Source organism: Grampus griseus (assembly GCF_964374135.1).
Source record: "Grampus griseus genome assembly, chromosome: 12".
In the NCBI taxonomy this organism is placed as follows: Eukaryota; Metazoa; Chordata; class Mammalia; order Artiodactyla; family Delphinidae; genus Grampus; species Grampus griseus.
In genome coordinates this window covers 22,126,675-22,257,677 of record NC_139006.1, presented here as the reverse complement: position 1 = coordinate 22,257,677, position 131,003 = coordinate 22,126,675, and the positions used below count along the sequence as shown (strand labels likewise).

The 131,003-nt window shown below is 51.2% G+C and overlaps 4 protein-coding genes across 7 annotated transcripts; 2 read left to right on the top strand and 2 right to left on the bottom strand.

The window, feature by feature from the left end:
• Positions 1 to 9,965: 9,965 nt before the first annotated feature.
• NEFH (neurofilament heavy chain) lies at positions 9,966 to 17,273 on the bottom strand (the record flags this gene model as incomplete). Its single annotated transcript, XM_082668041.1, has 4 exons — positions 9,966 to 11,763; positions 13,213 to 13,337; positions 14,315 to 14,514; positions 16,406 to 17,273. 4 exons carry the CDS (start codon positions 17,271 to 17,273, stop codon positions 9,966 to 9,968), a joined length of 2,991 nt encoding a protein of 996 aa, XP_082524167.1.
• A 43,331-nt stretch (positions 17,274 to 60,604) lies between these two features.
• AP1B1 (adaptor related protein complex 1 subunit beta 1) lies at positions 60,605 to 113,015 on the top strand. Of its 4 annotated transcripts, none has more exons than XM_082667802.1 (22): positions 60,680 to 60,736; positions 77,720 to 77,797; positions 80,531 to 80,593; positions 84,397 to 84,502; positions 87,016 to 87,151; positions 87,922 to 88,167; positions 89,378 to 89,568; positions 90,604 to 90,825; positions 93,302 to 93,422; positions 93,786 to 93,881; positions 94,895 to 95,010; positions 95,360 to 95,525; positions 100,756 to 100,854; positions 101,327 to 101,586; positions 102,202 to 102,403; positions 103,821 to 103,964; positions 108,505 to 108,650; positions 109,909 to 110,038; positions 110,341 to 110,425; positions 111,058 to 111,144; positions 111,237 to 111,391; positions 112,877 to 113,015. In XM_082667802.1, the coding sequence occupies exons 3-22, from the start codon at positions 80,557 to 80,559 to the stop codon at positions 112,949 to 112,951; spliced, it is 2,820 nt and encodes a 939-aa protein (XP_082523928.1). In that variant the 5' UTR covers positions 60,680 to 60,736; positions 77,720 to 77,797; positions 80,531 to 80,556; the 3' UTR covers positions 112,952 to 113,015. The 4 variants fall into 4 exon arrangements, with proteins under 4 accessions (XP_082523930.1, XP_082523927.1, XP_082523928.1 ...); XM_082667803.1 differs by lacking the exon at positions 60,680 to 60,736 and adding an exon at positions 77,199 to 77,253; XM_082667804.1 differs by lacking the exon at positions 77,720 to 77,797 and having other exon boundaries at positions 60,605 to 60,736; positions 102,202 to 102,325.
• Positions 113,016 to 122,646: 9,631 nt separating this feature from the next.
• RASL10A (RAS like family 10 member A) lies at positions 122,647 to 125,008 on the top strand. The gene is made up of 3 exons (XM_082667203.1): positions 122,647 to 122,954; positions 123,954 to 124,078; positions 124,363 to 125,008. The coding sequence occupies exons 1-3, from the start codon at positions 122,736 to 122,738 to the stop codon at positions 124,628 to 124,630; spliced, it is 612 nt and encodes a 203-aa protein (XP_082523329.1). The 5' UTR covers positions 122,647 to 122,735; the 3' UTR covers positions 124,631 to 125,008.
• Positions 125,009 to 125,142: 134 nt separating this feature from the next.
• On the bottom strand, positions 125,143 to 130,605 carry GAS2L1 (growth arrest specific 2 like 1). The gene is made up of 6 exons (XM_082667202.1): positions 130,493 to 130,605; positions 128,895 to 129,564; positions 127,424 to 127,531; positions 127,243 to 127,339; positions 126,989 to 127,160; positions 125,143 to 126,464 (listed from the first exon to the last, which is right to left on the bottom strand). The coding sequence occupies exons 2-6, from the start codon at positions 129,543 to 129,545 to the stop codon at positions 125,450 to 125,452; spliced, it is 2,043 nt and encodes a 680-aa protein (XP_082523328.1). The 5' UTR covers positions 129,546 to 129,564; positions 130,493 to 130,605; the 3' UTR covers positions 125,143 to 125,449.
• Between the last annotated feature and the right edge of the window lie 398 nt (positions 130,606 to 131,003).

The window sequence follows — 131,003 nt, the reverse complement described above, 5'->3', positions numbered from 1 at the left end:
AGCTTCAGGCTCAACGTAGCTTCAGGCTGGTGTTCCTTCTGGGCCATTTATTCATTTCAGCAACACAAGTACACCAAGAGTACTGTGGTGGTCAAGAGTTACAGCCTGGTGTCAGACCTACCAGCTGGATCCTGTCCCACCCCTGAGCAGCTGTGTACCCTGGGCAGATTGCATGAATCACTCGAAGCCTCAGGGGGTCCTCATCTGCAACTAGAGGTGACAGTCAACCTTCCTCCCAGGGTGGTTGTGGGAATTAAGAATCAACTCAGGACCGTGTCCAACACCAAGCACCACTCAGTAAAGGGGAGCGATTCTTGTCTCTGCCTCCAGGTTTCCACCTGGAGAAGAGGCCTCCTGAGTGAGGAAGGCCTTACCTTCCTGATGCCCTTTCCCCTGCTGGAGTGTTCCCAGGCTCTGGAAGCCTCACTCTCTCTGGCCCTGTCCCTCCTTTTCGGCCTCATGTCCACCAGTCAGTGGCCAAGCTGGGCTCTGTCCTCATCTGGAGTCAGGCTCTCATTACCCGTCACACTAGGCCAACCACAGCCTGTTAGCCACACCTATTCCCTGCTGTCTGTGGGCCTGTGTCCTGGTCCCCACCAGAGGATCACCTCAACTTCCTGGGCTCTCACCACATCTTGTTCTAACTTGGCTTTCCCCCACCTCTGCAGATGACCTAAGGTGGGAAAGGAAACCCCAGCACTCCCCAGTGGGGCTGGTGGAGAAGGACCCTCAGAGTATTTGTGAAATGAGTGAATGGATGGGGGTCCCAAAATATTTCGAAGATGAACCCAGTCTAACAAGTTGAAATGTAAAGTCCTACAAAAAGACCTAAAATCCAATCACTCACCCATGTGCTGGGATGTAAAAACAGCTCGAGTTAAAATATGTGACAGTTTGGGTGAGCAACTGGTTTAAAATGCCTGATGGGGCACCTGTTCTGGCAATGCAGAGAGTTGGTAGACCCTGAAATTATGCTATTCCTTCCCTGATTCCACAGAACCAGTACAATATTTACTTCCCACTGTATCCAGAATAACCACTTATAGGCTAGATGTTTTCTATTTTCTGATTTCATGCACATTTATTTTCTTACTAAACTTGGATCACAGTGTACAAATTGGTTTTTTAAATCTAATTTTTAGAATAAGTGTAATACATTCACAAACTTCAAAAACCAGAAAACATAAGAAGTGAAATACAGTGAAAGGTTTCACTACCAATCTTATCCCCCACCTGCCTAGTTCCCATCTCCCTCACAAATAGGCAACCAAGTTGCTTAGTTTCTTTTGTATCCTTTCAAATTCTTTAAGCAAACACACTTATTTTTGCACACAAATATCATACTATATGCATCTTGATTTTTTTTCATATCTTGGATATCTTTCCTTATCAGTACAGAGATACAAAGTTTCCTTGTTCTTTTTTAGAGCTGCATAATATTCTATTGAATAGATGTATTATAATTTATTTAGTCTTATTAATGGATATTTGGTTACTAACCTTTGCTTTAGTAAATAACCTGTGCACAGAGCCATTTCACCCATATGCTAATACATCTGTAGGTTAAACTTTCAAAAGTAGAAATACCAGAGTAGAGGGTCTCTGTTTTCATAATTTGGAAGGATATTTCCCAATTCTCCTCCATGAGAGATATACCAGCTTATGTTCCCACCAGCAACCTATGAGAGGACTAGTTTCTCCACAGCCTCACCAAAATATTATTAAACTTTTGGATTTTTGTTGATACAATAACTAAAAAATTGCATTCATTATAGTTGTTTGTTTGTTTGTTTATTTTTAAGCAAAAGAGAGAATTCATTGACCCAGGTAACTAAGAAGTCCCGCAGAGAAAGACTTCAGGCATGGCTCGATTCAGCTGTTCAAACCGTGTCATTGTCACCTGAACACTGTCAGTAATTCCAAGGTGCTGTCTTCTCTGCTGCTATTTGTTCTCGGGGTAGCCTTTGGTAAGGCTTCTCTGCACCAACAGCTCCCACAATATCATTGGAATTGGCTCTCATTGGATAAACTTGCATCACATGTGAATCTGTGAACTAATCACAGAGGCCAGGGGATAGTGCATGATCCGCAATGCCTGGAACATGTTCATCTCTGAGTTCTGGGTACATGGGGTCACCCAAACCACGTGGCCTATATTAGGTTTCTGTGGCTGCTGTAACAAATTACCACTAACTTACTGGCCTAAAAACAACGCCAATTTATTCTCTTACTATTTTGGAAGCCAGAAGTGCAAAATCAATTTCACTGGGCTAAAGTCAAGATTTTGGCAGGGCTGGGGGCTCCAGGAGGGAATCTATTTCCTTGCTTTTTCCAGCTTCTAGAGCTAGCTTCCTGTTTTACTTGGCTTGTGGTCCCTTCCTCCATCTTCAAAGTGCATCACTCCAGTCTCTGCTTCCATCATCACATCACTTTCTCCTCTGACTCCTGCTCCCTCTAATAAGGAGCCTTATGATGACATTGGGCCCATCCAAGTAATTCAGGATAATCTCCCATCTCAAAATCCTTGACTTAATCACATATGAAAAGTCCAGGGATTAGGACTTAGACATCTTTGGGGCATCATTATTCACCCTAATACATGGCATGAGAGTGGGGACATGTGGTTTCTCTTTTTATCAGTAAAAGAAAAAATGGAAGCTAGAGTGGCAAAAGCCAACAGAGACCCACAAGAATGTAACATACAACCAATTTTATTACACAACCCTTTGTGTTTACTCTTCTTTATTTGCTCTCCTACTAGACTGCAGGCTCCAGAAAAGGCAGAACACACCTCTATCTTGCTCACCTCTATATCTCCAGGATCTTGCACAAGGTGGGTACAGTAGGAGATCAATAAATATCTCTTGAGGGGCTTCCCTGGTGGCACAGTGGTTAAGAATCTGCCTGCCAATGCAGGGGACACAGGTTCGAGCCCTGGTCCAGGAAGATCCCACATGCCATGGAGCAACTAAGCCCATGCGCCACAACTACTGAGCCTGCTCTCTAGAGCCCACGAGCCACAACTACTGAAGCCCGTGTGCCTAGAGCCTGTGCTCTGCAATAAGAGAAGCCACTGCAATGAGAAGCCCGCACACCGCAACGAAGAGTAGTTTCTACTGTTTCTACCTTTTGGCTGTTGTGAATAGTTCTGCTATGAACATGTGTGTATATTTTTGTTTGAGTATCTGTTTTCAATTCTTTTGAGTATATAGCTAGGAGTGAAATTGCTCAATTACATGCTAATTCTATGTTTATCTTTTTGAGGACCCGCCAAACTGCTTTCCACAGCAGCTACACCATTTAACATTCCTACCAGCAATGTATGATACAAGGTTTCCATTTTCTCCACATTCTCACCAACACTTGTTATCTCCCATTTTTATTGTATTATTATTTTTTTTAATATTTATTTATTTATTTTGCTGTGTCAGGCCTTAGTGGCCGCATGCAGGATCTTCATTGCGGCATGTGGGCTCTTCAGCTGCGGCATGTGGGATCTAGGTCCCTGACCAGGGATCGAACCTGGGTCCCCTGCATTGGGAGCTCAGAGTCTTAACCACTGGACCACCAGGGAAGTCCCTCCATTTTCAATCCTTTTAAATTTATTGAGGCTTGTTTATGGCCTAAGATATATGATCTGTCCTGGAGAATGTTCCATGTGCACTGGAGAAGAAATGTGTATTCTACGTTGTTGCATGCAGTGTTCTATAGATATCTGTTAGGTCTCATTGATATAAATTACTTTTAAAATTAAAAACTTGTTTCTTTTTTGCAGCAACATGTTTACTAATATAGAGGTAATTTAGGGACTTCCCTTGTGGTCCAGTGGGTAAGACTCCATGCTCCCAATGCAGGGGGCCAGGGTTTGATCCCTGGTTGGGGAACTAGATCCCACATGCATGCTACAACTAAGAAGTCCACATGCCGCAACTAAAAGAACCTGCATGCTGCAACTAAGACCCGGCACAGCCAAAATAAATAAAAATAAACAATAAATAAATATTTTAAAAAATAGAGGTAATTTAATTTATTTAGCCAATCTCCTATTGTATATTCAGAGTATTTTCCATTTTTCAAAACATAAAACGAAGTGAATATATTTTGTATTTGAATATTTCTGTACAGATCTGATTATTTAGGATACATTCCTAAAAGTGGCATACTTTGGTTAGAGTGTCTAAGCTTTTAAGGCTTTTAATATGTCTCATTATGTTGCCTTCCAGGAAGGTTTTGTCAATTTTCATTCCAATCATTAGTGTCAGAAAGTTCAAGTTTCTCTGCACACCCACAAACACTGGGTATTACTGCCTATTTGGATCTTCTGCTACAAGCACTCAAGCCACTGTGGACAGTTATCATTGTTGCTGCCCAGCATCCACTCCTTTTTCTTCTGCTAACCATCCTCTAATTTTCTTTTGGAACCACACCTCACAAACTCTCAGTTTCAGTTTGAGGGCCCCAATGAGAATCAACCCCTGGACTTTTCCTGGAATATTGAAAAAGAGTTCTTTTTCCCCCCCAAGTTTCCTAAACAGGTGGGATGTAAGCCTGAAGCTTCTGGAGACCACATGGAGAGGTCCTGCCTGAGAATGAAGCCTACACAAAAGGAAACAGCTGAGAGATGAAGAAACGAGTGACAGGATCTTGGGGAACATTACTTGAGAATTCTCCTGGCTCTAGCTGTATCTGAAGCAAGTCAACCTTCTTAAACTCCTTGGTTATGTAAGCTAATATGTTATATCAATCATTATTATCAGTAGCAAGTATTTTGCTTAAACTAGTTTGATTCTGTTTGATTCCCCCTAAAAGAGTCCCTACTCTCCTCCCTCCAGGCACTTGGTAGGACTGCTCTGCCCATCCCCTCTGATGTTAGATATAACTGTGTGGATTGCTTTGGCTGATGAAATGTTGTCAGAAGAGACCTGTATCACTTCTAGGTAGAAGTTTTAAGAGCCTGTGCCTGGTGTGCCACATCCTCTCGCCCCTGCCTTAGTGAACTTGGAAGCCTGGGTCTAGATGGATCCCCTATTAGCTTGGCCTTTGAATGACCATTATGAACAGAGACCCCTGCTGACTTACCCAGAGTGTATAGCATAAGTGAGAAAGATGCTTTTTTTGTGTTAAGCCACCGAGATGTAGTTGTTCATTATTATAGACAGAACCTAACCTCTTCTTTCTGAAACAATCCCCCTGGGAAAAAAATGAAGGATGGTTTTCATCAGCTCAGCTGTATCTGCAGGGCCAACAGCTAACCAGCAGGAAGGGCACATCCTAAAGCAGTCAGCTCCTTCCACATTTCGTCTCTGTCCCCCAGGCCTCTAACATCTGACAAGCAATTCCACAGCAAATTGACTCTATTGGTTTTTCCTAAGGTTTGTTATCCTCCCAGAGGGAGGATGATTTTGTTTGCAGATGGTTAAAGTCAGTCTGGCTGGTACCTGGCCAGCGAATCCTGCCTACAGCATTGGGTACACGTCCAGTTAGGGCAAAAAAGGAGGGGCATCCTGGTCAGATCCTTCTGCCCTGCCTGTGCCACTTAGGGCCACCATGAGAATGATATCATCAAGGAGGGCTGGGGCTTTTGGCATTCTAAATACCTTCAGCATCTGGTTTAGGGGTGGCCATGTAATATGTCCCTGGAGAGGATGGAGGCAGGATGGCAGAGTAAGGACGAGCCTGGGTTCTGTGGTCAGGCAGGCCTGAATTTAAATCCACGCTCCACCTCTTCCTGGCTCTGGACTTTGGGCAAGGTCTGCTTCTCTGAGCCTCAGTTTCCTCAACTGAGAAATGCAGGTTCAATAGTGCTCACTTCATTGGGCTGGCTGCTTTAGACTGTGGACATAGAGTGTATAGTCCAGGGCCCAGTCCTTGGGGATGCTCAGTAAGTGGTGACCATGGATTCTAGTCTGGACAAGTCCCATCTTTTCTTCTGTGGACATCAGCTGAGACAATGATTCATGAGAGAGAGCCCTTGTAGCTCTAATACCTTTCATGTCTTCCCTGTGGTTTCAAAACTAAGAAAATGTAGATTTTCTAAGTAAGGGTCACTGAGGATAATTTATTAAAAAATCAGATTCTTAAAAAAATTAGTATCCATGTAATTCATGTTTTCTCTATAGAACAAATAGGAAAATGTAGCTCTGCTACCAACTGGCTGTTGGGCCTTAGGCAGGCTCCTGTCTCTCTGGCCTCAATTTCCTCATCTGTATAATGGGATTGGACTAGATGCTATTTGGGTCCCTATTTGCTTTGACTGGTTATGATTTACTTATAGTAATATACAGGGGCCTTTGCCTTCTCTTCCCAACCCCCATCTATTCTTATTTTCTTTCTTTTTTTTTAAGTCTTTATTGAATTTGTTGCAATATTGCTTCTGTTTTATGTTTCGGTTTATTGGTGGGGAGACATGTGGGATCTTAGCTCCCTGACCAGGGATCGAACCCACACCCCCTGCATTGGAAGTCGAAGTCTTAACCACTGGGCTGCCAAGGAAGTCCCTATTCTTATTTTCAACCATAGCTCTTAGGTTTTGGTATTTACCTCCATGTTTTTAATCATATACAATTTATTGATATATCTTAAACTTTTTTCTTAAACTTTTTATTTTGAAGTAATTTTAAATTTACTGAAAAGTTGCAAAGACAGCATAGAGAGCTCCTGAATGTTCTCACCCAGCTCCATCTCATGTTGACATCTTACATGATCATGGTACATTTGTCAAAACTAAAATTAAAATTAATGTTGGTACATTACTATTAACTGAACTACAAACTTTATTTGGAGGTCACCGTGTTTTCCACGAATGTTGCAGGATCCAGTCCAGGGTTCCACATTGCCCTGTGTCATTATGTCATCTTAGTCTCCTCTAGTCTGTGATAGTTTCTCAGTCTTTCTTTTCATTTATCAATATTAAGCATTTTCTCCAGAGGAGTATAAGAGATGAGTATTTTTGTCAATTACACACTCCATTTTCCCTTTCCCATTTTTTATCTTGCTTTTTGGTATAATCCATATTCATTGCTTTTGTTATTTTTATGTAAATATTGTTACCTGTTGATTTGACTAATGTGTTATAATTACACTTCCTCTTATACCTAATTTTTTTGTTTCTCTTGGAGTTACTTTGTTTTCTTTGAAATTGACTAAATTTTCCCACACTCTCCAATAGTTCAGTAAAGGGCTTTCAATTCAATTTTATACATGGTGGATCATGTCAAATAATTTATCAGTTTAATTTTTTTCTTGGAACCCCCCCTTCTCTCCCCAGACCCACTCTAGTCTAGACAGGGCTGCACAGCTCTTGTCCATCAACTCTCCTCTGTCGTCATCCTGGGGATTCCCTTCTTGTCTCTTCTTTGTTATAGTCCCTGTTTTCTGTATTCTTAGATTTTCTATTTCTTGGTTTATAGTCTCCTGTTGTCGGAGCATGTCCCCCTAGTGATTTCAGAGACAGGGTTTATGGGAAGTAACCTTTTGGGACCTTGTATGCTTTAAATTGCCCTTTATCTATCCTCACACTTGATTTATCAGTATAGACTTCTAGGCATTTCCCATCATTGAGAAGTTTGGGACCATTCTTGTTCTTGATCCATTTTTTTTTTTTCCTCCTCTCTCTCTCTCTCTCTAGAAGACTTTAGAATCCTCTCTATCCCTGAGTTCTGAAATGTCAGGTCCAGTTTATATAATTCAGATGGCTGCCTCCACCCTGGATCTAGAGTTTGACATGTGACCCAGCAGGTCCAATTAGTATGTTCCATTAATTTCAGGATGGGCACATAACCTGACCATGTAATGAGACTCAGTTCTCAGACTTTGGTTGAACTGGTGAGGACACAATCTCTCTCTCCCTGATTTGTACCTGGAAGGGTGCAAGCCCATAGCTACTTAGGATCTCCATGAAAAGAAGGCCTTCCTGAGAGAGAAGCTGTATTAGTTAACTATTTTCTTTTATTTATATTTTTTGGCTGCGCTGGGTCTTCAGTGCTGCAAGCGGGCTTTTCTAGTTGTGGCGAGTGGGGGCTACTCTTTCTCGCAGTGCATGGGCTTCTCATCGTGGTGGCCTCTCTTGTTGCGGAGCACAGGCTCTAGGCACGTGGGCTTCAGTAGTTGCAGCACACGGGCTCAGTAGTTGCGGTTCACAGGCTCTAGAGCACAGGCTCAGTAGTTGTGGCACACGGGCTTAGTTGCTCCGTGGCATGTGGGATCTTCCTGGATCAGGACTCGAACCCGTGTCCCCTGCATTGGCAGGCGGATTCTTAACCACTGTGCCACCAGGGAAGTCCAGTCATCTATTTCTATGTAACATATTACCCCAAAACTTAGTGGCTTAAAACAACAAACATCTATCATCCAGGTGCCGTTTAGCTGGGTGCTTCTTCCTTAAGGTCTCTCAGAAGGCTGCAGCCAGTGTGTTGTCTGGGGCTGAAGGCTCAGCAGGGGAGAATCTGCATCTATGCTCAACAGTGTGGTTGTTGGCAGGATTTGGTTTCTTGTTGTACTGAGGACCGCAGTTCCTCACTGGCTGTTGGCCAGGGGCCTCTTTCAGTTCCTGGCCATGTAGGCTTCTCCTTCTTCCATTGGAATGAGCAAGTAGAATGAGCAAGAGAGAATAAGCAAAACAGAAGCCAGAATCTTTTTGTAATCTACTCTCAGAAATGACATCCCATCATTTTGCCATATTCTAGTCATTACAAGTAAGTCGTGAGGTCAAAATTTTACAGTAAAGACCCCACGTAAATCCACAAGAGCACCACAGCTTTCAAACTTGTATCTGGAGAAGCATGTTGGAGTCCAGTTAAGTGACTATTGACAAATTGTTCCCAATAGTGGTGACTATAGTCTTCACTACAGGTGAATTAGCTACATATGGCCCCTATTCAGAAATCTCGTCCCTCCTTACAAAAAAGGACACATGCAGAACTCTTAAATAGATGGCTTAGTGTCCTCAGGACCTCACCTGTTCCCAGGCTTCAGCGTGCATTAGAATCAAGTGGGACCTGGTGAAGCATTCACTGTCCCAGGCCTACCCCTCGGATTCTGATTCGGTGTGTAGGGTGGAATCAAGGAGTGTGCCTATTCATAAGGCTCCCAGATGATGCTCATGTAGGTGGTCCACGGACCTCACTGAGAAACCACACACCAGGCCACCTGTCTGCAAGATTTTAAAGATAAAGCACCGAGCACATTGCCTGGCACATGGTCTGTGCCCGGGAAATAGCCCAAGAGAGGTCTTGTAACTGGTCCCAGACCCGCACAAGACCTCTGATTCCCATTCAGTCCTGTGCATTCTTAAGAGTGAGATCAAGACCTCCCTCGCCCATCCCCCAGCCTGCCCACGGGAAAAGAATAAATAACAACAGCAGCATTTTCATTTTATAAGCACTTGGTTTTATTGCACAGAAGCAATTGAAAGTGGACTCCAGTGGAAAAGTGCGCCCTGGCATGGTTCAGTGGCCAGCGCCCAGCCCCACCTGATCCAGCTCTTCCAGGACAGAGAGCTTTGGGCAAGGGCTCGACCACTCCTTTGGAAAACAGAAGGCATTCAGGAATAGGTTAAGACATCTCAAGCATAATGTGTTTCTAACTGCTCATTCATTATTGCGGTCATCTGTCAGTTGCACATACAGGAAATAAATGCACTTATTTGGAGAGGAGGGGGCAGTTTTTATAGTCAAGTGTTTACATGTGGCATTCTGCATATATCACATTCGGCTACATAAGCTATCATAACATAATTGTCCATCGCCTAGGGAGGGTTTGGGGCGTGGGGCCGGGGTTTGGAAGGACCCTCTCTTGCTAACACATTGCTAAAAGAAATTCCTGTTTGGTGAAGGAGGGCCCATAGTCTAAGCAAAGTTTCTTCTTAAAGAAAAGGGAGAAAAAATGAAAATTGGTTACACCGACCCTTGAGCTCCCAGACCCTCCTGAGTTTCTTTGGCTGCTCTGGATGTTCCTCTCTCCCTGCCTTACTTCTCTCCCTTGGTGGCCTTGTCTTCTGTGGCCTTCTCTGGAGGCCTGCTGTCTTTCTGGTCTGTGCTAGAGGATTTCTCAGCCTTTTCTGCCTTGGCTTTGCCTGGTGTGGAGGCCTCCTTGCTGGGCTCCTTGGCTTGGGCCTCTGCTTTGGGTTTCTCCTCAGGCTTCTTGGCCTCTGTGGCCTTCCCCTCCTTGGCGTCTTTTTTCTCAGGTGCCGCTGGCGTCTCTTCCTTCTTTGGCTTTTCCGGCTCTTTCTCTGCTGCTTTGCTGGGTTCTTTGGCCTTGGCATCATCTGGTTCCTTCTTGGCCACCTCAGTCTTCTCTTTGGGTTTGGCTTCTTCCTTCACCTTGGCAGCAGCCTCCTTCTCTGGGGTGGTTGCTTTTTTCTTATCTTCAGCCTCTTCCTTCTTGGCTTCAGCTTTGGGTTCTTTGGGCTTTTCCACAGCAGGGTCCTTCTTCTCCTGGACCTCGGGCTTTGGAGCCTCCTTCTTGGGCACCTCATCTTTCTTGCTGTCCTTCTTCTCCTCGGTTTTCAGTGTGGCTGGAGCTTTCTCTTCCTCTGTCTTCTTTGGGGGCTCTTTGGCTTTCACCTCCTGGGCTTTCTCTTCCTCCTTCATGGGGGACTTTGCCTCCTCCTTCTTTGGGACCTCCTTCACAGGAGACTTGACCTTCTCTGGGGATTTGGCCTCCTCCTTGACAGGGCTTTTGGCCTTCTCCGGGGACTTTGCTTCTTCCTTCACGGGAGACTTGGCCTTCTCTGGGGATTTGGTCTCTTCCTTCACTGGGGACTTGGCCTTCTCTGGGGACTTGGCCTTCTCTGGGGATTTGGCCTCTTCCTTCACTGGGGATTTGGCCTTCTCTGGGGATTTGGCCTCTTCCTTCTCTGGGGACTTGGCCTTCTCTGGGGACTTCACCTCCACTGGGGACTTGGCCTTCTCTGGGGATTTGGCCTCTTCCTTCTCTGGGGACTTGGCCTTCTCTGGGGATTTGGCCTCTTCCTTCTCTGGGGACTTGGCCTTCTCCGGGGATTTGGCCTCTTCCTTCACAGGGGACTTGGCCTTCTCTGGGGATTTGGCCTCTTCCTTCACAGGGGACTTGGCCTTCTCTGGGGATTTGGCCTCTTCCTTCTCTGGGGACTTGGCCTTCTCTGGGGATTTGGCCTCTTCCTTCTCTGGGGACTTGGCCTTCTCTGGGGATTTGGCCTCTTCCTTCTCTGGGGACTTGGCCTTCTCTGGGGATTTGGTCTCTTCCTTCACTGGGGACTTGGCCTTCTCTGGGGATTTGGCCTCTTCCTTCACAGGGGATTTGGCCTTCTCTGGGGATTTGGCCTCTTCCTTCTCTGGGGACTTGGCCTTCTCTGGAGACTTCACTCCTTCTGGGGACTTGGCCTTCTCAGGAGACTTGGCCTCAGCTGGCGATTTTGCTTCTTCTTTCACAGGGGACTCAGCCTTTTCTGGGGACTTGCCTTCTTCCTTCACTGGGGACTTGGCCTCCTCTTTCTCTGGAGATGCGGCCTCTTCTGCTGGGGGAGATTTTGCTGCTTCTTCTCCCCCTTCCTCCTCTTTGGCCTCTTTCTCTTCTTCTTCAGTCACTTCCTCAGTCAGCTGGACCTCCTCTGTCTGTTCCTGCACAATCACAGTTTCCTTCTCTGACTTTTCTACCACCTTGATCTTCTCTTCGCTTTTGACTTTTATATGAGTGGATATGGCAGGGATTTTGGGGAGTCCTTCTAGAAGGGAGAAAGGACTCGGGCCAAAGCCAATCCGACACTCTTCACCCTCCAGGAGTTTTCTGCAGGATGGATAATGGAACACGTTACTATTAACTCAGAGCCGATCAATAAGTTAGGGGGCTTCCTGAGCTACTCTGAAGGTCCACCGCATCCAGTGATATGCACTTTGGTGGAGGAAGGGGTGTGAATGGTGGGCACTTTGAGACTGGAGAAGGTCACTTAGCAGATCATCCCAGGGACCACCCAGAATCCACACCCTAATGGCACGGCTCTTGTTTAATGCAGCTAAGGTTGCAACTTATAAAACTTTTTCTCCTGAAAAATGGACCTCAAGAGAAAACACCTATATTAACAACATTTATACTTATTGTCCCTCAACTAAAATGTTATTCAAGATAAAGGTGGGAATATGAGCAAGGAATTCCACATGTATAAACCTGGGTTTAAGAGGTCTTAGAATGTTCCCATTTGAATTTCAAGGGTCTCCTGTTACCTTATAGTCTCATCCTTTGGGTTTTAGGAACATGGTGGGGGCAGTTTCCACTCTTTCCTACTCACTAGATGTGTGACTTTAGCTAAGCCACTCAAACTCTTTCATCCTCAGTCTCCTCATTGGTAAAAACAGGGTCATTAAGAGTCCTAACCTCAGAGGGTTGTTTCAGTGAAATAATAAATTAAAAAAACCTGGCAATACCTACCTCAGAGTAAGTGTAGGGGTTACGCATACAGACCAGTGCTTTGCAAATTTAAAGGCATGCAAATCACCCAGGGATCACGGGGTCAGCCCTGTTCCTTAGCAGGAAACTGCTAAGCTGGGAGGTCTCTTGGCTTTCTCATGGCTACTTTTTACTGAGGGCTTTCTCTGTGGCCGCCCAGTGGTACCTGTGTTACCTGGATTAGCTCAGGAACAGGATTAGCACCTCCTCCCAACAATCCCAGGACGTGGGTACTGTTATTATCACCCCTATTTTATTTCTCCAGGAAACAACTGCTCAGAGAGCTAGGAATCTCTAAGAGGTAGAGTTGTGAAGGCCCTTGACAACTGAAGTACCTCCTTTCCCTCCAAGCCAACCTCTAGCTGGCTGGATTTGGGAAGAGGGTGAGGAGCTTTAACCCTCTGAATCACTGTCAGAATGAAACTAAGTCACTCTCAATATATTTGTCTCTCAAAAGGTAGAATGGTGGTTGCCAGGGCTGGGGGGAGGGAAGGGAAGGGAGTGGAGAGTTACTGTTTAATGAGCACTGAATTTCAGTTTGGGAAGATGAAAAACGGTCTGGACATAGATGATGGTGATGATTGCACAATAATGTAAATATTTTTAATGCCCCTGAGCTGTATACTTAAAAATGGTTAAATGGTAAATTTTCTGTTATATACATTTCACCGCAATACGAAAAGAAAAAATTTTTTTTTGTCTCTAAGACTGGCAGGCTACCTCACTGTGGGGCTTAAAATCCAAGGCTTCTCCTTCTAAGAAGCACCACCCAAAGGCCCCCTGGCCCCTCACCTGTAAGCAGCAATCTCAATATCCAGAGCCATCTTGACATTGAGCAGGTCCTGGTACTCTCGGAGCTGGGCTGCCATCTCCCACTTGGTGTTCCTGAGCTCAGCATCCAGCTGCTGGATGGCTTCCTGGGGAGGAGAAGTCACATACATGTCACGCGCCAGTCAGCATTCTGGCCCTCAGCACCGGAGGAGCTGGGGCGGGCTACGCAAACCCAACGTAGTCCTGTTCAGCCAGGCGTGCTGGGGCCAACCCCCACCCGGTGAAAGCTACGGATCTCATTCATGGATGTGAAAGCCACCTGGCACAAAACTCCTGCTGTGTGTATAACCTCAGCCTGGGGAGTGGTCTGGAACGAAACACACCAGACACCAACAATGGTCATCACAGGTCAGTGGGATGATGGGTGAATTTTTACAGATCTTAAGCTTAGAAAGGGCTCAGTGGGAACACGGCCTTGTCTGCTTTGGCTCCCTATCGTTTCCCCAGTGCTCCAAAGTGCCTGCCACACAGTACAGGCTTGGGAGGCATCTGTTAACCGAGACAATACACAGAAGCACACTCAATACGAGCTGAAGCTTCTCCCCTGACCCCAAGGCCACTTAGCCACTGCTTGGAGTGAATCAGTATGGCTGATTTTTATTGCCTCCTTTTTCTACAGTCACCATATATTACTTGCATAATAAGCTCTTTAAAAGCGATATTTTCTTTTGGTGGTTGTCTTTAACGGGAGGTATCTGCCAAGGCCTTCCCCAGGCTACCCTCACTCATAGACACTGGTTATTGTTTACTGAATGCCCACTATGACCAAGACCCTGCTGAGCACACTCACTCCTCACGTGAAAAGTTCGTCTCTCTCTTTAAGCTTCATAGCTCTGCAAAGGAGGCTTTTTTTTTCCCCATTGCATTGAGGGAATTCAGAGTCAGAGAGGCAGACACTTTCCTGGGGTCACACGGCTAGAAAGACATACTGGTACCCCTGGTATGTCTGACTCCAAGGCCCATGGTCTTAACTACGATGACCCCACTCAGAGAGGGGCAATGACTTGTCCAGGGTCACCCAACCAGGTGAGACAATCTGGCTCTCTGCCCCACCCCTGCCCACCTGGTAGGATGCGATGTCAGCCTGATGACGGTCCTCCAGCTCAGAGCGCTGCCTCTCCAGTGAGTCCTTGGTGCTTTTGAGCGCCTCCAGCTCTGTGGTCCTGGCCTGCAGCTGCCGCCGGTACTCAGTTATCTCCTCCTGTGCCAAGCGCATGGCGTCTGTGTTCACCTTGGCTGCCTCTGACAGTCGGTCCAGTCTCACTGGGAGAGAAGGGAGTAGGGCACAGGGTTAGACACAACTGGATTTGGATTCTACTGCCCAGATCTGGAAGGTGACACACATGGGTTGAGGACCTTCTGAGTGCCGGTGCCATCTTGGATGTTTAACTCACCGTATCCTTTGTGATAGGCAAATGACCACTGCCCAAGGCCGGTAGGCCAGTTTGAGCAGCAGAGCTGGGATTCAGATCTAGTGTCTATCTGGCTCTAAAGATCACACTGTCTCCCCAAACTCAGGATCTGGAAACTCTGCAGGGCAAAAGAAGCCCACATTTCTGGTCCTCCTGGTTCAGCTCCCCAGCAAAGGCTGGCAGTGCTGAGGGTCATATGTGAAACCTGACCCATGGGACTTAACTCTGAGCTTGTGGTTGAACAAGTTAATGAGTCTGTGACCTTTAGAGGCATGAGGGCGCCGTGAGCCACCATGTAGCCATAGCCCCTTCCTTGCAGGTTTCTGCTTTGCAGAGACCAAGGTCACTGCAGAGCCTGGGGCCTGCGTGCCAGCTCCTCTGTCCCTTCCTCCCCCTTGTTGTGCATTCTCTAGCACAGGAGCCCCTGTGCCAATGGCAGCCACACCCTGGCCCCTGTGAGCAATGGGCTGCAGGTTCCCAGAAGACTTTTCAGGGACCAGTGGGGGTCTGGAGGCTAGTCTGAACCTCCTGAATGTGGACATCCTGAATCCTGAGATAATGACATTCAGGACCTGAGTCTTGGGAGTGGGGGAGGAAGAAGGGATGCCAGCTGGGTGGTCCAGAAGTCCTGAGATGGATGAAGGGCAACGCCCAAGAGAGCAGAGAGGTTTGCTTTGGGAGGAGCCTTGCTGCAGAGATGGGGGAGGGGATGGTTCTGCCACTGCAGAGGAGAGGAAGGAACTGGAAAAGCAATGCATCAAAATCCCAGCTTTTCTGGTTTTTCTCTGCTAGTACTGGCAAAGACTTAGAAACCATCCAAGTGGGTGAGGATTCTTACGCACTGTGGATCACAGACCTGTCTGAAAATCACTGAAGCCTCGTACCCTCTCCCAAGAACAATGCAGAAGTTTTACAGACAGTTTCAGGAAGGCTCATGGAGCTCCCCAGGGTAAGAAGCCCAGTTGGTCGACCCCCCTTTCAACCCCAAAAGAAATGAAAACCAGAGAGGGCAAGTGTTGGTCAAAGTCACCCTGCAGGTGCTGCGCACAGCTTCACAGCTGCTGCAGCTGCAACCTAGCTGACTCGGGGTGGCACGGAGTTGGGGGAGGGAGATGGGTTTGGGAGGCTCCCGGCTTTTCTAAAGGGGAGCAAGGACATTAAAGGGCCCACAAGCCACTTCAGCTTCAGGCACCAATTGGTTGTAATGGTGGTCCCCCTGGGGAGAAAGAATGTGAGAATGACCCACCCTCCCCAACTGTAGTGGGGAGGAGCCCGATAGGTGTCTGAATAGGGTTCCCTGCAGTGTGCAAGAAAGGGGGTGGGCAGCATTGGACAGGGAAGCCATGTTACTTTGAAGGGCAAAGAGCGCCCCAGCGACTAGAAGCCGGCACCGCTCTGGAGCAGTAGAGGGAACCTGATGAAAAGGGGCCTCATAGTGGGGTTACCAAAACTCGGGAGAAGGAGCAGAGAGGACCCAGAGTTGAAGGACAGATATAAGGACCCTGGAGAAGGCCAAAGGAGAACCTAGAGTTGCGGGGAAGGGGGGTGTTCCACAAGAGACCCAGAGTAAAACTGTTTTTTAACTAAGGGGCATTCACTCTGCAGGAGGAAGCTGAGCAGCGCACCATCCAGTCCAGCCACCTCTATGCAGAGTCCACCAGCACCCTGTCACGCCACCCTTCCCCTCACTGACCGACCAACAGAGGGCGCCCCATCCTCCCTGTCCCCGCTCGCCTGCGAACCTCGGAACCACTCCTCGGACTGTAGCGTGCTCTGCACTGCGTGGCCTTCCAGCTGCGCGCGGATCTCGCGCAGTGCCGACGTCACGTCGCATTTGAGGGCGTCGCGCGCCTCGGCCTGCGCCTGAGTCTGCGCGGCGCTGCTGCCCTGGATCTGGCCGAGCAACTCGCCCACCTCCTGCTGGTGGTGACGCCGCAGGTAGCCGCACTCTTCCTGCAGGGCCTGAGCTTTCTTCTGCAGCTCGACGCGCGCCGCTTCGGCCTCCTGCGCAAAGCGCGCAAGTGCGCGCGCCGCCGCCTCAGCCTCCTCGCGCTGCCGGGCCTCGTCGTCTAGGCGCTGGCGCACGTGCGCGATGTCCTCCAGCAGGTGCTCTTGCTCCAGGCGCAGCTGGCCGCGGGCCGCGCCCAAGCGCAGCACAGCGCCGCGCATCTCGCGCACCTCGCGCTCGTATAGCTCGCCCATGGCGGCGCGGCCCGCCTGCTGCTGCCGCAGCGCCGCCGCCTCTCCCTCCAGGCTGCGGTTATGTGCCTCGAGCTGCCGCACCTTGTCGATGTAGCCCGCGAAGCGGTCATTCAGCGCCTGCAGCTGTTCCTTCTCGCTGCGCGCCGCCGCCGCCGCCACCACGCAGCCCTCCGGTCCGTTGCTCAGCGTGTCTAGCGAGTCGGTGCTGGAGGCGGCTCCCGCGCCGCGGAAGCGGCTCGGCGAGGCCGACACGGAGCTCACGGACGTCCGCGCCCATGAGTGGAAGCCGCTGGAGGAGCCGGCTGCAGAGCGCGCGCCGCCCTTGCGAGTCAGCCCGTAGTGCAGACTGCCGCCTCCGTGGAGCGGCGCGAAGGCGCCCAGCAGCGCCTCAGCGCCGCTGAAGCTCATCTTGGCCGGAGCAGGTGCGGCTGCCGGCGGAGTGGGAACCCGAGGCCGGGACGGGGCGGGCGGCACTGCGGTAGCACCCGGCCGGCCGGCCCTTTTATAGCAGCCCGGCGGGGTCCAGCCCCTCAGCAGTTGCTGGGGGGGTGAGCAGGGGAGGAGGGCCCCGCCCTCTCCGCCTCCTCCCCCAGCGGCCCGGGGCCGGCTGGCTCCGCCGCAGTGAGAGGGGCGGGGCAGGGAAACCAAGGAGTGGAGGGGAATCGACGACGCAGCGTCAGAGAAGCACCCCCGAAGCAGTCAGGCGGTAGAGGACTCCCGGAGTGGACCGAAGGGGAGCCCCCTGGTGCGTGTCGGGAGACCCTGCTACTATGTTCGGAATTAAAGAAGGAGCCTGAAATGGGGGGAGGGCAAGGAGACCTGATGGGAATAGGGGCAGGATGCCTTCGGGATGGAGCGATAGAAAACTCGGTAGGATGAGAGGACCCCCGAATGAGAGGGAGCACAGGTTTTTCCTCATAGTTAGACCTTCAGGATAGGGGATGCAGAGTGTCTGCAGCCGGCCCGGAATAGGGGAGGGAGAAAAGTAATCCTGAATGGAAGCATAGTGGGCACTACAGAGGGTAGAGGTAGAAAACCCCTGAGTGGAGGTACACTGTTCCCCTAGTAGCTAGAGGGGCCACCAGGAGAGGGCTCAAGGAACTTTGCAGCCGGCTCCGGAATAGAGGGGGAGGACCTGGAGTTGGGGAGGGCGACAAGGCTGCCCTGAATTGGGCGTGTGGGAGACACTGCAGAGGATGGAGAAGGGAAGCCTGGATTGGGGAACACAGTGGTCTCCGCAGGATAGGAGGCAGGAGACCCTACAACCGGCCCCAGCAAGGAGGGCCCTCAGTGAAGTGGCAGAGGGTCCCCTGTAAAGGCAGGGTGTGTGAGGGTCAGAGAACCAAGAGTGGGCGTGCTGCGGGGAATTTGGCATGAAGCTGGGAGAGTTGATGCCTGTGGGGAGTTGGGGAAGTGACAGGAGGGCTAGGAGTCACTCAGGCCAGGGTCTGCACACTGAGGTCAGCTCCACAGTTGCTGGCAAATGACCTTGGACAAGTTGTCCCCCATCCCCCCCACTTGGTTTTCCCATCTTTACAGAGAAAGGACCTTGCCCTGGGTCAGGCTGCAACTTGAGACCCCCTGCTCCCCCAGCAGCTTCTGACTTGGGGGATCTCTGGCAGAATTGGGGGAGGAGAACCTCCTACTGCCCGTGGATATAGCAGCCACTTTCCCACAACTAGGAAGTCCATCTTTGTTCCTCTCCCCTCCCCATCTCCTCAGCTTCAACTTGTAGTCTCTCCCCAACACCCACAACAGACAAGTGGGTGCCATGATAGATTTCCCTTCTCCCCCCCAGAGAAGTGATGGGATGCTTTCAGGGTACCAGAGTCCCTCACCCCCATAAACCCTAATTCACGTAGAAAAGAGGACCCTGGTATTTGGAGGGCCCTGCAACAGCTGGTGGTTATTTGGCTTTTTCTTGGGTTTGGCTCCTGTCAAGTGCCTTGGGAGTGGGGGCGGCGCTGCGGCTGGTGCTTCAGCACCAGGGACAGGGCCTACTGCTCATTGTTGGGGAGGAAGGGGTTAATTAGCCTCTGCCTTTCCCTGGAGGGATGGGACGGAGGAATGCTATCTCCCCCTTGCCTGATCCCTGTGTTATGCAGATAGGGAGCTGAGGAGGGATGGGTGAATGATCCAGTGGAGAAACACCGGCAGCCAGAAACCCAGCCCCTTGACCTTCTGCTAGGGATCCGGTCCCCTGTTTTCTGTGACGTTCTCCCACATACACACCTGGGCTGTCTTGCCTCTCCATTGGGAGCTGAAGGGACACCCCTAGATGCCAGATGCCAGGAGGGAACCTTGAGACCTCCTGGGGAGTCAGTGTAGACTCCCCTCCCAGACCTGAGCCTCCCTCAGGCAGTTAACCCAAACCCCACTACATTTCCAGTTTAACATGGTTTTCATTCTGTAGGATCCCCAGGATGGGGACAGAAAAATACCCTAGGAAAGACCTATGCCAGTTCTTTTCTCTTTGCCCTCCACCTCACTCCCAGACCCCTGGTTCTAAGCAGACCCTCAGAGATGGGGAAGTGATGGCGCTGTCCCTTTAACCACGTTTTACAGGGAGGAGAGTGCGCTGGGGAGGAGGAGGGAGGGGGAAGGGAGTTTCTGGTTTTGCATGGAGAAGCAGAACATGATGAAGCATTTTTCCCCTGTTTAAAGATCCAGCCATGCTCCAGTTTGCAGGGGGCAGAAGGGCACCTTTGCAGTTGGTGGAGGATGGAGGTGAGTGTCTGGTCTGAGGCTTCTGAGAATGGCATTTGGGGGGCTCAAGAGGACTCCCATGCTCTCACATGGCTCCCCATTACTTGTCATTCTGCTTGGAATCTTGCCATTAGAGCCCAGTTCCTTTGGGTCTTTTCAGTCATCTGCATAATGCAGATGCATCCTCTGGGTGTGGGGAGGCTGACAAGCAGCTGACAGCAAGGGAGAGTGGTAGCAGAGGCTGGGTAAAAGAGGGGAGGGGCCAAGATGGATTCTGCCAAGCCTGGGGGGCCACAAACATGAGATTCTAAGCAAGAAGTCCCAAGCATGATTCATGTGGCTGGGGAAAATGACATGAGGGTGGGAGTCCTGGGGTCAGTGCCCCCCAAAGGGCCCTTCAGGCTCACCTCCAGGAAGCCATCCATTTTACCCCTACATGTAGTCAGTTATCCCCTCCATGGTCCCCAGTGCTAATCCACCACATCACACTTACCACTCCGAGTTGTCATTGGGTGAATGAATGGATGGATGAATAAATTCCATCAGTTCTCCAGCCAAACTTATGGTCTAGAGGGGACTAAAAATGATCCTGCCCTGAGTCCTTGAGTCTCAAATCACTTTCATCTTCCTGCCCTCAATTCTTACCATTTGAAAGTGAGTAGAACAACATATTCATTCATTCATTCATTCATCCATTCTTCACATGTTTACTGAGTGCCTGCTATGTGATAGGCACACACAAAACACGGAGGTTCAGAACCCCATAAACCTCTAAAATTGCCTCCCTGGGACAAGGGTTCTCAAGTCCTTCCCAAATCCCAGTGCAGCATTTCCCAGGGCAACTTCTTGAGGATGGTGATAAGTGTTCCCCAAAAAGGAGAGGAAAAGAAGAATTTCACAGTTAAAGGAGTTAAACAGGGCTCTTGGGGCAACCCTTGGAGCCTGGACGTGGTGATGAGCATTGGGAATCTCCCAGAGGTGCCGACTTCCCCAAACTTATTAGACCACAGGCCCTTCTTGTCCCCAAGTGTCGCCCACATCGGCCCTCACTGCAGAACCCACTCAGACATGGGCTTCAGCCCCTGTTCCCCCTGGGCTGCCATCTGGGCTCCTGCGTACCCCCAAGGTTAGTGTTCTTCAGGAACAGGGCTGCAGTGTGAAGGGTAAAGCAGTACAGCCCTCGGTGAATATCAGCCAAGCATTGCTGCCACTTACTTCATTCATTCAGTGTCTACAGGATTAGACCCTGTGGTGAGCAGTGGGGACTCTGAAGAATGAGACCCTAGTGAGGGGGAATCCCCCCATGTGTACAGCAGAGAGAACTCGGCCACCACTTTCTCCTTGGTACCTCCTCAAACTTGGCAAGGATCACTAGGCAAGGATCGCTGTCCCTATTATAGATGAGTAAATGAAGGCCAGAGTAAGGTAGTGAGTTGCCCGAGTTGACCCAGTGACAGGGTCTCAAATCATCCAAGTTTAAGCTGGTGCTGTACACTGTGGGTGGAAATCCATTTCTCAGGCACAGTCGGGGCCCAGATGGCCTGAGGTTGGAGGAATGAGAGGCCCCCAGAGAGAGAACAGGCAGCTGGCTGGAATTGGGGTCTGGCCCCTGACAGATCGCCCAGCTGAGAGCCTCTGTGACCTGTGACCAAATGTCAGCACATCCTTTACGTGGGGGCTCACTCCCCCCTGGGCATCCTGCACCACTGTGTCACCTCTCTGTGACCACTGTTTGGGGGTGCATTTGCTAAACTCATTCTCTTCCTCCTTTCCATAGAACTTGACCTTTTCTAACATGGAAAATTCTACTATCTTGTCTCCTCCCATACAATTTAAGCTTCATAAGGACAGAGACTTTTGCCTGTCTTATTCAGTACAGCTTTCCTCAGCCCTTGGAACAATGGCTGGCAAACAGTAGGTGTTTAACAAGTAGTCGAATACCTGAGCAGTCCTGCCTGAGAAGCTGGTGAGCACCTGGTCATTTCAGCACCAGGCATCTGGACAGCTCCAGGCCGGCTCAGCCCTTGGAGCGTGGCTGCCGCAGGCTTGGAGCCCCCCAGCCAGCCTGAGCTGCGCGCGGTCACCTTTGCTGGGGCTCAAGCCCTGCCCACTGCATTGCTTGCAAACTCACCTCAGTAATACCTTTTCCTTTTTGAGTTCCTCAATTACTTTTATGTATTTGTGAAGTGCCAAGCATTTCTCTTTCTCCTTATCTCTCTTTGGTGCTCATCATGCCTCACATACTCTCTCTGCTTCCCTTCTCTCTGTTCCTTCTTCTATCACGTTCTTCCATCTCTCCCCCACCCCCAGTTTCTCTGTCCTCCTTATCCCTTTCCTCCTCCCCTCTTCCTCCTCCCGCTCCTTAGAGTTGTCCTATTTTTGCAGGCCTTGATTTATAGTAAAGGGGAGGCAGCCTCCCTCCCCCTACTCCCTTTATGAAACAGACAGCAAAAACTGAACTACGTGCAGTTTTGCATAAGCCTCCCCCTCCTAGTATCCGCCCATAGTTGTAACCACAAGGGGACTGGCCCAAAGCTGATGAAAGCCTGCAGCAGGTCTGCCTGCCCACCCATCTGTCTGCCGCCCTGGGATGACACCGTGTGGGAAGCTGAATTCTGCCACAAAGGTCAGGAGCTGGTGGGTGGATTTACAGATCCGCCCCATGTCTCCCGCCCTGGCTCCCTTTGCGAGCAATTATGGATGAATGATTCTCCGGCTGTGGTTCCCGAGTCTGAGGGTGAGACGGTTCATTCGTTTTCCCTAAGGAAAAAGTTCTAGCAACTGGATGAGGCATTCGGAGTTACACGCGCTCTAGGGCTGTTTTATTCTTGTTATCTAGTGCAAGAGGCTAAGCAGTAATAGGACTCAAGGCTCTCAGCTAAGGAGGGGAAGAGGTACCTCTGCTTTTTTTTTTGGATGCATTTTATTTGCTTCAGTAATGGAAATCAAATAGTTGTGCTTTAACTAACATGATTTCATAAAAAAAGCATTATTGCATGGTTTGACATTTTTGCAGGGATCATCAAATATTTTCTTTAAAGCTTTGAACCAGTCATGTTCATTCATCATTATTTCAAAACATGTTCATCATTATTTCAGTTGAGTATGACACATCAACTGAAATTTTACATACGTGCAAAAATGTCCATTTCATCATAATTTCATTATGCAAGTTTTTCTTTTTTTTTTGGTTTTGTTTATTTCTTTTTTATTTTTCTTTTTCTTTTTTTTTTTTTTTTTTTTGCGGTACGCGGGCCTCTCACTATTGTGGCCTCTCCCGTTGCAGAGCACAGGCTCCGGACGCGCAGGCTCAGCGGCCATGGCTCACAGGCCCAGCCGCTCCGTGGCATGTGGGATCTTCCCGGACCGGGGCACAAACTGGTGTCCCCTGCATCGGCAGGCGGACTCTCAACCACCGTGCCACCAGGGAAGCCCTCTTTTTTTTTTTTTAACTTAATTTTTATTGGAGTATAGTTGTGAGGTACCTCTGCTTTTACACCTGGCCTCTTTTACACCTGGCCTCTCTCATTCCAGCAACCCTATGAAATAGAGACGGTTACTATCCCCACTTCATGGTTTGGGAAATGGAGGTTCGGAGAGGTTGGGAAACTTGCCCCAGGTCACAGCTAGTAAGTGGTGAAGGTGGGATTCAAACCCAGGTCTGATGGGCTCGACAGCAAGTATGCTCAACTACAAGACTGTGCTATCACCTCTCACATTCATAGGAAGGCCCAGCTAGGTTCCCACAGGACCACTGCTTTAGAACTGGACCCAGCACTTTCCTGGTCCCATCACACTGGCTGGAGCTTTGCTCTGGGAGTTCCTTCCAGCCTCTTGATGGAAGCAAGGGGGGTTGAGAACTGGCATTGTCTTGGGGAAGGAGGCCCCCAAGGCAGTATGGTCAGGAAGTTGAAATGACAGCTGGCAGCTTTCTGGATGGCCTACCCTGAGGAGACAGATAACTAGACAGCAGTCATGGAACCATGATTAATGTTCACAGTGTAGATCTTGAGTCATCAAGAAAACAATTTTGGCAACCTCTGTGTGCTGAGCACTTGCCTGCTGTGTGCTGGCCCCCTATGTATGTGGTGTCTGCAACAACTGCCCTAGGTCCGCAGGGTCATCCCCCAATACAGAGTAGGACGTCTAAGTCAGAGAAAGTGACCTGCCAAGGTCACTGAGCAAGGTGGTGGTGGGGCTGTGGCTCACAGCAGGGCCACCTGCACTTCCTGGGATCCACAACGGCTCTCAGAAAAAAACATTTCCGTGTTGCTTCATCTCTTTATTCTGGAGGAGAAGGCTGTCCATAGGACATTTGAGAAAGATTCTATGCCAATGAGTTTAAATTGGGGTGTTGAGGCTTAGGGGGAGAACTATCAGTTGGATAAAAGTTCATTTCTGATGGTTGGTGTTGGCAGGTAGATGAGGCATTACTGGGCCTTAAAAGAGGCCCCTACAAATGGGCACAGCCAGGGCTCTGGGGACATGAAGCTTGCTTTGCTGAGGGGCAGCCACATCCTGGCCCATCCCTTTGAAGTCAGTCTGCATGAGGACACACAGGGCCTGGCAGCAGCCTGGCACCACCCAAAAGTAGCAAACGGCAGCAGCGAGGAGACATGCCAGGTAGGTTTCTAAAACCTCTTCCTCGGCCCTGAGCCAGGCGCCTGCCACGGATGGGTGGACGGAAGACTGTGGGAGCCCATAGCAGACCTGGACCGGGCACTCGGTCACACACGCCGGTAAAAACTCTGCTGGGCATCTGAACCGCCTTCTGGCTTCTGGGGAGGTTAGTGGTGAAGGAAGGAGGAGACAGAGCTAACCTTGAGGTCTTTGCTCTCTCAGGGACAGTTAGTGGAGAAAATGTGCTTTTTATTTAAAAATTTAAAACATTCTGCCACAATGCTGGTCACCAAAGCAAATCCCCTGGCCCGCCCATAACCTCTGAGTCAGAATCTCTGGTGGAGGGGCCTGGGGATGTACCTCCTGAACCAGTGTCCCTACAGCAGTACTGCCTGTGTTGATCTGGCCTTGACCAACCTTCCAAGTTCACTGATTGAGCCCTGCTGTTAAGTCTTTTACATACCTTATCTCATTTAGGTGTCACATCCACTCTTAAGAAGTTTTGGTGAGAAAAATTGAGGCCTGGAGAGGTTAAATCACTTGCCAAGCACAAAACTTGGCTCTAGAACATGGCCACCCGGTCCCACCTCCCTGTCTTTGCTCACAACTGGACCTCTCCTGGGAATGCTGGCCCGCCTCATCTCTTCAGTCCGAGACTTCCTCCTCCTCCATGTCCTTCCTGCTGCCTTGAACCCCATTCATCACCTAGGTGCCTGTCCTGGGACCTAGGTGATGGCATGTGCTGGAGTCCCTGGTGCCTGTGTCTTCACATCCTTCCTAGACCATGAGTCCATGAGTGCAGGGAGTGGTCCTTGTACTGGGGCACTCAGGATGTGTGCAGTGGGTGAACATATGGTGGGGATATAAACACTTGAGGCACAGAGAGAAGGACACAAGAATGTTTCCTGGCGGTGGCTTTGGAGGGGGCAGGGCTGGATGGAAAGGACAGAGAGAGCTGGTATGCCCTCCCCTGCCCACATCCCTCTCTGCCCAAATCTCTCCTGCCTTCCAGGCCCACCTCCATGAAACTTTTTTTATTTAATTAATTAATTTATTTATTTATTTGGCTGCGTTGGGTCTTCATTGCTGTGTGCGGGCTTTCTCTAGTTGTGGCAAGCGGGGACTACTCTTGGTTGCAGTGTGCGGACTTCTCATTGTCATGGCTTCTCTTGCTGCGGAGCACGGGCTCTAGGCGCGGGGGCGTCAGTAGTTGTGTCACGCGTGCTCAGTAGTTGTGGCTCGTGGGCTCTAGAGCACAGGCTCAGTAGTAGTGGCACACGGGCTTAGTTGCTCCGTGGCATGTGGGATTTTCCTGGAGCAGGGCTGGAACCCGTGTCCCCTGCCTTGGCAGGCGGATTCTTAACCACTGTGCCACCAGGGAAGTCCCTCCATGAAATTCTTGATTCTGCCATAATCTCCAGTACCCAGAGCTTCTTCTCTGACATCCTTTCCCCCACCCCAAATTCACTTCCCCCATTTACATAACTTCTTTTTATGCTTTAGCTATTCCATGTTAACTCTGCCTTCAGGGAGCCTTCCCTACCCGCAACGTGTGGGCTCCCATAGCCCCCTGCCTTTCCCTCATTCTAGCCTAACACTGTATTCTAAAGGGCTATTTGTCTCCTAACTGTACTTTGGGCAAGGGTGACAGGCATCTCTTATTCAATGTTGCTTCCCTAGGACCTGGTACCAGAGTATTACCTCAGTGAAGTTTGTTGAATGAATAAATGCCAGTCCACGGTGACTTCCTATAGACTGTCCTCCACCTTATCCATCTATAATTAGAGCCATCTTGGACTGCGTTTCACAACCCAGAGTTCAAGGAAGCCAGGCTAGAGGGCCTTAAAGGCCATCAGTTGTACAGATGAGGAAACTGAGGCCAAGTGGTCCGTGGCAGGTCTGACTCCCAGCCAGTGCTTTCACTGCGGCTCACATCTACCTTGCTTCTGGTTCTGAGGCTGAAGGTCCTTGGAAGCAGGAATAGACACGTGGACTTTCTTTCCTGTCTTGGCAAGGAGGGTGCTTTGCCCATTATCACAATCATTGCCTTTTACTGGGTGCTTACAAGGTGCCAGATCTCTTACATGTATCTTTCCCACAGTTTGCAATTCTCACAATTTACACAGGAAAGGAAGGTACAATTACCCTTAATTACAATGAACAAACTGAGGCAAGTTAAATAGCGTGGATATTTACCAATGTGTCTTCTAGTTTCTCTCAAAAACTTATCGGGGTTCCATTGGAGCCTCACAAGACTTGTCATCAGCCCATTTTCCAGAGGAAGTAATGGAGGCTCCAGGGTTACAGAGCCTGTTTCTGTGCCTGCTAATACGTAGGCCGGCTCTCTGGCCTGACAGACTCTACAGGCGGGGGCGGGTACGCCTGCGTTCACCATCAGCCTCGCCCCTCGGCGCCGGAAATGCCCGAGCGCTCCCTCCGGCTTCCGAAGACTGTCGAGCACTTCTCCGAAGCACGGGCTCGGAGAAGCCGGGAGTGCTCCCTACAACTCGGACCTAACTCCCAAGCAGCCTTGGTCAGAAGTCATGGGTCAAAAGCATCCGTGGAGGGCTTGGCTTCCCTGGTGCCGCAATGGTTAAGAATCTGCCTGCCAATGCAAGGGACACAGGTGCGAGCCCTGGCCTGGAAAGATCCCACGCGCCGCGTAGCAACTAAGCCCGTGCGCCACAACTACTGAGCCCACGTGCCACAACTACTGAAGCCTACGCGCCTAGAGCCCGTGCTCCGCAGCAAGAGAAGCCACGACAATGAGAAGCCCGCGCACTGCAACAAAGAGTAGCCCCCGCGCACCGCAACAAAGAGTAGCCCCCGCTCACCACAACTAGAGAAAGCCCGCACACAGCAACGAAGACCCAACGCAGCCAGTAAATAAATAAATAAAATTTATTTAAAAAAAAAATTATCCCTGGAGACCGCAGAAAGGTGGCGACGGCCTTGGTTGCCATCGCTCCCTTTGTCTTAAATAAAGCCGGGACAGAGGCGAAGAGGCCACCGGAAGGGCGGGACGAGCAGCCTCGAACGCAGGGGGCAGGGCTCTGGGAGGGGCCCGACCAGCGCTCTTCGGGGGCGGGGGCTCCTGGGGAAGGGCATCGTCCCTGGGGTGCCACAAGCGAGGACACCGGTGCGTCATGCCACGGGCCTGTGTCCGGGCGTCTGTGCATCTGTGGGCAGCAACCTTCCCCTCCCCAGACCTCAGTTTCTGCACCTGTACAATGGGGGTCTCTTCCAGGACACTTCCACAACTGCAAAAATCGGAATTTCGTCCAGCATTTCCAGAATTCCCGTCTCCAGGCAGGCACTGAGAAATTAGAGCTGCGTCCCCGTGAAGGCGCAGAGCTCTGAGATCTCCTTCCCTTGCTGCGTTAGCACTCCTGACACTGGAGAGTTCTGGAGATTGGGGACCAGATCCTTCCAGGTGGAGCAGGCGCCCTGCAGCCAGAGATGTGACAGACATGCGACATGGCCATGAAAGTAATAAGTAATTGTGGTAGCTCAAATATGTTGAGCACTTACTATATACCTCGCTTTGCATTAAACCTGTCACGTGTATTATTTCCATCACCCAACAGCCCTGCCTGGTAGGTCCTGTATTTGCCATCCCCAGTTTACTGATGAGACATTTGAAGCCCAGAGTCACAAAGTAGTAACCAGTCCAAAGTCACCGAGCTAACAAGTGGCTGAAGCAGTAGTCCACAGTCTTACCCACTGTACTGTACCGAGAAACGTTTGACCTGGAAGGCAGATGGCAGAGGAGGAAAATGACAAGAGCCTACCAGTGTTAATAAAATATACCGTGAATTGAGCACTTAGTATGTGTTGGGTGCTGGCCTAAGGTCCAGCATCATTTATACTCCTGACAGTGAGCCTATACTATAGGTTTTATTATTGCCACTTCACAGATGAGGCTCTGATAGGTCATCTCATATGTCTGGTCGCTGCTAGTACAAAACTGGGACTTTTGGGTCCATTGATGGTACACCCTGCCTGCCTGTATATCACTCTTAGAAGACCCCACTCTTCTCTGAGTCTCGGTTTCCCCTTCTGTAAAATGAGAGGCTTGGGCTGGAAGGCCCTGGACGTTGTTTCCTGAGCTCACATTCTTTGATTTTAGGGAGCATTGACATGACATCTGGAGTCCTGGGTTTGTTCCTAATTACCTGTGACTTGGGAACACCTTGTCCAAGTCGTGTGGATCTCTGGGCCTCAGCTTCCCGCTTCATAAAATGTGGAGACTAGACAATCCCAGTCACCAGGGCATCTTCTGGCTTTAATATTTTATGACTGCAAGTGAAGAGACAAGCTGAGGTTCAGCAGACTCTGCATCCTCTGAGAAATGGTAATGAATGTGAATCTACCACCCCACACAGAACATTCCTGGTGCCGGGCTTCCAAGGACAGATGCCTACACAGGTGAAGGGGAGCAATCAACAGTAACTAATGGTTCAGAATCCACCCTCGAGGTTGGACCAACCCAAGACTGAATGCCTGCACTCCCTCTGGGATACCTCAGACAAGTGACTCTCCTTTCTGTGGCTTGGTTTCTGCATCTGTAAAACGGGGTGTAACAGGACCAGCTTCATTTGAGATTTGGTGAAAAAACATATGCAAAAAGCCTAACACCATTTCTGGCTTAGAAAACCCTCAACAAACACAACTGTTACCAATTGTGTCTGCCGCACCATTCTGGACACTGGGAGAGTTCCTGAGCCTTGGACCCTGCCGATCCTCTGCCCCTTACAACCAAGATGGTGTTAGGGTCGAGGGAAGAGAGGCAGGGTCCTGCTGAGTTATCGGGGGACCCAGATGTGGGATGCAGCCTTCCCTGCCCCGGAAGCTGAGGGCGTAGGCTACCAGGCCTGATGGAGGCTTAAATAGCATTAACAAGCATTCCATCACGTCCCTGGCTGGTGGCAGCCCCTGGGGAGGGACAGTGGGCCATGTGAGTGAGGAGGGAGGAGGTGGAGGAATGGTGTCAGAACTGCTGCATTGTGTGCCAGGGGCTGCAGCTCCACACAGGCTTAAGGTGGAGACAGTGTGCTGTGCTTCAGGCTCTGGTGAAGTGTGTTCATGTCAGTTGTGTCCCCAGGACAGGGCTGTGTAGCCTGTACAAGGTTCTCAACCTGCAGTACAGCGACTCGACTCCTGGAGGCCTGTGGGTGAGCTCTAGTGGGCCAGGAGCCCTCAAAACTGGGCGCAGGATTGTGTGGGTGACTCCCCAAGAGGCATAGACCCACAGATGTAAGGAGTTCTAGATTCAGGAGTCAGAAGAATTGGTGTAAGACCCTGCGATTCTAGTAAAAGGCATCCTGCGATTCTGAGCAGGCGGTTTAACGGCCCACACCACCCTCTCCCGCCCCACCCTCACTCCTCCCTTCCTTCCCTTTTTCCATCATCCATTCAACAAACAATTCCTGAACCTGTTCCAGGCTCAGGACTGCGCTGGGAATACAGCCACGAAGAAGACGGGAATCCCAGCTCCCCTCATCACCAAGTAAGGAGCCGATTTTATGAGGGTTGGTAGAGGGGCAAGTCCAGGAGCCATGGGAGCCACACGCTGCGGCTCCTGACTCAGCTCGTCTGGTGGGGGAGGTTGGGGAGTCAGCAGGTGAGTCCTGGCTCAGTGCCTGTGGCCTTGAGCAGATCACTAACTCTGCTGAGCCTCAGTTTCCCCCTCTTGCCCGTGGGCCTGATGACACCACTTTCAGGATGGGATAAGGGTGGAGGAGATGAGGGCTTCCTGTTTGGAATAGCCAGGAGGAAGAGCATTGGTGTGGGAGTCGGGAGTCTGGCCCTGCTCCCCGCTCTGCCTTGTCTCACTGGGTGACCCTAGACACCTCCCCAGGGCCTCAATTTCCCAACCACAGAGAGGGAGCCAGGCTGCCCGGTCTTCTGTGGGCAAAGGCACATGGGCAGTGGAGTGCCAAGAAAGTGAGCAGTCAGGGAAAGCTTCTCAGAGGGGGTGGCATAGCTGAGGCCTGAAGGATTGAGAGCAAGGGTCATGAGAGAACTGTGTGTGATTTCTGGGCTTGGGGTTTCCCTGGCAGAAGCCCTGAGTGTGATGGAGGAATTTGGGGGTGGGGCCCTGGATTCAGGTAGAAGGGAGGGGATGAGTGGGGTACTCAGTGAGCTCCCAGGCTCCCTAACTGGGGGAGTTGAGGACAAAGAGCAGGGTCTCTGGAGTCAGGTGGGCCTGGGTTCCAATCCTTCCCATTACTGCTTCATTGAGGCCCTTGGTAAGGTTTTCACCTGTCCAAGCCTAAGTCACTTTCATCTGGGAAACAGGAGCAATAATAACACCCCATTCAAAAGGTTGCTGGATATTATATGACTCCATTTATATGAAATATCCAGAACAGGCATATCTACAGGGAAGAAAGTAGATTAGTGGCTGCCTGGAGCTGTAGGTATGAGGGGCTTGAGGGCTGATAGTTAGAGTACAGGGTTTATTTTGGGGGTGATGAAAATGGTCTAAAATTGATTATCGTGTGGTGATGGTTGCACACACTGAATATACTAGAAACCATCGACTCATACACTTTAAGTGGGTGAATTGTATGCTATGTGAATTATACCTTAATCAACTGTCACCAAAACCCCAAAATGTTATTGGGAGAATTAGATGAGATGCTACATACCAGGCCCATTGTAAGCGCTCCCTAAACGTTAGCTACCACTGGCATCGTTTATTCCTGGCAGCAAGCCGGCCCTCCCTCACAGAGAGGGCTGATAGGCTCTGGGAGGAGGAGGAGAAGGGGCCTGGCCCACCACTGCTGGCTGGGGCCCTAAGCAAGGCACATAACCCCCCTGAGCCTCAGTTTTCTCATCAGTGAATTGGGGGTGATTTTCCAGACCTTGGCCACCTCTTGAGACACTATGAGGCTCAGATCAGACCGTGGGTTTTGCCAGACACAAATGCAGGGTTGGACGTGTCTCCACTTACATGGAGAAGTGGGGAAGGGTGGTGGGTGTGCCCTCTCTCTGCCCCCCACGGGGCTGGCTTCCTGCATCCACTTATCTTGTGCACTTGAGTGCAGGTTGGGTTGAAGGCTCCGGGTGGAGGAAAGAGCAGGGGCCAAAATAGTCAGAGCCCCACCTGCCCGGAGCTCAGAGTCCAGGAGGAGAGGCCTACAAGGGTCTCTGGGGCGAGGATGGAGCAAGCCAGCTATGCAGGCCTCAGTTACCTCACCTGTAGAAGGGGGAAAAATAATGCCTCCCTCATAGGGCTGTGCTGAGCCTCACAGTGACTGGCCCAGCACCTGCGCTGAATCATTATTGTCACGATTGCTATGATTAATGTCATCATCCTCATCCATCAAGTGCCTTTTTTCATCCCACCTCAGCTATCTTGTCACACAGTGAATTGTGTCAGGGCTACATCTCCCCTGTCCCTGCCCCAGGCCATCAGTCAACTCCCTCAGGGCAGGGCCTGGATGCCCCCTTTCAGACCCAGACCCCAGGCCTGAAGAAGCTTCTCCTCTGTGCAGCCTCAGGCCCCCTTTCTGCCCCCTTTCTTCAGGCCCAGCCACTAAAGCCATGTCGCCCTGGGGCCTGCAGGCCTGACCAGGCAGGGAATGAAAGCCCAACTCCTGCCCTCTCCTTCCGCCCAGCTGCAGGGTAAGGTCACCAGGCCACCCCCCAGCGGGCCTTTCTGAGCATTCTGCTCTCACTGCGGCTGGAGCTGGAGTGGCAGAGCCCGACTCAGCATCTCCTCCCACGTCCCTCCCTCTGCAGAGCTGCAGGCCAGGCTGGGGACTCGGCCAGGGCCGCAGCAGCCTCTGCAGCATCCCCACTGCTGTGGTAGCAGCAGGCACAGGTCGGGGGAGGGGGGTGGCAGGGAGTGGCGGCTGCTTCCTCTGTTGGGCACTACTCCCTGCTCCGGACCCTTAACCGCAGTGCCAGTTATAGGGCTCCCCCAAGGCTCTCTCCAGCAAACTGCCTGCAAACCACTCCCTCCTTCCCCTTTTTCCTGGTTCCCATTTGCAGACAGCCAGGTTGTTTCAGGCCCCAGCCTGCGGAGCTTCCCTGAGCACTGGGAGGAAGGAGCAGGTCCCATCCCAGCCCTGCCGTAGGTGGGCTGGGCAGCCTGATGACGTGACTTACGGATTCTCTCTGGGCCTCAGGTTCCCCTTTTGTACAGTGTGAATGATCTTGAAGGTGTCCTCACTGCATCCTGCTTCTGATTTACCCTCACCTCCCCCAACCCTGGATTTCTCACCTTGGAACTGAATCTCTGTGTCTGAACAGGGACCTCGGCAGCCAGGCCAGGCAGACAAGGGAGAGGAAGGACAGGATGGGTGATGGGGATGGTGGAGAAGCCCAGCCTCGGAGCCCCATGGTCTAGGGCAGGGCTCCCCTCCCTCCAGGCCGGTCCTCACCTCCCTGAGAGTCAGACCTGAGTTATTGGAGGTGTATCCCTGTGCCAGACATGGTACTAGCAGGTGACAATAAACAAGGGCCTCCTTCCCCTCTGAGGCCCAGAGCAGCCCCCTCAGCCTGGGGTGGTCAAGTCCAGGCCCCTGTGAACTGTGTCAGAGATGGGGGATGGGCTGGCAGTGGGCATGTTGTGACCAAGGTGGTTTCCAGATGTGGGGGGGTGGGGGGGCATCACTGAGCCTCCAGGCGATCTGTGATCCCTGCTCAGTGGTCAGGAAGTGGAGAAGCCAGGGCAGGCCCCAACCCTGGGCGTGGGCAAGGGGCCATGGGACTGTGCAAGGGTTTGGCAGCCTGTTTGCTCATTTGTTCATCCACTCGGCAAATATTTAAGCAGCATCATCTCCTTGAAGGCCACTGTGTACCTGGGCCAGCAGAAGACAGCTGAACAGAGCTGTGTGCCAGGTCCTGTCCTAAGCACCTTATATGAATTAACTCACTTTTATCCTCACAGAAACAGTATGGAGTAAGCACTGTTCCCCTCATTTGGCACAGAGAAGTTAAGTAACTTGCCCAAGGTCACACAGCTGATAAGAGGTAGAGCTGGGCTCTGAAACCAGGCAATTCTTTAAGGTCGATGACAAAAGACTTTCCTCTGCTTCCCACTGCCCTTAGCACCAAGCCTCCTTCCTGTTTGTTCTGGAACAACCCATTGGGTCTTCTACCTCCAGCCCTTGCTCTTACTGCTTCTTCTGCCTGCATTTCCTTTTCTGACCCCCTTTCTCCTTTTTAAAAATGTTTAAAATTTTCTTTATTTATTGGCTGCGCCGCACGGCATGCGGGATCTTAGTTCCCTGACCAGGGATCAAACCTGTTTCCCCTGCAGTGCAAGTGCAGAGTCTTAACCAGTGGAACACCAGGGAAGTCCCCCCTTTCTCCTTTAACTGACTGACCAACCCCTGATCATCCTTCAGTGCTCAGGTGTGGCAACACCTCCTCCAGGAAGGCTTCCTTGTTGTCCTTCCCTCCCCGGGCTGGGTTAGGCTCCTTTGCTGGCCTCTCTTAGTTCTCTTTCCCTCATCCACCACGTCTCTCTTTTGTAAGCATCGGTTAATGTATCTGCCTCCCTCCCCCACCAGACTGTGCGCCCTTCACCCTTACCCTGGCACCCTGTGCCGGGCACCATATGCGGTACCGAGATCGCTAGGAAATGTTGAATGACCAATCTTGACTGTTAATAGTCTTGTGGATAGTGGGCAAGTTCTAGTGTCTCTGTTTCACAGAGGAGAAAACAGAGGCACAGAGCAGTGACATAATCTACACAAGTCACAGAGCTAGTGGCAACGGAGCTGGCGTTTGCTGGAATGGCCTCCATATTGAGGATGAGATCCTGGAAGGTGACAGAGGACTGTGGCAGTAGCCCTTGCCTGGGGTCTGTCAGGCAAATGGCCAATAATAATAATAACAATCCCATTCTAGGAGCTCTTATTGTGTGTCAGGTGTCATGCTTAACTCTTTGCATGCATGCTTTTATTTATGCTTTACCCTTACCCTATGGAGTAAGTGCTATAATTAACACTCTTTTACAGTTGGGGAAATAGAGGCTCAGAGAGGCTAAGTGACTTACTCAGGGTCACACAGTGATTTACCAATCCAGGATTTAAATTTTTTAAATTATTTATTAATGGTTCAAGAGTCCAAGGGCCCAAAGGGTAGACAGTGAAAAGTCTGCCTACTCTGCCTTGATCCACAGCCACTCAGCTCCTCCCCTGGAGGCAACCAGGATGATTCTCAAGTGTCCTTCAGAGCAGGACTGTGTGTTCACAGGCAAACCTGAATGTGTGTTATTCAGAGCCAGGTTTAAACCCAGGTCTGTGAGTGGCTCAGGGCTTGACATAGAATGTCTGTCATGCCCTGGTGGAGACGTGGGGTCACTGAAGGCCTCCATCCCCCCACCGGGGCCGCTCTCCCCGCTGCCGTTGTGCCCACCCCCACACCCCAGCAACTGCCTCTTCTCTTCAGGCTGCAGCAGAGCCTGGGCTCTGGTCCAGGGCCCTGCCCGGCGACTGGGAAGGGCTGCGGCAGGCCTGGGGAGATCTCTTCTGCCCAATCTGAGACCCACTTCATTATCCCTCATGGACGCTGCTCAGTGTGTGGAAACAACCTGTGCAAAGGCTGGGAGGCCAGAGTGAACAGAGGGGGAGTGTCAGGGCAGGCGGGGCAGCCTTGGTCTTTGGCAACCAAACTGACTTAGGTGTGGGTCCCAGCTCCAGCCCTTTCTGCTGTGGAACCAGGTGAGTCCACCTCCCTGAGGAGCCTCTGTTTTCTCATGCATGAGGATTAAGAGACAAAGTACCTCAAACTGGGGAATGTAGTTGGCCCTTGATAAGTGATTAGTTGGGTTGTTTCAATTATGGAAGCCTCTGCTCTGAGCTTTTCCACCACCCCCTTCTTATATCTGACCGCTGAAAAGCACAGACACGAGACCCTCAGAACTCTTCCTTCCTTCCCACATGCAGAAGGAATTGAGTGTGAATAAACATTAGGTGGTATTATTATTGTTGTTGTTGTCATTGTTCTTATTTGGTGCCCAGCTCTGTGGTGTCCTTGGGTGTGCAGACCCCAAGAACCCCCACCCCCACCCAACTCTCTGGGATGACACTTTGTGGGGAAGCTCAGTGGCAGGAGTTTACCCCTGATGGGGGGCAGGGCAGCAGGGGGTATGTGCAGGGGTTTGGAGAGTGGGGAGGGGGGGAGCTAACAAAAAGCTGGGGGAGCTAAGAGGACAGAGCACAGGGCTTGGAATCGGGTGTCTTGGTCAGTAGCCTTGATCTGCCTGAGCCCCAGTTTCCTCCTCTGTGAAATGGAGGTCATTTTCCCTCTCCCATTAACATCAGGGGCTTTGGGATGCTCAGGTGGGAGAATTCATAAGAGGGTATTTGCCACCTGCAAAGTGAAGGACACGCAGGCTGATGTAGGCTGCAGACCAGCTTGGTTCAGCCCCAAGGATATTAAAAGGCTCTAATTTACAAATGGATAGTCGTCATGGTTGCCCAACATTGTGAATGTAATTAAAACCACTGAACTGTACACTTAAAAATGATTAAAATGGGCTTCCCTGGTGGTGCAGTGGTTGAGAGTCTGCCTGCCGATGCAGGGGACACGGGTTCGTGTCTCGGTCCGAGAAGATCCCACATGCCTCGGAGTGGCTAGGCCCGTGAGCCATGGTCGCTGAGCCTGCGCATCCGGAGCCTGTGCTCCGCAACGGGAGAGGCCACGACAGTGAGAGGCCCGCGTACCGCAAAAAAAAAAAAAAAAAAAAAAATTAAAATGGTAAATTTCATGTCATATTTTTTACCACTTTTTTTTTTTTAATGTGGGGGGAAAAAGAGGATTTGAATTAGTTACTGTATCAGTCAGAAAACCAGAGCCCACTTTAAGGGGTTGCATAAGGGCAATTTTGAAAAGCCAAACAGGAAATGGGGGAGTGGTTACTGGAACTCCTGGCCTGGGATCATGGAGAATGGGCTGCAGGCGGGGCAGTGGAGCTTCAGAGGATACCCAGCCACTGCGCAGAGAGGGGGAAATACCCTGGCTTCTTCCCACCCTCCAGTCTCCCTTCAGTGCCTCCCATTGGCTGAACCAAACCAGGGCCAGTTGGCAAAGGAACTTGGGAAATGTAGTTCACAAGGGTCAGCCCCCGGGATGCCAAGCAGAGCCGCGGAAGGGCAGTTTTGAGATCACATACCAAATGATCAGAACTGTTGTCTACATTTAACAACCAGCTGGGGACTTCCCTGGCGGTCCAGTGGTTAGGGCTCCGCACTTCCACTGCAGGGGGCACAGGTTCAGTCCCTGGTCAGGGAATGAAAATCCCACATGCTGCGTGGCACTGCCAAAAAACAAAAACAAAAGAAAACAACCAGGTGATGTAGCATAAAAATCTGAATTTATAGCTTCTCCTAAGACACCCTTGTGCCCGTTTTTCCAGTAATCACCCCAAAGAAGGTGGGTGAAGAAAGGAAGATGGGGGTTGGGGAGTGGTGAGGCCCACCTCTGCCTAGTCGTGCTGGTGCACTGGCCTTGGGGGGCCCTGCTGAGGAGTCCTGAGACGCCCAGGGTCCCTAGTATTCTGACTTGCACTCAGTGAGGCATGAGGGGACCCAGGTCCTCTAGAGTGGGGTAGAGGGGGGGAAGCGTGAGGACCCTGAGCCAGGTAGACTGAACAGGCAGCCAGAGGGGCCTGTGGGGCAGGACTGGCCCCTAGAAAGAGTGCATTGGGTATCTGGGACTGTGGGAACCTTCCTATCGTAGCTCTTGGAGACTGTCTGGGCCCGTGGGGGTTCTGTTTGTCTGTTTGGTTGCTGTTTTAGTTCACTTTCTGAGGCTGTCAGGCCCTGTGTTCAGATCAACTCTTCCAGGAAAGCCCAACATGTAAACGCATGGCAGAGCTAACCTGGAGGAAGAGGTTAGATGGCCCAGAGTTTTCCTCTGAAAATCCAGAGGCTTTGGGGGATATGGAAGCATTCAGGAAGGGTCTCAGACCTACCCAAGGTTGCACATGTTGTTTGAAGAGAGGTGTGCTTAGGCCACGGGCCTCTGGACTCCTAGGAAGCAGAGAGCACCAGCTCCGGAGTCAGTCAGACTTGGGGCAAATCCTGGGTGTAGCCCAGTGACCTCAGACAAGCCCCTTCACATCTCCTTAGAAGGGGATGCCAGGACCTCCTTCACGGGGTGTGGGGTGGGGTAGAGGGGCTTATGCTTGTCAGGTGCCCACACAATACCCAGCGTCAGGGTTGTCCTGGTTACCAAGGGGCTAGTCCCAGGGCTGCCCTCTGACATCCACCCCTCAGTGGGGAGAACTCCCCAGATTCCCTCCTCTGCTCTTCCTGCCCCCTCCTAGGCCATGCAGCTAGCAGGGACTTGTCCTCTGCAGGAATGTGCAGGGAGAAAGTCTCCTTTTTTGATGAAACAGCGATGAGGTGATGTCTGGGTTTTTTATATCCCCATTGCTGAACGGATGCCAGACACAAAAGAGTCCAGGCCAGATTCCATTAGCCACATTCGTCCTCTGGGCTCCTGGTCTTGTGGGAACCTTCTGGGGGTCCAGCTTGAGACCCAACAGCTGGGAAGAATTTGGGGGGGCAATGAAAATGGTACCAAGACCTAGTGACTCCTCTGGGGACCCAGGCAGGGTCTTTAAGAGCCTGCCTCATTCAAGAGTCTTTTCTTTAAAAAAAAATTATTAAAAATAAGTAAATAAATTAATTATTTTTCCTTCTTAGCAAAGTAAGAAACCCTTTGAGGCATGAACTGAGGATAAACTCCATTTTGGAGGGTAAACTGAGGCCTAGACAGGTTAATTACCTTGCCCATAGGAACCCAGTATTAAGTGTCAAGTCATGGTCTTAATCCTGTTGATCCCTTGCTTATCACGCTTCAGAAGCCTGAGTCCTCAATACCATCTGGGTCCCTGGTTGACTCAATGTGCTCAACAAAAGAAACAATGGCCTGGTGAACTCGGGGTTGTTGGTGATACTATAATAGGATCATATTTTAAATGAGAATAAGAGAAATCCCTAAAAGCATACAATTGTTACAAAAATATTCAGTTCCAAAAATGTCTGAGGTACACAGTAAAAGCTCCTGAAACCCCACACCCTAGAGACAAACTCTGGAATAATTTCTTATATAGATTCCTTTAGATTTTCCTATGCATTTACAAGTAAATGCTAATATTTATGTTTTTAAAAAGATGATACGATACATTCTGTTTTGCAGCTTGCTTTTTGAAAATAACAGTAGCTCTGGAGACACAGAGGTTCCTAACCAGGCAGAGTCCAGAGTTGTGGCAGATCTGGTGGAGGAGGCAGCTGGTAATGTTTGATGCAAAACTGTGTGTTGTGTGTGAGCACTTTTTAGGGATAGTGATTATGACGTTCATTAGGATCTTTTTTTAAAAAAAATTTTTATTGGAGCATAGTTGATTTACAATGTTGTGTTAGTTTCAGGTGAGGATCTTTAGAAAAGATTCAGACCCAAGCCTCTTGTTTTTCAGATGGAGAAAGCGAGGCTGGCTGAGAGGGAAGGGCGTGGTGAGTGGGGAACCCAGCCCTGCGGGATGGCCTGGAAGGATGAGGGCAAGAAAACTGCAGTCGCCTGCCCTGGGCATCCTGTCTGGGCCACAGACAGGAGCTGTGCCCTACAGAGCCAGGAGGAGGGCAAGGGAGTCAGCCCTGCCTGAGCTGCCGGGCAGCGCCTCTGCAGTCCCTGTGGGGAGAAGATTTACAGCCACTAGGAGCTGGGGAGGGTACAGGAAAAACCTGGTGCAGCACTTTGGAAGTATGCTGCCTGCAGTGCCTGCAGTGGGCCAGCTTTTGGGCAGGCCTGGCTCCTCCAGGCTCAGAAAAGCCCTCCAAGGGGAAGGCATGGGGTTGGGCAAGGGGGAGGGGTTAAAGGATGCTGTCGGGATCAGAAACACCCCCTCTCCCCTAAACATACACAGAGCTTGTGCTGGGACCCAGACCCTGAGGAAGGTGCTGAGCACGGGGCCTGGCCAGCTCTTGTTACTGATTCGTACAGCCAGCAGGCTCCACAGAGTTTGGGCTGCTCAGGACTTTTCCAGCTGCCGCGGTGGGAAGGGGTGGGGTATGATATCACCAGTAACGATGGGCACCGTCCATCGGTCTCATCTCCTATGTGGGCCTGTGTACCCCAGCCTTCAACGCCCACAGCAACCCCCTGGGGCGAGTTCCTGTTATTCTCCCCACTTCACAGTGGCTCAGCATGGCTAAGAGCCCACCCAAGGCCAAGGGGTCAGCAGTGGCACCGTGCAGATGTGAGCCTCATATGCCCGGTGCCTGAGCCCCTGTCCTCAACCAGAGCTGCTCTCCTCTGCCCTCCCTGGGTGGAGCGGGGGCAGGGAGCCGCACCCTGGTGCAGGAATAAACTATACAAGGTGAGGGTGGAGGAGTTATTGTTGTTTTTGAACTTTAAAAATATATATATATATATATTTATTTATTTATTTATTTATTTGGCTGCACCGGGTGTTAGTTGCGGCTTGACGGATCTTCATTGCCGCGTGCGGGATCTTCGTTGCAGCATGAGGGCTCTTAGTTGCAGCATGTGGGATCTAGTTCCCTGACCAGGGATGGAATCCCATGTCCCCTGTATTGGGAGCATGGAGTCTTAACCACTGGACCACCAGGGAAGTCCCTGAACTTTTTTTTTTTTACCACAAGTACACATCACTTTTGTATTTAAGGGGAAAAAAAATTTTTTTTTAATCTGTATTTTTTTTTTTAATTTTTATTTTATATTGAAGTATAGTTGATTAACAATGTTACATTAGTTTCAGGTATACAGCAAAGTGATTCAGTCATATATATACATGTATTTATTCTTTTTCATATTCTTTTCCCATTTAGGTTATTACAGAATATTGAGCAGAGTTCCCTGTGCTATACAGTAGGTCCGTGTTGGTTTAATCTGTATTTCTGAAATGACTAGCAAATAGCTCAGCTTAGTGCTTTACATGCGGGGCCCAATAAAGGCCCACTGAGGCTGGACACCACAGGCCTCCTGCCCATGGGCGCCCTTCTCAGGTGCCACCTTCCTCAGACCCAGCCTTGGGCCAGGAGAAGCTTCTTCCCCTGAGTTCCTGGCCTCAAAGCAGGGTGGGCTTCCTGGCTGAGGAGGCTTATGGGCTGCTGGGGTTGTGGTGGGGTAGGGGTGGGGTGGGGGGCTTGGGAAGGGTGTACAGCCTAGATAAAGGCTCAGAAATGTGGGCGAGTGTGAGCTGATCTTAGAATAAGATCAACTCAGGAGAGCTTCTGGAACACTGCCAAGAGCAGAAAATTCTAGGCAACAAGGCCTGCTCACTGTTGGTGAAACCGCTGTGGACAGAGGGCCAGGGTGACATGGGAGGCAGGAGCCATGGTGGGGGCCCAGGCATTTCAGCGAATCCAGACCACCCTAAGCTGCTGCTTAATCACGTCATTTCTTCCTTCAGCCCAACAGACTCTATTTAGCCCCGCTTGGTGCCAGACCGCGTGCTCCTAGCCACTAAGACAGGAGTATGCAGTGACATGGGAGGGGCAGGCGCGCACCCCTCAGGGTGGTGGTTAAAAGTCAGGCTTTGAAAGGAGCCTGACAGGGAATTTCTTGGAGGTCCAGTGCTTAGGACTCAATGCTTTCACTGCTGGGGCCCCTATTCCATCCCTGGTCGGGGAACTAAGATCCTGCAAACGGCGCAGCACAGCCAAAAGTAAGTAAGTAAGTAATAAGTAAGTAAGTAAATAAATAAATATAAAAGGAGCCTGCACATCCCCGCAGAGGACAATTCCCTGCTGGCTGCGTGGCCTGGGAGGGGGCAGGAAGAGCAGAGGAGGGAATCTGGGGAGTTCTCCCCACTGGGGGGTGGATGTCAGAGGGCAGCCCTGGGACTAGCCCCTTGGTAACCAGGACAACCCTGATGCTGGGTATTGTGTGGGCACCTGACAAGCATAAGCCCCTCTACCCCACCCCACACCCCGTGAAGGAGGTCCTGGCATCCCCTTCTAAGGAGATGTGAAGGGGCTTGTCTGAGGTCACTGAGCTCAGCTCAGTGCCTGGCATACACTGAGACTCAGTAGACGGTGGTTCTGATTTAGAACCACAAATCTAGTCATTGAGGAAGGTGGAAAGGGCCGTGCTAAGTGGACAAAGGCACAGGGTGGTAGGGGAGCCCAGTGGAGGGGCAGCAAAACTTTCCTGGAAGAGATGCAGCTGAGCTGAGTCTAAGGGAACCTTGGAAGTGTTCTCGAGGACAGAGGGACCAGCACAGGTAGAAGGACATGAGGAATTCAACAGGTGGTCCCTATGGCCAGAGCTCAGAGTGGGAGGGCGGGGGAGGAGGGGGAGAGGCTGCAGAGGTCACAGGGCCAGGTGCCAGGTGGAGAGCTGGACCAGGGAAGGTTCTGAGAAGGGCTCAGGCAGTGGCAGTATTTGAAGGCTCCTTCTGACAGAGGCTGGATCTGGGGGAGCTGGGGATGCGACGGTGGCGGGGAGGCACTGCTGGGTGGCTGTGTGCCACCCTGGGCTGGGTGCAGACAGAGAGGGGCCACAGAACAGGCTGGGGGGGGTCACTCTTTGGCTCCCTGCCACGGGTCCCGAAGCCTCCTCACCAAGGCTTCATGCCAGTACCCTTGAGAGCAGCTCAGCATCCCCACTTCACCTCCAAACCCACCTCTAGCTCCCAGGTGGTGGTGCCTAGGTGTCTCAGGAAGGTGGGCCTTGGCTGGGGTGGGTAATCGTGATAGCCCCAGGCTGTGTTCGCTTCTCTCCGGTGGCTCCGGGAGGTTGGGGCTGTTACTCTCCCTGGTTTACAGAAAAGGAACCTGAGGCTTGGGGAGGTCGAGAACCTTGGCCAAGGTCCCACGGCCTCTGAGTGGGGGCAGACAGAGCCAGGACCCAAATCCAGGGTCCCAGTTCCACTGAGAGCCCCTAAGTCCCCCAGATCCACAGGCCAAATGCAGCCTTGTATTACTATTCATTAGTTCATTCATTCATTCATTCACTCATCATCACTCTCATGAGCCGCAGCTGCTCTGCTAAGCACTGGCGAGGCCTCAGGGAGGAATGCAGGCAGCAGACCCTGTACTACCAGGGGGCTGCCCTGACTCTGTGTGCAAAGGATAGCAGCTCCAGCAGCAGCCAGGTGGTGGGGACTGGGGAGACCAGGGACACCACCAGCCCCACCCCTTGATGGCATCCGCCAGACGCTACTGCTAAGGGACACAGCGTGGATGCGAGCAACGTCCTCTTTGAGAACAGTATCTCCTCAGTACCCAGGCAGGTAAGCCATGTTGGGGCAAGGGGATCCGCCAGTTTGGGGGTTACTGGGTGAGGAATCGGGCAGGAGTTTGGGGCTGGGGGGACACTAAAGCAGTATCTTCTAAAGGGCAGCTCATGAGAAGTTATGAGGGGTTCCATTATTTGTGGGTTTGGGAAACTGGAAACTGAGGCTCCAGCAGACAAATGCCTTCTCACCTTGGACACTCAACAAAGAAGTGGGGCTGTGTGCATTCCTGCCCTGGCCCGAATTCAAGTCACTCTGCCACCCTGGTGAGGCCTGGGAGGTGCTCTCCTGCCCTGTTGTCCAAGCCTCTGGAGCATCCACAGTGTGTCCCCCATGCTGCAGCCCCACGTGCTGTCCCCCCACTGGATCCTATCAGGCCAGAGCTCTGCCACCAGAACTAGTGCCTGTGGGTAGACCACAGGGAGGCTGAGATTAGGCAGCTGAAGGAATAGGTGAGCATATGGGGGAGGGGGTGGGCTTGACAAAGAGGACCAGCCAGCACGGCCGGGAGCACACTTTTCCCATCTCAGAGCTATTTTCAGTGTAGGGGTCTACGCAGCACGTGGCATTTCACACTTGGGTTTTTGTCCACATCTTCTCATGCAGCAGGTGGGGAGGGTGCTATGATCATCTCCACTCTGCAGATGAGGAAACAGAGACTCAGGGAAGGCAAGTGACTTGCCCCAAATCACACAGCCAGGCCAGGTCATCTGGCTTCTGACATCCTGCTGCACAGTGAGTGGCCCAAGAAAGGGTCCTCTTTTTGGCCGTCCTGCCGTGGCTTGGCAGGAGCTGAGGTGGACGTCATCCTGGTCCTTCACCAGCACCACAGTGGCCACGTTCATCACTGGGGACCCACCGCAGGTGAGGCACTGTGCTGAGGCTCCACATTCATTATAAGGTAAATCCTCCCAGCAACTTCCAAAGGGAAACATTTTGTCCCCATTTTATAGGGGATGGAAAGGAGGCACCAGCAGGGTAAGAAACTCACCCAAGGCCACATGGCTAGGGTCAGCACTGTAGCCCAGGTCCTCTTTCTCCTTTTATAAAATTGAGATATAATTCACATATTATAACATTTACCATTTTTTAAAGTATAAAAGAAGCAATTTTATTAGATGAACTCATTTACTTGGCACATTAAATCAGACAAAGAAAAATATATGCACTGTGTAAAAAGAATCACATACTCATACTCCTTGAACACTCAGTAATGGTCAAAAATAATGAATGTGGAATGAATCCCAGGATTGAATGCCAAAGACACGCTGTACAGAAAAACATCAGGCTTCTAACTTCACTGAATCCAGTACTAAGCGTCCTCCTTATATTCCTCAGCATCTTCCAAGTCTTTTTCACTCTCTAACAACTGCAGAAGATCAGTAGAGGCAGCTCCCATCCTGCACTGGCGGTCTGGGGTCAGCAGCTCTGGAGACCCCCAAGGCTGGGGCAGCTGCTGGGCGTCTGGTCATAGGGCTCTCCCAGGACGTGGTGGAGAAGTGGGATGCGAGCTGGGCCTGGCAGGGGGGCTGAGAGTCTGGTGAGATCCTGGGGACAGAGGCCGGCTCTGAGACTGCCAGGATGGGATGGCAGAGGCTGCTGCCCAGGTGAGGCAAGAATACCTGTGCAGCCTGGGGGCAGCCACATCTGGCTGGGGAGCTGGGCAGGCAGCTTCCTAGGCGCCCAGCAGGCCTGATGTGCAGCTGTGGCGACCTGGCTCCTCTAGGGGACAACCTGAGCCTGTCATGAAATGGGAGTTCTCAACCCAGGCAGCATCTCACCTCCTGCTTCTGCAAGGATTTACCCAGAGAGTGGAGAGCCAGGGCTGTGGGATCCAGTGAACTGTGGTTCAACCTCAACCACAGACAGTGATGCATTTAGCCTAGAACAATGGTCGATGTCCACGGTGTGCTCCCTGGGCACCAGGCATTGGGCATGACCTCCTTTGGTCCTCATGGCTGCCCTGTGGAGTGGTCATCAGAGGACACAGAGGCACAGAGAGGGCTAGTGATTTGCTCAGAGTCACACAGACAGAAATGGCAGAACCTGGGTCCAAGCCCAGGTCCATGTGATCCTGGGCTAGACTCTTCCCAGCTGTGCTGTCTCCCAGCTCAGCTCCTTTCCAGCTGTGTGAGCCTCTATGCCCTCACCTATGAAATGGGGATGACAACTGTGCCCACCCTATGGGGTCATCATGCAGAGTAAGGGACACAGCCCAATTCAATTACTTTTTCCTTTTTTTTTTTTAAATTTATTTTATTTATTTATTTTTGGCTACGTTGGATTTTCGTCGCTGCATGCGGGCTTTCTCTAGTTGCGGCAAGCAGGGGCTGCTATTTGCGACACACAGGCTTCTCATTGCGGTGGCTTCTCGTTGCGGTGGCTTCTCGTTGGTGAGCATGGGCTCTAGGCGTGCAGGCTCAGTTGCTCCGCGGCATGTGGGATCTTCCCGGACCAGGGCTCAAACCCGTGTCCCCTGCATTGGCAGGCAGATTCTTAACCACTGCGCCACCAGGGAAGTCCCACTTTTTCCTTTTTTATGGCTGCGCCGCGTGGCATGAGGGATCTTAGTTTCCCGACCAGGATCAAACCCACGCCCCCTGCAGTGGAAGCGTGGAGTCCTAACCACTAGACCACCAGGGAAGTCCCGATTAAATGACTTTTGTGCAGAGTCCGGCACATGATGAATTCTTGGCAAGTGGCACCACCATCACCATCGCCACCATCATCTCTATTATTACTGGTAAGCTGGGAGTCACCTGAATGATCTTCCAATCCACCCCCTTATTGTACAGATGGGGAAACTGAGGCCTAAACAGGGGTCGGTGGGTCACATGATCGGTAAGCAGTGAAGGAGTAACAGAAATCCTCACGCAGTTGAGGCCTGCCACATCCGGCCTCCCACCCTGCATGGTTATGGCCTCAGGCCTTCCAACAAGTGTAGCCCTCCTGGGGGGTCCCAGGTGGCACCAACCCAGCTCTGTACTCCAGCTGCCCACGGTGGAGCAGGTGGAGCCAAAGCACCCAGGGTTCCTACAGATACGGTGGGCATTTGCCCTGCTCAACCTTGGAGACCCCCATTCCTCTACCCTGGATTCTTCCTAACTCCCAGGCACCCTGACACCCCTAGGGACATCACTGCCATCTGAGCATGGCCTCAGCGCCCCCTGGTGGCCACCCCAAGCCTGAACTGCAGAGTCTGGCCATCACAGATGTCCAGTTCACCTGTGTCTCTTTACCCAGCTGAGTTCCGGAGCAGGGTCCCACCCTGGACGCTGAGGCCCAGCCCTGCTCCTGAGGAGCGGATGACCCCATCCTGGTGGTGGTACCCACCCACGGAGTCACAGCACCAACTTTGTCCCCAGGGTGCCCCAGTTCCAGGATGCCCATTTACCAAAATACCTCCTATGACACAGAGCATCTGATTTTTATGTAAGATTCAGTACGTAACTGCAGCTTTTTGTTGTCAGCATCAGCTTGGGAAACTCTGTCCTCCTCCTCCACTGATAGCTGCAGGACAGATAGGAAAGCTGGACTCTGAGCAGGCCTGGCGGGAGGACCCCGATGATGGTGACCCTTGGAGGCCCTGAGCTCTAAGGGCCCACCTGCTCTGAACCACTGTCTCTCCTCTGATGCAGTTAGGGCTCAAGTGGAAACACCTGGCCACAGAGAGTAAAGGATTTGTCACAAGTGTTTGAACTTAGGGTGACTGTAGGGGCATCTTAAGCTGCCTCTGGAAGGCTGTATCCTTGAGTCTGTTGCTGGAGCTTGAAGCCACAGGGTAGGCTGTCGGAAGGGCAGGTGGCGGGGGAGCAAGAACGTGCTGGAATCCACAGGCACAAGCCCGTGCAGACAGGCTGAAACCCAGGTCAGTTCTACTGCCAGACTGCTCCTCAAAGAGCCAAACACACATCATCGGCCTAGGAGTTGAAGTTGAAGGCCCAACCCTGGGGAAGGTGGGCCAGTGGCAGGCATGCAAGGACCTCTCCTGTGACCCACCCAGGGAAGGGAGCTGTGGGAAATGTCACTCAGTCTAGCCAGAGTGACACGTTACACGTCCACCACAGCCTCTGAGGCAGCCATCACCATCCTTCTAGATGTTGATGTGGACCTGTCAGTTCCCTCGTGCCCTCCCTAAATTCCAGTCTCCATCAGGGAAAAGAGCCTGGGCTTGGAGGCCCACAGACCTGTGCTCAAACTCTCCACCTGGATGGACGAACTGAGCTTTGAGCCTCAGTTTCCCCATGTGTGAAACAGCAGTAATAATAGTACACTGCCTGCAGCAGTAATATGAGGATTGAAGATAATGCACATAACACACCCAGGATGCTGTGTTCAGGTAACCTGGTTCATATTAACCTAAAGAAAGCATAATGAACAAATTTAATCTGTGGTTAATAAAATCATGAGCCCAGGGTAATTTGTTTGGAAAAATGGTTGATTCCAGTGCTGGGGCAGAGAAAATACAAGATGGGTCTGGAAACTTCTTTTTTTTTTTTTTTAACAGAAGAAATGTTTAATATTATCAAAATGTGTAACATTACATTTTGAACAGTTTTTCTTTCATAAGGTGGCTGGATATTTGAGGGGTTTGCCAGGGAAAGGTTGTGACTCTATAATCTCAAAGCTTAATTTGTGGTTGATGGGACGGGACATCATTTCAGATATTTTTTTTTTTTGGCCGCGCCACACGGCTTGCAAGGTCTTAGTTCCCCGACCAGGGATTGAACCCCGGGCCCTTGGCAGTAAAGCTCGGAGTCCTAACCACTGGACTGCCAGGGAATTCCGCATTTCAGATTTTTAATCCAAAGTTGTATTGATTTTATTGGAGCACTGGATCTTCCATGAACAAAGACTCCTTTTTTTTTAACCCTATTTTTTAAGTTGAAGTGTAGTTGCTGTACAATATTATATGTTACAGGTGTACAATATAGTGATTCACAATTTTTAAAGGTTATACTCCATTTATAGTTATTGGAAAATACTGGGTATATTCCTTGTGTTGTATAATATATTCTTGTAGCTTATTTTATTTATTTATATTTATTTATTTATTTATTTGCGCTACGTGGACCTCTCACCATTGTGGCCTCTCCCGTTGCGGAGCACAGGCTCCGGACGCGCGGGCTCAGCGGCCAAGGCTCACGGGCCTGGCCGCTCCACGGCATGTGGGATCTTCCCGGACCGGGGCACGAACCCGTGTCCCCTGCATCGGCAGGCAGACTCTCAACCACTGCGCCACCAGGGAAGCCCTCTTGTAGCTTATTTTATACGTAATGGTTTGTACTTCTTAATCTCCTACCCCTGTATTGCCCCTCCCCCTTCTCTCTCCCCGCTGGTAACCACTAGTTTGTTCTCTATATCTGTGAGTCTATTTCTTTTTTGTTATAGTCACTGGTTCGTTGTATTTTTTAGATGCCACATATAAGTGATATCATACAGTATTTGCCTTTCTCTGTCTGCTTATTTCACTTAGCATAATACCCTCCAAGTCCACCCATGTTGTTGCAAATGGCAAAATTTCATTCTTTTTTATGGATGGGTAGTATTCCATTGTGTGTATGTGTGTGTGTGTGTGTGTGTGTGTGCGTGTGTGTGTATACCACTTCTTCATTCATCTCTTGATGAAGAACCTGGAAATCTCTTGCAGTACCAGAAAGTAAGGAAGTGCTGAAAAAAAAAGATGAGGGCTATTGACATGAGCCAACCTTAAGGAATTCCCAAAGGCTGAAGCGGGACAAAATGATCCACAAAATAAATAAGTACAGAATTGGATTATAACTCAGAAAAAATGTTCATGAGTTCCTAAAGCTAATAATTGGATTTAAATTTAAAAATCTAATATGAATAGAAATAAATAATTGAATAAATAAATTAATGGGGAAGAAAGGGCAGCTCTTCCTTACAGTAGAATTCCAATTAATACATACAGAAGAAATGAGGGAAATAGAAAATCATCATTAGGCAAACACCATAGTGATAACTGTTGCAGTCAAGAACCAGTGAGGGATGCTAAAATTAGTGGGAAAAAGTGCGATATGAAATAGGATTTTGTATAATCTCACAGTATTTCCCCACAACATATTTATTAATTACAAAGGAAAAATAGTAACTTTACAGTGGAGAAACATGACAGATAAAACCTCAACCAGGTGACAATAGTTGACATCACCAGTAATAAGACCTATGGCCATCATGTACCATGTAGCCCTTGTTACCACGTACCAAGAAGGGCACATCACTTTTGTGGTATTACCAAAAATGCATGATGCTTAACGTTGATAAATTAAGGGAAAGACTGAGAAACTGTCACGGACCAGAGGAGTTGAAAGAGACATGATGGTGAAGTATAATGTGGCATCCTGGATCCTGATGCAGAAAGGACATTAGTGGGAAAACTGGTGACATTTGAATAAAGCCTAGCATTTAGGTACTAGCACCGTATGAACAGTTTTGATGTTTTGGTTTTGATCCTTGTACTACAGTTAGGTAAGATATAAACATTAGAGGAAGCCAGGTGAAGGGTAAATGGGAACACTCTGCTATTTTTGTAACTTCTCTGTAAGTCTAAAAGTATTTCAAAATGAAAAGTTTAAAATAATTTTATAGGTTGAAAAGGAAGTTCAGTGGGAAATCTCCTTTCTTCTGGTGTCCTTCAACTATGCAAGTCCCTTCCCCACAGGGATCAATGTTATCAGTTTCTGATGTTTCCTTCCAGAATAATCTATGTGTCTGCAGCAACTAGTCTAGATCATATCTGTGGGGTTTTTTTTAAATTTTTAAATTTTATTTTATTTTTTATACAGCAGGCTCTTATTAGAATTAACTTTTTTTTTTTTTTTTTTTGCGGTACACAGGCCTCTCACTGCTGTGGCCTCTCCCGTTGTGGAGCACAGGCTCCAGACGCGCAGGCTCAGCGGCCATGGCTCACGGGCCCAGCCGCTCCGTGGCATGTGGGATCCTCCCGGACCGGGGCACGAACTGGTGTCCCCTGCATCGGCAGACGGACTCTCAACCACTGCGCCACCAGGGAAGCCCTAGTCATCAATTTTATACACATCAGTGTATACATGTCAATCCCAATCTCCAAATTCATACCACCACCACCACCACCACCGCCACTTTCCCCCCTTGGTGTCCATACGTTTGTTTGTTCTCTACCTCTGTGTCTCTATTTTTGCCCTGCAAACCGGTTCATCTGTACCATTTTTCTAGGTTCCACATATATGCGTTAATGTACGATATTTGTTTTTCTCTTTCTGACTTACTTCGCTCTGTATGACAGTCTCTAGATCCATCAACATCTCTACAAATGACCCAATTTCGTTCCTTTTTATGGCTGAGTAATATTCCATTGTATATATGTACCACATCTTCTTTATCTATTCATCTGTCGGGCATTTAGGTTGCCTCCATGACCTGGCTATTGTAAATAAGGCTGCAATGAACATTGGGGTGCATGTGTCTTTTTGAATTACGGTTTTCTCTGGGTATATGCCCAGTAGTGGGATTGCTGGGTCATATAGTAATTCTATTTTTAGTTTTTTAAGGAACCTCCATACTGTTCTCCATAGTGGCTGTATAAATTTACATTCCCACCAACAGTGCAAGAGGGTTCCCTTTTCTCCACACCCTCTCCAGCATTTATTGTTTGTAGATTTTCTGATGATGCCCATTCTAACTGGTGTGAGGTGATACCTCATTGTAGTTTTGATTTGCATTTCTCTAATAATTAGTGATGTTGAGCAGCTTTTCATGCGCTTCTTGGCCATCTGTATGTCTTCTTTGGAGAAATTTAGGTCTATTTAGGTCTTCTGCCCATTTTTTGATTGGGTTGTTGGTTTTTCTAATATTGAGCTGCATGAGCTGTTTATATATTTTGGAGATTAATCCTTTGTTGATTCATTGGCAAATATTTTCTCCTATTCTGAGGGTTGTCTTTTCATCTTGTTTGTAGTTTCCTTTGCTTTGCAAAAGCTTTTACGTTTCATTAGGTCTCATGTGTTTATTTTTGTTTTTATTTCCATTACTCTAGGAGGTGGATCAAAAAAATCTTGCTGTGATTTACGTCAAAGAGTGTTCTTCCTATGTTTTCCTCTAAGAGTTTTATAGTGTGTGGTCTTACATTTAGGCCTCTAATCCATTTTGAGTTTATTTTTATGTATGGTGTTAGGGAGTGTTCTAATTTCATTCTTGTACATGTAGCTGTCCAGTTTTCCCAGCACCACTTTTTTAAAATAAGTTTATTTATTTATTTTTGGCTGCACTGGGTCGTAGTTGCTGTACACGGGCTTTGCTCTAGTTGCGGTGAGTGGGGGCTACTCTTCATTGTCATGCACGGGCTTCTCACTGTGGTGGCTTCTCTTGTTATGGAGCATGGGCTCTAGGCACACAGGCTTCAGCAGTTGTGGCTCGCGAGCTCTAGAGTGCAGGCTCAGTAGTTGTGGCACACGGGCTTAGTTGTTCTGCAGCATGTGGGATCTTCCCAGACCAGGGCTCGAACCTGTGTCCCTTGCACTGGCAGACGGATTCTCAACCACTGTGCCACCAGGGAAGCCCATCCCAGCAGCACTTACTGAAGAGACTGTCTTTTCTCCATTATATATCCTTGCCTCCTTTGTCATAGATTAGTTGACCATAAGTGCGTGTGTTTATCTCTGGGCTTTCTATCCTGTTCCATTGATATATATTTCTGTTTTTGTGCCAGTACCATATTGTCTTGATTACTGTACCTTTGTAGTACAGTCTGAAGTCAGGGAGTCTGATTCCTCCACCTCTGTTTTTTTCACTCAAGACTGCTTTGGCTATTCGGGGTCTTTTGTGTCTCCATACAAATGTTAAGATTTCTTTGTTCTAGTTCTGTAAAAAATGCCATGGTAATTTGATAGGGATTGCATTGAATCTGTAGATTGCTTTGGGTAGTATAGTCATTTTCACAATATTGATTCTTCCAATCCAAGAACGTGGTATATCTCTCCATCTGTTTGTGTCATCTTTGATTTCTTTCATCAGTGTCTTATAGTTTTCTGAGTACAGGTCTTTTACCTCCTTAGGTAGGTTTATTCCTAGGTATTTTATTCTTTTTGTTGCAGTGGTGAATGGGATTGTTTCCTTAATTTCTCTTTATGATCTTTTGTTGTTAGTGTATAGGAATGCAAGAGATTTCTGTGCATTAATTTTGTATCCTGCAACTTTACCAAATTCACTGACTAGTTCTAGTAGTTGTCTGGTGGCATCTTTAGGATTCTCTATGTATAGTATCATGTCATCTGCAAACAGTGATAGTTTTATTTCTTCTTTTCTAATTTGTATTCCTTTTATTTCTTTTTCTTCTCTGATTGCCGTGGCTAAAACTTCCAAAACTATGTTGAATAATAGTGGCGAGAGTGGACGTCCTTGTCTTTTTCCTGATCTTAGAGGAAATGCTTTCAGTTTTTCACTATTGAGGATGTTTGCTGTGGGTTTGTCATATATGGCCTTTATTATATTGAGGTAGGTTCCCTCTATGCCCACTTTCTGGAGAGTTTTTATCATAAATGGGTGTTGAATTTTGTCAAAAGCTTTTTCTGCATCTATTGAGATGATTGTATGGTTTTTCTCCTTCAATTTGTTCATATGGTGTGTCACATTGATAGATTTGCATATATTGAAAAATCCTTGCATCCCTGGGATAAATCCCACTTGATCATGGTGTATGATCCTTTTAATGTGTTGTTGGATTCTGTTTGCTAGTATTTTGTTGAGGATTTTTGCATCTATATTCATCAGTGATATTGGTCTGTAATTTTCTTTTTTTGTAGTATCTTTGTCTGGTTTTGGTATCAGGGTGATGGTGGCCTCATAGAATGAGTTTGGGAGTGTTCCTCCCTCTGCAATTTTTTGGAAGAGTTTGAGAAGGATGGGTGTTAGCTCTTCTCTAAATGTTTATAGAATTCACCTGGGAAGCCATCTGGTCCTGGACTTTTGTTTGTTGGAAGATTTTTAATCACAGTTCCAATTTCATTACTTGTGATTGGTCTGTTCATATTTTCTATTTCTTCCCGGTTCAGTCTTGGAAGCTTATACCTTTTTAAGAATTTGTCCATTTCTTCCAGGTTGTCCATTTTATTGGCATAGAGTTGCTTGTAGTAGTCTCTTTGGATGCTTTGTATTTCTGCAGTGTCTGTTGTAACTTCTCCTTTTTCATTTCTAATTTTATTGATTTGAGTCCTCTCCCTCTTTTTCTTGATGAGTCTGGCTAAAGGTTTATCAATTTTATTTATCTTCTCAAAGAAACAGCTTTTAGTTTTATTGATCTTTGCTATTGTTTTCTTTGTTTCTATGTCATTTATTTCTGCTCTGATCTTTATGATTTCTTTCCTTCTACTAACTTTGGGTTTTGTTTGTTCTTCTTTCTCTAATTGCTTTAGGTGTAAGGTTAGATTGTTTATTTGAGATGTTTCTTGTTTCTTGAGGTAGGCTTGTATTGCTATAAACTTCCCCCTTAGAACTGCTTTTGCTGTGTCGCATAGGTTTTGGATCATCGTGTTCTCATTGTAATTTGTCTCTAGGTATTTTTTGATTTCCTCTTTGATTTCTTCAGTGATCTCTTGGTTATTTAGTAACGTATTGTTTAGCTTCCATGTGTTTGTGTTCTTTATGTTTTTTTCCCTGTAATTGATTTTTAATCTCATAGTGTTGTGGTCGGAAAAGATGCTCGATATGATTTCAATTTTCTTAAATTTACCGAGGCTTGATTTGTGACCCAAGATGTGATCTATCCTGGAGAATGTTCCAAGCGCACTTGAGAGGAAAGTGTAATCTGCTGTTTTTGGATGGAATGTCCTATAAATATCAATGAAACCTATCTGGTCTGTTGTGTCATTTAAAGCTTGTGTTTCCTTATTACTTTTCTGTCTGGATGATCTGTCCATTGGTGTAAGTGAGATGTTAAGTCCCCCACTATTATTGTATTATTGTCGATTTCCTCTTTCATAGCTGTTAGTAGTTGCCTTATGTATTGAGGTGCACCTATGTTGGGTACATATATATTTGTAATTGTTATATCTTCTTCTTGGATTGATCCCTTGATCATTATGTAGTGTCCTTACTTGTCTCTTGTAACATTATTTTAAAGTCTATTTTATCTGATATGAGAATTGCTACTCCAGCTTTCTTTTGATTTCCATTTGCATGGAATATCTTTTTCCATACCCTTTCTTTCAGTCTGTATGTGTCCCTAGGTCTGAAGTGGGTCTCTTGTAGACAGTATATATATGGGTCTTGTTTTTGTATCCATTTAGCGAGCCTGTGTCTTTTGGTTGGAGCATTTAATCCAGTCACGTTTAAGGTAATTATCAATATGTATGTTCCTATTACCATTTTCTTAATTGTTATGGGTTTGTTTTTGTAGGTCCTTTTCTTCTCTTGTGTTTCCCACTTAGAGAAGTTCCTTTAGCATTTGTTGTAGAGCTGGTTTGGTGGTACTGAATTCTCTTAGCTTTTGCTTGTCTGTAAAGCTTTTGATTTCTCCGTCAAATCTGAATGAGATCCTTGCCAGGTAGAGTAATCTTGGTTGTAGGTTCTTCCCTTTCATCATTTTAAATATATCGTGTCACTCCCTTCTGGCTTGTAGAGTTTCTGCTGAGAAATCAGCTGTTAACCTTATGGGAGTTCCCTTGTATGTTATTTGTCATTTTTCCCTTGTTGCTTTCAATAATTTTTCTTTGTCTTTAATTTTTGCCAATTTGATTACTATGTGTCTTGGCCTGTTTCTCCTTGGGTTTATCCTGTGTGGGACTCGCTGCGCTTCCTGGACTTGGGGGGCTATTTCCTCTCCCATGTTAGGGAAGTTTTCGACTATAATCTCTTCAGATATTTCCTCTGGTCCTTTCTCTCTCTCTTCTCCTTCTGCGACCCCTAAAATGCGAATGTTGTTGCATTTAATGTTGTCCCAGAGGTCTCTTAGGCTGTCTTCATTTCTTTTCATTCTTTTTTCTTTATTCTGTTCCACAGCAGTGAATTCCACCATTCTGTCTTCCAGGTCATGTATCCGTTCTTCTGCCTCAGTTATTCTGCTATTGATTCCTTCTAGTGTATTTTTCATTTCAATTATTGTATTGTTCATCTCTGTTTGTTTGTTCTTTAATTCTTCTAGGTCTTTGTTAAACATTTCTTGCATCTTCTCGATCTTTGCTCCATTCTTTTTCCGAGGTCCTGGATCATCTTCACTATCATTATTCTGAATTCTTTCTTTGGAAGTTTGCCTATTTCCACTTCATTTAGTTGTTTTTCTGGGGTTTTATCTTGTTCCTTCATCTGGTACAAAGTCCTCTGCCTTTTCATTTTGTCTACCTTTCTGTGAATGTGGTTTTCCTTCCACAGGCTGCAGAATTGTAGTTCTTCTTGCTTCTGGGGTCTGCCCTCTGGTGGATGAGGCTATCTAAGAGGCTTGTGCAAGCTTCCTGATGGGAGGGACTGGTGGTGGGTAGAGCTGGGTGTTGCTCTGGTGGGCAGAGCTCAGTAAAACTTTAATCCTCTTGTCTGCTGATGGGTGGGGCTGGGTTCCCTCCCTACTGGTTGTTTGACCTGAGGTGACCCAGCACTGGAGCCTACGTGGCTCTTTGTTGGGGCTAATGGCGGACTCTGGGAGGGCTCACACCAAGGAGTACTTCCCAGAACTTCTGCTGCCAGTGTCCTTGACACCACGGTGAGCCACAGCCACCCACTGCCTCTGCAGGAGATCCTCCAACACTAGCAGATAGGTCTGGTTCAGTCTCCTATGGGGTCACTGCTCTTTGCCCTGGGTCCCAATGCGCACCCTACTTTGTGTGTGCCCTCCAAGAGTGGAGTCTGTTTCCCCCATTGTACACCAATATTTCTATAGCATTATTCACAATAGCCAAAAGGTGGAAGCAACACAACTGTCAACTGATGGATGAATGGATAAATATAATAAAATATGGTCTATCCATACAATGGAATGTTATTCAACCATAAAAAGGAATGAAATTCTGACACATGCCACAACGTGGATGAACCTTTAGGACATTATGCTAAGTGAATTGAGCCAGACACAAAAAGACAAACACTATGATTCCACTTACAGGAGGTACCTAGAACAGTCAAATTTGTAGATACAGAAAGTAGAATCGTGGTTGCCAGGGGCTAAGGGAAGGGGGAAATGGGGAGTTTAGCGTTTAATGGGTTTAGAGTGTCAGTTTGGAAAGATGAAAAAGCTCTGGAGATGGATGGCGGTGATAACAATGTAAATCTACTTAATCCCATTAAAGTGTACACTTAAAAATGGTTTAAAAGGCAAATTTTATTTTATCTATAGTTTGTCAAAATTTTAAAGTTCCCTTACTGTTATTTTAGTAGAATTTCAGAAAGGAGCAGAATCACATGCCCATGTTGAATCCACTACCTGACCCAGAAGTCTCGGGAGTTGTTTAAAAGAAAGGGTTTTATTTGCCAGGTGTAGGGGTAGTTTTCTGGTTTTATTTTTAATTTCTAGTTTTGTAGATTGTTATCAAAGAAGGATGTATGAACTCCAGTTCTTCTATATTATAATTTATTGACATTTTCTCTGTGCCCTAATCTATGGCCTTTAATAAACGTAATCACTATGCTTATTTAGTGCCTGCTAGCTGTTGCTCTAGGAATATTACCTACAACATCTACTGTAATTTTCTTGACATCTGTATAGAGTATTAGTACCACTTTCTAGATAGGGAAGCTGAGGCTCAAAGAAGCTACGTCATGTGCTCACAGACACAGTCAGGAAGTGGCTGAGCTGAACTAATATTAACACAAATAACAGCTGCCTTGAAGGAGGGTTTCTAGGTTGCCAAGCACTCCACAGAAGTTGTACAATTTAATCTCTGTAACAGCTTTGCATGAAGGCTCAATCAGCCCCATTTTCCAAATTGGAAAGTGAGGTCCAGCTGGAGATTTGAACCCAGGTGTGTTTCAGAGTCTGGGCCTTTTCGATTGCACCAGTGGAGGGTCATCCAGCCCTCTCAGGGGCACCTGAGAGAGGAGAGCAGAGCCCTTTGAGAAGCAGCCTGCGGTGGCGGAGAAACCAGGAGGGTTGAGCAGCATTTTGTTACTGGGAAGCCCAGGGATGGTGTAATGAGAACATTTGCAGCAGAGGGAGATGGGGGCAGCGGAGGAGGGGTCCTGGGCAGACTCTAAGCCCCTCTGCCCTGGGAGCTGTGCCAGTCCTGGCCTGGGCGGGGCGGGGGGAGTTGGAGCTGCCCACCTTCAGCAGGTGGGACACTGGCCTAGTCAGTGAGGCTCGTGGACAGTCACCTCCTGCTTCCTTCCAGAAAGGCTCTGCAGCAACTTTTAGAAATGTGTAAGATAAAAACAACAGAAAAAACAAGCACACACAAACTGAAGTAGAGGAATAGTAATTACAGGAAGAAGAATCTAGAAAGAAGGTCCAGACGTAGAAAGGCTGACGTGAGGCTGCCCATGCAACAATTCCATTGGAAGGGAAGGGTGGCAATTAATGTCACCCGTGCGCCCTCTAGTGGGCACAGACGGAAAGAATATTTAATTTGTTCAACCTTTATTTATTATGCACCAGTGTGGAGAGAGGGTGGGAAGAGCGTGCTCTCAGTTTCTGTGTGTCACAAAGAGGAAGGAACTTGCTGAAGGTCACACAGCACCAGGTCAATTCTCGACACCACCTTCCTCTGATTGGATGAGACCTCATTGGCAGGTGAAGATGGGACAAGGGGGAAAGCCTGGGCCCTGCAGTCACCAGCCCTGGCCTGGACTCCCAGCTCGGCACATTGTTGCCTTGTGAAGTTGGGAAAGTTCCTCAGCCTCTCAGGGCTTCAGTGTGCTCACCTGTAAAGTGAGGGTTATCGTAGCACCCACCTCTTGAGAACAGTGAGGGTTAAATAAAGTGATGGAGGTCAAGGGTATACAAAGTACTTGGCCCATGATGGGTTCAGAGTTCTTAGAGTGGAGAAATTGAGGCCCAAAGAGGTGCACAGGCCTGTCCAACATCAGCCAGCTCAGTAGGGCAGGGTAGAAAATGAAAAACGTCCTCCTCCAATCAGGAGGTGATGTTGTTAGTAATGATGTATTTGTTGGGAGAATCTGGTTCTCTCTCCAGGTGGGCTTCGCCATCATCGGCTCTGCTCCACCCATCCTGGAGTCTCAGAGGGCCAGGGTCCCAGGAGCAACTGTTCTAGACACAGCGGTCAGCGTTTGATGGTGAGTGTGACTCGGCCGTGTGGCCAGCTGGGTTTGGTGGTGGCGGTGGAGAGGGAAGCCCCCAAACGCACCCTTTCCCTGCTTCCGTCTCCCACCTCTGCAAGCTGTAACTATACGGCCTTTGGCCTCCTCTTATTAGTAGCATCCTTTTAGCTTTCCTGTCAGGCTGAGCTGTGGGAGAGAAGGCCCAGGCCCACAGGGGAGTCGGGGAGAAATCGGCTCTGCCCACTGGCCTAAGTCTTCTCATCTTTCCTTGGAGACAGTCATGGGATTGAATTGTTGGGAGAGTTCAGTGGGTTAATATGTGAAAAAGCCAAGCACAGTGATTCGTTCACAGTAACTGTTAGTAGGAGGAATATCATCCTTCACAATTCAGGCTGGATGTCACCTCCTCCAGGAAGCCACCCTGAGTGGTGTTATAATTATCCCTTTGTCTGTCTTTCTCCCACACTCCACCGTAGCCCCAAGGAGGGATCGTGCTGCCTTTTGCTCATTGTTGTATTCCCAATATGGCTGGTTTAGTGACAAATATATTTTAGGTGAATGAGTGGGACTTGTGAGAGCACATATCCAAGGGCTCTGGGGCCAGTCCCTCAGCGCTGTCACTCACACACTGTTTGGCTTAAGCTCTTGGAGTTGCATCAACCGTCCACCTGGATAAAGTGGAGCTGAAGTGAGAAGGAAATGAGACCCTCTGCACACTGCCTGGCCCACCAGAGGTGCTCCATAAACATTCATTGTTGCTCTGCACTTCCTGCTTTGGACTCCCATAGCCCCCAGCCCATCCCCTACCACAGCACCAATCACACTCGTGTCTGCTGCTCTGTCATCCTCCCCAGACAAACAGTAGGGTCAGCAAGAGCAGGGCCTTTGCCTCAGCCATGCAACTATCCAACACCCAGTCCAGGGCATGATTCAGATCAGGGACTTGGGAACTGCTTTCTGAAGGACCCAGATGTCTGGTTCCCTTGCCTTCCTGCCTCTACACTGTTGTCCCTGGATCACCTTTTCCTTCTGTCTCAGCCCATGCAACTGTGTTCTTATTGGGCAAAGCCTAGCACAAATGTCACTTTCCTCAGGATATCCTTCCTGAGCAAACTGACGCTGTGACTTCTGTCTCCTTGGAAATCTTCCATCTCTGACTGCTTCTACCACTAACTTGTCACTTTCACATAAGCTGTCCAGCTTGGTACCTTTAAGTTCCTTGGTTTGTTTTGTTGGGTAATTCTTCTCTTTCCATGTCACATTCCCAGTGAAATTTTGTTTTCCAATGAGGCTGATGGCATTTGCCAACATTTATCATTAGGGGAATGGTGGTTCCTCCAGACAGCTGTATATAGCACATGGAACATGGCATGTACATATAGAATTCTATTTGTTTCCTGTCTACTTCAGAAGAGGATTTAAAAAGTGGAGTAAGGTCTGTAATGTAGTTAATGGTATTGTTCCAATGACAATATCCTGGTTTCAATATTATACTACCAATATATAAAATGTCACCATGGAGGGAAGCTGGGTGAGGGGTACATGATACCCTTTGTGTACTATTTTTGCAACTTCCTGTAAGTCTATAATTATTTTAAAAATAACATTTTATAAAAAGTAGTTGAGGGACTTCCCTGGTGGCACAGTGGTTAAGAATTCACCTGCCGATGCAGGGGACACGTGTTCGAGCCCTGGTCTGGGAAGATCCCACATGCCGTGGAGCAACTAAGCCCGTGTGCCACAACTACTGAGCCTGAGCTCTAGAGCCTGTGAGCCACACCTACTGAGCCCGTGTGCCACAACTACTGAAGCCCACACGCCTAGAGCCCGTGCTCCGCGACAAGAGAAGCCACTGCAATGAGAAGCCCGCACACTGCGACAAAGAGTAGTCCCCACTTGCCGCAACTAGAGAACGCCAGCGCGCAGCAGTGAAGACCCAATGCAGCCAAAAATAAATAAAATAAATTTTTTAAAAAAGTAGTTCAGGCTGATTAAACATAGAAAACTATATTAAATATTAAAACAGTAATATCTGGATTAGATGGGACATACAGACTTGGCTGTGCATGCTTATTTATCAATATATTTTATAATATTAAAAGTTTGGTGACAACCTAAGTGTTCAGCTGTAGGGGATTGTTTTTTAGAACAGTGATGCCACCCATACTGTAGAATTCCATGCAGGCATTGGAAAGCACTAAATAGAAATGTATTTATTGTTTTGGGAAAGCTTTACCAATATCTTGGTGAGTTAAAAATACCGCATGATATGTCGAGTCTGGAAGGGTATTCACCAAAATGTTAAAAATGATTGTCTCAGGTCGGTGGGATTGCAGATGATTTTTTATCTCCTTTTGCTTACTAGTATATTTCCATTTCTCTACAATGCAAATATTATTTTAAATATTTTAAAGAGAATAATCAGAAATTATCTAGGAGGAGGAGAAAGTTAATAGTACCAGAGTTGGGAGCGAGATAGCTATAGAAATTGAGGTCCTGGCCGACCCAGCAAAAGGGGAAATGGGACATTATGAAGTTCTCCTTGGAGGGTCTGAGGTTTTCCCGTAAAACGCGGAATTCCCCTATAGGGCTGCACTGAAGGGCTGCAAGCGCTAGACTAGACTTACAGCTCTAGTTTAACTCTTCTCTTCACAAGGTAAGTGCTCTTGAGCAACACCTGCCCCTTTCAGAACCTCAGTTTTCCCATCTGTAACACAGAAGGGAAACGGACCTCAAAGTCTCTACGAACTTTTTCATTTCCATCACGTTCAATTGCTTAACGGTTAGCTGGCCTAATTTTTCTCCGCGCTCTACCGAAGACAGGGGCGGAGAAGGACGTGTCGGGGGTGGAGTTAATTCCGGTAGGCCCCGCCCCTTCTGGCCCCACCCCGCGGGCACCAACCCCCGCCCCAGCCAGTGCACCCTTGACCCCGCCCCCAGCCCGTGCGTCCACCGGAAGTGCCCGCGCGCGGGCAGCTCACTTCCGCCCGGCAGGTGACAGTCGTGGGGCTCGGAGCTGCCGGCGGCACGGACGCACGGGGAGAGCAGGGGGACAAGGCCGCAGACATTTTACTGCCGCGTCGAGCAGCGCCGTGGCTCCGGGAGCCGTTCGGACCTGTGGGTGAGGAAACGGGAAGCCTGACGAGGCCGGAGAAGTGGTGGGGCGGGGAGTCAGGGGTCTGAGGTGAGGGGTTTCTGGGGTCAAAGGTCACGGAGAGGACAGGGAGCTGGAGGGACTAGAGTGGCTTCCCAAGCCAGGACGAGGCAGAAGGGCTGCGGGTTCATTCATTCGCGCCTCCTTGGCCGCCGGCCTGCACCCCAGCCACCCCAAGTCCGCATTCCCTCCCAGGGCGCCCTCCCGGAGAGACTCCTAGACTTAAGCCTGAGGGAGCCTGCGCCTGGCCAGACAGGAAACTTCTCTTTGGGTACTGGTTCCCCCTGCACAGTCACCCCCGTGGCTATCCTGAGGCCTCCTCGTCGTTCAGGGCCTTATCTCTTTGCCAAGGTTCAAAAAGGAAAAAAAGAAAAACTAAGAAATGGCCTGGTGCAGCCTCCTCTGGGGTGGGGTTGGGCTTGGTCTGTCCGTAGGCGCCTCACGGACAAGTTAACTGGGGACACCTGTAATAATGCCAAAAGTACTGATGGAAATGCTAGCTACTGGTTACTGAGCTCCTCCTACTGTGTACCAAGCCCTGTGCTAGGCACTTATAATGCCTCATTTAAGCTTCTCAGCAACCTTTGTGAGGTAGCTACTGTTGTTATCCCCATTTTATCCACGAGGAAACTGAGGCACAGAGAGGTTAAATCACACCTGTAAGGTCAATTGGGTAGTATAGACAAGAGCCAGGGTTCCCACCCAGGCTCTCACGGACCTGTAAGTGCAGAGACAAAGGAGAGGCTGGAGCAAGGTTGGGGTGTAGGGGCTATTTAATATTTTTAGCTACCATTAAATTTGCACCTATATAAAGATGTAGCCTTCTTGCTTCTCGTCTGATCTTCATAAGGAGTATTTGATTCACTTTCTTCAGGATGAAACAGTTCTGTAGGCTATTGCTATAACTGATTACCTTTCAGGGCAAGAGAGGAAGTTTTTCCTGACTATTGAGAACTGTGAGACATAAAACAGGCTGGCCATGAAATGAATTTAAGAATATCCAGGACTTCCCTGGTGGCGCAGTGGTTGGGAATCCACCTGCCAATGCAGGGGACACGGGTTTGAGCCCTGGTCCGGGAAGATCCCACATGCCGCAGAGTAACTAAGCCCATGTGCCACAACTACTGAGCCTGCGCTCTAGAGCCTGTGAGCCACAGCTACTGAGCCCACACACCACAACTACTGAAGCCTACGCACCTAGAGCTCATGTTCCACAACAAGAGAAGCCATGACAATGAGAAGCCCACGCACCTCAACAAAGAGTAGCCCCCACTTGCTGCAACTAGAGAAAGCCTGCACGCAGCCATGAAGACCCAACACAGCCAAAAAACTAACTAAAGAAATTAATTTTTTTAAAAAAAGAAAAAAACAATATCCAGAACCTCTCTTGAGAGTGGTTGAGCTGCATTCTTTTTGGAGTGAAGAGAGGAACCACGTGACCGCTAGGGGATCTTTTGGCCCTGGGTTCTTGAAGAACATTCCCAAGGGAAGGGTCTGTGTCTCTGAGAAAAGTACAGGTCCCATGGCTTCTTGACTGGGGAGCCACATCTTGTCCAGGAGCTGGTAAGGTGATTTCATGGCCAGAGGATGAGGCTTTGTGAGTCTGAGCCTTATTCCTTTGCAGAGACATTCACTTGCTCCAGTTCTGCCTCAGTTTCCCTGATAGCAGCACAGAGCTGCTGATTTCCTACCCACTCCTAGGTATTATAAGCCTTAACGAACCCTTGAGGGTTTCCACATGCTTCTGAAGAAAGCTGTGATATAAATATTACTGTAGTGCCTGTTTTTAAACTCTATGATCTGTTCTCCTAGTTCCATTGAATTCACGGAAACTTAATATTGTCACCTTATCCCCGTCTTTCCAAGGGAGGATTTGAGATGAAGTGACTTGTCACAGATGGTAGGAACATGAGCAGAGCTCAGAGCATCTGGCTCCCTGTCCTGAGTTGAGCCTACCAGGCCTCTTCGACCTCTTAGAGCAGCTTCATGAAGAGTGACTTCACTAGTTTACAAAGACTCAGATCCCTTAGAGGTTGTGTAGAGATTATCTGTTGAGTGTGGTTTGAGCAGAGGCTTTACCTGAGCGACGTGAATATCTTAGAGGTGTGATGGAAAAAGCACTCCTCGACTCCCCATCAGTTAACCCTGGGTTCCAGTCCCAGCTCAGCAGCTTCTTGGTAGTGTGACCTGGAGCCTTCTTTACCTCAGCTCTCAAATAATACCTTCCCCTCCCCACCCCCCCACCACCGAACACTGGCATATGTCGGGGCTGGACAAGGACATTTGTCAGAGCCTGTTGTGGTGGTGGGTGCCTTGACCCTAGGCAGTTGATGCCCACTGGGGGCCTGGTTTTGGGGGTGTTACTTCTATCTGCAGACAGAGACCTTTATGTACACAGGACTTCTCCCATCCTTCTTGTTTCACTTCCTAAAAGTGTTTCAGAAGAAATTCAGTCTGTTGGTCCTCCTGGCTCTGGGCTTGGACTTTCATCTTTTTCTAGTCATCCTTTGAAGCTGTTGTATGTCTTGACTGCTCACTTCCTGAAAACCCCCACGCCTGGCACCAAAGCCTGATGTGCTGATGGTGAGCAAACATTGCTTGGTTATGAGTTTCGCGCTTTGGTGTATTTCTGAAAGCTAAAGGGGCATCTGTTGCTTGTAGGTATTTCTTTTTCTGAACAGGTCTTTTTTTTTTTTTTTTTTGTGGTACGTGGACCTCTCACTGCTGTGGCCTCTCCCATTGCAGAGCACAGGCTCCGGATGCGCAGGCTCAGTGGCCATGGCTCACAGGCTCAGCCGCTCCGCAGCATATGGGATCTTCCCGGACCGGGGCACGAACCCGCGTCCCCTGCATCGGCAGGCGGACTCTCAACCACTGTGCCACCAGGGAAGCCCTGAACAGGTCTTTTTGCCTAAGATAGGTCACTGATAAGTTATCAGAGCACAGGAATGGTTTTTGTGTTCTTCTTCGCTTCACACAGAGAGGAACAAATAACTCCAGAGAGAGAATATTACTTGGGCAAGTGGCGAATCCTTTAAAAAAAAAATTCTGCTTGAATATCCATCAGTGGATCCTCATTGCTCTCAGGCTGAAATTCACATTCCTTAGCGTGGCGGTCAAAGCCTTTTGAGCTCTGACCTCTGCCGGGTTCTCCTGCCTCATCTCTCCTACTACTCACTTCCAGCATCTCCCCAAGTTCCAGTCAAACTCAACTGCTTGCCACTTCTGCCATCCCCAGTTGTTTACCTCTGTGTCTTTGCTTTGTGCTGTTCCCACCTCCTGAGCACCAGTTCCTGTCACACACACCCACTTCTTTGCTAGACCACTACTTGGTGCTTCCCATCTGATCATCTCCTGCACCTTGCAAGCCTGAACTGGTTGTCCTGTGGCATTGATCACAGTGGGTTGTCATTGTCTGTGTACTTGGCTGTCTTCTAAGTAAACAGCTCTTAATCCCTGGAGAGGACTTGTTTTAACTGTCTGTGTCTCCAGCACCTAGTGAAATATCTGGCACATAGTAGGTGCTCAGTAAATGTCTGGTGAATGAATGAATGAATATCACATTGAATTTTTAGGATTCCTTGACTCCTAAGGAATTCAGAGCACTTCCCAGATGATCTCCTGTCCATCATCATGTCACCCCAGGGAGGTAGGGAGAAATCTGCCCAATGGTGGGAATAACTACTCTCGAACTACTGCTACCACCCAGCCAGCCATCAGAGTGCTTCAGGGCCTCCAGAGACCTGGGGGTTGGAGAGCAGCAGGAGGTGCTGGTGGTAACGGCTCTCCCTGTGTAGTAGTAAAAGTGGCTAACATTTATCAAGCACTTGGTGGGCTGGGTACTGCTGAGGGCTTTGCATGTATTCACTTGTTTTAGCCTCACAAACCCCTCAAGTATGTGACATTGTAATTCTCGTTTTGCAGTTGTGGTATGGTTGTGCCTGTTAGGTTGTGTAGACCCCTTGAGAGCCCATGTTGTACCCTCTGTGGCCACCTTTCCTTTCCCAATCCCTTGTTCTTGAATTGTCTCCTGTTATTTAATGGAGCTGAGGAAGGGCTTGGCTATGGTTCTAGCCTCCCAAGCCTCATGCTTTTTGAGTTTTTGGCCTTGGGCTTGACCTCTGACCTCCATTAAGAGGGTCTCCCTGAAGTTGGGAGGCCTTCTCTAGTTAAGGTAACAGTATGGTTGGTTGACTACAGAATGCCCAGAGGTCATCATCAGCCAGGATGCCTTAGTCATTGATCCATTGTCTCCTCTGTGGACTTGAGCTGCAAGATTTGTAGGTTTGGAAGTCAGGTCTCAAAAGCTTTAAAACTGGGACTTCAATGGCAGTCCAGTGGTTAAGACTCCACGCTTCCACTGCAGGGGGTGCGGGTTCAATCCCTGGTATGGGAAATAAGATCCCACAAGCTGTGTGGCGTGGCCAGAAAGTTTAAAAAAAAAAAAAGTTTTAAAACCAGCCCTTCAGTGTTGGTTTTCAGCAGTGAAGACATTTGTTACAGCTGAGCTCTATAGAGGACTAGCCTTAGGTGACATACTCTTTTTTTTTTTTTTTTTTTTTTTTTGCGGTGTGCGGGCCTCTCACTGTTGCGGCCTCTCCCATTGCGGAGCACAGGCTCCGGACGCGCAGGCTCAGTGGCCATGGCTCACAGGCCCAGCCGCTCCGCAGCATGTGGGATCTTCCCGGACCGGGGCACGAACCTGCGTCCCCTGCATCGGCAGGCAGACTCTCAACCACTGCGCCACCAGGGAAGCCTGGATGACATACTTTTTATCACACCCTAATTGCTTTTAGGGTCCTAAGCATATTTAGAGTAGAATGACAAAATTTCATTATAGCAAGCTATTGAGTCTTTTCTGTGGTTTTCACTCTTTGATCTCTAAGGGCTGGGTGGCTGGATGTTGAGACACTGAGGACAGAGCCTTCATATGCCCAACATTCATTTATTCGTTTGTTCGTTCCTTCATTCATTCAGTATTTATTGAGCCCTGCTGTGCCCCTGGCACTGGGCTAAATGTGGTGACAGGTAAACAAGCCAGACAGTTTCTGCCCTTGGATTGCTTACCACATTCTAGTGGGGGAGAGAGACAAAGAAGAAATAGAAAACAAATGTTATAATTAGAAAAACAGATAAATCATGAGGGAAATGAGGCAGAGCAGCTCACCCCTGTTAAAATGTAAGCCAGATCTCAGGACTCTTGCTTAAAACCCTCCAGTGGCACTCAGCTTATTCAGAGTAAAAGCCAGAGTCCTTACCTTGACCTGTAAGGCCCCCTCCATTCTCTGACCTCATAACCCACTGCCCCCCTCACAGCTCACTCTGTTCAAGCCACATCACTTCCCTGCTGTTCCTCAAACAGGCCAGGCATACTCCCACCTTTGCACTATTTTTTATGCCTGGAAGGCTCTTCCCCAGGCAGTGTCACCTCTCAAGGAGGCCTTTTGTGGCCACCCTGGTTAAATTTCAACCTCCCACTCGTCCTCCCCCACACTCCCTATCCTCCTTCCCTGCTTTCTTTTTCTCCATAGCATTTATCACTGTCTGAGATACTATATATGTTACTTATTTATCTTGCTTGTAGTTCCTGTCTGCCATTAGGATGTAAGTTCTATGAAGGGAAAGGTTTTTGTCTGTTTAATTCACTGCTTCATCCCCAGCATATAAACCTATTTATGGCTCAGTAAATATGTGAATAGGAGTACTGGGCTATGAGGACAGAAAAATACCTACTTAGTGCGTGCAAGGATGGTATCTTTGAAGTGATGTCACCTAAGCTGAGATTTGAAGGATAAATCTAGAAGCTGGAGAGATAATCCAGGCAGAAGGATCAGCAAGTATGAAGGCAGTGAAGAGCTTGTCAACTAGAGGAACACAGAAGGCTGTGGGCCTGGAGGGTTATAGGCGGAAGGAAGGGCCTAGCTGAGCTCACATCATAGCCTGTGTCAGAACCCCCTCTGCACACCTCCCCCAGTAATTTGTTTCCCCACTTCCTGCAGCTCTGGTCACCCTGAGCTGATGCCCAGGGCTGGGGATAGTGATCTGATGGTGATCTGAAGGAAGTGGCCTGAACATTTCTCCCATTGGAGATGTTGCCACCTGACCGTCTACCCTTTGCCCTTTCTTCTCTCTCTTATCATTTATCTACTTACCTTCCATTTACTGTCTGTAAAATGGGCTAGGGTGTTTGGCATTCTCAATTTCAAAATAGCTTGACAACCAGAACAGATGTAGCTCTGACCCTGGCAAACACCATGAAATCAACATTGGGAAGCTGCTCTCTAGCTGAGGTTGGTTTACAAAACATGAAATTTCCCTAAGAGGAGGATTGAGCACCAGTCATTTGAATATTTACTGAGCCCCTACTACTTGCCAGGTACCAGTCTAGGAGCTAGGAATACAGTAGGGAACAAAATGAACAAAATCCTTGTCCTTATGGAATTTCATTATGGAGGGGAAAAAAATAGATAAGTGTTTTATCCTATGTTGGTGATAAGTACTTAGAGGAAAAAACAGAAAGAGGAAAGAAGGATAGGAAGTGTGGGGGATTTGTTGGGGGTGTGTACAGTTTTAAATAAAGTGGTTGGAGAAGACCTCAGTGAGAAGGTGACATTTGAGCCAAGACATGAAAGAGGTGAGGGATACATACACTACCAAATGTAAAATAGATACCTAGTGGGAAGCAACTGCATAGCACAGGGAGATCAGCTCGGTGCTTTGTGACCACGTAGAGGGGTGGGATAGGGAGGGTAGGATAAGGAGGGTGGGAGGGAGACGCAAGAGGGAGGAGATATGGGGATATATGCATATGTGTAGCTGATTCACTTTGTTATAAAGCAGAAACTAACACACTATTGTAAAGCAATTATACTCCAATAAAGATATTAAAAAAAAAGAGGTGAGGGACTGGGGTGGGGGGGAGGAAAGAAATAGGTGCGGGAGATTAAGAGGTACAAACTTCCAGTTACAACATAAATGAGTCACAGGTATGAAATGTACAGCGTGGAGAATATAGTCCATAACTATGTAATATCTGTATGGTGACATATCATAACTAGACTTACAGTGGTGATAACTTGGAAATATGTATAAATATCGAATCACTATGTTGTGTAAAAGGAACTAACATAGTGTTGTAGGTCAATTATACTTTAAAAAACAAACAAACTTACAGAGAAAGAGATAAGATTTGTGGTTACCAGAGGTGGGAGTTGGGGGAAGGGGAATTGAATGAAGGCAGTCAAAAGGTACAAGCTCCCAGTTAAAAGATACATAAGTATTAGGAATGTAATGCACAACATGATAAGTATAATTAACACTGCTGTATGTTGTGTATGAAAGTTGTTGAGAGTAAACTTAGATTTCTCATCACAAGGAAAACATTTTTTTTCTGTTTTATTTTGTATTTATATGAGATGATGGATGTTCACTAAACTTACTGTGATAATCATTTCATGATGTATGAAAGTCAAATCATTATGCTGTACACCTTAAACTTATACAGTGCTGTATGTCAATTATATCTCAATAAAACTGGAGGGGGGAAAAAAGATGAGGAGCTGAGCCATGAGACTTTATAGAGAAAGAGCCTCCTTGGCAAAGTGAACAGCATGTGCAAAGGCCCTGGGGTTGAAACATGCCTGTTGTGTTCCAGGATCAGCAAAGAGGCCCGTATGGCTGGAACTGAGGGAGTGATGGGGAGAACAGTGGAAGAAGAGTTTGAAAGAGATAATGACAGGGAGGGTGTGTGTGTGAGAGACAGAAGCGGGTATGCATCTCATAGGGCTTTGTGGGCCATGAGGCCATGGTAGGGACTTTGGCTTTTACTCTGAGTGAGACAGGGAACCATTGGGAGATTTTGAGCAGAGGGGTGCCATTGTGTGATTTAGACTGTCATAGGACCATTCTGGCTGTTGCCGGGATGGGCTGTCAGGTGCAGTGTGGAAGCAGCTTTGGTAGCAATCTCAGTGGGAGGGGATGATGGCCTGGGGCCAGGTGGTAGTGATAGAGCTGGTGAGAAGCCCCCTTCGTGGACTCGGAATTCATTTTGAGGTTAGGCCCGACAGGAATTACTGATGGATTAGATGTATGATATGAGAGAGAGTGTGTTATCAAGGGTAACTGAGGTTTTGGGCCTGAGAACCTGTCAAAGATGGTTTGGGTAATAACTGGATAATGAAGACTGCAGGATGAGTCAGTTGGGGGATAGGAGGAAGCAAGTGGCAGTTTTTATCCTTTTAAGTTTGAGCTGCCTGTTAGCCATATAGACATTCCAGTGATATCAGGCAATTTGAATATATGAGCTGGGAGTTCAGAGGAGAGGTTGGGCCTGGGGATGTAAAGTTGTGAGTTGTCAGCACATAGATGGTACTTAAAGGCATGACACTGGATGAAGCAAGCAGCTGGAGGAGGGAAGAGGGCCTCTGGGAAAGGGCAGAGGAACCAGGCCTGAGCCCTGGGTCACTCCAGGTGTTGAAGGAGAGGGAGAGGAGGAGGAACAAAGGAGACTAGACAGTGGGGTAGAAGGGAAAGTGGAGAGCATGACATCCTGTAATCCAAGGGAAGAAAATGTTTCAAGGAGGATGGAGTGATCAGTAGCATCAAATGCTTGTTAGCATGAGACTTGTCATAAGATCACTGCGTCTTCTGCTGGCAGGGTCCAACTCACCCTGGCATCCAAGGCTGTCTTTGAATCTCATCCTTCCCTGACTAACCTCATCTGCTCCTTTCCCTGCCATGATCTTGCCTTCAGCCAAGCAGGGGTCTCACAGACTCCTAAATATGTGTGCTTGTTTTGGCCTTGGATATGTCACTCCTCTCTCAGCATCTCTAACTCCTCATTTTTAAATAGGTTACTGGAGAATTAAATGACACAGGGGCTCTAAATTACTTAGCACAGAACCTGTGCCCCAGCCAGTGTTTGTGTTTGTTTAGTTATTCTCAATTCACTCCCTGTTATGTGGTCATCTTGTGGGTCTTCTCCATGTCACCTTCGCCCCACCCTTTCCAAATCCGACACATATTTTCATGTCCAGCCAAGCCCCTTTTAATCCAAGAGGGCTTCCTTTGATGCTCCACTCATCTCAAAGTCTCCTCCTCAGAGCTTTGGTGGCAGTTATCTGGAGGGCACGATTACTCTGCTGTTCCCCTGAAGTCCTTCACCTGCCCTCTGAATCTGTAGGAGCCATCAGGAAAAGATTGTTCTTTGTCTGCTGTGTGTGAGCTCCTGTGTGCGGCGCAGTTGCAGGCTTGGAGCTGATGGTGCTCCACACTGTTAAACATGCTATATCCAAAATGTGACAGATTTTCAGAAAGTGTTCCCAATGTATAGGCGGGAAAACTGAGGTCTCAGGAGCCTAGTTCTTTAGTCTTTGGCCTCTGTTTCCTCATCTTCATTGATTTAAGGATTGTTCAGAAGAAGCCCCTATTATTTCGTTTATTTATTTATTTTTGGCTATGTTGGGTCTTCATTGCTGTGCCCAGGCTTTCTCTAGTTGCGGCGAGCGGGGGCTACTCTTCATTGCAGTACGCAGGCTTCTCATTGCAGTGGCTTCTCTTGCTGCAGAGCAGGACTCTAGGAATGTGGGCTTGAGTAGTTATGGCTCACGGGCTCCAGAGCGCAGGCTCAGTAGTTGTGGCGCACAGGCATAGTTGCTCCATGGCATGTGGGATCTTCCCAGACCAGGGTGCGAACCTGTGTCCCTTGCATTGGCAGGCAGATTCTTAACCAATGCGCCACCAGGGAAGTCCTTGTTATTTCGTTTTTAAGGAACTTTTCCTTGGCAGCAGATCTTTCCATGCATTACTGCTTGTAGATTAGTCGAGAACTGGCCCTTGATGCTAGAATTCAGTCCTAGAGACTCAGTGCTGATAGAAGAACGTTTGCATGTACCATTTGCCTGCCTTTAGTTCCTTTTCATTTTGAGACTTTAATTGCTAGTGGGTCTCAGAAGATTGACTTTGACTAGTCAGTTTTCCTCCAAATCCCAGGAGACCCATAACTGGGTGATCTCATCCAGACAGGCTTTCACTAGGCACATTACCAAGCTTGACATCCCTGCTGTCCAAACTGGATGGGCTGGCCCTAAAATAACCTGTAATTCAACCTTCGAGGGACTCGGCAGGGATGTGTGGCAACATACTTCACATACCATTTAGCCTAGAGTGTGTGTGTTTCTGCCAGGGTTTCATCAGAGAGGAGGAGCTGCCTCACTGGACACAGTGAGATGTGTGTGACCTCATTATGGAGCAGGAGTAGAGTGTGTCGGCGCTACCATTTTCTAGCTGTGTGACTCCAGACAAATGCCTTGACCTCTCTGGGCTTCGGTTTCCTTATATGAAACTTGGGATATTATCAATACCTTCTTCACAGATTACTGTAAAGCTGTTTACGTAGTTTCTGGCCCATAGCACATATCCATCTGTCATTACCACTTCCATCGCCACCTTTGTTTCAATTCTTGTGCCAAGCCCAAAGGAGAATACAGTATTTTCTCATAGTAATTGAACTGGCTTGAAAGAGCCTATCTGAGTTTGGTGACCACATTGTCTCAGAGAGAAAGTCTGAAATCTGGTTTCTCTACTGCTGACTCACCTTTTTTTTTTTTTTTTTTCTCACTCTTGTGGCCTCTCCTGTTGCGCAGGTTCAGTGGCCATGGCTCACGGGCCCAGCCGCTCTGCGGCATGTGGGATCTTCCCGGACCGGGGCAGGAACCCGTGTCCCCTGCATCAGCAGGTGGACTCTCAACCACTGCACCACCAGGGAAGCCCCTGACTCACCTTTTAATCTTCAAGGTGGCCTTACCTGTTTACCTGTCTGTAATGTGAACTTGAGTACTGACTTGTGAGGACCTTTTCCTTTTTTTTTTTTTTCAATTTATTTATTTTATTTTTCTCTGTGTTGGTTCTTCATTGCTGTGCGCGGGCTTTCTCTAGTTGCGGCGAGCGGGGGCTACTCTTCATTGTGGTGTGCAAGCTTCTCATTGAGGTCTTCTTGTTGTGGAGCACAGGCTCTAGGCACATGGGCTTCAGTAGTTGCGGCACGCAGGCTCAGTTGTTGTGGCTCGCGGGCTCTAGAACGCAGGCTCAGTAGTTGTGGCACATGGGCTTAGTTGCTCCACAGCATGTGGGATCTTCCTGGACCAGGACTCGAACCCATGTCCCCTGCATTGGCAGGTGGATTCTTAACCACTGCGCCACCAGGGAAGTCCCCCTAGCTTAGTCTTGACTGTCCTTGAGCAGGTTTCTGAAAGCTATTCATCAGGCAAGGGTTTAACAGTAAAATTCAGCACTGAAGTTGGAAGCCACCAACACAGACTTTTAAGGATCAGTTTTCCCTGCCCGGATATCCTTGAATTCAGAGATGGGTCTTGGGAGCTGGATCAGACCTTGTCAGATGTCTTTCTCCCCGTTTCGCTTCCTCAACTTCTCTGGCTGGTCTCACTACACCGATAGTCTCCCTGGTTCCATCACTGGATGCCGATGGCGTGCAGTCCACTGTGCTGGTGCTGCCAACTTCATGCTTCTTGTCCGACTGCAGAGTATGGGCTGCTCTGACATGAACCACTGCCCTGAGACTAGAAAAGTCCTCCCCTGGCCATTGGCTGGCCATTTGGGGAATTGCTTGGCTTGTTACTGTTTTCCCTTCTACTGAAGACCTAATGAGGTTTGCTGGCCCTGGCTGCATTCTGAATTTGTTTTCTTTTTTGTCCCCTTGGAAACATTTTCTGTCGTGCTCTGTGAATGATCATGCTCCATATTCTCTTGTTTGATACCCAGGAAGAACACTCTGGTGAGGAAGTGGATTCCACCTCTAGCAAGGAATCATAGAACATGAGATGCAGGAGGGATCTTGTCCTTTAAACTTTGTCTTCAAACTTTTTTCTGTGGAACTATGGGGTGTCTGAAGGGCCCCTGGTGAGGAGGGGGAAAAGTGGGCATAGTGAAATGAGTCAGGCTCTGGGCCCTCACCGTTACTTCAATCAGAGCAGTTCCACTTTTATTTTAAACAATTTAGAAATGGGGTGATGGGGGGTGGGGCTTGAAAAGCCATTGATGTGGTTGAATTCTCTTGTTTGACAATTGGAGAAAGGAAGGCCCAGAGATGGGGGGTATTTGCCCAGGGTCACACAGCTGTTGGTAGCAAAGCTAGAATTCCTGGCAGCCATCTTGGCATTGGATCAGCCGTGCCATGTTTGTGGAAAGTTAGCTGCAAAGCCTCATGTTCCCGGTTTGCCCAGTTGTCGCTGTCTGGCACTCATCAGGGAGTCCTATTGTTTTGATCTATTATGGGCCCTTGGTTTTCTAGCTTCTCTGGGAACCTGTCCTTTCATTTTGTCAGCAAACATTTGGTGAACTCCTGGAATATGTCAGACATTGTGCCAGTCACTGGGTTGACAGCATTAAACAGGAAAGATCCTAAATTAGAGTTGTGAGGAGGGCTATGGAGAAGTCCACAGTATGATTGACTCAAATGTCGAGGAGGCTTCTGCCCCTCTGGGTCTGGAGAGGGGTCCTCTGGGGCAATGGTGTTTGAGCAAAGACTGAAGGAGGAGCCCGGGGGTGGGGATAGTGTTTTGAATTAGATGCACCATTGTTTTCTAAACTGCATTATGTTTAAAAGAGATGATACATGCATAGGATATAAAATTCCCAAGATAAAGGTAAGCGATGAAGGGTCAGTCTCTTACCCCAACCATTGGTAATCCAGCTTCCTTTCTTGAGGCAACCACTGTCCACTTTTCTTATTTACCCTTTCAAGGATAGTCCATGCATTTGCAAACACTTGGTATTTATGTTTTATTAATATTTTAATTTTTAATAGAAATGGTAGTATACTACATATAGTTTTTCATCTTGCTTTTTTTCACTTAATATCTTAGAGAGTGTTACATACAAGTACATGTAGAACTGCCTCATTCTTTTTCATGATTGCACAGTATTCCCCATGTCTGTATGTAGTGCCGTAATTTTTTTTTTTAACATCTTTATTGGGGTATAATTGCTTTACAATGGTGTGTTAGTTTCTGCTTTATGACAAAGTGAATCAGTTATACATATACATATGTTCCCATATCTCTTCCCTCTTGCGTCTCCCTCCCTCCCACCCTCCCTATCCCACCCCTCCAGGCGGTCACAAAGCACTGAGCTGATCTCGCTGTGCTATGCGGCTGCTTCCCACTAGCTATCTACCTTACATTTGTTAGTGTATATATGTCCATGCCTCTCTCTCGCCTTGTCAGAGCTCACCCTTCCCCCTCCCCATATCCTCAAGTCCGTTCTCCAGTAGGTCTGTGTCTTTATTCCTGTCTTACCCCTAGGTTCTTCATGACATTTTTTTTCTTAAATTCCATATATATGTGTTAGCATATGGTATTTGTCTTTCTCTTTCTGACTTACTTCACTCTGTATGACAGACTCTAGGTCTATCCACTTCATTACAAATAGCTCAATTTCGTTTCTTTTTTAAACCAGTCAGTCCTCTGTGGGAGGACATTTAAGGTGTTTACAGTGTTTTGCTATTATAAAGGATGCCACATGAGTAACTGTATCTACATAGTTTTATACATATAGAAGAAACTCCTGGAAGCAGAATTACTAGGTCAGTGGGTAAGTACCTTTGCAATTTTGGTAGCTGCTGTTGCCAAATTACTATAGAGGTTGTAGCAATTTAGACTCTCACTAGCATCGTATGAGGGTATCTATTTCCCCACATCAACACCAACAAGGAGTGTTAGCAGACTTCTGGGCCTTTACCAATCCAATAGCTGATGGATGGTATTTCATTGTAATTTCCATTTCTCTTACAAGTAAGCCTAAATCGTTGTATTTCATTTTCTATGAATGGGTCACATCCTTCGCCATTCTCTTTGTAGTCACTTTTTATGTATTAAGGAAAATAAGCTTTTGTGATGTGATGCAACATTTTTTGTGTGTGTGTTTCTTTTGTTTTGTACGCCATTTGGTTTTTATTGGTTTTGGCCATGCAGGAAAACTTGATTTTTATATAATTGAATTCATAGGTCTTTTAAGACTTCTTGATTTTATGTCATACTCAGAAAGGCTTTATTTCCTTTGGATTATACAGTGCTCTATTTTTCTTCTCCAGCATTGGGTTCTACTTTGTTATTTTTTTAAAATAATTAATGTTTGTTTAATTTACACCAAGTGAAATGCTCAGCTCTTACGTGTACAGTTTGGCCAGTATCTGCATCAAAATACAGATCATTTCCGTCACCCCTAGAGTTCTTTCACCCACGCATAAATCAGTCCTTCCCACCTAGAAGCATCCACTGATCAGACTTCTGTCACTATAGGTTAATTTTGCCTCTTCTGCTTATTCTAGAATTTCATATTTACGATGTTTATGTTTGCAGTTGTCAGTGTCTTTCATTCTCACATTATCCCGTCAGTGGTAAATTCCCCATTTTTTTTTTGATTTATTTTTTTATTTATCTTTGGCTGCTTTGGGTCTTCGTTGCTGTGCATGGGCTTTCTCTAGTTGTGGCAGGCTGGGGCTACTCTTCATTGCCGTGCGAGGGTTTCTTATTGCAGTGGCTTCTCTTGTTGTGGAGCACGGACTCTAGGCGCACGGGCTTCAGTATTTGCGGCTCGCGGGCTCTAGAGTGCAGGCTCAGTAGTTGTGGCGCACGGGCTTAGTTGCTCCGCGGCATGTGGGATCTTCCTGGACCAGGGCTCAAACCCTTGCCCCCTGCGTTGGCAGGTGGATTCTTAACCACTGCGCCACCAGGGAAGTCCCTGAGTTCCCCATTTTTAAGAGATGAAGTTGAATTGTAGAGATGAAGTAAACTGTAACCTCAGCTCAGTATTCTTCAGTTAATTATTATTAGCAAGTTTGAGACCTTGGAGAAAAGTTGAAATATATTCAATATTTTCTTTTTTAAAAAATTAATTAATTAATTTATTGATCTTGGTTGTGTTGGGTCTTCGTTGCTGCGTGCGGGCTTTCTCCAGTTGCGGCAAGCAAGGGCCACTCCTCGTTGCTGTGCACAGGCCTCTCACTGCGGTGGCCTCTCCCATTGCGGAGCACGGGCTCCAGGCACACGGGCCTCAGTAGTTGTGGCATGTGGGCTCAGTAGTTGTGGTGCACGGGCTCTAGAGCGCCAGCTCAGTAGTTGTAGCGCACAGGCTCAGTTTCTCTGCAGCATGTGGGATCCTCCTGGACCAGGGATCGAACCCATGTCCCCTTCATTGGCAGGCATATTCCTAACCACTGCGCCACCAGGGAAGTCCCTCAATATTTTCTCAAAAAAAAATTTTTTTTTTTTTTTTGTGGCGCTATGCGGCATGCGGGATCCTAGTTCCCCAGCCGGGGATCTAACCCATGCCTTCTGCACTGGAAGCATGGAGTCTTAACCACTGGACCACCAGGGAAGTCCCTTAATGTGTTTTTTAATAGATTTAAATTCATTTTGTTAGCTTAAAACACAGAAAGATATTTTTAATCTCCTGGTCATAAAATTACATTTAGATTTGTGATGACGCAAAAATTTTAAAAGTGTTGAGGACTTTTTTTCTTAAACCCAACCCTAACTCCAGTTGCTAAAATTCAGTCTTTAGCTGACAATATTTTTTGTGAGTTTTTTTCCTTTCCTTTTCTTCCTAGGGCCTCATTTTTCCACTCTTAAATTACATCTTTGTCCCTGGCCAGTACGTCAGTGATTCTCACCAAGGACTTCTTTATAATTCTAGAAAACGTAGGAGAAAACTACTCTGTTTCAGGCCTTATTACTCAGTTCATTTCTTTACACCTAGTGACAAGGGAAGCAGCCCTTGTCAATAGGATTTAAAACCAAGAAAAAAGTGAGATTAACAGGAACTGGCCCTGGGATTGTGGCATCAGAGTCATCTACTGAGAATGGATGTGGGGAGGGAGGACAGAGGTGGGGACAGCAGCAGTGTCTCCTCCAAAGACAAACTGGTCCCAGGTGTGCCCCGCTTTGAATTTGGACAGTGCCATCCCCTTTAGGCATTCCTTGGCCTGTAAATACTGAAACTGAGGGGTATCCCAGCATAGAATGCTGTATCCTTAGCAGAAGTGACTCATCACATTGGCCAGAGCAGCTTCTGAAACAAAAATTCCCTCCAATTATTGCTTTTTTTAATGCGCTCTGCCACTTCCAAAGATGGAATCCAAACCCTAAGCTTTTTCTTGCCTAAATTGGCTGCTTGCTTTCAATTGTGGCTCATGTACATGGTCAGAGTCTTGGCCCCTGTGGCCTCCATTAGCAGGGATACAATGCATAGCAACAGCTGAGAGCAGGGCCAAGAAAAGCACCAGTCTTTCCTGTGGCATCTGCAAGTCTGAGCTCAAAGTCTGACTGAACTGTAGGGTTTTTTCCATTCCTGCAGAGAGAATGAAAAATCTCTCTTGCGCTGATACCCTAGGCAACTGCGGTGAAAGAACATGCGGAGGTAGCCACCCTCAGTAGATCCACATGGTGCTGGTGATCTTTCATGGTGAGGTGAGGTTTTTTCATCGGTGCTCTGGGGTGGCTTTGCAAAAGCATTTTCATTTCTCTCCATCTTCTCCTTCCTCCTCTACCTTAATTTCCTGTATGTGAAACAACTTCAGAGGGATACAATTTCTGCATCAGCAGTCCCACTGGGCCCTCTGCAGAGGGATATGCGAAATAGATACTGCGGAGGAAAGAGGCCACCAGCGCCAGCCGTCACATGGGATGGCGGTTTAAGTTTGTGAGTAGTTGCTTAGCACCTGTAAAAGGAAGAGTGTCATCAAAAGCTCCAGCTGTAGGGGCATCAGCAGCTGTGGTGGCTTCACTAGCTGACCCTGCAGCTCTCTTGCTTTTTTTAATCCCCCAAAGAGAAATTTTCCCACCCTTTCTCCATCTGGGTGGTTGCATCCAACACAGATCTGCCAGGCTGTGTTCTGGGAATTCAGGGCCCTTGGATGTTGTGTTGTGCCTGCAGATGAGGGGAACACCTGTGACACCCTCCTCTACCAGAGAAGGAAGAATTTCTGGGCAGCGCTGAAGTTGGACATCTAAGGTAGTTTTTGCTTTATTCACTTTGATTTCCTTCTAGATTTAACGTTGGAGGGGTTTGTACGTTACTTTCTGTGATTTTTTGGCCTGTGATTTTTAGCCCCTCTTGCCTTCATTGATCCCTCTTCTTCAACTAAATTTAACCTTGGGAAACCCAAGGTACTCTCCTATTCTGGATACCTCTGGTTATGCTCTCAGGCCTGTGACTTCTGAAGCCATACAGCCTTTTATTGTGTGACAGACGTGCCATTGCCTTCTTTACCTGCTCATTCTCAGAGCTCCACAAAGAACCTCTAGGTTGGTGAGGTTTCTCTGAGAAAATGGCTTTCTCTGTGCTCAAAATGAAATTATTTTTAATGTATGTAAACTCCGGTAGGAAACAAATGCTTATATAGTTACCTCACAGCTGTCGGAGAGCAGGCTGAGGGTTCCTGGGCTTTTCAGTGGCTACTTTTCATTTCTTTCAACAACTATTGACTGAACCCTGGCCACGCTTGTGTGGAGGATGGATGCAGCTGTGGACCAGGCCGACTTGGGTCCTTGCCTTTGTGGATCTGTTTGCAGCCCTGACTCCCGCTGCTGAGACTGGCAGTTAGTGGCCCCACAGTGGCACTGGCATCAGCAGACACGGGTCTCTTCTGGTCTTTCCCACAGCTCCCACAGAAAAGTGCCATCATCCCTTTTCAACCTGACAAAGCAAAAGGAATGTGGAATTGTGTCTTTTTCTTTATACTTTTGTCAGTGAAGCCTTTATTCCTTTATCCTAATGGGATCCACAAAGGCTTTAAGGCAGCCCTGAGGCAGTACTTATCGGTTCCCTGTTGGTTACTGAAACAAAACCTATGGGCAGGTGTCTCAGTTGGGAAACAGCCCTGTTGCCATCCTGCCATAAATACAGGCTTAAACTGGAAAAATACAGTTGGGCTGCAGGGGAGCTGTGTTGCCATTGTTTCCAGAGATTTTTTATAAAATAAATTTATTTATTTTATTTATTTATTTTTGGCTGTGTTGGGTCTTCGTTGCTGCGTATGGGCTTTCTCTAGGTGCAGAGGGGGGGCTACTCTTTGTTGCAGTGCATGGGCTTCTCATTGCGGTGGCTTTTCTTGTGGAGCATGGGCTCTAGGCGCACGGGCTTCATTAGTTGTGGCCAATGGGCTCTATAGCTCAGGCTCAGTAGTAGTGGTGCACTGGTTTAGTTGCTCCGCGGCATGTGGGATCTTCCCGGACCAGGGTTTGAACCCATGTCCCCTGCGTTGGCAGGTGGATTCTTAACCACTGCGCCACCAGGGAAGTCCCTCCAGAGACTTTTGAGATGTTCCTTGACTCCACATCCATCGCAAGAGTAACCTTAATCTCCCCCTACTGATAGCAATGAATTGAAAGAAGATATTAATGGTTTACATGTTTGAGTCTCTTCTATAGAGGCAACAGAAGGGACCAAGTGAGTGAGTTTTCTCCATGCAAATGTCTGTTCTTTGGGTTGTGTGGTTTTATGTACCATGTGAAACTATAGGTAGGACTGGAAGTTGAAAGTCTCATGGCTTTTTGGACTGAGTCCTTAAGCCACTCTCAGGGTTCTGTCCTTTCTCTCAGATGGGGAAGCAGAATTCCCTCCTCTCTAGAGCACAGGTCCTGAGCTCAGATGGACCTGAAATTGTCTCCCAGTCCAGCCATTTACAAGCCATGTGACCTTGGGCAAGTTACTTAACATCCCTGAGCCTCAGTTTCCTCATCTAAAAAGGGGGTAAAAGCAATTACTTTATTGGTAGAATTAAATGAGATAATGTTTGTAAAGCTTTAATAGGGGTTCAGTAAATGATAGCTTCTTAATAAATGTTAGAACAACCCCTGAAGCCTCTGCCATGCATCCAGGGTACTTGGCTCCTGTGTAGCTTCTTATATCTCTCATCTGTTGACCAAGAATAACTATTGAAGTTACATCGTAAATGCTCAGCAAATTGTTGAATGAATGAGAGGGCCTTGGTACTTTCTTTGCCCTGTTGCCTTAGACCAGTACTTCACAGTGTGAGTTTTACCCTAGGAGGTGTCCTGAGAGGTGCTTTGAGAAAACTGACCAGTCAGATTTGGGGAGTGCTGTAGAGTCTGCAGTGTGTAGTTTCTAGCCCTCTCTAGAGATGAATAGTGCCTATCACTGTTTAGAGAAGCTTGGAAAAGTTGGGTAGAGAAGAAATCTCTCTAGCTTTTTAACCTTGGCGTTTTCCAAGCTCCTTTGACTATATAGGCAATGATAGCGATAGTACTTCCATGAGGCTGTGATGAGGCTTCAGTGAGTTCACATGTGAGAAGCACTTAGTGCTGGGCAGAGTGAGCACCACAGAGGGGCTGCTGTAACCATGATTGTTCAGTGCTTTTTAATCTGTGGACTCTTCCAAAGTATTGAGCCATTCCCTACCGATGGACATTTAAGTTATTTCCAGTGGTATATTGTTATGGACAGTGCTGCAGGATATAAAACCCTTTTATCCTGTGCAGATATTTCTGTGGGAGAGATTCCTAGAAGTAAAATCCCTGGGTCAAAGAATACGCACATTTTAAAATTTGATAGATCCTTCGGAATTACCCTCCAAAATCTAATCAGCCATTATCTAACAGTTCATTTGCCCAGTAAAGAGATGAGAAGCTATCTCCCCTCATCAGGCATGCACTGGATCCCTCTCCCCTCTTGTGAAATGAAGAATGGAACATAAGGGCAAGTTACCTCTTTTCTGTCTTGCAGAGTCTGGCCACAGATAAGGGACCAAAATGACGGACTCAAAATATTTCACCACAACCAAGAAAGGTACTGTTTGTTTCATTGTGGGGTCTTTTGTTTTGTTTTTTTTTTTTTTTTGGCTGCCTTTGGTATTCATTGCTGCACACGGGCTTTCTCTAGTTGCAGCAGGTGGGGGCTACTTTTCATTGCAGTGCACGGGCTTCTCATTGCAGTGGCTTCTCTTGTTGCAGAGCACGGCCTCTAGGCGTGTGGGCTTCAGTAGTCATGGCACGCGGGCTCAGTAGTTGTGGCTCGCCGGCTCTAGAATGCAGGCTCAGTAGTTGTGGTGCACGGGCTTAGCTGCTCTGTGGCATGTGGGATCTTTCCGGACCAGGGCTCAAACCCGTGTCCCCTGCATTGGCAGGCGGATTCTTAACCACTGCGCCAGCAGGGACATCCCCATTGTGGGGTCTTATCCTCTTCTTTCCTTGCCCGACCCTTCTGCTTGCTCCCTGTGGTAGTGGGGGGTTGAGGGCGTGTGGAGGCCTGGAAGCAAGTGGCAAGAATCACTGAGAGCATTTTGAACCTTGTGGATCTGGAAATTTGAACTGCGGATGGTGTAAGAAGTATGACTACCTTCAGAATTCCAGAAGGAAAAAGCATTAGCTCCACGTATAGAAAAAAGCCCTCTTTTGTTCCCTATGGCTTTAAATTGTGAAAAATGACGCCCCACCGCCCAGAGGAAAGAAAGCACACAATCCTGTCAGCAACTGCACAGTGGTATCTGTGCATGTTTGGTCCTTATCGTTGGGCACATGTTTTACGTGGTTGAAGTCAGAGTTTATATCCTGTTTTTCATCTAGCATTATCATAAACGTTTCCCCACAGTTCTGAAGACTCAGTCTGTTGAGTTGCTGCATCAAAATTTGCTAAGCTAGTCTTGTATTGTTTGGGTATTACAGTTGATTTTGCTTTTCGGGAAATGGAGTTGGTTGTAGTGGCTGACAAATGTGCTTTAACCCTGTAAGCAATCTTTCTGGCTGGCCCTTCCTTCCTCCTTCCTTCCCTCCAAGTGAGATTAACACTCGCCTGCTGACCAGATGAGGAGAGTTTGTTGTTGGGTCAGCTGAGCCAGGACCTGCAGTCCCCTCATCAGGTGGTTCATTTCTCAGTCCAGCCAGTTTTCCTGTGTCTCTTCCATGTGCAGTGGAGGAGACAAATGGAGTCTCTGACCTGGCTTTGCTTGCCCTTGGGCAGAGAGGACAGTTTATTTATTTATTTATCTATTTATTTTAATTTAAAAAATTTTTTATTTATTTATTTTTGGCTGTGTTGGGTCTTCGTTGCTGCACGCAGGCTTTCTCTAGTTGTGGCGAGCAGGGACTCCTCTTCGTTGTGGTGTGCGGGCTTCTCATTGTGGTGGTTTCTCTTGTTGTGGAGCACGGGCTCTAGGCGCATGGGCTTCAGTAGTTGTGACGAGCGGACTCTAGAGTGCAGGCTCAGTAGTTGTGGCGCACGGGCTTAGTTGTTCCGCAGCCTGTGGGATCTTCGCGGACCAGGGATCAAACCTGTGTCCCCTGCATTGGCAGGCAGATTCTTATCCAGTGCGCCACCAGGGAAGCCTGAGAGGACAGTTTATTAAGTAGTGATCACTCTAAAGGGCAGTGGGTGCTGTGATAAGGGAGGGGCGGGGCCCGTGGGAGGGTTGGGGTGGAGCTAGACAGATAAAATGGGGTGGAGTGAGTGCTGTCCCAGGTCCATCAGGGAAAGGAAAGCCTAGGCACAAGTTACTGAAGAGTGTGATGGAAGAAAGGTTGGAGAGGTTTGTGGTGCCTGGCGAGCCAGGTCAAAGTGGGTGAACAGTGCCGAGTAAACTGAGGTGTCAGTAGTGGGGTTTTTTTTATGGGTTTTCTTTTGAGGAGAATGTCTAGAGAAATATCTGGGACCAAATTTGACATCATTGATGGTTTTAGGCAGGGGGAGGTCAGAGGCAGATTCTAATCAAGGATCGAAGTGGGTGAGGCTGTGGAGAGGCAGGGAGATCAGAACCACAGTTCGCATGAGAGATGATGCTGCCTGAGCTGGGGAGGAAGGCAGGGGTGTTGGGGATAGAATTGGATGCCTCGTATGTGATTGAGGAGGTAGGCTTGGTAACTGGTTGGATTTGGGGCACATTATAGGAAGGAGGCATTTCTGAAGCAGGCAGATCCCGGGATCACCTCACTAGCCTTCTTGGGGCCAAGGTGACTCGGGCCTAGATCCATCAGTTGACTGCCAGTTGTACTGAATCTGGCCAAACACCTCAAACAAAGCAGGGGCAGCCCAGCAGCAAGGCCCAGGGTCAGTCACATGGTCTGTTGGATCTCATAGCAGGGACACAGCCCCCTTAGTCCCTTGGAGGAGAAGGGCGTGTGTTCCTTCAGCTCTCCAGAGCCTTGGATTTGAACTGCAAGGTCTGCAGATTCCTTCTGGCTCTGTTGAGCAATATCCTCAATGTGGCCTTGCCCGGGCTGTACTGCATGATTGTTCTTAATTAACCTGCTTACTGTCTGTCATCTCAAGTCTTTGCTGAACACCACATTGTTCAGTCATTAAAAAAATTTTTTAAAAAAGAACAAAACAAACAACAACAACAAAAAAGAACAACAAAAAAACCCTGTTAGTTTTCTTTTTTTCACTGTAAATCCATCTAGAACTTCTCCTAGTACTTCCCCCCACATGATAGTTTCCGCTTCACCCCCAACCCAAGTAACTTGAGAGGGAAGCCCGGGACTCTCCTACAAAAGAGGGAGCCAAGACAGAGGTTCACGTGGTAAATTAGTAATAATAGTGACCACGTTTAATGCAGGCCACTGAGTGCCAGGCACTGAGCTGAGCGTTTTGCATCTGTTACATGAGAAGAGTCAAGGCCCCAGGCAAGGCAGAGAGTACAGACAAGGAAATGGTTTCAGAGAAGCAGGGTGAATGTCCTGGGTCGGCCAGAGCACATGGGCTTTGGAGCTGGCAGACCTGGTTTTGAATCTTAGCCTTCCTCCTCATGGCTGTGTCCTTGGGCAAGTTCCTGAACCTCTTCTGGCCTCCATTTGCTCATCTGCAAAATGCGGGCAAGTGTGGAGTTGTTGTGAGGATGCAATGAGAAAAGGTGTGGGAAGAAGTTAGGGAGGTGCCTGGCTTAGAGAAAGGCTCAGGAAAGGCTGGCTGCAGCTGGTTTAAGGGCAGGAGGTCTGTCTCACTCCAGCATCTGCCCTCTTAACCTGTTATTGGGGTTATCAGGCCCCTGACTACCTCTCCATGGCAGGGCCCTGAACAGTCCTACTTCCTTGTTTGCTTTTTCCAGATCATCAAGTTCTTAAGAACAGTTTATTAAATGCTAGAGCCCTCGTGGGACAGCTGAATTCCCATTTTCAGAGCCGAGCAACCACTTGTGGATCAGGAAGTGAAACCCTGAGTGAGCTCTTTTAACTTGAAGCGCTAGGAAAACAGGAAAAGCCTGAGCAAATCCTGCCCTTTTCCCTCAAACCTTATGTCCCCAGGTTCCATCCCACACTGCTTTGAGGGCTTTGGGTGTGGGTGGCTGAGGAGAGCTTTGCTTCCCTCGGCATGTTTTTAGCCATCTGGCTGAGCAGGACCTGGCAGCAAATTTTTTGTCTCCCTCAGAACCTCTGTAGCTTCCATGGCTCGTCTCCCCTCGATCTGACGTGATCTCCAACCTTCCTTCCTGATAATTCAGTTGTTTCTGCCTGCCCACCCAGGGCCAGGGCCTGAAGCTGCCTTCAGCGGGCAGCACAGAGTGTCTTCCCTGCCTCCCTTCCATTCTTTTGGAAGTTGGGGACTGGGAAGCGCCCCTTGGCAGAGTGGAAATGGATCACTCATGCTGCCTCCTTTTTTAGGGGAGATCTTCGAGCTGAAGGCAGAACTGAACAGTGACAAGAAGGAGAAGAAGAAGGAGGCGGTGAAGAAAGTGATTGCGTCCATGACCGTGGGCAAAGATGTCAGGTGTGCAGGGGTAGGCTGGCTGGCAGCTGGAGGCAGCTGACAGAGGGAAGCTTTTGAGCTTGGGTCCAGTTCGATCCCTCCTTTAAGATATCCCTAGGGACCCATGTCTCCCCTGGTGTAGCTCCCTTCGCAGATCTTTCCAAATAGAAGGTTTTGTTTGCAGAGGGGTCATGTGCTCAGATGTTGATGGGGTCAGGCAGTAATGGAGCAAGTGAAGTGGGCTAGGTCGAAAAGGGAACAGGCAATGCAGTGGATGTGCTGTGAGCCCTGTCAGGAACTCCAGAGGATGCTGCCTGCTGGGGAAAATGACCCCAGTGGGACCAGGTCTTTAAAAAGAACGGGGAATCTGGATTTTTCATTTTAAATCTCCTTGTTTTAGATTGCCAGATGAGGGAATTCCCTGGCAGTCCAATGGTTAAGACTTGGCGCTTTCACTGCTGTAGCCCCAGGTTCAATCCCTGGTCGGGGAACTAAGATCCCACAAGCCATGTGGTGCGGCAAAAAAAAAAAAAAAAAATTGCCAGATAATACTAAACAAACAAATAAACACTGTGCAAGTAAAACACACCTGCATGTTGGGCTTGTTAAATTTGTTGTCAGTTTGCATCCCCTGGTGTGCATCTGTTGCCAGAGCACATCACATGTAGAATTGTGGCCACTCCTTTGCTCACACATCTCCCCAGCCTGGAACGTCCCTTCCCCTTGTCCATTTACACTGCTGCCTCCCTCATCATGCCGGCTGACTACCCTGAACACGCAGCATTTGCTGTGTTCCTGTCGCCTGGCACTAATTGTAGACTGTCCTCTTCTTATGTATACTTGTGCTTACCTGCCCACCACATTGTTGAGTCCCCAAGGACAGGAGCTGGGTTCTGTGACAACTTAACACTTGCACAGTGTTTGAGAGTCAGCAAAACGCTTTTAAATATTTTCCTAGCAATTCCCATACTGTAGGTAAGGATATTTTTCCTGCCAAAGAAACCAGAAACGATGACTGCCCCATGGTCACGTGGTTAATGGAGGAACTGGACTCATGCTCAGCCCTTCTGAAATCCAGACCCAGGGTGCTTTCCCCCATTCCCTCTCCTTTGGGCCCTTTTGGTGCCCAGTCCTGTGCCTCATAGGCCTGGGTGCTGACGTGGAGCAGCTCCCCATCTGGATCCCTCAGCAGGAACCCACAGCTCTGGACTTCTCCATGGATTTCCCTGTCCCATTGCCATGCTCATCAAGGGGCCTCCTGACAGCGCACAGTAGAAACAGCTCTGCAGAGAAACCTGCTGAGGACACAGTGGCAAAGGAATCAGGTGTCTGCTGGAAAACTGGGCCTCCTTCCAAGACAGATTCTTCCCAGGACAAAGCTGCTTTCCTTCAACTAGAACACCCCTGTCACAGAGGAGGCACCCCTGTCATCTCAAATGAGCTTGTTTTGCTGATGTGACGGGCCCAAAAGAGCAAGTCAGGCCTCTCAGCTCCCCCCTTTCCTGGTTCGTCATCTTCCAAGGTGACGCATCAGCTTCAGCACTGACTGGACTCTCCTGCCTGTCGGGGCTCAGGAAATTCACTTTGACCTCTTAAGTCTGTGTTACTGGGTCCTCGCCCATAAAATCACGAAAATTGAGAAGGGGGGTGATAGATAATTCCAGAGACAGAAAATTGACCACTAACCATATTTCACATGTCAAGGGGCCTGTGACCCCGGGACTGTGGGGTACCATGTTGGGAAGGGTTCTGCCCAGTATAACAGTGGTCCTGAGCATGGGCTGTGACTCAGACCTGGTGCCTTAGGCAGTTGTTTGATATTTGTGAACCTCAGTATTGTCTTCCATAAAGTGGGGATAATCCACTGACTTCTCAGGGCTGTTAAACAAGATCATTATGTAAAGCCCCTAGCACCAAGCCTGGTGTGTAGCGCGTGCTCTGTACACATGGGCTGGTTCTTAGTGGGTGCCTTGTAGTGACTGCAGCCCAGCCTACCCCTGCTCCCCTAAGCCCTCTGCAACCAGCAGCCCAATATAAGTGGCCATGTCAAGTATCAGAGAAGGAAAAACAATCGTTTTCATTTCTGTAGCACCTCCTAGATGTCAAGGACTAGATACCTTAAGTATGTTGTCTCTTTCAATTATCACAAGGGCCCTGTGAAATGGGGTTTTGTTATATCTTTCTTGCAAATGAGGAAACTGAAACTGGGGATAAAAGAATTTTCCCAACTTGATTCAGCCAGCAAGAGGCAGAGCTGGGTTTGAGCCAGGTCAGATGGGCTCTAGAGCTCATGTTTGAACCCTCTGTAAAGAACAGAGGACTTCTTTGGTTTTAAAATCACCCTTTGGAATTCCATTTCTACCAACGATGTTCACGTTAATGGAGCTGTTGCCCTGCCTTTTACTAAGAAGTCCTGTTATGTTTTCCTTCCCTCCTTCCCACTCACCCTCCTCCCCAGCCCCCATTAGCTGCCTGAAAAGTCTTCCTCTTCTTTTTTTCACCTTTCCCACATTGACGCTACTTTGACCTGCCAGTGCCCTCTTCCCCGACGTGGTGAACTGTATGCAGACGGACAACCTGGAGCTGAAAAAGCTGGTATACCTGTACTTGATGAACTATGCCAAGAGTCAGCCCGACATGGCCATCATGGCCGTCAACACCTTTGTGAAGGTAAGTAGAAGCTTGGTGTGGGGCTGGGTGCTCACTGCTCCATCTCCCCTCAGTCTCCCGGGGTGGGGCGCTACAGCCCTGGGTAAAAACACGGAGGATCCTTTCCAGGCCGTCTGACTTCCAGCCTGGGGGCCTCTTCCTCCAGCAGAGGGCTCCCGTTGTCTCCAGAAAATCTGATGCTACAGACCCTGCTAACTCATTCCATGTGAGGTCGCCCCAGGCCTTTCGATCCCCGTGTGCCCTGGGGTGAGCCATGGCCCTGTGTCATTTGCCAGCTGAGGATGCAGCATGTGTCTGAGGGCTTCCGTATTGCCCTTCTAGACTTCGCTCCTTTCTGCATGTTCTGTCCTCCAGATTGAGGAGAAACAGGGACTTGCGTCGTCAGCTCTGTGCACCTTTAAAACCTTAGCTCCCCAGCCCTGTCGATGCTTAGGTGTGGGCGAATGAGGGTTCTGTGGCCCAGTGGGAAGATTGAGGGTTGTGGTGCTGGGTGGACGCGGCTTGAATTGTGGCTCTGCTCTGTGACCGGGTGAGCTCCTGACCTTCCTGAGGGCCTTAGCTCCCTCACCTGTGAAATGGGAACAGTATTGTGTGTCTGCTGTGAGGATCAGAGGGAACAGTACAAAGCCTGGTATCTGACAGATGCTACGTGCTAAACACACGGCACTTACTTTTGGTGCTGTTGGCCACAGTCGGTGGGAGATCCCACAGCAGCTGTCTAATGTTGCTCAGCTCGCCCCTGCCCTCGGCCAATGGCTGGTTTCCCTCAGGACTGTGAGGACCCCAACCCCCTGATCCGGGCCCTGGCTGTGCGGACCATGGGCTGCATCCGCGTTGACAAGATCACAGAGTACCTATGCGAGCCACTCCGGAAGTGCCTGAAGGACGAGGACCCATATGTGCGCAAGACGGCGGCCGTGTGCGTGGCCAAGCTCCACGACATCAATGCCCAGCTGGTAGAGGACCAGGGCTTCCTGGATACCCTTAAAGACCTCATCTCTGACTCTAACCCCATGGTAAGTCTCTGCCACCCACCCTGCCACCTCCACCACCTCCAGGGTTGCTTGGGAAGACCTCTGCTTGACCCTCCACCAGGCAGCCCCAGTTCTTGGAAGTCAGAGCCCTGCGGGGTGGGCTAGCTGTTTTCCTACCCGCAGTGGTTTGGGCGCCATCTTTGGAGTGAGCTAGACCTGGATTCCCTTCTCTGCACAGCCCTCTTTAAGGAGCTGTGTGACCTCAGGCATCCTACCTAACCTTCCAGAGTCCTCTTTTCTTCATTAGTAAGATGGATCTAATTCTGCATGACTGCCGGGGGTGTTGGGAGGCTTAAGCCGTTAAGGTAATGTGCCTGGCATAGCCTGGCACACAGTGGGTGTGCACCCAAGACTAGTACCCTCCTTCCCCTTCCAGTCACTGTCATTGTCACCGTCCTCTCACCAAGACTGTCAGAGAGCTCTGAATGTGAGGTACTTCTCCCTTTCCTCACTTCTTTGCAGGGTTGTAGAGAATCACCCTTGAAGTAGTGTAGCCTGGAGGACAGGGGACCAGAAAGCAGCTGGGAGGGGAGCTGGTCTCCTCACGGCTGGTGATGGCAGCAGTTTGGAGAACAGTTCGGTAGGGCCATGTTTAAAATGAAGTATACAACCCACCCGGCCCAGACGTGTCATTCTGTGTCCCTTTGAAACACTGATCCCATGCGGGTGCCGAGTGGCCAGTACGACGATGACCGTGGGAGCATTGCTTGATTACGGGAAAGTTGAAAACCACGCAGAAAACACATAAAAACAGCTGCTCTGGTGGAAATGGGTTGCAGCCCCAGAGCTTCACCTGGCAACCCCTCTGTGCTCCAGCCCCTGAGGGGCTCTGCAGGAGGAACCTTCTAGCTCTGAGAAGCACAGTTGTCAGCTCCCACAGTGAGCTGCTGTAGCTGGTAGAGCAGGACTCCGTGTTAGGTAGCAGGGAGCACTATCTGTTGCAGGAACTTGGAGCTAGATCTTTCTTGTTTTGTGTTTTTCTTTATTGTCAGGTGCACTGACTTTAGTTTCAGCTTACAGAGGAGTCAGTAGGGTGCGTGCTTGGAGTGGGTCTCGGTGCTCCAGACCCTGCCCTTCAGGTCATATTCCTTTCAGGATGTTTGAGCTCTGACTGGCCAACATCATTAGCCTCACTACCTCCCTGACCTGAGAGCAGCATCCCAGACTCTGTCCCTTCTACCCTCTCAACCAGGTGGTGGCAAACGCAGTGGCTGCCCTCTCGGAGATCGCCGAATCTCACCCCAGCAGCAACCTGCTCGATCTGAACCCGCAGTCCATTAACAAGCTGCTGACAGCCCTGAACGAGTGCACCGAGTGGGGCCAGATCTTCATCCTGGACTGCCTGGCCAACTACACACCCAAGGACGACCGGGAGGCCCAGAGGTAGGAGGCTGCCCTTGCTTGCCAGCCTCGCCAGGCCCTGGGGTGGGAGGCTCCAACCATGAGCTGGCCCCAGGCCTCCGGGGGGCTTCTTTCCAGGCCTTGCCCCACAGACCATCCTCAGACACAGAGCCAGCAGGTTGACAGTGGTGTTGCTTCAGGCAGTCAGCGCACTGCTCACTGAGGGCACAGAACAGAAGCCAGGGCCTGACCTGGGAGCTGACAGAGAGATCTTGGTCACTGCGGGCTGAGGAAAGAGGTGGACAGCATGAGAGCCACCACTCGTTGAATTCTTACTGGGTGCCTGGGACTCTGCTGGGTGCTTCCTACGCGTTAGATAATCTTTAAAGAAACTCTGTGAAGGCAGCCCCATCACTGTCCCCGTTTTACAGGTAGGGAAACTCTGACTTAGGGAGGTGGAAGAAATCACCTAGGTCACCCAGCTGGGTCTCCCCTGACTCTTGGTCCTAACCAACATGGTATCCTGCCCCTTTTTTTTTGTTTTTGTTTCTTGCGGTACGCGGGTCTCTCACTGTTGTGGCCTACTCCCGTTGCGGAGCACAGGCTCCGGACGCGCAGGCTCAGCGGCCGTGGCTCATGGGCCCTGCCGCTCCGCGGCATGCGGGATACTCCCAGACTGGGGCACGAACCCATGTCCCCTGCATCGGCAGGCGGACTCTCAACCGCTGCGCCACCAGGGAAGCCCTCCTGCCCCTTTTGAATGCCCTCACAACAGAAGGGCGTGAGTTGACATTCATCCAGTGTTTACTGACTGCCAGGCACTGTGCTCAGTGCTGTACATGCATTGCCTCATTTAAGCCACCAGCAACCGTGTGAAGTTGGCATCATCATCTCCATTTTTTTAGATGAGGAAACTTGAGGTTCAGAGTGGTTTTAAGCTGCTTGGGGTCAGTTAGCAGGAAACAGAACCAGGAGCTAGGTCTTCCTCCTACAGAAGACAAGCTATCTTGATAACTAAAAACAGGGTGTTTCCCCTTGCTTGTCTCTCCTATTTGTCCCCCTCGGAATGGACCGCAGCATCTGTGAGCGGGTCACCCCCAGGCTCTCCCACGCCAACTCCGCTGTAGTGTTGTCTGCTGTGAAGGTGCTGATGAAGTTCATGGAGATGTTGTCCAAGGACCTGGACTACTATGGCACGCTGCTCAAGAAGCTGGCCCCGCCCCTGGTCACACTGCTGTCGGCCGAACCGGAGCTGCAGTACGTGGCCCTGCGAAACATCAACCTCATCGTGCAGAAAAGGTACTGGGACCACCACATATGGGTAGTGTGTGTCCTGGGGGGGGGATCTCCTGCTGGGAACAGGGGCTCTGAAGGGAAAGTGACCTGTCACCGTGCAGGATGTCTCAACAGCTTAACCCAGGGGTTCTGAGCCATCGGCATCTTTGTCCCACAGGGGACATTTGACAATGTCCGGAGACATTTTTGGTTGTCACAGTGGGGGCTGCTACTGTCATCTAGTGGGTGGAAGCCAGGGATGCTGCTCAACATCCTACAGTACACAGGACAGCTCTGCCCCCCCATAGAACTATTCATACCAAAAAGTCTGTAGTGCTGAGGTTGGGAAACCTCGGCTTAGCCTAACCAGGTAGCATGCTGGATAAAAGCTAGCATTCACTTCTTAACCTTGGAGAGTGGATGGTCCACAGTCCACACAGCCTTCCTGAAACAGGCTGTAAGATCGTGTACGTGTGCGCACACTCATTTTTCCTCGGTAAGAGTCCATAGCTCTAGAGGCTGGAGGACTCCAAGATGAGGCACCATGGATTTTGCATTAGCCTCAGGGCCACTCAGAATGCTGAGCAGCCAGTTTCAGTCCACCCAGTAGGAATGACCACAGTAGTGAGCCACTGCTTAAGGGAAGGTACCTGACACCGGGGTGGGTTGGGCTAAGAAACAAGGACCAATCCAGTAAGGGTGCCGGGCAGCTCCATGGAGTGGGGCCAGACTCTGCAGTTCTACTTCCAGCCTCTTTGGTCAAATGGCTGGATCAGCAACTAACTCAAAAGCAGAACAAGGGCCTCTTGTGGACAGGGAGCATGTGTGGAAGACCACACATGCTCCCTGTCTTTATAGCTTCAGTCTGGTTCTTAGTACACACATGGGGGCCCAGAAAAATCAGTGGAATTCAGACATTTGCGAAGGTTTGGGAGGTAAATTGGGGCAAGCTTTCTGAGTGCCTGAACAAAGGGATGAGACTAGGGATTCACAGTTGCAGTGTGGGGTTTAGTGAGGTGTCGTGACCTGTGGATCCCAATCAGCAGGAGGGGCTCCCTGTGCTATATTTAACAAGGCAAACCTCCTAAGAAGTTGACCCTGTTGCTGAGGCACTACCAGGCCCAGACCCAACATGCTGTTGGGTAGCTTGTGCCGAGTCCTGATGGCAGAAATCACAACTTCTGCCGCCCAGCTCAGGATCCTGCCTCGCTTTGCCAGGACCTCCCCGCAGCCTGCTCAGCAGCACTGAGGACCATCCTGGGCAGGGTCCCTCCTTTCTCTTTGCTGGGTCTTCTCGCCTCTTCACCATCTGTCCTCATTCCTTTTTGTTCCTGCTCTCTTTTCTGGGAAGGGTGCGGGAGTAGGAGTCAGGTAGGGGAGGTGACTCTCATCTTGCTCCCACCCTTATTAGCACTAGATGTGTGACCTAGGGCAGGCCCCTCCCCCCTCAGTTTTCCTCAGCTAAGAAAAATGAGGTGGGTGGTGCCGGTGAGGGAGGAGCAATGACACTGGTGACAGTTCCTGCCTAGCAAGTGCCTTCTCTGAGGCAGATACGGATCATGCTAGATGCTTTGCATCTACCTCTCACAACAGCCCTGTTATGTAGGTCTCTGTGCCGGGATCCCCAGGACCAGCCCCCCCCCCCCACACACACACACACTTAGAGATTCACTAGAAGGACTCACAGGAGACAGCATATCATTGTTTTCATAGCTGAGGTTTATCATCGACCTCGTAGGGCTGCACAGCTGGATCATGAGGGAGAAAGACAGGTGGAGTCTGGAGGAATCCTCGTGCAGGCTTCCCATGGGGGGTCACACAGAGCATGTTCCTCCCCCAGCGACAGTGCAGCAGCATGTGTGTAATGTTTCTGCCCAGGGATGCCTGTTTGAGACTTAGCACCCTGGGTTTTTTTTGGGGGGGACGAGTCATAAAGGCACCCTCTGCCTGACACCTACCAAAATTCCAGGCTCCTAGAAGGAAAGCAGGTGTTCAGCAAAAACCATGTTGTTTATACAAACAGTCAAGGCACAGTTAACCACCTTTATCATTTAGGGAATGGTGAGAGCACTCCCAAAAGCTGAATTCCCAGATGCCAGTCCTTTCTAAGACTGGCAACTCGGGCCTGCAAAGGTAATGCTTCTGACACAGAACGCTTCCTATTTCGTGAGTGAGGAAACGGGCCTGAGGTCACCAGCTAGGATTGGAACTGAGGCCTGACTCCCAAGCCTGTTGCCTGATGCCTGTGGCCTCTTGAATGTGAACTGTTTCTTGCTCATATTCCCTCTTCCCTTCCTGGAATGTGCTTGGACACACAGGGGCCGGTCAGAACCTTGGTTGGCAGGTCCTGTGCCCAGGAGCGTGCAGCCATGGGGGCGACTACTTTCATGGATGTCAGTTTCCATGTCCGACCCCAGAAATGTCCCAGCAAACATGGAAGGGTTTTCTCACAGGGCCTGTGACTTGCTCTTTGCTCTTCGGGCAACTTGCCCACCACCAGGCCTGAGATCCTGAAGCACGAGATGAAGGTGTTCTTTGTGAAGTACAATGACCCCATCTACGTGAAGCTGGAGAAGCTGGACATCATGATCCGCCTGGCCTCCCAGGCCAACATCGCCCAGGTCAGCAGAGGGTGGTGCCCAGCGCACCGGGCTCTGTGAGCAAGCTCTCCACAAATGAATGTTAACTGATATTTTTGTGATTAAAGAGTTTGTTCTCTCTGTTATTACTTCACATCCATTGAAGTGGTAGTTAGGTGGATATGTTAGCTAGATCAACCAAACTAAGGATTGTCCATCCCTGCCAACTAGTCCTTCCTGTTTTCCTCTTGGGGCACCTGTGACAGCTCTCTCCCTCCCTTGGAACTTCCACTTCGAACAGGAGGCAGAATCCCACCCTTCTAGGGGTGTGTGCATACCCACAGCCCAGGGGTGTTCCAGGAGGTTGCCCTGCCAGATCCCCCCAACTGCATCTTTGGGCCACAGGTGTTGGCGGAGTTGAAAGAGTACGCTACAGAGGTGGATGTGGACTTTGTACGGAAGGCTGTGCGAGCCATTGGCCGTTGCGCCATCAAGGTGGAGGTGAGGCTCTGAGACTCTGTCCTTGGCGGGGGGAAGGAGGAAAGGAAAGGAAGCTGAAACCAGGAAACCAGTCTGATTCCAGCAGAATCTGCCAGCTGCTCATGGTCCAGGAAGGCCTGAGGGTCACAACTGGAGCCCCCAAGGTACCCACGGTACAGATTTGGTTGGGCTCCTTCTCATCTGTAATCTTCCGTGGGCCTCTGAGTTGCTGCAGGTGAAATTAGCCCATCATCGTCAGGGGTCTCCTGCAGCATTAGCTAAGACAGTGTGGCAGCCCAAGCTGGTGGTGGCGCTGGTAGACTTAGCTCTCACTTTGTGGAGCTTTGGGGCAGGGGCTCTGCCTATTGGACGTTTTGGCAGATATCATGATTCAGCTGTCCATGTGCCCTTATCTTCAAATTCCCAAGGGTCATTCAGACCCCTGTGTCCTGGCACTTCATCCCTCCCATTCTTTGCCTCTGGAGAGGTTCCTTGATCACTGATCTGACTCTCCTTAAATGGGTCTCCTGGAGGCTAGGGGATCTGGGACAGCTGGTCACTTTAGCCCAGCCCCTTGAGACGTTTTCCATTTGGCACCCGTGATGGCAGTCTGAGAAATCTCTCCCATAGAGCCTAGTGCAGCGTGTTGGAGTAGAGGGGTGTGGGGAGGGCTGGTCCAAGCAGAGACCTCCTAAATGCTTCTGGTCACGGGAGCCCATTTTGTGGAACAAGTAGAAGTGAAACCCTGCTCTCAGGGCGTGGCCTAGAAGAGCTCCAAAGACCCTCCCTGCTCTCAGAAGCTCTACTGGCCTTCTCCTCAGTCTAATTCTATCTCCCTGTGTCCCTGCCATCCCAGGACCATCATTTTGTACTCATTCTCCCACCTGTTACCTGCAGAGAGGGTTCTCCTGTTTTCCTGCTGTGAAAAGGAAGGTGGGCAAGGTGTGACTGAGCCCTTGACCAAGGCATGTTGGTCAGAGGTTCTGCTGGAAGTGGGTGCAAGGCCTTGCCCACACTCTCCTCTTCCCACACAGCAATCTGCCGAGCGCTGCGTGAGCACACTGCTCGATCTCATCCAGACCAAGGTCAACTACGTGGTCCAGGAAGCCATCGTGGTCATCAAGGACATCTTCCGCAAGTACCCCAACAAGTATGTGGCTGCCCCCCCGCCCCATGAGGGTGTTGTGGCTCTGCCAGGGACGGGCTGGTGGGGAGGAAAAGCAAGGAGGAGCCTCTCCCTCTTCCTTATTTTTCTGCCGTAAACAGCATTCTCAAAAGAAACCCTTTATTTTTTGCTTATTTCTCCTGAGCCGACCCTGCTCTGCTCCCCAGGCCCAAATAAGAACTGAAATGTAAAGGATAAAACTCAAATCCTGTTACTTGCCAGCCTCTCGGGCTCTTGTGGGACAGCTGCCCGTCTCTGTTGGCCCCTCCCGGGCCTCCCCTGGGTGGCCCGGGCTCCCTCAGTGCTCACGTGCCGGCCGTGCCCTGGTCTCCAGGTATGAGAGCGTGATCGCCACGCTGTGCGAGAACCTGGATTCCCTGGACGAGCCTGAGGCCCGGGCCGCCATGATCTGGATAGTGGGCGAGTACGCCGAGCGGATAGACAACGCGGATGAGCTGCTCGAGAGCTTCCTAGAGGGCTTCCATGACGAGAGCACCCAGGTGAGATGTTGGGTGGCCGACTTGGGCATGGCCAGCAGGTCAGCACCTGCGGTCCCTCCTGCCCTGAAACCCTCCTCTCAGCCAGGAGGCCTCAGGGCCCTGCCCCTCCTAAAACTGCACTGATGGTGCAGACAGACACAGGAGTGCTGTATGGGTGACAGGTGTGGCTCCTTGCCTCCCACACTGCGGTACCTAAGGGGGACATGTGAGGACACTCTGTGGTGGTGGCTATTGAAGACTGCAAAAGTTTCTGGTTTTGTTTTAATTTTGTATTTATGTTTGGATAGGTATAGTACATTGACTTGGTTCAAAATTGAAAAGACACAAAAGGATATATAGTGAAAATTCTGTTTCCTACCACTTTCCTGGTCACAAGTTCTCCTGGAGAACACCATGTTATTTATTGGTTTCTGGCGGGTACTTCCAGAGAGAGAGTTAAGGAACACACCAGCCAGTTCCTCTACAGAGACATGAATAGTCAATTTTCATCGTTTGTGGTACTTACATTACATAAAGTCAAACACTGATTTAGTAAGTGCTAAACCATTGCTTCCAGGAGAAATATAGAGTTGGGTTCCTACAAACCCCAGTCACAGCATTTTTATCAGCTGGTCAAGGTAAACCTTGTTTTATGTGTGTCTCTGTTTAGAGACACCTTATTTATTAATATATTACTGTTGATTCATTAGCATTGAACTCATAGCCAGCAGCACTGTAACTCATGCCTGAACAAAGCTCATCTAACACATGTATTTTCTCTAAAAGGCACATCACAGCCTTCTTGCGCTTAGGAACACCAGATAGCGCTTTAGCACTACACTGGGGGTGGGATGGGGGCATTTTAAACAGCAAAATCACCAACAAAAAGCACCAAAATGTGAAAGACATGGCACTAAGTAGACTGTGAAGAAGTCACTTATTTACAGTATGAGAGTTGAGACAGACGGCAGGGCACCGCCTCACTCGACCTCAGCTGGGAATGTGTACTTCAGGCAACTCGAATTTTTCACTGCTGTGCATGTCTGTGAATGACCGTGAAAACGCCACAAGCACTGATTTCAGGGTCACCAGTAAATTTTAGCAAGCAGACAAATTTGCAGATGTGTCCTCTGTGAATAATGAGGATCAACTATATATATATATATATTTCTTTCTCACTTTTTTAAAATATTTATTTATTTTTGGCTGTGTTGGGTCTTCACTGCTGTGCACGGGCTTTCTCTAGTTGTGGCGAGCAGGGGCTACTATTCGTTGCAGCGTGCAGGCTTCTCATTGCAGTGGCCTCTCTTGTTGCAGAGCACAGGCTCTAGGCACACGGGCTTCAGTAGTTGTGCTACACAGGCTCAGTAGTTGTGGCTTGCGGGCTCTAGAGCGCAGGCTCAGTAGTTGTGGCACACGGGCTTAGTTGCTCCGTGGCATGTGGGATCTTCCCAGACCAGGGCTCAAACCCGTGTCCCCTGCATTGGCAGGCGGATTCTTAACCACTGCGCCACCAGGAAAGTCCCCTCACTTATTTTTAAATACTGATAGTAAACTATACAAATTGAAACTGATCAGTACCTTTCATCTTTCCCTTAAAAATACATTGGAAGGCCATGCCATTATTAATTATTAATTTGTGCCATTATTAATTTACAATTTCAGAGGAGTCCTTCATGCAGAAGGACCATGTTTGTTTAACCAGCCTCCCCTGACGGATATTTAGGTGTCCAACCTTCTGCTCTTTTAAACAGTACTGCTGTGAATAACCTGTGGAAAGCACACCTGCATGTGCAGCTGGAGGGTGAATTCTTAGAAGCACGATGCTAGGTAGAAGGGCCCGTGCATTGCAGGTTCAGGTTGCTGTAGCAGATTTCCCTTGGTGTGGAGATTGTTCTGGTTTACACTCCTGTCTCAGAGGTGGGAGAGTCCTCTCCTTACCTCCTTTGCCAGCCTAGTGCATGCTCAGACTTTATTTTTGCCTATCTGATTGATAACAAATGGTACCTTGGTATAGTTTTGTTTGCATTTCTGTTTTGAGTGGGGTTGAACATCTGTACATTTGTATTCCCTCTTACGTGAACTGTGCTCATGCACGTGGGGCCTTTAAAATGTCTGTGAGCACAGAAATCTTAGCTGCCCAGCTGGCGCAGTGGAACCCAGTGGATCAGACTTTGGACCTTGAATCGGAGATACCAGAGTCCAAACCCCTCTTCTGCCCCTTCCTGGCTTGCTGCCTTTATGCTAACCCTTTACCTGTCTGAGCCTCAGTTTCCTCATTTACAAAATGAGAGTCATAAGACTTTCCCTCATCCTGTGCTGTGAAAGTTAAATGGGATGCTTTGTGTAATGTCCCTAACACGTGCGCAGCCCCTAAATTAGAAGCACTCATTAATGGTGGTGTCAGTGTTGGTCGGAATTGGTTTAAAAGCACACTTGTCCAGGCAGAAAACGGGACCTTTAGGTTCCTGTAGCTGAGTCCAAGGAGCGTTCTCTCTTCTGCACCCCTGGGTGAAGGTGCGTGGGTGGTGGCAGTGGGGATGTCTCTGCCTTCCTTGGGTGGCATTGCCCTTGGGCAGGCTCCCCACCAGTGAAGCTTGCGAGGTGTCAGTGCTTCCAGGCTACGTCCTTCTCACTTAGCAACCCCGTAACTGCCTTCCCCTCAGTGGTTCCAGCAACAGTTCAGGCCTGTTTGCATTACCCTGAGCCAGTCCCTGTCTCCGTGGATTGAGAGGGCCAGAGAGAAGGACAGTTCTCTGAGGGAAAGCCAGCGTTTCAAAGCCAGAAGATCGAATGGATGCTGGGTGGGAAAAACAACAGGTGTCTGTCACAAAATAATAATAGTAATTCTCACCGACTCCCACTGCCACCTGCCACGTCCAGCTGGCAGCCTGCCCCAGGGCTGCCTCCACTTCCACCGCACCAGCCTCCCTCCCTTGTCAGAGAAGCAAAGCCCAGTCTGGGCTGGTTTCTGCTCCTGTAGTCAGGTCCTGCTGGGATGACTGCAGAGGATGCCCTGTGGAGGTGTTTCTGCCTGTGGCTCCTCCCCCATTGTAGGGTCTGGAGCGTTCAACCCGCCAAGCCCATTTCCTCATCTCTGGCACAGGGTTCCTGCAAAGCTTATTGGATGTTGTGTGTAAACTGCCCGCTCCAGTGCTCAGCAAACAGTAGTTGGGTGGTGGTGGTGTTTTAATTAGATGGCCTGTTTCCTTTGCCTCCTGGGTTCACAGCACAGTTCAGAGCTTTTATAAGAATACTTAATGCTTTGCAGTTTGGGAACTTATTTATTTTTGGCTGCATTGGGTCTTCATTGCTGCGCGGGCTTTCTCTAAGTTGCGGCGAGCAGGGGCTTCTTATTACGGTGGCTTCTCTTGTTGCAGACCGCGGGCTCAGTAGTTGTGGCGCACGGGCTTAGTTGCTCTGCGGCATGTGGGATCTTCCCGGACCAGGGCTCAAACCTGTGTCCCCTGCATTGGCAGGCAGATTCTTAACCACTGCGTCACCAGGGAAGTCCTAGGAACTTACTTTAGATTGTCTCTTTGAGCCCCCTCGTCCTGGCTCCTAAGCCTCTCCAGCCGTGGACAGGGAGCGCTGCGTCTGGCCTGTCTGAGGGCAGGGGCAGCGGCATCTTGGCAGGGGGACTGCCCGGACCTGCAGGCTAACGGGAGCCTCAGTGTGTGTGTGGGGAGACGAGGTAGGGAGCTGAGGCGGCCCTGTTCCCAGGCAGCACTGCAGACCCGACAGTGATGAATGAGCGCTGGCAGCCAGCTGCCCGGGATTGGGGAGAACTTGGTAAAGAGTCCCTGTGTGGCAGTTGTGGTGATGTTGACGATGATGACAGCTGTTGTGCATTGAGCAGAGGACACAGTTCTTTCCGTTTGTTGTCTCATTGACTCTTCCCATCAACTCTGTGAGGTGGTGCCTCCATTTTATAGATGAGGAAACAGACTCAGAAGTTAAATGGCTCGTCCAGGGTCACCAGCTGGGAAGGCATAGAATCAGAGTTCAAATGAGGTGTGATCTAACTCTGGCTCCAAGTAAGCTGCCATAGATTGGTCTTCAGAGCTCACAAGGACCCCCTGAGGTAGGCCACACATCTCCCTCAACGACTGAGGGTAAGTGGCTTTCTCTAGGCTACCCAGCCAGCGACTCAAGCCAGGTCTGGAAGCCAGTCCCCGAGCCACCTCCTGCCTTGGACACAGCTAGCCTGCTCCTCTGCCATTGGCCCATGTGTCACCAAATTGCAGGGACTCTGGATGCTTAGTCCCAGAAACAGACTGCATCCCCTCAATCCTGCATACCAGGGCAGCTAAGCCATTTGTTTTTGTAAGTGCCCTCCTACCGGACAGGCCCAGGAGGTGCAGCCAGCCCTGTTGCCACCCTTCTGCCGCAGGCCTGTCCCTAGCACAGTCTGGGGAGCCTCAGGCTGTCCTCTTGTCCCAGGACTGACAAAATGCGATGGGGCTAAGGAAGGTCTATGCACAGAATTGTTCTTTCAGAGGTGTGTTTTTAGTCAGCAGGTTTTTCCTAAGTGCCCGTTACACACCAGGCACTAGAATGAACAATAGCCAGGGATGCAGCAGTGACAGACACGATCCCTGACCTCAAGGAGATCTCTCCATAGGGCTTCCCAGTGGCTGGAAAGCATCTCCAGTACTGTGGGGTGGTGCCAGTGAGGGGGACAGGAGGCTACAGAAGTGGGGAGGGGGCACAGGAGGTACGTTCAGGTGAAGACAGTGGCAGGTGAGAGGTGGGGCTGGTGGGGGCGGGGCAGGAATGGTTCCCGTCCTCTGGTGGAAGCACAGTTCCTCACAACAGGCTGACTGTGGGCCCTGCTGCCCCAGTCTGCTGGGCATCCCTGGCACCTGTTGCACTTGTTGGCAGATGGTCTTTAATAAGCATACCAGGCACATGTGTTGCCTCCGTAAGCTGCGGGCTCCTGAAGGCTGTGAGGCCTGGAGCCCTGATGGGTTTCTGGGACCCTAGCACTGGGCAGCAGCCCCCACCTGCCTGGGGTTGCCAGATAGCACTGTGGGCAGCTCCTTCCTGAGCGGTCGGGCGAAGGTCCAGGCTTCTCAGCACTACCTCTCCCCTGCTGGACTTGGCCTGTTTGTGTAGCCAACCCCAAACCCCGGAAAGCTGTTCTCAGCCTTTGAACATCGTTTTACCTCTCTGAGGTCCTCACCTGGTTTCCTACTGTCCCCACAAGAAGCTTACACTCCTTCCTCGCCTCCTCTCTGTCTTCCTGCAGGTCCAGCTGCAGCTACTGACAGCCATCGTGAAACTCTTTCTGAAGAAGCCGACAGAGACTCAGGAGCTGGTGCAGCAGGTCCTCAGCTTGGCCACTCAGGTGGGTGCGCAGCCTGCCTGATGTGCCCAGCACAGCCCTTGTTCCACGGAGGGAGCTTCAGTCCAAGGAGCCAGACCTGGGTGGTCCTGCCCCTAAAACTGGCACCACTGGGATTTGGTCCCAGAGCATTCCAGGATCCCTGCTCAAGGAGCTCAGTCACAATCAAATAGAGGTGGGGCAGGGGCAGGTGGTGACTGAGCCAGACCATACATGAGAGAGGAGAGGGAAGTCCCTGAGAACCGGGAGGGCAGACGGTGGAGGACGCAGGGAACGGAGGCAGGAGCGGGCTGGGGGGAAACCGGGGGGCTGGGCCACATCTATTCAGGCGGTTTACAGGTGTGCTCCCGCCAGTGCTCAGGTTGCCATCATCAGTCACCCTGTGATCCCCTCCATGTCGTGGGACTACGGATGGGGCTCCCCCTTCCCCTCACCTGGTTGCTCCGAGTTTCACTGGCTTCTCATCACCTCCCAGGACTCAGACAACCCGGACCTGCGAGACCGCGGCTACATCTACTGGCGCCTGCTCTCCACGGACCCCGTGGCTGCCAAGGAGGTGGTGCTGGCGGAGAAGCCGCTCATCTCGGAGGAGACAGACCTCATCGAGCCGACGCTGCTGGACGAGCTCATCTGCTACATCGGCACCCTGGCCTCCGTCTACCACAAGCCGCCCAGTGCCTTTGTGGAGGGGGGCCGGGGCGTCGTGCACAAGAGCCTGCCGCCCCGCACCGCCTCGTGAGTACCAGGGGCCACTCGCTGGCCTGAGCCTCCCCATCTGCTTCCTCGGTTCAGTAGCACAAGCACTCGGGCCTGAGTCTGAGCAAAATTACGATTCTAGCAACTTTTTAGTGAATGCTTACTACATACCAGGTATTGACTCGGTGACAACAGCTCTGAGAGATGTCCCCTCTTAAGAGATGGGGACAAGAGGCATAGAGAGCTTGAGTGCCTGGTGCAGCATCCCAGGCAGCAGAGCTGGGCTCAGACTCGATTCTGCCTGACTCCAGAGCCCCGTTCCTCTCGCCTTCCTGCTCTGCGGCTCCCAGGGTTGTTGGCCTGGTTGTCCAGTCCTCTGGGGACCAGCACCCGCTCTTCTCTTTAGAGTGGGCTGAGTGAGGGGAATACAGATGGCCCTCCCTTCCCTCAGCCCGTGAAGCTGGATCTCTCGGAGAGCCAACATGATGGATCAGGCGTCGGAAGGCGGAGGAAGGGGGGATATAGACAGGCTTCTGCGACAGTGAGGAGACCCAGGTGCCTCTCCTGAGGGTGGATCCTGGAGACTGGGGGCTCTGGCCTCCCTGAGATAGCCTGACCCCCCACCCTGCTGAGCCTTTTTCCCTGTCCTGACAGGAGTGAGAGCACAGAGAGCCCGGAGACGGCCCCTGCTGGAGCGCCCCCTGGCGAGCAGCTGGATGTCATCCCCACCCAGGGCGACCTGCTGGGCGACCTCCTCAACCTGGACCTTGGCCCTCCGGTGAGTGGCCCACCCCTGGCCACCTCCTCGGTGCAGATGGGAGCTGTGGACCTTCTCGGCAGCGGCCTCGACAGCCTGGTATGTCCTGGGGCCCCCTCTGGATGAGGTTGATAGTGATCTCTGGAGGACCGATCGTTGAACGCCCTCTCTGCCAGACGCCAGCCAAGGGCTTCAGGCACATTTGCCTGCGAAGGTGATCATGTAGCTCCTTACACATCGGTGAGAGACTGAGGCTTAAAGAGGTCAGGTGACCTTCCTTCCAAAGAGAACACAGCTGCTAAGTGGCAGACACAGGATTTAGCCCCTTGCCGGGCTGCTGAACCCCAAGAGACCTGGAGCAGTGTAGGGCCTGTCTTAGCCCCTTCCCCTGAGTCTGGCACCTCGGCCCTGTAAGCCATACCTGCATCCACTTACCCCACATGCTGCACTGGTTGGGGGTAGCAGCCCAGCAGGCCTGAGAGAGGCCCATGAGAGGTCAGGGACAGTCCCTCTTCCCCTGTGAAAGGGGGTGGTAAGACTGGTCTGGGTGTTTCCCTGGGATTTCTTCAGGCAGCTGGTAGAGCCGGGTGGAGGGGGCAGTGGGGCCCTTGTCACTTGGCTATGCCTGTCTCAGGTCCCCAAGGCCACAGCATAGGAAAGGGTAGGAAGGACGAGGGTGGTCAAGTGAGGCCAGTGGGTCATGCCCTTCGTAGAGACAATGTGGGCCCCTCATAGGCCCGGCACAGCTTCACACCAGGCCCCTTTTGGGTGGAGCAGCAATGACTAATTTTCTCCCTCTTTCCCTCTCTTTCTTATCTCTCTGTGTCTTCTTTCCTGGCTTTTCTCTCTGCATGTGGCTGCCTGTTCTCTTCACCCTGCCTGCTTCTGCTTGGAGATGGGGGATGAGCCTGAAGGGGTATGGTTCAACCCTTGTGCCACCAACCCTGCTGCTCCTAGATCGCGCCCCCAGCATCCCAAGGGTCGGGTGATGTCAAAGCAGTTCCTCCCTGCTAGCCCTGGCCTCTGTCCAGTGTCCTGGCATCCTCCGCATTGACTGCCCAGCATCCAGCTGCCTTTGGGCCCCCATGTCCATTAATTCCTCAGCCCATCCTCACTACCCTACAATGAAGTTGCCTTGTCATCCTGAGGCTCGCCGGCCCTCTCAGTCCCCACAACCCGTCTCTGACATCCTGGGGTGCGTGCTGTCATCTGCTGAGCACAGCCCCCTCACAGCATTGTGTCTCAAGTACCCCTTTATCCATGGGCTGTTAGTTTGTGAGTGTCCCCAGCCCTTTCCCTCAGGGCCTGCGGAGCACGGGAGGGCTCGGCCTCTCCTCTCCACCCACCTCACTCTGTCTTGTTTCTGCAACTTAGAGTTGATGTGATTGCAGCCCTGCAATACCCCCTCCTGGCCTGCCCCCCTGTTTTCTAAAGGGCCAGGTGGCCACACTCATCCTGGGGCCCTGATGTCCCTGCCTTTGATGCCCGCCTTTGACCTGTTTCCCTTCCTTTCTAGATCGGGGCCTCCAACTTCGTGTCACCCCCAGCAGCAGCAGTACCAGCCAACCTAGGAGCACCCATGGGCAGTGGCCTGAGTGACCTCTTTGACCTGACCAGTGGCGTGGGCACCTTATCAGGATCATATGTGGCTCCCAAAGCAGTAAGTGCCATGGCTTCTCTCGTGGCAGGACGTGTGGCTCCTTAAGTGGCCCACTGTGTGGGATCGGCCCTGACCGGCCAGGATGGGCTCCTGGAGCAGCAGTTGGCCAGCACGATGCTGAGGGCAGCAGGGAGCACAGGGAAGGGATGCTAAGTCAGGCGTGGAGGCCTGGGGAAGGCTTCACAGAGGGTGGTGTTGCTGGAGCTCAGGCCTTCAGATCAAGTCAGAATTAGCAAGGCAAAAATGGGGAGCGGGCTCCAGGCCCAGAGTTGAGGGAAAGCCCACACCTTCCAGAAAACTGGCAAAAGTCCCATCTAGTTGGGTCAGTGGTTCTCAGTGCTGTCCTACCCAATGCTCCTAATTGATAACAGGGGTTTTTTAATGCCCCCTCCTTTCATAATAAATGAGATCTGTGGACTGTACATCCTACCTATACATATAATTTCAAAAATGGTAAGATGTTGTCATCGCATAAAAGAGACTTAAGGGCTTCCCTGGTGGCACAGTGGTTGAGAGTCCGCCTGCCGATGCAGGGGACACAGGTTCGTGCCCCGGTCCGGGAAGATCCCACATACCGCGGAGCGACTGGGCTGTGAGCCATGGCCGCTGAGCCTGCGCGTCCAGAGCCTGTGCTCCGCAACGGGAGAGGCCACAACAGTGAGAGGCCCGTGTACAGCAAAAGAAAAAAAAAAGAGAGAGAGAGACTTAAAAAGAAGAGAGTAAAATGATGTATTTCAGTGTTGTGGAGGCTTGGGCATGCCCGCCCCAGATCTGATCACATTGTTGGGTGCTGGCAGCAGTGCAGAGTCACAGTGACACCACAGCTATAGAGAGTGTTTGTAGCTCACGTGCCATGAGTGATGTGGCCAGAGGTGCCATTAGTTTCTGAAATGGTGACTGACTTCCAGTTAAGTTCCAAACAAAACAAGAAACAGGCTTCCCTTGATTTTCACCATCATTAGTTTCCTGGAAATTTCAGGGCATGTTGAAACCATGCAGAAAATACTCAAGGGCTGCAGGACAGTGGCTCATTGTGAAGACCGTTGTCCTCAAGGCAGCATCCCTGACCCCAGCCCACTAAACACAGTGTGTCCCCCCCCCCCCCACCATTGCCTGCCTGGCGGTGCCTCAGAATGCCCACTGGGCCACCCAGGGCAGTACCCCTACCCCCAGACTCCTGCCTAGACCAGAGCTGAGGAGGGAGGAAGCTGGCAAGGTCGGCTGCACCAGCTTTGAGCCTTTGTTCTTGATCCTGGTGCAGCAGGAGACATTGGAAGGTTTTAAGCAGGGATGAAGCAGATTTGCACTTGATAGCGATCCTCTGGCCACCATGTGGAGGCCAGACTGGAAAGGCTAGAGCAGAAGCAAGGAGCCGGTGGGGAGACTGGCAGGAGTTGGCTGATGGCTGCCGGACAGCAAGGCACTTGTAGGGGTGGAAAGGAGGCTGGACTGGAGGCAGGCGTAGCAGGACGTGGCAGGACATGGGGCTGGCGGGGAGGGGGCTTCCAGCTGGAACAGTGGGCAAGGGGCAGGATGAGGGAAGGAGAGCTGAGTTCGGGGTGTGAGAACATGTGGGCCTGGCACTAAGGAGAGCACAGTGTGGGCCAGGCTTTTAGCCTCAAGGAAGCTGCCAGAGGGGACAGATGTGGCCTGATCCCTCACGACACTCAGGTCACACACCACGTCTGCCGCTTCGTTCCCAGCCAGAGCCGCTCTCTATTCCAAGGTCCCCTCCCCAAAGCAAGACACAGCAGGGCTTCAGGGGCACAGGGACATCTCCCTCATGACTGGGGAGCTATGAGCCAGCACCTGCCCTGCCCTGCCCACTACACCACAGTGGTGGTGGCCAGAGCCCCCAGCCAGGATTCCTGGCAGGATCTGGGCCTGAGGGGCCCCCAGCAGACGGCAAGTCTAGTGCTGGCAACTACACACTTCCGTGCCGGGTACTGCATGAACATGGCATGGCCACCATCCCACTAAGTCCTCCCAGCAGCCTTATGATGCTGTTATTCCCATTTTTGCAATTGAGAAATCTGATTGCTTTTTCCTAAGGTCACATAGCTGGTAAGTGACAGAGTCTGGAACTAATGTAGGGCTGTGGCACCAAAGCCTCTGCCCCCAACCCTTATGCGATCTTTTTGTTTTTCTTTAAAGATTTAATTTCATTTATTTTTGGCTGCATTGGGTCTTCGTTGCTGTGCACAGGCTTTCTCTAGATGTGGTGAGCGGGGGCTACTCTTCGTTGTGGTGTGAGGGCTTCTTTTTGCAGTGGCTTCTCTTGTTGCACAGCACGGGCTCTAGGTGCGCGGGCTTCAGTAGTTGTGGCTTGCGGGCTCTAGAGCCAGGCTCAGTAGTTGTGGTTCACGGGCTTAGTTGCTCCGCAGCATGTGGGATCTTCTCGGACCAGGGCTCGAACCCGTGTCCCCTGCATTGGCAGGCGGATTCTTAACCACTGCGCCACCAGGGAGGTCCCCCTTATGTGATCTTAAAGTGTTTAAGGACCTCAGTGTGCCTATCTTAATGTCAGGGGTTGTCAGAATCAGCTGGCCCTCAGGGAGCTTGCCCTCTACATGTGGGTTCATTTTAACAGGTATTATCACTGCTTTGTCTTAGTGGAGGGCCAGATGAGAGTACCAACTGGAAGGAGAGGTGAAGGGATCCCAGGTTAGGAGTAATCAGAGCAGGCTGCCTGGAGGAGGAGTCCTTGCAACATGGGCAGGACTTTCTCCCTCCCGCTACCGTAGTCACAGGCGGGTTCTGGGATGTGGGTGTGCTCTCCCTCCAGAAGCAGTGGCGTGCGGGCTACATTTTCCTGACAGCGCTGTGACTACCTCGAATAGTTTGTCCTGCGTGCATTCCCCGCTCCTCCTGGTCAAGGGGAATGAGACTCTCTGTACAAGAACTTGGAGTTCCTCAAGCACTTGGGCCAGTGGATGCTGACAGTTCTAGACTCCATGAACCTACAATGACCAAGAGAGATGAGGTCCCCACCCTCGGCAGTCAGGATGGTGACAGTGCCAGAAAGAGCCAGTTTTGCAAGAACCTGGGAAAGGAAGCCAGGTTCCTTGGAAGGGCAGGGAGCAGGGAAGTCACCGTGGGAGCCCTCTGAGTGCTGTGTGCCAAATCACAGCTCATGGCTAAAGCCATGAGATTCTGCTCTCACAGATTTGTCTGGGGGAAGCAAAGCATGATCAGAGTTAGCAATTAGGACGGGGTTAGGGTGGGGCATGCTTTCCAAGCAGAGGGAGAACAGTGTGTGTGTGAGGACCAGAGCCCAGGGAGAGCAGGGCACCAGGCCTCGGAGGCCGTGGGCAGTGGAAGCATTGCAGGATTGAGGGGGTTCAAGGGTGCTGTGATCTGATTTGCATTTTAAAAGATGGCTTTGGCTGCTGTGGAAATTGGGGATAGAAGAATTGGGCAGCTATGCGGGTGGCTGCCATCTTACCTGGGGATCTCTGATGGTGGCTCAGACGCAAGCAGTGCCTGTGGAGAGGGGAGAGCAGAGAACGTGGTGGCAGATGGGAGGAGGTGGTGTTGACAGGACCTGAGCTGCATGACCATGGGGGTCATGGGTGGGCTGAGGGCTGGTGCCCAGATGCTCTGGTTCCTGGTGTTGGCGACTTGAGAGACAGTGGGGCGTTCACTGACACAGGGCACCTGGAGAAGCTGGCCTGGGGCGGGGCTGTGAGCTGTCCTGGTGAGAATGGCAACTTGAGAGGCATTTGCGCGTCCACAGGATGGCCCCTACTGGTGTCCCTCACGGGCACAGCTTTTAATTCATGCTGTTCGCTTAGCAAACGTTCCCTGCATACCAATCTCACACGAGGCTCCGAGCCAAGGATGCAAAGACAGAAAAGCAGAGCCCTCCCCTCGAAGAGCTGTCTGGGGACCGAGAAGACAGTTTATTTGCTAAAACGTCATTGCAGCGGGAGCCTGGAGAAGGAACCTGGGGGCAGGCTTCCAGGAGGAGGTGGGCTTGAGCTGAGACTCGGATGACAAGGGCAGCCAAGCAAGCAGCAGAAGACCTGCCAGGCGAGGGGTGCTCTTAGTACTGTCCTTGGTCAGGCCAGTTTGTACAATTAAAGGCCAGCCCTGCCTTCTGCGAGGAAGGGCAGGCTGTGACAGCCAGGGACGCCTCAGGCTCTGGCTGAGGCCCAGAGTGCCCTTGGCTCTCGACTCTCCTTGGCTCGTCAGGAGGCTGGCAGGGCCCGCTTGTCTCATCGCCTTCCTCAACCCTGCTTCTGAGTCATCCTCTGACCTCCGGAGACTCGGCTCAGCCTTGGGCACACCAAGTTCCTCCCTGCCCTGTGCTGCTCCAGCACGTGGCCACACGGCTCGGGGGTCCTGGGCAGGCTGTGCAGGAGTCTTCCTCCCTTCCTACGGTTCACATGGTCGTCCCCTGATGGTAAAGGCAGGTGTGATCAATCTGAGAGGCCCCTTTAGGTGTGAGGGAAGGGGGGGTGGGGGAAGGACCCTCACGTGGGCTATGGAGTTGGGGACATGGTGAACACCAGCCCCCTTCCCATCGTCTTCCCTGCAGGTCTGGCTCCCAGCTATGAAGGCCAAAGGATTGGAGATCTCAGGCACCTTCACCCGCCAGGTGGGCTCCATCTCCATGGACCTGCAGCTGACCAACAAGGCCTTGCAGGTCATGACCGACTTTGCCATCCAGTTCAACCGCAACAGGTGAGCTCCCTGAGGCCAGCCTGCTGAGAGCCCACGCTGGTGACTGCAGGCAGGTGCTGAGGGCTGTGGGCCTGGAGCCTCTTTCTGGTGAAGGAGGATATTCCTCACAACCACATCTCAGGCCAAAACTCTCTAAAGCAGTGATTTTTCCCCACAGTAACCTCTTTATGTGGACACCAAAGTATGAGGTGGAGGGGCAGCGCACCTCCCTTTATTTTTGCTTTCCCCCACTGCCCCGGGGGCATTTTACTGACATAATCTCCAGATCTGAGCAGCTCCTGTCTCAGGAGTCTCTAAGAAGGAGGATTGGGAGTGGGCCTGCCCCCCAGCCTCCCCCATGTGGCAGGATTAAACCACCAGACAGGGCCTCTGTGAATGGTGGCTGCTCCAGGCTCCTAACCCCTACCAGGTCCCCTTCCAGGGAAGTTCTCCTGTCTGGCACCATCAGGGTCTTCATGGACCAGGCCAGCTAGGCCAGGGCTCTCTGGGGGACCCCAGCAGCCTCTCCTGATGATCCTTCTTCCTGAGCGGCTCTAGTGATGAGCAAACTGAGCCTCTAAGAAGTTGACTGAAGGGGCTGTTTCCTCAGGGTAAGCCTGTGGGCCAGTGGTTTCCGACCCTCTGTCAGACCAGGGAGACCCTAGAGGCCACAGAAACACTCCAGTGTCTCTTACGCTCTTGGGCATCCTCCTGATTTGCTCACATGCTGCTATACCAAGAAGCAGGGCTTTTCTGAATTTCTGTGGCCATCTTATGATCTAGCCAGTTCTGGCCCAGACAGTAAAACCCAGTGTCTCGTTTGGGATGGTCACATCCCTCCTGGGAGATGGAGGTCGGTCACTGAGAGTTGGGCAGTCACAGAGTTTTCAAATTAAAAGAAGCTTAAAGGCCCCCTGGTTTGTTTTGTTTTGTTTTGTCGTTTTTTCCCCTGGTTTTAAATGGAGCTCCTTGAGGGCAGGGCAGCGGCACTCTTACCTGGGCCTGCCCAGCACCTCACCCAGAGGAGAAAGAGGAACAGAGATGGGCTTCAGGCCTTCAGCTGTCCCAGATTTCTCTTCCTGTTCCTGTGGCCATTGAGGGTTGGGGAGTGGGGGTCAGGAGCTTGTCCTTCAGGCCTGGGTCTGGGCCTGGGATGAGGCCGGCTCACTGGAGAGGCTTCTCGCCAGCTGCTGCCCAGGCTCCGGAGCCCCAGGAGCCCACCTGTCCTGTGTCAGCACCTGTTCCCCTGCCACCCCCACGGGGGCTTGTCTCTCCCCAGCTTTGGCCTGGCCCCCGCCGCCCCCCTCCAGGTCCATGCGCCGCTCAGCCCCAACCAGACTGTGGAGATCTCCCTGCCTCTCAACACGGTGGGCTCAGTCATGAAGATGGAGCCTCTGAACAACCTCCAGGTATGTTCCAGGCAGGGCTTGGCACCCCAGTCCTTACCCACCTGCCCCGGGGAGGAGCCTGGGGGAACCGTCTGGGGCCTGGCTGGTGCTGGCAAAGGGCTGTCTGTGGAATCTTGCTCTTGGACACAGACTGGGGGCAGGGATGGGGAGTGGGGGAGGCTGGTGGGAGGGGGTGTTGGGCATGGCTACCGGGGAAGTCATGAGAGGGAACCTGCTCAGGTGGGCTCACAGGGAGCAGGCACTTCCTGGGGCCTTCAGGGTGTCGAGCATCAGGGACTAATCGGGGACCCCCTTGTTCCTAGGTGGCCATAAAGAACAACATTGACGTCTTCTACTTCAGCACCTTGTACCCGCTGCACATCCTCTTTGTGGAGGATGGGAAGATGGGTGAGTCATGAGGGTGCCCCTGGGATCCCTAGAACAGATGGATTGGCTTTGCCCCACGATAGACTCCATGAGTCACCGGCTCCCCTGCAGAGTCTGGAGTGAGGGTCACAACTTCACCGGGGCCCCCAGGGTCTTATCTGGCCAGCTCTGCCCCTCAGTCTTGCCTGCAGCCTCTAGACAGTCGTCGCATGGGCCCCCCGAGGCAGGGAGCCTCGGCCATGTGTCACACCTGATGCCCATCCCCTGTGCCCCAGCTGGAACCCCTGGGAAGACTCATCCCAGCACCCATAGGGCATGGAGCGCTTTGCCCACGTCATCTCTGTCACATCAGAAGCTCTGTAACACCGCTGTGACTAATGAGCAGGGTGCTCGGCTCCAGAGCAGCAGGAGGTCGGATTTGGGTGGTAGTGGGGAGAGCTCCGAGGCCCAGAGGCAGGAACCCTGGGTCTTTTGGGAACAGCACAAGTGGCCACCCTCACAGAGCTCAGGGTTTGCTCAGGGAAGCAGGAGGGGCTGTGGCAGAGCCAGTCCTGTCCTCAGCTGCAAGGTGGCACTGCCCCCCGACCCACTTCCTGCTGAGGGTTACTGAGTGGGAGCAAAGGTGTATCAGGATCCCACCTCTACCCCTCCAGACCGGCAGATGTTCCTGGCCACGTGGAAGGACATTCCCAATGAGAACGAAGCCCAGTTCCAGATCAGAGACTGCCCCCTGAATGCGGGTAGGACTCCTGAGCCCCGCCCGCACTCCATGCTGCCCCTCGCCTGTGCCCCAGGCCTCCCCATCTCTGACTGGGGGCCTTCTGACCCCCAGAGGCCGTGAGCAGTAGGCTGCAGAGCAGCAACATCTTCACCATCGCCAAGAGGAACGTGGAGGGCCAGGACATGCTTTACCAGTCCCTCAAGCTGACCAATGGCATCTGGGTGCTGGCGGAGCTGCGCATCCAGCCCGGCAACCCCAGCTTCATGGTGAGGGCCCCCGCTCCTGCCTGCCTGCCATGGGGCCTCTGCCTTCTTGTCTGGGCAGCCTCTCCCGTTCCCCTCCTTCCCGGGCCAGGGGTCGGCCCTGATCGGGGGGCACTCTAGCCCAGCTGAGCTGGGATCCCTTTGAGCCTGGCATTGGAGGAGCATCAGAATTCTGACCTTAGAAAGCTTTCAACTCAGTCCCATCTAGTTTCTCAGATAAGACACCAAATTGGGTCTCAGAACAGTGAGTTGGACCAGAAGATTCTGTAAAATTGGGCCCTGTGAGGCGGCCCAGTTGGCCCAAGGCCCGTCTGACTGGGAAGTGGCTCCGCTGGGCCCCGGCCCTGGCCCTCCGTCTCTTCCCCACCTGAGTGTCCTCCTGGGAGGATGTGGATTCCGAGCAACTCATCCTTCCTGACCTTTGAGTCAGACCTCAGTCAGGACGTGGCTTCCCAGAGGCCAAGCTGCTGTTCCAGGCCCCAGAGAGCCCAGGCTTTGCTTCTCCCTGCACCCAAGTCTCGGGCAGGCATGACCCTCCAGAGGCTGCTCCCTGGGCTCCGCTGGTGGTGTGGGTGCAGAGGTCGGGTGGGGCCTCGGCGGTGGCTTCGGTGGTGGTAATTTCCGTCTCCCTGTGTTCGGTTGCTGCATGTCCACCTTCCCTGCTGGTGCCCGTGGTGCAGGACTTGGAGGTTAGCGGATTGCTTTTCTCTTCCTCTTCCCCTCCATCCTCCCAGCTGTACCTCGCACACCCCATCTCTTGGCCCGGCTCTCCTGAGTTGGCCTCACCCCGCTGCTCCCCAAAGCCGGGCAGACACGCATGCAGGCTGCAGGCAGGAGAATTGGCTGCCCTGTGCTCCCCAGCCTGGTGCCTTCACTTCCCACAGTCAGTGTACACAGAGCCCTTCAGAGGAGACTGGGGCCCTGACTGCTAGAGCGCCACGTGCCCCTCCCCCTTCCCAACGGCCCCCTTCAGAGCAGTGATGTTGGCAGGAGGGGTGGCTGCGCTTGTCTCCGCTGCCAGGGCTCTCCAGGCTCTTCCCACAGTTAGAGCCGAGCCAAGTCTGATGTGCCTGCTTCCTGTGCAAGAAACCAGAAAGACCACCCAGCGTCCCCATGGCCTCCCTCCTGGCCCCAAACTCCTCCGCCCTCCATGGGCTGTGGGGGGCCTGGCAGCTCTGCAGGGTGCAGCCAGCACTGCCTGGCAGCCTCGGGCTCGTGATTCACGCTGCAGAGGGCCATGGTGGTGGGCGGACAGCAGGCATGTGGGCTGCGAGTAAATTTGGTCCCCACCCGGCTGGCTGCAGCGGCCGCCCCCTCACCTAAACCACACAACAGCCCCAGCCACTGCTGCCACCAGGCCACGTGTGCGCACCACCCTCTCCCATCTGGTTCCCTCCTTCTCTGCCTTCCCCGCCTGTTCCTCCCCAGCCCTGGAGAGGAGCTCCGGGAATGAGCGCTCCCTGTCCCCTGACCCCTCTCTCCCTGCAGCTGTCCCTGAAGTGCCGAGCACCGGAGGTGTCCCAGCACGTGTACCAGGCCTATGAGACCATCCTCAAGAACTGAGGCCCCGTCCAGCATCCGCTCCAGCCTTCCACCAGCCGCGTCAAGGAGCCCCCTGGGAGGTGGCAGCACCTCCTTCTCCCGGGAGGGACCGGGCGAGGCTCCTGGCACCCACAGGCTTCCCTGGTCCTGACAGTAGGGCCTGCCTGGGTCCTCAGGATACTCGCGTGCTTGAGACCCCCCTCTTTCCATTGCTGCTGACGTTTAGCGTCAGGTGAGGAGGGGACCAAAGGAGCCAGAGCGGCACAAGAGCTGGACGGGGAGATCCAGGGTTCTTCTCTTGCTTTTCCCGGCACCTGAGGGCGAGCACGCAGTTCCCTCCTCGGTTCCCAGCCCAGGAAGCCCCCTGCCCCAGTCTCTCTTGGGCTGGTGTTAGTCTCTCTTGGTGGTGCCCTGCTCACCGCCTCTCTCTTGGGATGGACCCTGGCAGGCATCCTGGCGTGTGTGGAGGGTCCACTGGGTACCAGGAGAGCTGCTCTGTCAGGGCCTGGGGCTCCCAGGGCCTACAACCCCACCCTCCCGAGCACTGAGCCGCTCGGGGAAGACCATGTGGAAGCTCCCAGAGCCCCCCCGGGCTCTTGCTCCCCTGGCAGACACGCCCGCCCGCTCCCCCTCTTGCCCGCGAGGACGGTCTCTGCCTCTGATACATTCCTCGATGTGTCCAGGGTTCCTGGAGCGGAGACACGGCTGAGAGGTGGGGCATGTGGGCGAGCGTGGTGCATCCTGTCTGGGGTTTCTCCTTAGCATCTGCTGCCCCCCTCCTGGCCTCCTTCAGTTGTGTCTGACAGAGCATTAGGTTTTCCTGTTACTGCTGTTTAATAATAAAGAAAGATTCTGCTTTTGGCAATCACGGACACTTTTTTCCTCTTCCACCAAATGTCAGAATTAAAAACTGCTTCCAAGTGGTTGAGGATGGTTTTCTTGAGCCCTGCAGTAACGATGTCTAATATATATAAATAGAGACTATATATTGTATGTTTACTCTTATTTTCAAAAAGAGAAAGTGAATAAAAATGATGACATCAAGTGTGTCCCTGGCCAGTGTGTCAGGTCCTGAGGCTCTTTTGGGCAGGGTCCTGGATCTCCTGGGGTCCAGGGTCAAGGGCTTGAGCTGTGTCAGCCCCTGCCTAGCCCTGCTGACAGTACCTTTCCCTCTCTTGTCCTTGGAAACTGCCTGCTGAGGCCTGCTGGTCTCCCAGCACCTCTCCCACCCTTGACCCCAGCTCCACCCGAGCCCATGCCGTCTTGCCTTTAGATGCTGGGAGGGCCGAGTGCATCTTGGTTTTCCTCAGCTCCTGGGAGCGGCAGGGAGGCCCAGCACCAGGCCTGTCTGGGCGGGCTGTTCCCCGCCCTGCATCTGCAGCGGCCTCCCCAGCCACCACCAGGGACACCTCATGTGGCCCCAGTTCTGGCACTGGCCTGGCTCCCGGGGTGGGGAGGGAGGTGGGGGGACTCTGGGCAGGGCTCTGTGGGCAGAGCTGCCAGTGGGTTCTCAGTGCCTCATGGCTGGTGGGCCCTCAGCCCCTTCTTGCCATGGCCACTCCCTGCACCCTGCCCATGCTGGACACACTGCTGTAGGCATTGGCAGGGGCACCTGGCCTTCCACTGCCCCACCTCTGACCCCTGGGGTGTCACCATACTGCCCTGGGACCCCAGACTCTAGAACCAACCAAGGCCCCTGACCGTACAACCCCAGTTCTCGCCTCATCTGAAAGTCCCCAGCTCAGAAGGCCACACACAAACGCAGCTGGAGTCCCCTCCGTCTGTGGACTCACCGCAGCCTGCCCTGTCGCCTGCCGTCCTGACCTGCTGAGGCCCAACGCCCACCCAGCCTTGTGAGTGCTCTGCTTTCCCCAGTGGGGCGATGATGAGGCCCAGGACCAAGCCCCTCAGGTGAGGGGGAAATGCCAGTGAGGAACGCTGTCCTGGCCAGACAGAGGCCCTTGGACTGTCATCAGACACCTTGGGTTCATGTGCTCGGGCCTCAGGCGGTTGTGGGAGGAAACTTACCATGATTTTGTCCCTCTCCAGCTTTCCTGTGCCTCCCTCACCCCAGTGACACCCATCACGTGCTCTCCCCAGTCCCGGTGTGCTCAGGTGTCCTTATTCTCAGCTCTCGATGCTTCTCAGGGGCCTTGGCATCTTGCAGAAGATTCTCCAGGGTCCTGAGCCTTCCCAGCCAGTCGGGGAATTCAACACAGCAACCAGTTATTTGAGAGGGTCCAACAAACACCCAGGGGCCTGATGGGTTCCCTGTGTGCCAGACACCCTGCCAAGGCCTGCGGCGTGACCTCATTGTACATTTTTTTTATCTTCAACTAGTGGTTTGTTTTATGGAGAGAGTGATTCTGGATCACGGTGAGATCAGTCACACAAAGGATAAAGTTCTCCCTTCCACATTTCCTCAGTTCTTATTTTCCCCCCTAGAGGCAAAGTTCGTTGCTACATTTTGGTTTTCCAGGAATAATTCTGTGCCTGTATAAAGCAAATCCAGGAACGTGTTTACTAAATAAATAGCACACCCTAGATGTTACCAGCACTTTGCTTTATTTACCTATCAGTACAAATAGGCCTTGGAATTTCTTGTGCAGATGGGCTGGTGTCTGCAGACGGACATTCTGGCTGTTTCCATCTTCTGGAGTCCAAGCAAAGGTGCAGTGAATATCTTTCTAGACATCCTTGCTCGTAGACACAAATGCAGCTATAGGATCTAGCCCCAGAATTGCTGGACCAGAGGGTATAAGCATTTCACATTTTAAATTTTAGTTCTTGTTTTGAAAAGGTAATGAATTCACATGGTTCAAAATCCAAAAGGCAAAAAGAATGTAGAAGTGAAATAATCCTTCTCATTCCTCTCCCTAAAGGGACCAGTGTTACCTTCCAAAGAGACTCAATGACGTCTAATACGATTTTTTCCCTTTTTATACACAAAGAGTAGCATGGAATACACCCCGATCTGCATCGTACTTGTATCTTCGAGACTTTTCCATTATTAGCCCATTATAGAGAGCGGCCTCATGCCTTTATATAACAGCCGTGTGGTTTTCCATTGAATGGAGGCACCATGATGAACCAGTCCTCGCCGTGATGTCCTCTTAATTGTGTCTTTGGTGGTGTTGGTGCAACTGATACTGCAAAGAACATTCATTTTCATGTCGGTAAATTCCTCAGACTGAAATTGCTGGTTCGAAGGTAGGTGCGTTAATCATTTTGATAGCTACTGCTAAAAATTCTCTAGTTTACACACCCACCAACCAGAAATGCGAAGCCTGTTTCCCCACACCCTCACACACTCAGCATATCGCGGTGTGCTTAAGTGACGGGCAAAAAACTGTACCTTACTGTGTTTTAAACATGTCTCCGTTCGTGTGTTTTCGAGCCATTTGTGTGTCCTTTTCTGTGAGCCGTTTTCTTATTTGTTGCCCTTTTTTGACATGGTTATTGGTCCTTTTCTTCCCGATTTGTCGTTATTTCTCCCCATTTTGTTACTGTTTTTACTTTTCCATGCTGAAATTGTGTTGGGCATTGTCTTCTTTTAATCTCTTCTTCCTTTTTTTTTTTTTTTATAAATTTATTTATGTATTTTTGGCTGTGTTGGGTCTTCGTTGCTGTGCGCGGGCTTTCTCTAGTTGCGGCAGGCGGGGGCTACTTCTTCGTTGCAGTGCACGGGCTTCTCGTGGCAGTGGCTTCTCTTGTTGTGGAGCACGGGCTCTAGGCGTGTGGGCTTCAGTAGTTTTGGCACGCGGGCTCAGTAGTTGTGGCTCACGGGCTCTAGAGCTCAGGCTCAGTAGTTGTGGCACACGGGCTTAGTTGCTCTGCAGCATGTGGCATCTTCCTGGACGAGGGCTTGAACCCGTGTACCCTGCTTTGGCAGGTGGACGCTTAACCACTGCACCACCAGGGAAGTCCTAATCTCTTCTTTCTTCCCAGTGCTTGTCTCATCTCAGTTTTTGCATTTTGAGCCTGTTCCATGTGGGCTTTATGTTAGGAACGAGGTAGGGATTCAACTTTCTTTTCCCAGATGGTTACGTAGTTGTTTCCACACCATTTACTGTATAATTCATCTTTTCCCCACAGATCTGAAATATCATTTGTATCAATACTAAATTTCCACATATATATCAGTGCTTTTCTGGACTCTGTTCAGTACCAGAGAATTTGTCTATTCATCGGTCATTGCATTTGTTTCTGTTTGTTTTTGTTTTTGTTTGGCTGTATCGTGTGGCTTGCGGAATCTTCCCCAACCAGATATTGAACCCAGGCCATGGCAGTGAAAGTCCAGAATCCTAACCACTAGGCCACCAGAGAACTCCCCACCACTGAGTTTTTTAAAAAGTATTGTACCTTTATATTTTCATAATTTATAGTACCCTCTTATTCACCCTTTTGGTCCCATTTGAACTTTAGAACTAAGTTTCTTTTTTTTTAATGATGGTATTGTTTTTATTTGGATCACATCAAATGTTTATATTAACTTATGGAGAATTGACATCCTCAAAACGATGTGAGGATAATAATATTAATAATATTAATCTGGACTTCCCTAGTGGCACAGTGGTTAAGAATCTGCCTGCCAACGCAAGGGACACGGGTTCGAGCCCTGATCTGGGAAGATCCCACATGCCGTGGAACAACAAACAAATAAACAAAATAAATTAAAAAAAATACCCAAAACAAATAATAATAATATTAATCTGTACATCCAAATATAGGAGTAGATGCCTTTCCATTGGTTCATGCTTTCTTTTACGTCTCTATAACCTTTTTTTTTTTATATATAAACTTATTTATTTTTGGCTGCGTTGGGTCTTTGTTGCTGCGCGTGGGTTTTCTCTAGTTGCGGCGAGCAGGGGCTGCTCTTCATTGTGTGCATGGGCTTCTCATTGCGGTGGCTTCTTTTGTTGTGGAGCACAGGCTCTAGAGCACAGGCTCAGTAGTTGTGGCTCGCGAGCTCTAGAGCGCAGGCTCAGTAGTTGTGGTGCACAGGCTTAGTTGCTCCGTGGCATGTGGGATCTTCCTGGACCAGGGATTGAACCCGTGTCTCCTGCATTGGCAGGTGGATTCTTAACCACTGCTCCACCAGGGAAGTCCTCTATAACCTTTTAAGTTTTCTTCATTTAAAAGTTCTCGCATGCAGAAGTCCCTGGCAGTCCAGTGGTTAGGACTTGGCGCTTTCACTGCCAGGGCCCGGGTTTGATCCCTGCAAGCTGTGGTGTGCCAGAAAAAAAAAAAGTCTTGCATGCACATTTATTCTTCATAGATACATGAGTTTTTTCTATTTTTTTGTTCCTTTTGTAAATGGGATCTTTTCTATTCTTTTCTCTATATATAATATGTTTATGATGTAAATGTTTATTAATATATAATACACAAGAATAAGAATAATATATATTTATAATATAAAATAAATAACAAATTATATAACATATAATTTTAAAACTAAACTCCAGACTTTATTCAGTTTTCACTAGTTTTCCCACTCATGTCTTCGTTCTGTTCCCGGATCCCACGTTCCATGTGGTTGTCATGTTTCCTGAGTCTCCTTAGTTCTGTGATAGTTTCTGAGACTTTCTTTGTTTGTCATGACCTTAACCATTCCGAGGAGTGCTGGTCAGGTATTTTGTAGACTGTCCCTCAACTTGGGTCTGTCTGATGTTTTTCTCACAGTTAGACTGGGGTTACAGGTTTTTAGGAAGGAGACAAGGGAGGCGCTCTTCTCGTCCCATCGTATCAGGGGTCCACACTATCGACGTGAGTTATCGCCGTCACATCAGCCTGGATCACTTGGCCGAGGTAGTGTTTCCAGTGGTCTCCACTGCGAAGTTACTTTCTCCCCTTTCCACACACTGTTCTTCAGAAGCAAGTCACGAAGTGCAGCCTACACTCGGGAAAGAGCGTGGAGGCAGGGAGCAGCTACATAAAATGTTTGGAATTCTTCTGTAAGGAAAATTTGTTTCTTCTCCTGCATTTATGTATTAATTCAATCATTTTATATCAGTTTGGACTCATGGATATTTATTTTATAATTTGGGTTTAATCCAAAAGTGCATTATTTATTTTGTTGCTTAAATTTTTTAAGCTTTGGCTATTGGGAGCTCTTTCAAGTAGGCTCTGTGTCTCTTTGACATGCCCCCATCCTTTGGCTTCTTTTGAGCACTTCCTTACTTTCCAGTACTATAAGATGCTCCAGGCTCATCTTTTATTCATCCTGCTCCAACCCTAGCATCAGCCATTTTCCAGGAAGCCTGGAGAACAGAATTAGAAACCAAGATCTGGGTGCTGGGTGTGTGTGTTGCTCTTGGGGTGGCACTTCTAGGCCCTTTCGGCAGACAGAACTAGGAAATATCTGTCTACATACTTACCTGTGTGTACACACATATGCCTCCGTTATAGTTTGTAAACTAGCATATAAAATGAAATTATTTTATATGTACAAACTTAGTCCCCCCACCAGCCTTACTAAATTGTCTTGTTTTCCTCTTTGTATCATCTCATTTCATCCCACAACAACTATATGAAGTCAAGACCATTATTATCCCCTTTAGAGAAGGAAACTGAGGTTCAGAGAGTTTAAATAACTTGTGCAGATGACACCCCTCCAGGAAGGAGGTTTCAAACCCTAGAGGTCTCACTCCAGAGGCCTGGAAGCCCTGCCCTGTGCTGCCTCCTTGTGTCCTGATGGTTATAAAACCCCATGGCATTCAAGGGGCTGACCGGCTACAATCAATGGGCAGCCTTACGATGGCCACCAAGGACCCACTGTGCATGAGGCATCCAAATGGTAAGGGTTCCCCCCATCAGGACTCTGGGGGAGTGAGTTAAGCTGGGACAAGTGATTAACAGGCAGGACAGACTATGATTAATGGTCAGTGGACTGACGCAGATGGCTGGGTGAGAGGAGTCCAGAGCAAATACCCCTGGGAGCTGGACGTGGTCCACGGTGCTCAACCCCAGAGAAGGTCTGGAATCAGGCCGGATGGGAAGAAACCTTTTGGGCAAATGTCAGGCAGTGGCCAACAGGCAGCCCGAGTTCTCTGGCTAGCTAGTCTTTGGGAAGCCTGGCCCTGGGCGGCCCACTTCTGTCTCAGCTCAGCTCCCACAGTGACAGGGGCCTCCTCAGAGTCCCTCCCTACAGGGCCCTAGGCTCCAGCTGACCTCCTCCTGAAGCCCTTCTGGTCTCTGAGCCCCAATGAAGTTGGGCTTCTCAGAAAGTCAGCTTCAGTGGCCTAAGGTCCTGGGTTCTGGTCCCTGTGCTGCCACTTTCCTGCTCATCCCTTTGGGCCTCAATGAGCATAGCTACAGTCAAGGCTTGGCACATCACAGGTCCTTTTTTTTTTTTTTGGCTGCACCTTGTGGCTTGTGGGATCTTATTTCCCCGACCAGGGATCGAACCCATGCTCCCTGCAGTGGAAGTTTGGAGTCCTAACCACTGGACCACCAGGGAATTCCCCACAGGTCCTTGATAAATGGGAATGGCTGCTAGTGATACTGATGGGAGACTTCCCTTGGGAATGTGTCACCCCTGTGGAGTGTGGACGACTTTGTGGGAGCTTTTGGACGTACTCTGTCCAGAGTGTCTTCCGTCACTCCAAAAACCACACGCTAGGTCCCTGAGATGCCTCACACACAGCCCTGTCTGTGGTTCCCAAAGAAGCCCTACCCAAGAAAAGGGCTCTCTGTCAGAAAGTGAAGCAAGGAAGGTTTCCAGGACACCCAGAGCTGGCTCCCACGTGTGGGAGGGAGGGTGCTCCAGGCAGGGGTTGGTGGTCCCGAGTGCCCCAAGGAAGACCATAATGATGTCAGCCCCACACCCTGCTGAGTGCCAACAGGGAAAGTGGTGCCTAGTTTATTTACTCCCTGCCTTGTTCCCCAAAGGAACTGAGGCGGCTCACAAAACCCAGATGCCTGAAAAGTTAAAAAGTCAGAGGGGAAATCGGGTGAAGGGAAAAATCACAGCAGAAAGTAAAATAAAGCCAAGGGTCCCCACTCACTGGGCCTGAAGACCTAGAACACCTGTCAGATGTAGCCACAACTCTGGCTCTGCTCTCCCTAGTGGCTGAGAAGAATAGTGAGAGCAGACCCATATCCCTGATCCAGGTACCATCGCCTGCTCCCAGGAGGATGAACCCCACTCTCCACTTCAAGACTCAGCTCCTCCCTCTCCCACTTCTCCCAGGCTAGGGTGGGCATGTTGTCTGTGCTCTTACAATTCCTGCATCCCATCCCTAGAACGTTCTCTCTTAAGGCAGGACTTTTTAAAAAACCTATCTCAGCATCCTGGCAAGCAGTAAGATTGGAGATGTTTGTTGAAGAGACAGATAAGAAAAACCCTTGTTCAGTGCAGAAACAGACATGCCTGTGCATTTCCCCCAGTACCTGGGCATCAGAGATGTGGGAGCCCCCCACTGTAGGGGGTAGGCAAGCAGAGGCAGAGGATGGGGCTGGTAAACCCAGACTTCCCAAGCCCTGATGGGGAAGGAGCTTCCGGCCAGCTCCAGGGAGGGATTTGGGCTCTGAGAATCTGGCGTGAAGGCTGCAGGGTTTGAGGGAAGATACAGTGGAGACATAGGCAGAAAATTTGGCCTTAGCTATGACGAAGGTGGTGTCGACCAATTTCTGGATCTTTCAGCATTGTTGGGACAGGGATTTGGGGCTGAGCTGCTGGGACCTGGTGCATGCCGGGTTCAGCACCCTTTGTCCCACGCCCCCCTCCATGATGCCATTTGACATGTTATTTAGTGCTGGCCATTTACCCCTGTGGGCAGGAGGGAGGTGGGAGAACTCCTCAGAAGAGACCGCAGGGCGGCGGGTCAGGGGCCACCCACTGCCTCCCAACCTCGGAGAGTCCCCTCTCCAGCCTTAGTTTTCTTTTCCTCTCTCAGAGACACCAGGTTGAGGCTTTGATTCAAGGATCACATATCTTAGTATAGGGCTTGGCACGTAGTAGGTTCTCAAGAAACGGTGTCTGCGTTTGATGGATGTGGAGCAGAGCCGGCGCAGTGCGGCAACTCGTCCAAGGTCACACAGCTGGGCTGGATCCGACCCGGGCGCCCTGACTCCAGCGGGCCGGATTTGTGAGGAGCCAGCTTGGGGGAGCGGTGTTTGGAGGAGGGGACAAGGATGTGGGCGAGAAGGGACTTCTATTTTGGAGCGGGTGACAGGAGTGCGGAACGCAGTGGGGGCTGGGTCCCTCCCCGGGCTCCCCGAGTCCCAGTCACCTTCCCGCGACCCTTCCCGGGAGGGGCGTCCCGGGCGGGTAGGGGGGAGGTGGGAGGGGCGGGCGGGCAGGCGGTTACCTCATCGCCGCCTCCGGGAGGCTCCGCTCGCTCGCTTTCTCGCGCCGCCGGCTGGGGCGGCGACTCCGGGCGCCGGAGCCAGATAAGGACAGAGGGACGGAGGCGCCGAGAGGCAGTGCCGCCCCCAGCGCCCCTCTCCGCCGCGGGACCCAAGCAGGGGGTCCGACCTCGGTGCCCCGCGCTGCGGGCGGCGCCTCCAGTCGCGCTGCGAGAGGAGGCCGTGTCTGTGCGCGGCGCGTTCGGTCTGTTCTCTTCCGAGCTTGGCACCCGCCGGAGCTGCTCTCACGTCTTCCGTCGGCCTGCTCTGCTGTCTGTCTGCCCGCCCACCGCCAGTTGCGTCCTCCGGCCTGGCCTCCCTGGGCCCCGGGTGCTCCGAGGGGCGATGAGGAGCGCGGCGGGGCCGGGGCGTACCGGGCAGTGCGCGCGGCGCGCGCCGAGCGGCGTCGGCCCATGAGGCTTCTCAGCGCGGGGCGCGGCAGCACGCGCGGGCCATGGGGGGCAGCCTGCGGGTGGCGGTGCTGGGCGCCCCGGGCGTGGGCAAGACAGCCATCATCCGCCAGTTCCTGTTCGGTGACTACCCCGAGCGCCACCGGCCCACGGACGGGCCGCGCCTCTACCGGCCCGCGGTGCTGCTCGACGGCGCCGTCTACGACCTGAGCATCCGCGACGGCGACGGTGCTGGCCCCGGTCAGAGCCCCGGGGGGCTAGAGGTAGCAGCTCGAGGAGTGGGCAGGGGCGTGTGACAGCATGTGTGTGGGTGCTCGGTACACACGTGCGAGTCCGCGTGGACGGCCCAGGGGTGCCCGACTGTGTTCATGGGCCGAAGAATGAATGTGTGTCCTTGCGTTTGTGTGTCTCACCCCTTCTGCTGGCCTGAAGTTGCCCAAAATCAGGCCCGAGACCCGGCGAGTTTGCAAGGTGGCTTTTTCTAGCTCGCTTAAGTGCCTCTCTGTTTGCCTGCCTCCGCTGGTGGGTGGGGATCCGTGCGTGGGGGAGCATGGTCCTGCCTCCCTGAGGGTGAGCGTTGTGGGTCTGGGGCCTTGAGCAGAGCCGCACTGGGAGAGGTTGAAGCCAGACATAGTGGTGTGCTTTCTAGGGGGATCATTCTCTGCTCCCTCATTCCTGTGACCTGCAGCAAAGACTCGTCTAGTAATTTTGCAAAGTCCAGGACAGACTTTGAATCCTTGGAGCTGATGCCTTCGAGAGGTGAAGAGGAAGGAGCAGGCAGGATTAAGCAGGGCTTCCTGGAGGGGGTGGCATTTGGGCTAAACCTGGAAGGATGAGTGAACTTTTGATGAAAAGAAGTAGTGGAAGCATTCCAGGTGGAAAGAGCAGCATGTCCTTAGGCCAAAGGCCTAAACGTGTACAGCTGCCGCTAATTAGTGGTCTCTGCGGGCTGGGGGAACACCGGCCAAGGGCTTTGGAATTAGGCTGAGGCATAACTACCAAGGAGGGGGTCTGGGGAGGGGCGGGGTTTGTCCCGAGTTGAACTGTGGGAAACTGGAGGAGGAGGAAGAAGATAGGAGTGAGGGGAGAGGAGACCCAGAGTGAAAGAGGGTTGAGGGCTGACCGGCTTCAGGCACGGTTTTAAAATTCATACCCCAGCGTCCGTAAGGACAGTGGGTTTAGCGTCAAGGCCCCTGCTGGAGGACTGGACATGGGAGAGTGGGAAGGGGGGGCTCCGGCAAATTCTGGCCTCCCGCCCCCAGGAGTGGCCGGACCCTAAAGACTGGAGCTTGCAGGACACGGACGCCTTCGTGCTCGTCTATGATATCTGCAGCCCAGACAGCTTTGACTATGTGAAGGCGCTACGGCAGCGCATCGCGGAGACCAGGTAGGTGAGCAGCGGGGCGGAGGGGAGTGTTTGCGGGTCTGGCCAGGCCTTTGCCTGAGGTGAGTGAGGGGGTTCTTCCGCCATCTTGGGCCTGGTCTCAGGCCTTCCGGGCCTGGCCTCTAGCCCTATGCGGTCTTTAGGCCTGGGTCTTTGTGTCTTTGTGGTTCTGGTAATTTGCTGGGGGGGTCTCTGGCCGCAAGAGGGGAATGTATATACCCACTTGGGGGGATTCTCCGGCCATGGGGTCCGTGGCACCACGACCCTTTTTCCCATTTGGCCCCCAGGCCGGCGGGCGCACCCGAGGCGCCCATCCTTGTGGTGGGCAACAAGCGGGACCGGCAGCGGCTGCGGTTCGGGCCTCGGCGCGCACTGGCTGCGCTAGTGCGCAGGGGCTGGCGCTGTGGATACCTCGAGTGCTCGGCCAAGTACAATTGGCACGTGCTGCGTCTCTTCCGCGAGCTGCTGCGCTGCGCTTTGGTGCGCGCACGCCCTGCGCATCCGGCTCTGCGCCTGCAGGGGGCGCTGCATCCGGCGCGCTGCAGCCTCATGTGATTGAATTGGACGACACGACCGATGGCGGGAGGGGTCCTCCATTTGACTGGAACAACTGGGGACCCGGATTGGACGAGATTGCCCAACTTCTCTCGGATTGGACAGGACAGCCTCCTCTCTGATTGGCTGAGGAACACTCCCACCCAGTCTCCTGGGCGACAGGCTTCTCTTTGAATCTCATTGGACCCAGCTAGGCCCCATTGGACAGTCCTTTCTGGGACCTCATTGGGTCACGATCCCATTGGATGGAAGGGACGTGGTTATGCATCTGATTGGAAGCTCTCAGACTGCTCTTGGAGTTCCATTGGACAAACAGTTAAATCCCGCCTCTCAGGAGGAAATAAAGGGGGAAACAACTCAAGTGCACCTGGCACTTCTGGGATGGCAGGATAATCTTAAGCGTGAAGGTCAGAGCTGCCAGGCGTTGCCCCCTGGCAATTAACTCCAGAATCCAACCTGTAATGAGGGCCCCCAAATGGGTGTGATGGCCCCAAGGCTGAGTCCCCAAGAAGCAGACGCAAGTAGCTGGAACAAAACTTTACTGTCAGGCTCTGCAGGGCCACAGGACCGCAGGAAGGGTCCTTACTGGGCTGGCCCAGCCCCCTCTAAGGCATTCAATAATATTAGTAATTAAATAGCAATGCTCATCCCCCAACCGGAATGTACAACAGAGGTCCCATTGTGCCATGTGGTCCCAAGGGGTCTGGTCCCATGAGGTCTGGTCCCCAAGAGGCAGGGGGGACTCCCTGATGCAGAGGGGTTAAGGCCACAAAGGAAAAGGAGAAGGAATGGGGGACTGGGGGCAGCTGGGCTGGTCCATCACATCCAGGAATCTGGCTCAGCCCTTGGGCTGACTGACTGCAGGGCATGCCAGGCCCTGGACTCCGTGGGTCCAGATGGGCGGCGGGGGCCCCTCGGGGTGGGGATGCGTGAGGGTTTTCGGTCTGGCTGTGTGTCCATCCGGCCTCGTGCCCAGGTCCTCAGGGGCTCTGGGCCGGCCATGGGGCTTCCAGGTGCATCTGGTGGGCCCCCTACACCGGGGCAGGGGTTGCCTTCATCGGAAGAGCTAGACAGAGCTGGGCCTCGGGGCCCGGGCAGCCCATTGGCCATCCTGCCAGAGTCTGCGGGTTGGCCACACTTGCCACCCAGGACGCTGAGGGACGAAGAGGAGGAGCTGGAGGAACAGTAGGCTGAGTCAGGAGCTGGAGGGTCTGGGGCCCGAACCAGGTCAGGGGCTGGTCCCGTCGGGGTCCCGCCAGCAGCAGCCTTAAGCGCTCGGGCATTGGCCAGGAACTCCTCTTCCAGGCGCTGGAATAGTTGCTGCTCCTCCTTTGGGTCAAGCTGCAGGGGTGTGCGGAAGACACTGGCCGGGGTGGTGCTCAACTCTGGACTGGGGCTGGGGACCCGGGGAGGCCGGGGGGCTGCGGGGCTGTGGGCACGGGGAGTCTGGGGGCTGCTCCTGCCCCGTGGCATCCATGAGTGCTGCCCATCTCGGTCCCGACGCACCAGCAGCACAGCCTGCTCTTCACGGCTCTGGCTCCGGGCCCGCCGGGCAGGGCTGGGGCCCAACAGCTGGCCTCCTCTGCCTCCTGGGGCCCCACGCGGCCGCCCCCGATCCAGCCGGTCTCGGGACTGGCTGCGCGGGGCGGGGGGGCGTCTCGGGGAGGCCGGAGTGCCTGTGGTCACCCGACGGCTGGGCCGTTCCCGTCGGGGGCCAGTGCCTGAGTCTTCACTGCGGGCACCAAGGGGGCCGCTCTGGGCTGAGGAGGCTGAGGAATCGCTGTCCCCGGAGTAGCGGCGGGAGCGGGGGTGGGGGGGCAGCTGGTCCCGGGCCCTGGGGCAGGGGAGCAAGAGAGAGAGCTGGGGCAACGCGGAGGGGACTGGCGTGCAGAAAGGGCAGGAAGAGTAAGGAACCAGCAGCCGCGTGGTTGGGGCGGGGGGTGGGAGAGGCACCTGTGGTGTGGTGACGGGAGTGCCAAGGGTGTCTGTTGCCCTGGGGACTTCCAGGGAGAAGTGAGAGGCTCTGCCACAGCTTCCTGCAGCCACGGCCACCCCCGCCGCCCCAAGGCAGCAGAAGAAGGAAGGCCCTAAGCTCCCCCTCCCCGGGCCTCCAGTTTCCTGGGCAGGCCATCGGGAAGCAGGGTTGGACTGGCCACCACCCAGCCCCCAAGGCCCGCCCAGCTGTGTTGTTCGTTTGGTTGGGTTGCCATGGAGACGGGAAGCCGGGCCTGCCGCCACCTCCCCACCCCCGGGAACTTTTCCCAGGGTGTGAGTCACGGAGCACAGTCATCCAGGCCAGGGCAGGCACCCCCACCCCCACCCCCTGGACCCCTCACCCCGCGTCCTCCTGCTTCTCACCTGAGCGGGGTCTCGGGCCCCTCCTTCGAGCTGCGTAAGCTAATGGGTGTCACCTCCGGGCGGGAGCCCCTGCGCTCACCCCCGGAGGCTGGGCTACCAGCTCGGGGGCTTCGGGTGGGCGACACCCGCTGTGGGGAGAAGGTGCGGGCCCTCGTCTGGGGTGGGCGGTGGGCTGCAGGGAGAGAGGACGGGTGGCGCATGAGAGGTGGGGCCACAGAGGTGCCCCCCCCCCCGCCCCCGCCGTGGGCACTGACCCGTGGAGGAGCAGCGGCAGGGGTCGTGCTTGTCCAGGTAGTGCTCCAGCGTGTCCCAGCCGCCGCCCACGCGCACCATCACGTGGCTTCTCAGCACCTGTGGCAGCCCAGCGTGGGCAGGTCACGGCCTGCCCCCCCACCTCCCAGGCTGCCACCTGCTCAGGTAGCCCCTGGCTCTCACCCGCACAAAGATGAGCAGACTGGAGTCTCCCACGCGGTACTTCCCCTCCGAGACTTTGATCATGGGAAACTGGTCTGGGCAGGTGCAGCACCCCAAGATCTCTCTCACCTGAAGCCAGAGAGAGGCTGGAGGTCAGGGGTCAGGTCACTCCTCCCCTGGCCCAATGTCAGCAACTCCAGGGTCAGAAGGAATTAAGTCCTTCTGGAAGCTCTCCTTCCCCTTTGGCTACCAGGGGTCAGGGAGCTGACTAGGAAAAGATGGAGGGACTGTGGTTGGGCCAGGGCCTGGGACCCCAACAAGGCACATTCTTCAAGTCCCTGAGCCCTGGGGGAGTCCTCACTCCCCCTCGCCCACTTCACAGACATGAATGTTGAGACCCACTGAGAGGCCAGGTTTGGGGTGGAGGCAGCCCACAGAGAGGCCAGGTTTGGGGTGGAGGCAGGACCCACACCCCATGGAGGCAGGAGTGCCACAGACATATGGGGCACACGCATACACCAACGTGCACACCAGGCCACCCGCCCAGCTAGCATACATCTGCCCACATGCTCCCCCAGGCTGGGAGCTGCCAGGCTGGCTGTGTGGGCGGCCCGCCTGCCTCCTTGCCCACAGCGGAGCTGCTGAGAAAATGAGCAGGTGGAGCCTCTGGTGACCCTGGTGCAGGATGGGGTGGGGTGGCAACCTCTGCCCACAGCCATCCGGCTACCCGCCTCCAGGAAGGGGACATCATGTTCTAACCTCCTGATAAGAAGGAAACTCTTGGCCCGGCTGTGTGGGTGTTAGGGACACCTAGGTCCCGGGAAGAGGAGGAGGAAGCTGGGGTCATGGTCTGGCACCTCCTATGCTCAGGGTAGAACTAATCCTGCAGCTCCTGAAAGGACTTTAGCCCCCAGTAGCAGCAGCTACTCCAGGCTTGGGTTCCCAGATAAGTGATGTGTGCAGGGCCCTGGAGAGAAGGAGGGACCTGCAGAGCCCCTGGGAGCTTCCCTAGGCACTCACTGAGCACCTACTGTGTGCCAAGCGCCTTGCCCAGGACCAAACAACACAGGCACCCATTCAACCTCGAGCTCAGTGATGGTGTGAATGCAAATGTCTAGCAGCTGAGCGCAGGGAGGGCATACAGGAGGGGCTCAAATCACACGGCCCCCAGGATGAAGGAACACCTAGCACTTATCTGGTGCATGGTTACCACAGAAAGGAAGCAGGGAGATCGTGCAATGGGACCCGAGTTTTCTCCCAGGCCGTGCTGGGCCCTGTGACCTCACCCAGCACCTCTCCCTCTCTGGGCCTGCTCAACTCCTTGGGGCCAGGTATCCACTTGGTGCTCAACATAAGCAGTCTTTCCATGGGGCAGGCTGTCCTGCAGATACGAGGATAGGCCCCCGGAGGTTGCAGGCACCACCCTGCTGTCTGGTCCCTGGGTAAAGGGAGAGTAAGCCAGGCCGCCGGGCATACGCACTCAGGGACTCACCAGCTCATCAAGGTTGCGTAGGTCGCTGGGTGTCATGCGGGGCCCGCGGGAGGGAGCCCCCGGGGCAGTGGCGATCTCAGCAGCAGCAGCAGCGGTGGCAGCGTCCTCCCCGGCACTGGGGGCGTTGGGGGCCATGGGCGCGGCGCACAACTCCTGCTCAATTTCCTGTTCGAACTGCACGAGGCGAGGGGCCAGCAGGCCGAGGCGGGCCCCGCGCCGCGCCACCTCCAGCAGGCACAGCACCACGCTTTTCTCGTTCTTTCGCAGCACCAAATCCTCGGTCTCAAACATGAGCACTTCGGGCACACCCAGCTCTGCGCGGCACCAGCCGATGAAGGTGGCCACATTGTCTCGGGCCACGAAGGAGCCGGGTGCCACGCTGTGTGCCTGGAAGGCCACCCCACGGGCTGGGCGGGTGGCGGCCATCGCGCGGGCGGCCTCGGTGACGGCATTGGCATGCTGGCACAGGGTGGTGCCCGTGGCCAGCCCCGTCAGGAAGCCATCGCCACCGCTGGGCAGACCCAGGCCATACAAGGCGTTGAGCCACTCGGCCAGGTCCTCCTTCATGGCCTCCACGTAGGCCTCACTTGAGCGGAACGGCCGCACGCTCTTGGCTGCCGAGCCCGCGATGCCCACCACGGGGTCTGCCATGCCCAGGCCAGCCGAGTCACTGTGGGCAGGGACACGGGTCAGGATGGCTGTGAGGACCCAGCAGGCGCTCAGTACAGGCTATGCCGCTGACCACCTGCACCCGCCTGTCGTTTCAGACCAAATGCCTGGGTTTGAGCCCTGGCTGTGAGAAACTCTTCGCCTTAATTTTCCCATCTGCAAAATGGATGCAATAATAGTACCTTCCTCATAGGAACTAATGGGATGATTTTTATAAATGACTTAGTGTCCATAAGTGTTTGCTGCTTGGTTCTTTGGGGGAGGGGGGATTGAAAGACTTGGCAGAGTCCTCCTGCCCAGGCAGGGAGGCACCCATCCTTACTGCCCCTGTGATAGGTAAAGAGATGAGCCCTAGAGAGATGTAGCCCACGGCCCTGGACTCACAGTAGGAACCCCGGTCCGACCTCAGAGAGGGGTTAGGTCGACTGCTGAGGGCTGGTGGCGATCCCACTTCCTCCGGAAAGATCCTAGATCCTCCCTCAGCCTCCCTTCCGTAAGGACTGTGTCATTCTAACGACAGAACAGCAGCAGTAGTAAAGTAATCGCAGTGACCTTGGCCAGGTCTGAGCGTGCAGTGATATTATCTCCATTTTACAGATGAGGAAACTGAGGCGCAGAGCTCGCTCAAGGTCACAGAGCAGTGGGTGGCGGAGCCGGGGCCGACCTGGACCTGCCCGCGTTGCTGATCCGGCAGCCGGCTGGCCCGCCCGCCTCCTCCAAGGAGCCTCGCTAGCGCCCCAGGCTGGTGCCTGTGAGCCGGGACTCAGAAGGGCCTTCGCCAGTCCTGGCTGTCCTCTGGGCTTCGGCCCAGAGAGGGTGCGGGGCTGCCCAAGGTCACACAGCCCTGGGGAACAGAGGCCCGCGGCTGCCGCCGCCAGGTCCCCTTCAGTGTGCGCCGGGCAGTGGGCGCTGGGGGTCCCCGCGCTCACCTGGCTCATCCCGCGGCCTCGGGGAGCATCGCCCCGGCGGGGCCGGAGCCGGGCCGGGCCGCCGCAGGGAGGCGCCGCCCGAGCTACAGCGGATCCCTGTCCCACCACCGCGTCCTCAGCGCCTGCAGTCTCCGCCCCGCCTCTCTGGAATTCGGATCCGGCCGGAGGGGGTGGGCGGGGCCGCGCTCTCTTAAAGGGGACGCGCTGTTCCCGGCCTGTGGAGGGGCTGGAGTCTCCAGATGCGGAGCGGGCCAGGGACTCGGCCCAGCCCTGAGCGGAGGCGGGACCACGGCCCCCAGGCGACCCTTCCAGCCCAGAAGTCCCATCCCCAGTCAGGCTAGTCCCCACGGTCCCTTCCACCCTCCTTGGTCTCCTGGGGAGGGGTTTGGGTGTTTCTAGTTGCTCTGCCTCCCCAGATAGTGGCCTCCCCGGGTGAGCACAAACGGGCAGTTCCCAAGACGAACTCAGGAAGCGATAGGGGCCCGGGGATGCAAGTCACCTCCGGCTGGAG

What these genes read in the sequence shown, in the direction of transcription:
- RASL10A (XM_082667203.1), top strand. Translation starts at nt 122,736, where the DNA reads ATGGGGGGCAGCCTGCGGGTGGCGGTGCTGGGCGCCCCGGGCGTGGGC. An exon ending in AGAGCCCCGGGGGGCTAGAG is followed by an intron (nt 122,955 to 123,953) that starts GTAGCAGCTCGA and finishes TCCCGCCCCCAG; the next exon opens with GAGTGGCCGGACCCTAAAGA. An exon ending in CAGCGCATCGCGGAGACCAG is followed by an intron (nt 124,079 to 124,362) that starts GTAGGTGAGCAG and finishes TTTGGCCCCCAG; the next exon opens with GCCGGCGGGCGCACCCGAGG.
- GAS2L1 (XM_082667202.1), bottom strand. Translation starts at nt 129,545, where the DNA reads ATGGCAGACCCCGTGGTGGGCATCGCGGGCTCGGCAGCCAAGAGCGTG. An exon ending in CTGCCGCTGCTCCTCCACGG is followed by an intron (nt 127,161 to 127,242) that starts GTCAGTGCCCAC and finishes CTCTCCCTGCAG; the next exon opens with CCCACCGCCCACCCCAGACG. An exon ending in GGGCCCGAGACCCCGCTCAG is followed by an intron (nt 126,465 to 126,988) that starts GTGAGAAGCAGG and finishes CCCCTGCCCCAG; the next exon opens with GGCCCGGGACCAGCTGCCCC.
- AP1B1 (XM_082667801.1), top strand. Translation starts at nt 80,557, where the DNA reads ATGACGGACTCAAAATATTTCACCACAACCAAGAAAG. An exon ending in CCCAGGCCAACATCGCCCAG is followed by an intron (nt 93,423 to 93,785) that starts GTCAGCAGAGGG and finishes TTTGGGCCACAG; the next exon opens with GTGTTGGCGGAGTTGAAAGA. An exon ending in CTGCCGCCCCGCACCGCCTC is followed by an intron (nt 101,587 to 102,201) that starts GTGAGTACCAGG and finishes CTGTCCTGACAG; the next exon opens with GAGTGAGAGCACAGAGAGCC.